The 112849-nt window shown below is 43.5% G+C and overlaps 3 protein-coding genes across 7 annotated transcripts; 2 read left to right on the top strand and 1 right to left on the bottom strand.

The window, feature by feature from the left end:
* The first annotated feature begins 1664 nt into the window (after positions 1–1664).
* On the top strand, positions 1665–11904 carry LOC121552772 (heterogeneous nuclear ribonucleoprotein U). The gene is made up of 14 exons (XM_041865804.2): positions 1665–2319; positions 3288–3402; positions 5214–5293; positions 5597–5736; positions 5967–6066; positions 6350–6462; positions 6844–7107; positions 7348–7467; positions 7689–7817; positions 8096–8264; positions 8712–8990; positions 9286–9566; positions 9886–10071; positions 11233–11904. The coding sequence occupies exons 1-14, from the start codon at positions 1833–1835 to the stop codon at positions 11281–11283; spliced, it is 2514 nt and encodes an 837-aa protein (XP_041721738.2). The 5' UTR covers positions 1665–1832; the 3' UTR covers positions 11284–11904.
* Positions 11905–15126: 3222 nt separating this feature from the next.
* Positions 15127–16844, bottom strand: LOC121552808 (left-right determination factor 2). The gene is made up of 4 exons (XM_041865862.1): positions 16524–16844; positions 16027–16270; positions 15669–15908; positions 15127–15539 (listed from the first exon to the last, which is right to left on the bottom strand). The coding sequence occupies exons 1-4, from the start codon at positions 16789–16791 to the stop codon at positions 15215–15217; spliced, it is 1077 nt and encodes a 358-aa protein (XP_041721796.1). The 5' UTR covers positions 16792–16844; the 3' UTR covers positions 15127–15214.
* Positions 16845–20726: 3882 nt separating this feature from the next.
* LOC121552305 (serine/threonine-protein kinase MRCK alpha) lies at positions 20727–108325 on the top strand. 5 transcript variants are annotated; one of them, XM_041865106.2, is made up of 42 exons: positions 20727–21799; positions 54190–54281; positions 59795–59878; positions 67144–67239; positions 68120–68268; positions 74461–74554; positions 76468–76668; positions 76958–76975; positions 81929–82067; positions 82344–82453; positions 82613–82692; positions 83140–83306; positions 83831–83959; positions 84301–84434; positions 84562–84804; positions 84993–85103; positions 86812–87056; positions 88496–88601; positions 90012–90136; positions 90954–91059; positions 91209–91360; positions 91606–91697; positions 91931–92007; positions 93259–93297; positions 95616–95735; positions 95893–95976; positions 96181–96286; positions 96553–96689; positions 97019–97158; positions 97640–97721; positions 97891–98110; positions 98338–98400; positions 98532–98785; positions 98960–99299; positions 99594–99691; positions 101377–101461; positions 101720–101843; positions 102151–102268; positions 102875–102995; positions 103314–103474; positions 106201–106275; positions 107896–108325. In XM_041865106.2, exons 1-42 carry the CDS (start codon positions 21622–21624, stop codon positions 108028–108030), a joined length of 5430 nt encoding a protein of 1809 aa, XP_041721040.2. In that variant the 5' UTR covers positions 20727–21621; the 3' UTR covers positions 108031–108325. The 5 variants fall into 5 exon arrangements, with proteins under 5 accessions (XP_041721040.2, XP_041721044.2, XP_041721043.2 ...); XM_041865110.2 differs by lacking the exon at positions 106201–106275; XM_041865109.2 differs by lacking the exon at positions 93259–93297.
* The last annotated feature ends 4524 nt before the right edge of the window (positions 108326–112849 follow it).

The raw sequence follows: 112849 nt of genomic DNA on the forward strand, positions 1-112849 counted from the left end.
GAGTAAGGCATTTAACCCTAGTTTGCTCCAGGGGTGCTGTACTACTATGGCTGACCCTGTAAAACAACACAGTTCACTTCACCTGTCTGGTGTATGTGACAATAAAATGTATATGTATTTTATAATAGAGCAGTTGATGGCACTTTAGGAAGGGTGTAAGGTAGGTTTTCTGTGGGTCCCAGCTCATGTTAGGATAGGGGAAATGAGGTAGCAGATAAGGTAGCGAAGGCAGCTCTGAAGAGGGAGTAGGTCGATGTGGTGGTCCTGTTAGGGGGGATGGAATGTAGGAGCATCCCAGCAGAGGGGTTGACCCAGGAGTGGCAGCGTGAATGGGAGAAAGAGGAGCGGGAAGGCAGTATTTCTCTATCCAGAATTCTGTGAGGAAGGTCAGTAGGTGTCTGGGGAGTGAAAAGAGGGATGGGGTTCTGTTGACAAGGCTGAGGTTGGGTCATTGTGGATTGGGAAATGAGTTATTGTTAGTGTGGAAACACCCAGATGGGAAGTGTGAGGAATGTGGGGAGGTAGAGACTGTGAAGCATGTCCTGTTATATTGCAGGTGGTATGCTGAGGATGTAACCACATTTTCGCTTGTAACAATTTTGGGCCCAAATGATAGGCAGAGTGAAATAGCAAGGAAGCTGTTCTCGTTTCTCTATTCCACCGGTTGGCACCTACGGGTGTGAGGCTATTAGATACTTAAATGTGTAATTCGCACTCCGACCTGAGAAAGGCAGCAATACAGCGTCTAGTCTGCCGGAAACGCACAAGAAGAAGAAGAATACGGGCGGGGTAGAAGACTAACAAATGAACTGTCAGTATACTCAGTTAAACTGTTGGCGATAGTAGTTGCCCTCCAGTGGGTGGAGGACGTACAACCTGTTAGAATTATAGTATTCTCAGATTCCCTGTCTGTGTTGAATAGTTTATCATCTGGTAAATCTAATAGGAGTGACCTACTATTGGAGGTATTCATGTTTTTATGGAGAATTACATTTACGTCATTTAGCAGACGCTCTTATCCAGAGCGACTTACAAATTGGGAGAATGGGTGCAGTAGTGAGGTTCTGCTGGGTCCAAGCACATTCTGGTGTGGAAGGGAATGAAATTGTAGACCAGTTAGCCAAAATAACTTTGGAACAAGATATAATTTATATTAATGTTCCACTGGGTAGAGGTGAGGCCAAATGTAAGATCAGAGCCATTTTGATAGATTTTTGATAGAAGAAAGATCAGTGGACCAAGATTCAAAGGTCAGATTAGGAAGAAAGAGGTGGTGTTTGCTCGATTGCGTTTAGGACATTTTACATTGAACTCGTCATCTGGTTGGCAAGCATGTGAATGGTTTGTGTCTGGAGTGTATTGTCGATGAAACGGTGGAGCATGTGTTGTTATATTGTTGTAAGTATGTTGAAGAGAGGGAGAGATTGAAGTGTAGGGTTATTGAGGTTGGGGGGGTTGGAAGGGATTTTGGGGATGGGGGGTCGTTTAGAAATTAGTAGGGCTCTTTTTTAATTTTCTCAGAAGTCCTGCGTTAGGTAGGAGGATTTAGAAATTTTGTAAACCGTGATTGACCACATACTCCAGCACAGTAGGTGGCGGCATGCACCTTTAACGTTGGTTTGCCATTATATCATAGAAGGAGAAATCGGGAGGGGTTTGCTTCCATTGGCGCCCACAAGCCGGTGAAAAGGACTGTAAACGCTACTGCCATTTGGCGCAGTTAAAAATACATGAACTTGCATAGCGTCCTTTACAGAATTTCCCGTCTTTGTTGTAATTTTACTTTATTTTAACATCGTGTTTCGGTTTAGTGTTTTTATACAGATATCAAAATGAGTTCAATCAACGTAAAAAAACTGAAAGTAAACGAGTTGAAGGACGAGCTGAAAAAGCGTCAGCTGTCGGACAAGGGGTTGAAGGCCGAGTTGATGGACCGGCTGCAGGCCGCGCTTGACGAAGAGGCCCTGGCTGGAGATTCTCCCCTTGGGCTGGAGGCCGCGGAGGGAGACAGCCCGGAGGGGGGAGACGACGACGACGCCGCCGCCGCTGATGACCAAGAGGACATGGGGGAAGATGAAGACGAGGGCCCGGTCGAAGAAAGCATGGAAGCCAACGAGGAGGAAGAGAATGGAAACGGAGAGGGAGACGCCGCCGTCGTAGACGAATGCGAGGAGGAAGAGAACGCGGCCCAGGAGGACGAAGAAATGGGTGAGGGAGAAGAGGAAGAAATGGATCCAATGCTGAAGGAAGGTGTGGACGACATGGAGAAAATTACGTTGGATGCAGAGGATGGTGAGCCTGGAGACCATCCAGCAGAGGGTGAGTCGCTGGTTCCGTGATTTTTGAAAATGATTGGGCTGGGTGTCACATGTTATTGCTAACGTCGTTAGCCCATAGTATGTCGCCGGGTGCGTTCGCGAAATTAGTTTCGATGTATATTTGTTAGCTAGTTAACGTTAGTGTAGCTAGAAAATTGGGTAAATATTGTTTAACTAGGTCCTACTACATTAAGTCAGACCACCATTGGGCTCACGCTTGAATTACTTTTTTTTTGCTGTTTGGGTGGTTAGCCTAGCTAGATAGCATAGTTAGCTAGCATTCTTTTGTGTAGTTGCTAACTAGCATAGCTAACTCGCGACGCTAGCAGACGGTGGACAAGATTCGGCAGGTGCTGGTTTTGGTAGGCTAGTGGTTCTAACTACGACTTAGTATTATAAATGTGTCTACAAACGGGTTCTAATAATCTGGTCCTAGTAGAAATGTAGCTAGCTAAAAGCAAACCGTATGAAAACAGTAGCTAGGTAACTGAATGAACAAGGATTAGCTAGCTAGCTGTCAAGCTAACTAGTAAGCTAGCCGCGTATGGCATTGTGGGGGAAGGGGGTCAATGGAGGATAGTCTGCAGTTCAATTTCGGCTTTCTTGGCTGACTTGCCGCAGTAAACCATTGTATTGACCCCAACATCAGGGACAGATTGACAATGGTCTATTTTCCCTACCCATTTTAATAACTCTAACCGTAGCTGGGTTATTGTGCCCATTTTACTATTTTGTCGTGATTGTTTACATCTCTTTACATTTGATGTTCTGTATTGTTGACCAGCTGCAATGTAATCAACCCTACTCCCTGGTCAAAACAGCTGTAGCCTTCTACTGTCTTTCTTCAACTTCAGAAAGCTATGGGGTCCTAATGGACAACAAGTTAGTCGTCTATGTGGGCCCACCACAGCCACAGTGCGACCTATCAATAAAGGAGCACCTCATTATATTCTTCTTTTATTTCCTAAGGGGATGCGGACAGAGACACGAATGCTGATCAGAAGAATAAGAAGGGTGTTAAGAGACGCCGGGAGGAACATGGAAGGGGCTACTTTGAATTTATTGAAGAGAACAAATACAGCTGGTAAGGATGGGAGACAAAATGGCCTTCGGTATGTCTGAAGCGCCATCACAGCTATGTGAACTGTATTGGCTTTAAGCGCCAATGCATTAATTAGCGCCAAAACCCTCACTTAACTAACTTTTGTCAACATTATGTAAATTTCATACATGTTTGAATTGAGGGTCATCCCTGGCTTTTAAATGAACCTTACCATTATTACAAATGCAGTGCCCACATACACCCCTTATGGACTGCATAATGTAGTAAGAGAAATGGACAACAGTTTATGAATTTTCTATTGTTCCACATTCACTCTCTTTGTGCAGGAAGGCTTATTGTGTACACTGACAGGGTGACGCAAAGCTGCAAAAAAAAAAAAACTAATGGAAGAGTAGCAGATGATGGGTTGGGAGAGGTGGGGTGGGGGTCGCGTAAGGGCACACAAGGATGTAGCACTTTTTTCCGGACGCTCGAATTAGAGATTGGTACTCTCCACTGACCGCTCATTGTTCCTGCTCGCACTGTATTGTCTTTTTTGAATGTTTGTTTTTATGTCAAAGTATGTCTCTCTCCACCGTGTCATCATTATATTCAGTGTGGTTGATGATTTTTTTTACAGGAATGCTTTCTCACTCTACAGGTCACTTTAACCTAGCCCAGGACCTAAAATAACTTCAAATGGAGATTCCCCATTGAGTATGCTATTTAGTCCAGGACTAGGCTGACCTGTCTGGGAAACGACCCTCCCCCATGTGTGTATCTGGAACCCTATTTTGTTTTCATTGACCCAGTGAGCGGTTATCTTGTCATCTCAGAATGTCACTCTAGCCTGTGTAAACAAATAAAGGACCTGGTGGCTGATCCTTTGACTGTGCAGCAGAGCCCCTTGTAGCTGTTGGCTAAACAACACACTATACTGGCTTATGCTCCTTGGTCTGACCAATGTTGAGATAGGCCAATGGGTCTGACCCTACAGCACCAGTGGCCATTGTAAGGACTGTGCAAGATGACCAAGTACAGGTTTTGATGCAAAGATCGAAGATCACTGCTGCATTATGGCGTTCCTCCTTTGCCGGAGGCAGGGTTTAGTTCTGCAAATGCTTAAGTCTACATTCTGTGGACACACTCATCCTCATGTTTTGATACTCCTAGTCAATATTTCAAGGCTAGTTTCATAAACACAACTTGGCAACAGCTTGATTCTGGTTCTGAATGCCTTTGTTGGTAAGTCGGTGTGGCACAACATTTCCAAACAAGTTCAGCTTTTTATCACTACAGTCGCTGGGTTATTAGAACCTCTTGCCACACACAGTTGAAGCCCCTCTAGGCTACGTGGAGCTAGCTTGCGAGCCTCTGTCTGTTTCAAGACCACGAGGCAGCAGCTTCATTTGACCTTTAGTGAGAGCAGCTCCACACACAGAGTTAAATATATCCAGCAGCCCTTTATACTGCATGACCTTCCAGCAATCTCCAAAGCCATAAACACAGTTTCTGCCCATAGTGAGGCCTATTGGCTGTTAATGCTTTTTATAATAAGAAATATAGCCCCAAGGACTAGTTTTATTTTCATTTTTGGCCATTGCTTTGAGGCACCAGTGGACCACTGCAGGTAAGTGATGCTGTTTCATCATGATTGTCAAAACCAACAGACTCAGTAGCTTAAATGTTGGAGTTCTATTTGGTTCCATTTCTGCCCATAGTCTGAACTCTTTCCACTGCTAGCCCTCTCGGAGGTCACAACCGGATGGCCGCCCTGCGAGTGCATTCTGGTTCCGTGCGAAAAGTTCTAAATCTCAGACGTTGTGGCTGACTGGCTGTGTGTTCTCTTTCAGGCCTAGTCTCAAGTCTCCACTACCACCCCTGGAGGAGGAAGATGAGGAGTTTGACGATACAACAGTCTGCCTGGACAACTGTGAGTCATGTTTGGTGTATACATGGACAAACGGTGCTGGGTTTATTTAATCCCTCTACAAACACTTTTGCAGAAGTAATGTGCCTACACCCAATCCCAAATCAACCCCTAGGCCCTACTACTGCCCCTATGCACTTGTGAAGATTAGCTTGCCAGATTGCCTACACCTGTTCAATATTCTCAAATCTCCGCTAGTGCATAGCGGATAGGGCCTAGGGGCCGATTTTGGATATGACACTAGAATCTAGACATGTCAGGGGACTGAAAAGAGGGAAGTTACGTGTTTGTTTCTTTGTGTCCCAGATAACTGCGACCTGCACTTCAAGGTGTCCCGGGACCGTTACAGCGCCTCCTCTCTCACCATGGAGAGCTTTGCCTACCTGTGGTCTGGGGGCAGGGCCTCGTACGGGCTGTCCCAGGGCAAGGCCTGCTACGAGATGAAGGTAAGGAGACACGCTCGGCGTCTTTAGCCTAGCCCAGTTTTCATTTCATTAGTAATTGGGAATTCATAACATTCTGACCTCAGAAACCCATTTATCGTTTGTTATATCTCCATTTTATCATTTTAAATGCACCAGTAGATTTTTCATCGCCTGGTTGTGCTATCAAATGCCTAATGTAGGCCATTATACTATTTGCTGCTAACATGACCAATGTAATATTGTGCCTTCAGATAACTGAGAAGATCCCAGTGAAGCACATCTCCAGTAAGAACATGGAGGTCCATGAGGTCCAGGTTGGATGGTCCCTGGCTACTGGCAGTCTGCTCCTCGGTCAGTCTCCAATGGGTTATGGTTTTTTTCCAAAATATAATGGTTCTTATGGGATGTTGGCACCCTCTAGAGGTTGTTAGGGAGCATGACATGGAACTGGAACATAGCCTGTGTGTCAGTTGTATTTTGCAAGGCGACAATGCAGTGTTATGGAATGAGTGCAGAAACACTGAACTCCCAAAATAATTTAAATGACAAAATTCTAGTTCTAATTCTAGAGTTTTAGTTGCATCACCTATTCAGCTGTGTATCATGTCTGATGTGAGTTATATTGCCATTACAGGTGAGGAGGAGCATTCCTATGCCTACTCTGGCAAAGGCAAGAAAACCACCAATTGCGTGACTGAAGATTTCGAGGAGACTTATGACGAGAACGACGTCATCTGCTGCCTCATCGTAAGACCTTTCTTCATTTATCCTTACTAGTTGCAATAATGTAATATTCTTAATGCACAGGCCGATGATTTAAATGAATATTCAGACTTTCACGTGGTGTCAAGAATTCCTCGTCAATGAGGCCTGTCAAAAAAAACAAAGCATTTCGATTACATGATAGTCAATGATGTAAGTTGTCTGCAATATCCTCAGTTTAGGAAGTAATCCTGTATGTCCACATAAACCCATCAAAACCAACCAATAACTTCGTTTTCTATTGGGGGATTATATGTGTGGGATGAGAACTTCCTTGTTGGTACCTAACATTTTGAACTGTCAATGCTATATTGTACATTGAAACTACAAGCTGAAAATCCATATTTAAAAAATAATCTATTGCAGAACTTTGAGGGCGAGGAGGTGGAGATGGCCTTTTCTAAGAACGGTAATGAGCCAGTGGTGGCCTTCCAGGCCAGTAAGGAGTCCCTAGCAGGGAAAGCTCTCTTCCCCCACGTCATCTGCCACAACTGTGCTGTGGAGTTCAACTTTGGCCAGATGGACACGCCCTACTTCCCCCAGCCAGAGGGCTACACCTTCCTGCAGCAGGTAGCCGTGGACGACCGTGTCCGTGGACCCAAGGCACCCGACACCAAGAAGGACTGCGAGGTAACTATGGCAACCCAAAACATCACTGGCAGTGATTTGATTGACACAAAGGCCTCCCTAGCAATGGGATCTATCCTTAAGTTTAACATGTATATTTCAGAATAAACCGCTTGTAAAATTTGTATCAGATAATGATTCACATATTTCTAGGGCCTTTTTCCTCAAACTCTGTTGATTATTGTATGTGCATAACTCCTTCCACCACTGTTACTGATCAGTTGTGTGTGTGTGTTGTGGTAGGTGATTGCCATGGTGGGCCTGCCTGGCTCAGGAAAGAGCACCTGGGTCAACAAGCACATCCAGGAGAACCCTGGGAAATATTACATCCTGGGCAGCGACACCATCGTGGAGAAGATGATGGTCAGTGTTATACTAGGTCATGGTGTTTCTAGCCCTCGGTATTTTAGAACAGGTTCTCTCTGCACCCGTCTTACAATGAGGTCCTAGTAGTTAACTTCCAGTCCTATCCTAATTGTTGTATAAGCAGTCCCTGGTCCTATCTTCACTGTAGGACTATATCCTGTCCTGCATCTATGTTGAATCTTGTAAGTCTCTTACGCCATTCATTTTTATGTATGTAGATTGGCAGCTTGAAGCGTCAGGCGAAGGACACAACAAAGCTCACGGCCATTTCCCAGCGTGCACCTCTATTCCTGGGCAAGTTCATTGAGATCGCTGCTCGCAAGAAGAGGAACTATATCCTGGACCACGTAAGGCTTGATATTCAATCAAATTCCATCATAGCCAATGATTTCTTACAAGTTGAACACTGACCTTTTAGTACTTATTGTGAATAGAAAAGTAGATATTTGAATACACATGGAACATACAGTACATACAGGTAAAAATGTGTACATCATTATATAGTGTAGACAGATCTTCGGCTAGTACTTAGTGCATAAAGTGCCAACAAAGCAGCCCAAATCATCATTATTTATAATCACACAATGAGTCAATATAAGTAATTTCTCCTCCTTCCTCTGCCCAGACCAACCTGTCTGCCCCAGGCCAAAAGAGGAAGATGTGTCTATTTGCTGGGTACCAGCGGAAGGCTGTGGTGGTCTGTCCCTCAGACGACCACTACAAGGAGAGGGCCCAGAAGAAGGCCGAGAGCGATGGCAAAGAAGTGCCCGAGCACGCTCTCCTCAAAATGAAAGGTAACAACGTGAGATGAGCTACTTTACTACTAAAACTGTTAAAAGTAGTCTCCTACTGTGCTAAAAAGCTAGTGACTTTACGTCTTTAGCACTAATCCAAAAGCCTTCAGAAAGTTTGTAGGAATACATAAAGGGTACCCACACACGCACACTGATAGTCTCCCAAAAACGAGTTTTGTTTTCATGTAAGCATGGCTAGCCCCTTTTAAGCTTTGCCCACTTGTGGCTGTCTGTATCACAAGTGGCCATATCAGGGGGGCAGAGTGACCCTCTCTCCTAAACCCTGGGTCAGGGGCTGTACCCCTGCCTCTGGACCTGGCGGGAGGAACACAGCAACTTCCACACCAGCTCTCACCATCACTACAAATCTCGTTTTTGCTATGATGGACATCATAAGATGGTGTTCTTAAGCTGTCCATGAACACCATCTCCTTGGCTCTTCCCTAGGATTCTTCACCCTGCCAGAGGAGGGCGAGAGCTTCGCTGAGGTGAGCTACGCTGAGCTGCAGAAGGAGGATGCCTCCAAGCTGGTGGAGCAGTACAAGGAGGAGAGCAAGGCGGCCCTGCCCGCTGAGAAGAAGCCCAACCAGGGGTCCTTGACCCCCAAGAGAGGAGGTGGTGTCCGGGGGGGAGGCAGAGGCAAGAACCAGTTCAACCGCGGAGGTGGACCCGGCCAGAGAGGAGGTGGACGAGGTGGCTTCCAGCAGAGGGGCAACTTCAGAGGAGGTGGGGGTTATGATTGTTGGCCATATTGGTCAGATGATTAGGGTTTTGGCATGGCAGGTTTTGACCCTGTTTTTAGCCTTGCTAAATTGCTAAAACTTTCCTTGTTTCATCTGCAATGATCTGATAGGACTGGACAGGTGAAGGCAAATCAAACCTCTTGATGGGCCTCTGCCCTTTCACTTAAGTTTTTCCTGTAGTTATTAAATAGTGGAGATGAGCACAAAATTAGGAAGCCATTTTAGATCATTAAGATTCAACCCCAGTCTAACCGATGTCCATGTCTGCCTCCACCCAGCTCCAGGCCCACGTGGTGGGTTCACTCGCCCCCCTCGAGGGTTCATGCCCCCTCCAGCATTCAGAGGTGGATTCGCCAACCGGGGCAACTTCAACAGGGGCGGCGGACTCATGGCCCCCCAGGGAGGGGCCCCAAGAGGGGGACCAATGAGGGGCCACAGGGGTGGAGCCATGAACAGAGGCGGTCCTCCAATGAGCCGAGGAGGCGGAGGTCACATGAGCCGAGGAGGCGGAGGTCACATGAGCCGAGGAGGCGGTGGAAACAGGGGCAACTTCAACCAGGTGGGATTGGTCGCAGCAATGGAGAATTACAAGTTGGCTTTACTTTATTTGGGTAACCCTCTATAGAAGTTGTGTAGATGCTGACCGTGACAACTCGTTGATATTCAGCAATTTGGTAAGATTAGAGTTGGTTAGTTGATACATTACATTTATAAACCATCTTTAGGGAACTATCCAAATAAGGTGTTATCAAAAAGTTATTGCTATAATTGTGTATTTACATTTTTAAATTTTAGTCATTTAGCAGACGCTCTTATCCAGAGCGACTTAGTTAGTTTATTAGCGAGATGTTAATACGTTTTCTTGTCTCTCTCCCCAGGGGTTCCAGCCCAGAGCAGGCAACAGCCGTGGGAATTTTGGCAACAAGAATGGCAGCGGCGGATTTGGGGGCAGCAGGAATGGTGGAGGACGTGGCGGGGGATTTGGGGACAACAGGACCGGTGGAGGACGTGGAGGATTCGGCATGGACAAGGCTCAGGCCTTCAACCAGAGCTGGCAGCAAGGGGTGAGTCTCTGTTTTGAGGTCAAAGGGAAATCCTAGCTTGTTAGCCTTGTACTGCAATTGAATGTGTCCTCCCATGTTTGTAGTTTTTTTTTTTTTCTCTCACACTATGGCTGTGTTTACACAGGCAGACCAATACTGATCTTTATTCACTAATTGGTCTTTTGCTAATAACTGGGCAAAAGATCAGAATTGGACTGCATGTGTAAATGCAGCCAGGGTCTATAGAGCCCCACTGTGGAGGTGTCATAAAACCTAGCGGTCAAACAGGGAAATGGTTCCAATAGTTTTTCCACCATTCATATTTCCCATAGGGGATTTTAGAAACACTTAAAATAAGGGCTGTGTTTTGTGTAGGCTTACCCTGGCGTGATGTTTTGATAACCGTGTAAATCTCTCTAGGACAAGGTGACTTTTATCAATATATTCTGCTCTATTTACGGATTCGAAAATGCTAATTAGCATCTAAGTAGACGACATGCAAAACTACAAATCCCTGCAAGCTCCTGCACGTCATATCTACCTGACACCTTTGCTAACAGGGATTGTCAATTTAAAACCTGCACAAAACAGTTAACAGTATTGTCAATTTAAAGAAATGTTAATCACTTTATTTAGCTAACATTAGATAGTTAATCCAGAGATTCTTACCTTTGCCTTGTTTCGGCAGTCTCTTCCAGATCATGGCATTTGTAGTTCTTTATGATAGCCACATTTGCAGATAATTAGCATTTCATTTTTGGGGGTAAATACATGCAAATATATTGATAAGTCACCTTGTCCTAGAGAGATTTACACGGTTATCAAAACGGCACGCCAGGGTATGCCTACACGAAATAGTCCTTTATTTTAAGTGTTTCTAAAATCCCCTATGGTAAAAATGAATGGTGGAAAAACAATTGGAACCTTATTTCTGGCTATAAGGTGAATGGACCAATTTGTAAGTCATTCTGGATAAGAGCGTCTGCTAAATAATGTAAATGTAATTTCCCTGTTTGACCGCTAGGTTTTATGGGTATTGTGACTATTCATTCTGGATGGTGGTGTATACTTTGAGGCTGAGAACGCAAACTGGGGAAGTTTGCATTGTCAGGCCTAGTGTCACTTTTTAAGAGTTTTTTTTTTTTTTTTTGTCTGCATCTAATTTTCTTTCTGTGTCCCCAGTTTTGGAACCAGAAACCATGGAGCCAGCAGTATCAGCCAGGATACTATTAAAGACTTTCTGATCAAAAGGACTGGTGGCCATTAATGGTAACCCACCACTAGCCACGGACCCCCTGCCCCCCCTTTTTCTAGAACCCCCTTTTTAAATTAAAAACAAAAGACAAGACGATGGAGCAACATTCCACATCTAAGGAGAGGAGTCTCTCTTAAGCTTTATGGGTTTTTCATTTGATTTTGTACATTTTATGATATTTTCCCCACATTTTAAAGAAATCACATGCTTTTAAAAATCCCATGTTTGAGAAACATACATCACGAACCGCAACATTTTTGCTCTGCTTCAGTGACATGTTTGAAATATTTTCAGGGTTGTGCATTTTCTGTGTAATGTGATTTTCTTTTATTTTTACAAAATGTAAATATTGTCTTGCTTAGTTGCATTTGTTTGTATAAGAAGTGGGAACACTTAATAACCGAAAGGAACTATCTTTTGAGGCATGGTAGCTATAGTATTGTTAGTGATTGTATATGTAGTCTGTAAGCAACAAACAGTAATTTTGCTTCAAACAACACTTTGTTTTTGTCTTTTTATTTTATTTTTATTAAAACATCAAGCATGTAATCTAAACTTCGTAGATTTACAATAAACAACCCATTTTGCTTTTTGCAGAAGTCTATGGCTTATGACTTTTACTTGAGTTCAAAGGTTACCTAAAGTATCTTTTGAATGGGCAATGGCCTGGTTTGCTACTTCAAACAACAAGGACATCTGCCCTATCATATCTACACAGTTAGCACCTCACAATGTGCTACTTATTGATGTAATTCATCAATTAATACACAACTCTTTTCTTTTCACCTTTTAATGATAGTTTAATCTCATTGAGACTCTTTTGCAAGAGATACCTGTTCATCTGGATGCATTGTGCTTTGAATAAATATTTGAGCAAAGCCATTTCTGTAGGATATTAGAAGCAATTTTAAATACTGCATTATCCCTTTTGATATTGTCATTCTTTATTTTGTGATTTTGTATATTTCGTTATAATAGCGCACATTACTGATCATGGCTCTGACGAGGCTTGATTCTCAGGTGTAAATTGAAGAGCGGTTCCTTTTAATTTGTCCATGAGAACTTTTTGGTTGATTGGTGTGGCATTTTTAGGTTTAGGTTTTGATTAGTGTGAGTATCTCAATTGTGTTCTTGCCTCAACCGTTGGAGGAGAATGTCAGAGGAGCGGGACATATGGAATTGAGATTCTCCCAGAGTCAATGACCACAATTGAGTTGGCAAGAGCACTAACAAATCTGGGACCAGGCTAATTTGAACTACTATGCTTTAATGGAACGGTCCACATTCTGTGGCTGGTTTAGCACATATGTTCAACACTCAGGTGGAGGCTATATTGAAAATGGGTGGTGATTTAAAAACTATAGCGGTTTGCATTTACACCAGCAAATAAAGGCCTACATTTCAGTGTATACCCACCCATACCCTCACTGCTACTAGAAGTGACCGTGACATTGAAACACACACTACAGCAGACATTGAGTTTTGTATGTGTAATGGAGGTTAGAGACCTGAAGTCTTTACATTTGAGTGTAATTTATCCAGAGTGATTTACAGTAGCAATTAGGGTTATGTGCCTTGCTCAAGGGCACAATGGCAGATGTTTCACCTAGTTGGATCGGGGATTTGAACCAGCGACCTTTCGGTTACTGGCCCGATGCTCTTATCTCTCAATGCTAATGCCCAGGCTAAAGCTCAGTGGGTTAACAGTCTTATGGCACACAGACGATCCAGGTTCAAACCAAGTCAGTCACATGGTTGAGGTGTGTGAACGCTCTGTTCAAATGAATTGGTGGCAGTGTAGCACAACAATGGCATAGCTCAGGCTGAGTAGCCTACCAGCAGTGTTAAAGTGATGTGTGTTCCACTATAACATTGTGTTGCTAGATCATTGAAAACAAGACAAAATTGTATTGTCAGTATATTTAGTAATTGTTTCATTAGCTTATTTAAAATTGTATGACCAGGTGTGCTGTATAGTTGACTTTTTTTTTTTTTTTTTATCATGTCAAATTGCATGGATGTCCATGAACTGATTTTAAGTATTCTGCTCAATAATGCAAGTTAAAAATACCCCAACCAAACATAGATAAAAAAAAATATATTATTACTATTTCAGCAGTGTGTGTATATTACCTCTCAGCGAAATATTTTCAATATACTCATTCATTACGTTGTAAGTAACTTACGGCTTTTCTCTTCCTGCTGAGAGTTCTCTTTTTTTATTGGACAATGTTTTGATATTTGTGTTGATGCTTCAGTTATGTTTTCTAAGTATTTTTGTCATATTATCAATAAAGTGAATGATTATAAAAAAACAAGTGCTTCTTCCTCCAAATCTCCAAGGGAAGGTTTCCTGGACATACAGTGGGGAGAACAAGTATTTGATACACTGCCGATTTTGCAGGTTTTCATACTTACAAAGCATGTAGAGGTCTGTAGTTTTTATCATAGGTACACTTCAACTGTGAGAGACGGAATCTAAAACGAAAATCACATTGTATGATTTTTAAGTAATTAATTAGCATTTTATTGCATGACATAAGTATTTGATCACCTACCAACCAGTAAGAATTCCGGCTCTCACAGACCTGTTAGTTTTTCTTTAAGAAGCCCTCCCGTTCTCCACTCATTACCTGTATTAACTGCACCTGTTTGAACTCGTTACCTGTATAAAAGACACCCTCGGTCTGGGGCTCCATGCAAGTTAAGCACTGTAGTTAAGCCTAGTCCTGGACTTGATCAATGGAGAATCTCCATTAAAAGTAATATTTAGTCCAAGACTAGGCTTAACTGTGTCTGGGAAACCGGCCCTAAAGGTCCACTTTATATCTGAAAATGTGATATAGGAGGAAACCTAGCTGCCTATTGCTATAACATATCAGAAGTCTGTGGCTGACACAAGCTTATTTTCCAAACCAAGAGCACACAACAGGGTGCCCTCAGCTCTAAAGCCTTGAGTACCCCATTAAAATGACAAGACCCCCGCAGTCTGCAATTGAGCCTTGATTGTCTATGGAGTTCTCTCTTCTTGACTATGTCTGGGGCCTATTTATCTGCTAAGCCGGATGTAAACATGGAGATGTAAATATGGCCTCTGGGTTTGTGTGACAGTGTCTGTTCCCTATATGGCCACCGGCTCATCCTAATGGAATCAAACAACCAGCACACTCAGCCAGGAAGCTGATGTAAATTATGCTCAACAAATCTATTTAACCATGACAGTCCCCGCCTAATGCTCTTTCACTGAAACAAGTTATAAGTCATTAGATAAATAATGGTTATTGACTTATCATTACCAACTAAATACAGTGCTAAATAAGGATGACAAGGTTTATGAAGGCTTAGCTGAAGTCAAGTGTATCTGTGGTGGGTGTAAGGATACCTTAATGGCTGTCATAGTGTAATCCCAATCGTGCCTCATGAAAAATAAGAACAAAATCATACTTCTTAATAAAAAAATGGTTATATTTAATCATGAAATTCATAGTATTTACAGCTCAAAAATATAACATCTGAGATCAAATTATTCAGTTTCTTCTGAGTGGTACAGTATACCATTCATACAAAGGCAAAATTATGAATTCATTATTTACAAAATATAATAAAGTGCTTGGATAGAGTTTGTCTCAAGAGATCTGCCATGCTCCCTCTGATTACAGCCTTCAGCTCGCCCTGATCATTCCCATTTTAAATAGAAAAGTACTGGAAGTGCATTTGGAAGGCCCCGTGTAGCTCAGTTGGTAGAGCATGGCGCTTGCAACCCCAGGGTTGTGGGTTCGTTTCCCACGGGGGGCCAGAATGAACAAATGTATGCACTCACTAACTGTAAGTCGCTCTGGATAAGAGCGTCTGGTAAATGACTAAAAATGTAAAAATGGAATTGTCCTGGCCAGTCCCAAACGCTTGACTTCAAACTATGGAGATGTTGTCCATTGTACAGGCACACGACTCCACGATCATGTTGGGGAACTCCGCCACTTCTATCTCGGTGTAGTCGCCCTTCTTGACCAGGTACATCATGGGCAGCGGGGCGCTCTCTGCGATGGTACACTTCCTCTCCCCGTAGCCGTAGTTGCGCTTGGGCTGCTTGCACCCCCCCGCGCATCTAAAGGCCTGGTACCCAGCTGGCTCGATGATCCAGTACTGGGTCCACGTGAGCGCGCGGAAATTGATGAAGTATTTCTCTCTGCAGCACTTGTCCTTATATGGGTTGTTTTCACAGTCGCCTCGAGACCTATGCGGAAACCAAATAGGGAGTCGTTAGTTAACTTGTACTAATTAATGTGTAGCCTAAAGGTATGACAATTGTCACCGAACCGGTGTTACACTATTTATACTTTCTACATATCAAAGCGCGCCTTACCCAAACTCTTCGAGGTTGAGTGTGTAGAGGACCAGCTCAGGTTTTCCCAAGGTATTGTCCGCCTGGTCCTGGGTGGTAAAGTGGACACTCTTGGCAATTTCTGCCGCGTAGCTGCCAGGTCTCTCGCCCTCTATCCACACCTCCAGGTGCATAGGTGTTTTTTGCTGCGTCTTTGACCAATAGTGCAAAGCCTGAGTGACATCAAAGCTTTTCCAGCCGGTCTCATGGATAGGGATCAACCTACAGGAAATGGTTGATTAAAAACCTTGCACATACAGTCTAAATGATAAGAACAAAGAACAACACATAGCCTAACGGAAATGATCTGGACACGACATGGCTTTGCGTAAAATCTTACCGTGAGTCCACCAGAGAGGTTCTGTTAGAGCCGTTCTCCAGCATATCTACCCAGTAGATGGAGACTCTGGCGTTGTTGACCGGCCGGTGGTTCCTTCTCTCGGGCATGGAGCGCTTGTTCGGGGCTTTATTGTACAGTTTCAGTTCTGCCATGGTCACCTCGCTGTTTTGGGGGATGCGGTTATCCATGTCGAAGACCATCCGTTGCCGAGTGGTGTCCGAGTACACAAACTCCCCAGAGATATCTAATAAAACAGAACATAGAAATGCTTAGGTGTTGAATATAAAATCCGAAAAAATATGAGTGGGTTGGAATGGACAATTGCATAAACAGAACTATGAGTGCGCACAAAATGCCAGTGCATAAAAAAGTCATTTGTGCGTCTATGCCAAAAATTGGTCCGCAACATCCAAGTAAATATAATTGCTAATTTATATAGCAAAATATAATTCAGATATAAGCATTTTATTTATGTCTGTACTGAAAAATGATTGTACCTGCATTTCCTCGAATTCCCCTCAGGATCCCCGCCAAGCTTGGCAGAGACCTGCGCCGCCTGTCGTGGTGCAGCTTCAGCATTGACAGATATTTATTCTTAATGTGCGCCGGGATGACAAGATTCTCCAAATCCCTTTTGTGAATTTTCGGAACATCATCCAGCCCAAGTTTTTGAAGCAGGACATCCTTCATGTCGTTGTGCGTAAAAGCCTTGGAGACGGTGACGAAAGCAGCAGCGCACAAAACGCAAGCACGGAGCAAATCCATCGTAAATCTTCCAAGAGGGTGCCGTGTCCAGCAGAGAGAAGAGAAGTAACGTAGCAAAGTAGCTCAGAGAGAGACAGTGGCACTCTGACATCGGGCCGGCCCTTATAAGCCCCTGGCCCTCCCAGTCAGTCGTTCGCACAATGAGGAGGAGAGGGATGGGGGGGGGCTATCTCAACAAAGGTGTGACATTAAAAGCCACCTCCTGGTCAAGACATCAGAAGTGCCATACTTCAAAGGCAACCATCTCCCCAAATTATGTATTGTATCTGTTTCATGTATTGGGTCATTTGAACACCATTCCTCTAGAATCATACAGGGATTTATACAATTTATAGCCTACAATTTGATACAAAGCATTTGTAACATTCAGTCTACTCCATATCAATGGGAAGTCTAGTGATGTTTGTCACAAAAGCATTAGTATGCAGAGACATTTGTGGTAAAAAGACAGTATAGTTATTGGATTGTTGTGGGTTGAAAATATTGAATTGATCCAGAGGCATACATCTATTAGCCTACTTTATTTGTAGTAGTTCTAAGTAATGTTAGTTTGCAGGATGAGATGATTACAAATTGGTTGGAGTAAATGTCTGCATCCTGTTCCTATATTTCAAAATCATCACAAAGGATGGACACTTTTTGATTGATGTAATATTTTGATCAATACTAAAGTACATTCTTTTAAAGAGGCTAAATATGACCATTGCATAACACTTTTTCTTTTATATATAATAATATAATATGCCATTTAGTAGACGCTTTTATCCAAAGCGACTTACAGTCATGTGTGCATACATTTTTACGTATGGGTGGTCCCAGGGATCGAACCCACTACCCTGGCGTTACAAGCACCATGCTCTACCAATTGAGCTACAGAGGACCACATTGAGCTACAGAGGAAAGGCATTATAACAAATGCCTTTCCATTGACTCTTCTCCTTCATGTTGTCTATGTCTGCACATGTGTTCCCAGACAGCCCCTGACCCTGTGAACCTGGGCTGCACCCTCTCAGTATCACCGTTGTCTACACACCCTAATGTGTACATTCCACTGGACAATGTAAAGCAAGCCCAGTCTGGCAACAGTCTGTCAGTGTGCTTATTTCTGTCTGTCTGGCAGCCATTTTAGTTGATCAGGGGTCCAATTTATGGCCCATCACTGGTGTGGGGACTCTGGGGAGGAGGGGGCAAAGGGATACTATGTTTATTCCAAACCAATCACCCTTCTGCCCCTCCGACAGATTAAAATTATTAGCCAAACAGACAGTTAATCCAAGAGCCGGGGTGAGGATGTGGATTGGGAGGCTCTTCACATGTTGGTGATTATCTGATTCCATTGCAGGATTTGCCTTGCCTTTTTTGTCACGCAAACATTAGAAGAGGGGCTGGTGGCCCTAGAATGGGCCCTGTCTGTGTTTGTGTATTGGGGCTTATTTGCTTGGAGATGTCAGACAAACTAAAAGAGGACACAGGAAGGGCAAATGACAGATGACTGTCAGGGGGACCAATGCTAGCCACATCTGAAAACCACACTTTATGCTCTGTAGCGACTATATTCTAGGCTATTTTAATAATTAAAATACCTGAAATGTAGCTAAATTGGTAGAGCATGGCGCTTGTAACGCCAGGGTAGTGGGTTCGATCCCCGGGACCACCCATACGTAAAAATGTATGTGCACATGACTGTAAGTCGCTTTGGATAAAAATGGCATATTATATTATTACATACTTACATCCAGACCTGGGTCATGTCAAATACTTTCAAATAAACTAGTTGGTAGAGCCAGTATGAAAAAAATAAAATAATAATAATAATAATGTATGCACTCACTAACTGTAAGTCGCTCTGGATAAGAGCGTCTGCTAAATGACTAAAATGTAAAATGTAAATGTAAACTAGGTATGATTTAGTTTACCCAGTATGTTGCCCATGGAATAGTGCCAAAAGTGCAAACTCCAAGCTCCAAAGGATTTGACATTTGACCCAAGTCTGCATACATCAATCACAACATCCTTAAATCTACAGACACATGAAACAATCATTTAAGAAATATTAAATCAGCACTACTGATTTACAATGTAGGTTACAATCATATCCACATCAGTGAACATATGATCTTTTCACACAAACAAGTAGTTTGTAATGTAAGGTTGGAATATGCAATAAGATTGTCTGATGATTAGAAACACCACAGTAGACATGTGAATTCTGACCAGATACATTGGGTCAGCCTATACATAGCCTAGGGATCTCAGTGATCTCTTGAAAGCACAAAACTTTCCCTTCCACTTCCACCCCTAATTTAGTAAATTAAGATTCCTCTTGTATGATATTTGGCAGTCTTTCCCCCTTCCCTTCCCAATCAAAGCCAAGACAGGTCCCTGGTTCAAAGCACAGATACATCTGATTCTCCCAACGTGCCATTCCTCTTCAATCAAAGGCCTGCCAGCTCTTACAATCAACAACAATAGTGTTAATTAACATCTTACATCTGCATTAGAAAAGCTGTTCAATTTATCTGTGATCAGGCAGCCCAACTCTGATCTTTTGGCCAATTATTGGTCTTTTGACCAATCAGATCAGATCTTTTGCCAATAATTGGGTAAAAGATCAGAATTGGGCTGCCTGTGTAAACACAGCCAAAATCCCCCTCCATATGCCCATTATCACATGATTGTTAAATCAAACATATTTTCTCCTTTTATGGTTTGAAATATTATAATTATATGGAAAGAGGCTTAAAATTTAATTGACCTACATCTAAAGTACAGGCCTACTGTACATTTGCATGGATGTGACTTCAGCAGAACATCAGAAGACTAGGCCTATTATTTTGAGCATCTCAAATGAGAGAAGGAGGCTGTGTGTAAAGGTCAATATTGAAGTTGTAGCCCTAATTATTTACATGACATTACATTGTTGTCACTAACTTCCTGATTATGCTAGATCCTGCTGTACCCTGCCTTATCTCAACATCAAATATTTGAAGAAATGCAATGCTTTGCACCTGAATTGCTCCACTTGTAACTAACTGCCCAGGATTCAAGTGGGGAATGTAGGCCAATAATCATCGAGCAAGTCTGAGGAGGACGAGACAGGAGTGGCCAGCCGGTTGAAAGCGCTAGACATGTGCAGGGACAGACAACATTCCACTTATGGTTCAGTCGTATAGGCTATTTAATTGACCCGGCTATAGCATAATTGTGTTCATTTAATTTGTATCACAGTTAACATAGTTTCAAAAAGAATAGGCCTATTTGCTTTCATCCTTGTAGTTTATTTCGGTCTGTTCAGAGACTATAGGAGACTGTCAAACTTGAAGAGGAATCTAGGCTACAATATTATGCATCTGACTACTGTAGATGCTCACTGGCAGAGATTCCTTATTTGTCATTGTTAATATGAAATTATTGACAAACTTGATGTAAATAAATTAAAGTAACTTTTTAATCATCACCTTGTGGATGATTGACAAATCTACGGATCGGTATCTGTAGTACCCAGAGAATTTAAAGCTGCAAAGATTCGCCAGGGGGCGCGATTGTTCCAAGTAGGTCATCATATCCAATTTGCCACTTTCTTGACCCAGTGCTAGCATGTGTTACAATAATAATAATATATTTTTTAACTTAATTATTTCACCTGGGCCCTGATACGCTTGTTTAATGGCAAAGAATATAACACAATGATTTTCCTGCCTGGTAACTAAAGAAAAAAGCTAGCCAGGTAAGCTACTATGGGTGTAGCCTATCCAAAAATTATTCGGTGTTAGTTGCTTGCTCAATATAATGTGCATTAAAAAAATTATGTTTAGGCAATTAAAGGGCCAGGTTTTCATTCTTACCGTAAATGTGTCATTCCATTCCACACCGACCGCCACAGTTTCCATTCACAATATTATTGACTATCCTTCCAGTATACCCTCGCGCCCCACAGCCACAGCACAGCAGATGCTGTGACCGTCGCCATGATGAGCTGGGATTTTGCCTGCAGCAGCAGCAAGCTGTAGCGCGAGACGGCAAGCGACCAGGGAGGCAAGGGAGGAAGGCAGTGTCCTGGATTGGTATGAGCAAGAATATAGCTTTTTTCTTGACAGGAAAGCGCTCAACACGTCCGAGAAACCGCATTTTCGACGGATACAGCAATGGACATATACTCGAACCATCGTTTTAAATTGTGAAGAGGGCCAGGCTGATGATTTTAGAAGAATTGGAATTAAAGGAAAAAACTAGCTAGCTAAGCCTTTCGCCCTTCTATTCTCAGACACAACAGAGGAGGGGCATTGGGGCTTTGTAGCATTGCAGATCTAGTGTTGATGCATTTTTGTCGCTGCAGAAAATTGATAACCACAGATATCAACAACTCAGGGGATTGCTATAACTGCATTGTCACGGGTAATATTTTCATTGGGAGGATTTTTGCCAGGAGAAGACTAGAAAAATACGAAAGGAAATAATACCAGTGGCTTTCATTAGGCTAACAATACGTCAAAATCTGCCGGCCAGGGCAGGATCTGGTAATTGTGAGTTCTTTATGTGTCTTGGGGGAACAGGTTAGCTAGCTAAATAAAATGAGGAAAATGTACATGTCTCGCTCACCTCGGAGATACTCTATCGATACTTTTGTGAGAGGTGGATCATGATATATCTATTTTAGCTCGCAAATAACTTGCTTGGATCAAAACTTCAAAGTTTTTTTCATTTTGCTACAAGGTGAGACAAGCTAGGCTAACATCTGTTCGTCCCCGGTAAACCTGAATATAAGGCTGAACTATTTAAGTGAGTTTCTATAATTTCCACTACTACCATCACCTGACTACAGTTCGAATCATGTCGGGAGAGGTCCGTTTGAAGAAACTGGAAAAGCTGATCCTGGACGGCCCAGCTCAGTCAAATGGCCAATGCCTTAGTGTGGAAACGCTATTGGATATCCTTATCTGCCTATATGATGAGTGCAACAACTCACCCCTCAGAAGAGAGAAAAACATATTGGAGTTTCTAGATTGGGGTAAGTTTTTTCCCCTTTCTTTTTATGTAAGATGATAATGTTGGTGCAATGTGGCCCTCCCTTTCACCACACTCCATTTATAGTAGTAGAGACCTCAGCACTAGGCCCATGGAGGATCTGCTATCCTCTTAGCCTAGGCCACCTCCACACTTCAGTTTTTAATTGCAAGCTAGTTGTCGGGCCATTGACCTTTTGTAGTGGAGTATGACTGCTTTGAGGTACTTTCTATCACACTTGATTCGTGACCCATAACAATTTCACTTTATAAACTAACAACACAATAATGGTGACATTGTTGCCATTTGTTGTAGACGTGGTGGTGGTGGAAGTAGGCAGGCAGGGGCCTAGCGCGAGCCCAAAATGTCATGGAACGTTTGCAATTTTGTAACCTCTCCCCACTCTCACAGTCATTGAAAAGCAAAGCAAAGACCACACGCACACACAACTAACTCAATAATTTGTTGAATAAACGAACTGTGTTTGTGGCAACATCGGGGTTATGGTTCGAGCACGTATGTGGAATGCGAACGACTCACCTTTTCCCTGACTGGCCCTGTGGCAGCTCTGTTGCCGGGGCATGCCTTTCCAAGATGACAAAATGCCAAGTGTGATTTCATTTAGACATTTCCCCGTGTTGACACAATGACACAGCCAGAGTCCAGGGGTGATGGCTAACTAGGTGGGAAACACTTAAATAGGTACTGCAATAAGGTCCTTAGAAAGATTGCTTTTATTCAGGACTCACTCATTTCACTGACAGTAGCTGTAAACAATGGAAAATATTTCATATTTACAAACACCATAAAAACTATCAAAACGTACTTGTCTGCTTCATATAGGCTAAGGGGTTGTAGCCTACTGAAATAAAGCAGCTATCCACCTTTTTGTGTCCTTCTTTTGACTTCAAAGCTCCCAACAAGGTTTGATGACATGATATGACAGGTGTTTCGTAACAGAATGGACACCCAGGCCTATTACATGAAACAGCATTCCCCAAAGATGGATGAGACACTTAACTTCAAAAAACACACTTCACTCTATAACTTTAATGTTCACAAAACATGATACTTTAAACATAGGCCTACATCATCAATAACAGATTGCCATTATTAAACATAGTATACTTTTAGGTTATAGGCCTGTAACTACGCTGCCTAGTTATGACTTAGGCCTAATTGTCACCACTGGCATCCCCTTTAATTCTCAGCCCACAACAGTAAAGACAAACATTAGTATAAGGTTTGCTTTTCATCACTTAGTTGTTTGGTGACCCCATTTTGGTTGAAATGGAGACCCTTGTATAAACTGCAGCCGTCAGTGAATGGACCAGGCCTAGTTCACCATATCCTTTTATTATGTCCTCATAACACTCACCACCTGAGATGAGGGCCAACAGCGCAGTAAGCAGAAGATTGGAAAGAGGCTTTACTCTTAAGGCTCAATTATGCAACATGTAGGTCTAACATCATTGTATTAGCTGCTTTTTTTATTTGGTAATGGAAAATTGTTAATTCTAAATACTGATAATGACTGTTACAGCACTATACAATAATAATAATAATAATAATAATAACAATGTTATAGGCCTAATTCTATACTATATGATACTATACTAGTATGTACTTCTTTGTAGCCTGAGAAGTTGTCCAGATATGAGTTGGATCACTCACAGAACAGAAGAAACAACAATCTCTGTTTGAATTAACTTTGGTTATGGTGTGGTGTGGCTCTGTTTACTAGTAGAAGAGCTCCACCTCTGTTTATGCAGTGGTTGTGGTGGTGAGGATATCTTACACACACACACACACTACCCAGGCCAGGTGCAGATGGGCATGGTAGAAGCTAAAAGGGTCCGTGGATGCCGATGATGAGGGTTGATTGTGATGCCAAGGGTCTGGACATCCTTGTCATGACTCTTGTTGTTATACTGTTTCCTGTGTGGAGATTCCACAGCGGCAGTTTACAGGAAACACCGGGACTGGCAGCTGGGCTCTTTGGGCACATGATGTCATACCAGGATGTGGCTCAGCTCTGTATTGTGTTGGTCACTCCTGTACTGCAGTGAGTTCACAATCACAAAAGGGTACTATGGAGTCAGAGAATGGCCCATGTCATGTCTCGCCTCACAGTGGGTGCCTTCCCTGAACCGTCTCTCCATATCAGACAGTTGAAGTGGCCTAAACATAGCAGACCAGCAGTCTGTCACATTTTTACGCCCTCCTCCATACTTCAAATAGCACACATACCCGCTTCTAAGAGGAGGTTCCCAGCTCTAATCTACTAAACAAACTACCTAACCAAAAGAAAGTGAAGTTGAGGATAAATACTATTTTACAGCTGCAGAATGAAGCTAAGCTCCTACATACTGGTTCTGGTTTTTCTCACCTTTCCCTCCCAGAGGGTACAGCTCTGTTTATTAGCAGCCTCTGAGGACCAGGAGGTTGGTAAATGGCTGGCTCTCTGTCTGTCTGCTCTCCCCCGGGGCCCCCCATACTCCCTCTGCCGCTGGGGTGACCCCTCAATCCCTCTCCTCTCCTGACTGTGGAGCCAGCTGGCCAGGCTGTATTTCCACAACATTTTTGTGTGAGTATGAACACACACATACACACACTTACGCAGGCTGCACACATTCACACACACACCTCCTACTACCTGTCCAAATAGAGAAATGGCATATATGATATATGTTAAATAAGAAAACTAATTTCTGCTTTCTGTTTCAAAATATTTTCTCATTGTTGTTCATTTCATACTGAAAATGGCCCTGGAATAAAATGTTTTCTCTGTGGTCTAACTCACAAGTCACAACAATCGTAAAACGTATGATGGTATACACACACACACACACACACACACACACACACACACTCAGGCTGAATAAGGAGCATAACTGTACTTCTAAATTAGTAAAACCCAAAGGAACAATTAGCCACTCTTCCATTTCCTCCCTCCCTCTGCCAGCCTAGTCTAGACCAATGACACAGAGCAACATTGTTTGCCCAAATAATGTATCACTTGAAAGGATGCATTTATGCAAGGCCTGCTAGTTGAGCTGTTCTGGCTGAAATGGATGCAGAGCCAACTGGAAAATATACTTCTGTCTTTCCCCTTCACTTAGGCCTACTGGGCTGGGGTTTCTCTGGTAGCAGGGTGGAGGGAGAGGACCCAGAGGGCTTCCAGTAGTCTGTTAAGCAGGGTTTGGATCAATTTATGTTTCAATTAAGTTTATTCTGGAATTAGATACTGGAACTGATAAAAAAGCGTCACCTACTCAATGTGTCCCAAAACATATTTGTAAACAAAATATTGGCTGTTATCTCGGTCAGGTATCACATATTAGATCCGTGCCCAGATATACTACATTCAACCTCGGGATGAAAACTATTAGCAGCTCTTAAAACCGGTCCAGCATCTTAAAGTAGGAGTGCTGATCTTTTAGATCATGATGAATACGATTACATGACGGGTGGACCTGATCCTAGATCAGCACTCCTTCAGGGCTGAGAAGCTGGGCCAGAGTTAATAAATAACATGCAGAAAAACCAGAATCTCTCTAGGCTTTTAGTTTGGTTCCCCTCTATCACAAGATGTTGCTTCCACATACAGAGGGCTTGGCACAGAACACCAGCTGTAATAGTAGGGTTATGCCAAATAATTCACCTCCGCTTGCTCCCAGCCTGGTTTTCTCTCTATCTCCTTCTCCCTCACTAGCTTGTGCCCTCTGTATGTTTTGTGTGCCTTACTGGGTCTAGTTGGGAAATAGGCCTACAGACAGACGTACTCACACGCACACATGCGTGCACCACAAACACACACACACAAACTCTCACGCACAGATTGATGTGAAGCACACAGACTGTGCATTTCAATCATTCTTCAACTCAAACAGGACCAACAAAATTAACATTGCCACCTGCCAAGTTCCCCAAATTATACTATTAAATAGCAATAAACAATGTATTTTGTGGTGAGGTGTTTAACGTCAAAGGTGTTGTGATGATGGGTTAATTATGGGGCACAGGCAGGCCAGTGAAAGCCTGTGGTAGCTAGCTAATGAATGAGAAAAGAGTGGGTGCTTTATGACCCCCTGTGCGTGCCATAGCCAGAGCATCCCTGCATTTTGTGGAGGCTCAGCTCAGCTGTATGTGAAAGCGCTGACTCAGCCAAGCCCCAGCCCTTTACAGCTCGGCTGTGGAATTTGGATTGGAGGTGCAATGTGAGGAATAAAGCATCTGTTTAGGGGCTAGCTCTTTGTCCCTCTCTCTCTCTCCCATGCTTTCTTTCCTTCTGTCTATCCATCTTGCATCTCTCTCTTTGCAATTTCTCTCCGTCTTTCTTTTTCCATCTCTTTCTTGCACCCTCCCCCGTCACTCCATCTGTGCCTATGTCCCTCTCTTGCCCCCTTCTTTTTCTCTCCATCCATCCTTCCATCCCCACCCCCTTTCTTCCTCTCTACTCCTCCATCCCTCTCCCTCCTTCCCACCCTCTCTCAAGCCCTGTGTTCAGGTATGGTGACCAGTCAGTGTGTGTGTTGGTTATGGCGGCTGAGTCAGTGTGACCGTGACGGTGCAGCAGCCGCCCAGAGCCCAGCGGTGTTCAGTGTTCTCTGACAGCACTGCTGCTGCTGAGTCGCATCTCTGCTGTACAGCACAACACAGAGCTCTGTAGCTATCTGGTTGTACACACTGTGTATGTATACAGTATGTAAGCCTATATCAGGGACTGGGACACACTGTACCAGGATCAGTGGCAATGGACAGGATAGTGCCCATTTTAGAAGTAGAATGGAGGGAATATGTGGTTATGGACAGTTCTAGAATACATACGATTTGCATGAGTCATCAAATAAGGAGGCACAGTAGTCTGTTGTTTTGGAATGATAAGAAATGCATTGCATTCTGAGAGATCATGTGAGAAGTACAGGCTACTAATTAATCAAATGTTCCAAAGGTGGTGCTATGTTCAATATGGCTGCTGACTGGCGGCCATCCACATATTGTGGAGGATTGCTTTGAGTTGCAATGTCCGTTGTTCTTTTTCTGATCCTATATTACCACCTAGCATTTCTCTGGGAGTGGGTAGAGTGTGCCCTTGACTTTTAGTGCGTTGGTGATTTTGAGGGTGACCGTATCTATTTTAAGGTCTACACTGCAATGTGTGCAGCAGTGGATATTAAGGCCTATGTACTGGTCCGGTACTCATTTTTCAAATGATGAAATTGATCTGGTGGTGGTGGCTAACCTACCTCAATGTTGTCGTCAAGCTAGATTTCCCTCATAAAATGAAGCTCCTGTCCTTTGCAGACTAATCACATTACCTGTTTGTCTGCAAGTTGCTTTCTATACTACATGCTGTCACATGGTATGTATGAGGTAGCTGTGACATAGTGAATGTTTCTGGGGGTTCTTCTACTCAGAAGTGTGTGTGTGTGTGTGCACCTCTGTGTATGTGACTCATTTACGTGCCTTTTTGTAGAGCAAAACTTTTTATGGAAGGTACTACGCTGCGTACAGACCCCCCGTGCACTCAACGTCATATAGATACATAGAGTTTCCTAGGCCTATTTGGCAGGGAAACTGTGAAGCGAGCTGTTGCCTGTTTCTGTTTGAGTCTTTTATTAATGTGAAACAATGTTGTTCCTGTTCGCCGCTTTTCATTGAATAATGCGTAGCTGTTCATTATATGGCTTAAAATACATTATTTCATATGGGCAGTATATTATATATAAGCTGTAGCGTATCGAATTTTGATCAGTTCTGAAAATAAAACGATTCATGCAACAACAAAAAAAATTGGGTTAAAGGTCGACATTTGGATGTTTCATAAAAGAATCTGACACAGAAACATGAAAACATTAAATCATTACCTTGATTCTTTCTTACTAGAACTTGCTGTAAATAAAACAGACATTAGCACTTTTTTCACTGTCATTCAGAAATTCTTTACTGGATAAGCTGATGATGGTCAACAATAGGCCTATCACAGTAGTAGGCCTGACTAAAAAGCTAGCCGCCACAAATGCACATCCAACAAGTAGGCTGTTAGCCTATGCATAATTATTGAAGAGTGACGAATCAACTTAATGTGACTGTTTCGGTTACCCTAGGCTATAGAAGCATTCGATTTTGCAACCACATGCATCATTTTGGTAATGCGAACATTGATTGCTGATAAATGTTTCCAGCTGCCTTTTAGAGCTTCATCAGAATATTGTCCCACTGATGGCCAATCAGGTTTCAATGGGCTTCTTATTGTGTTCAGATGATTGATTAGAATTAAGCTTCCAGAACATTCACACCTAGCTAAACTGTTCAGTCAGCACACAGTCTGGAAACTTTCCTACCTGTGCAGGTCAGTCACATTTCCATCTCCAATTTTCATATAGAAAAAATGCATCCAATTGATAGACTTTCCATATTGGTGCCGATCACTAGTAGCCTAATAATACTCCTCCAGTCTATGGAGAGATATTCAATAGGCCTATGTTGCTGACAAACTGCATTGTTGAGGCCTTCGAGGGAATCGGCCTGAGTAAGCCGCTGTGCTGAATATCTAATAAAAAAATGAGTTCTGAAAATGTATGAATCTGCGCAGTGCCTTGCTAGTCAACGTATAGGCAGGCCTATGCGGTTTGAGTCTACTTTTCAGGGAAATAATATTATTGTAGGCCTAGTTTTTTTTATAGACAAAGGAGAGAGATCAACGTGTGAAATAATATTAACATGGCCTACTTAATCTAAAAAAATGTTGCCAGCTGTCTCCATCCAATCGTGCACAAGCGGTCGCGCGCTGACGAAAGAGTCGCCTACAAAGGAGTTCGCTGCATCCTTCTCTGTAAAATATAACGCTAACGGGTTGTGGCGATGTTTCGGTGTGCCTCTTGAGTGTGTGTGTGGATCCTGTTGTTGTGGTGGAGTGTTCCCTGACAGCTTCCTCCTTGCGGGGTCACAGGAAGCTGTGGCTAGAGGAGCAGTCCAGTAACGCTGCCTTCCCTCGCATGACACGACATCATCAGGAAATCCTCCGGTCGCTCTGATTGTCATCTCAATTGCCTGTGGGATAGGACATCTCTGCTGCTGCCGCTAGGCCTGTAAATAGACAGAGAACTCATCTGTCTGTGGCTCTGTCTGTGGCTCTGTCAGGGTCTGTGGCCATGTGTGGCTCTGTCTGTGGATCTGTCAGGGTGGGAAATGTATTTGCATGGAAGAGCCTCAAGACTGTGTGTCCGACAGCTCTGCTCATCTGCAGCTTGGTTGTGTGTTTTCCTCATTATCTTGAGATGACTTGCTGGATGACTTGCTTTAATAACCCCCCCCCCCCCAACACACATACACACACCATTTTTAGCCCCATGGTCCTTCTGGCTACAGATTAGTAAATCACTTCACACTTCAATAATTGTAATGCTGAATTTACGTTGAGGTAGAAAATAATTAGTTTTTTTACAAGCTTTTCCAGCTGTAATTACTTATTTTAATGATAATTACCGGCCATATGCTCAAGATTTTTTAATTTAGACCCTCCAGCTAGATACTTAACCTTAATTGCTTTGGTGAATAATATCTATCTGTAAAAAATAAATAGGCCTACATCAGGGGTTCTTAAACTTTTTCAGCCTTGGACCCAAATGAGAAATTCTGTTTTCCTTATGAAAAACATGTAACTATATCGGTACATTTCATTGCCCTTATGCCTAAAACAAATGCAATATAGACTAAAACAAATAACAATGAAATGAAATACCCATATAACTAGCTAATCATGTTTATTTATCCCCATTAAAAACACTCTTACATATCTATCTAGGTTGGAACTGTTGCTGTTAAAATACTATAAATCATTTTCATTCTGAACTGTAATATACTGATTAATCACATCACACAGATGTAGACCAGAAAACAAACAAACAAACACAAACACAAACACACACACACACACACACACACACACACATACACACACAAACAAACAAACTCCTAATAAGAGGTGTGTGTGGCTGGTTGAATTTTTCAACAAGCAAGCCTATTCTGGGCTCAGTTTTTGACAGTGCAACCCTGAGGTCATGCTCAGCATTGAGTCTGTTTCTGTATTTGTTTTTAAGTACGCCAGAGTTGAGAACCCTGACTCGCATAGGTATGTGGTGCCAAACTGGATCAGAACATCTACTGCTTTCTCAGTCAGGCAGGAGACCGCTTCCTGCTGTAGATGAGCAACCAGAACTGTGCGAGTGGGTTTGCCTGAAAAAGCATATAGTTTCAATCAGTTTATTCCAGTTCAGAATAAAAATGATTACTTGTATTTTAACAGCAACAGTTCCATCCTAGACTTGTTTTCAACAATCATTTCTGCAGTAAGATGTACAGTAGGCCTGATCATTTTTCATCTGTGCTGTTACTTACAGTAGCTAGCTAGCTTGCTTTGGCTAACATTAACGTTAGCAAGTTAGCTATTAGCTGTATACAAGGATTGTTTGAAAGAGAAACTCACATTTACTACTATGAGAGAGAGTACTCCCTTATTTCTGCTTATCATCATCACCTGTTGTAAAATGACAACAATGCCTTGCTAGCTGACTTATTCTTCCACTGTCGAAGCGCTGTTTCCTGAAGCATTCTGCCCTGTTCTAAAATAACTTCCTGGGTTTACTGTCATGCTGTGGATGTTTGGTCAGGACGTGTCGTTTTAATTTGTTCGTTTTGAGAGACTCATTACTAAGTACTTCCCCACACAAAGCACATTGTGGGCGCTCATCGTTTTTTTCAAAGTTTGTATGAAGCCAAGAGAGAGAAACTCATTGCTGTATTTGCGTTTCATGACGATTGAGCTCAGTCAGAACTTGTGGCTAGCTTGAGTCCATTCGATGAAAGGGGTGATTGATGGCGAGTGGGAATTACAAGTCAGTGGCTGACAGTGCATCATCTGCTGCAGCGTGTGGGTCGCGGGGTGATCTTCAAGAAAACTGCCGGAAAAATATCAGGTAAACCACGAAGCACACGCACAGCTCCCTCCCACTCGCACAGCTGCCAAACTGATCAGAGACACCGTTGCTAAGCAGAGAGCGCACTGAACAGAGAGCGGCAGGTCCAGTAATTAATGAAATAATTATACATTTACTCTGACACCTCATGACCCACCATTAACAGGTCTGTGACCCAAAGTGACCTATACTTTAAGGAAAGCTGGCCTACATGGTCCAGGTTTGTGCAAATTGGTCTCCTAAGTGGGCCTCGATAAGCCTGTCTGTTATTGTGAGCCAAGTATAAGGCCTATAACGCTATTCAAAAAGCTGTAAAGTATAGCTGGTCTTTAACTGAAAGTACAAAAAAATGTTGGTGGCACTTTACAGCACAGAATAAAGTGGTAATAACATAGCAACAATCTGGTTATAGTATGGTAGTAAGTTACAGTTACAATGAAAATATTAGAGACCGCACTAGCCTACTCCAATAAGGACCAACTTAGTTTCTTCCTTGTGGTGGCTAGTGTCAGTCACTGTGCTGTGTATACTCAGTAAAGATTAGCCTACTTATGAACTTTATGTCCTCTTGTTAGGAACTCCCTCAACAAAAACATGTCTGTTCTGTCGTCAAGTGGATAGGAATGGGCAGAGCATGATCAGGTGTTGTTGTTGTGAATGGCTCATATGCTGTGGACCTACATCATGGATTGGCTTCTTTGACTTGTTACTCAGTCCTTTGATTATGTTATTATGTCAGAAACAAGAACTGAACAACCCCTGGCCTTCAAAAGTCAACCTGGTTACAACCATCTGACTGCGGTCAAACACTTCTTTGCCTCTGGCACTCATCCAATAGAAGCAATTTTGCAATCTATTCTCTTTGAAATATAATTCATTTTTGAGCAGTTGCATGTGTCTTTTCTCTTCCTCCTGAGCAAGGTGCACGTCGAGACACGTCCGAGCTGTAGCCAGCCAGATTAATCTTTTTGAGGATGCTTGCTTCTAATGGTTGCTTACAAGTCTCAGCATTGACACCTTAGTTTCTTCAGAGAGATATAATTAGTAGTGTTCCCTGCCGTAGGGATTGGTTGTGGCCTAGAAAGCGTCTGCTATGCTGTGAACTGAAGGACTGCAGAGGAGTATATATAGCCTAGGTTTTTGTCCCCCTCATTTATTCTTGTAGGCAGAAAGTGGTAATTTTGTGGGTTTCTTCAGATTTTCAACTCAGCAGCACCCTTTTGTAAACATATTATTGTATCCTTGTTCGGAACCTAAGCCACCTGCAATGGATAACGGAAAACACATAGACTAGCCCTAGATGTAGGCTAAAGAGAAAGGTCTAGCCTACATCATGTCACTGTCCTCAAATAGTGTCTGGCCTAGAACCCTTTCATCATATCAGTCACAGAAGAAATAGCTTGCAGGTCAGTAGTATGTAATACTTCCTTCCATTTTTACCTGGGTTAAGTCATGATGGTGGAAACAGCCCATCCAGTTATTAGCCGGTAGTGTAATACTTGGTGTTCTGTGATGATGCAGTCAGTACAAAGGTTAGCTTAGTATGGGAGATGGTGTTACACTTATCTCCACCACCCCCAAATAGTCTCTGTAGGACTGCTGATCTAGGATCAGTTTGGCCTTTTGGATCATAATGAATAAGATGCTATGTACAGGGGGGACCTGATCCTAGATCAGCACTCAGGGCCCAGGTCCTCTTTCCTATGACAGAGAACCTCCAGCCAGGGTGCACCTCACCTCAGCCACTGTTGGTTTGGTTTCCCACAGAATGAAAGGGTTAGAGTTACCGCTACTGTCCGTGATGCATTCTGCCACGGCGGGAAGGGAAGAGGAAAGTAGGGACAGACATTTTAATGTCATTCAATGAAAACCTGGATAATCTGTAAAGTAAATGGCAGTCTTTTTTTCCACGGTGACAGATCGGTGTAAAATGAAGGGGATATGTCAGGGCTGAAGCTAAGGGTTAAATCGGTGTCATGTCATCTCAGAAAACAGCTGTACAGTATGTGGGCTTAGACTAGTTCTCCCTCCCTCTCCTCCATTTTGAGCCTCTATCTGTTTGCTTTAAGCCGGGGTAGAGAACCTACGGTACACAGCTCGAGGGCTGCAGCAAGCAGGGTGTGCTAGGCTAGCCTTCCATTGTGTTTCGGGTCATTTAGGTAATTAACTGGGGAGAGAAAGTCGTCTCACTTGCTTCTCAAGGTTACAGTTGTTGGTTTCTGGTTGAATTAAGCCTATCCCTTTTTCACATCTTGAAAACTAGGTTAGGTCATCCATATCCTACATAGGGCAGCACAATCAACTGACAATATATTTTGAAACTGAAAATCAGCATTGCACTTAGCTGTTGGCCTTATTCATGTGTTCTATCTAATTCATTCTGTAATGGGGCATGTTGTAAGGGCATTGGGACTGAGAACCCCCTTCATCACCTCCCAGAGCAATCTGATATGTAGGCCCCAGCTCTGGCCTTTGAGGACTTCTAGAGACCCATACATGTATTTGTTCCTTCATTTGAGAAACAAGCACTTGTGTTCTGCTAACAGTAAAACCAGCAGTTTCTCTCACAGCTGCCCATGTCACCCTCTCTCACTCTCCCACCCATTCTCCTGCACTATGGTCCACATGACTCAAGAAGACGTGCTGAAATCTATGACCGGGATGACGCCAGTATCGCAATACACATTAATATTTAATTTTAATTTAATTTAAATAATATGCCATTTAACAGACGCTTTTATCCAAAGCGACTTACAGTCATGTGCGCATACATTTTTACGTATGGGTGGTCCCGGGGATCGAACCCACTACCCTGGCGTTACAAGCGCCATGCTCTACCAATTGAGCTACAGAGGACCACCTTAGTACATTAGTATCGTGGCAAGGAAACAAAACACAAAGCAGATTTAACTTCTTTAGAAAAACAGCCCTAATGTCTGGAAATGAACATAATTATGTTGTCATCCAGAATCCCATTTATTTTCCAAGCAATAGCACACAATATTTTACATACAGCAGGTTTTTAAAGGCCCAAAGAGTCTGATCTGCTTTGTGTTTTCATTTATGCCATGGAAAAAATATTGCGATACTGGTATCGTCCTGGCTCTACTGAAATCCCCCCTAAACTGTAAAGTCCCCTCTAAACTTATCGCTCTGTGTTCGTTGGGGTTTGTAATGACAGACGATCATCTGTGTGGCATGGTAGGTATGATCCCACTTCTGACACCAGTGGAGGCACTTTCCCGACCACATTTGTGCTTACATTATTGCTGAAATGAAGACGTACAGTCAGAATTTCTCTCCCATTGCCCATACAGCCTAGACGTCTCTGATGCTTAAATTCTTTATTTTTTTTACAGAAAAGTGTAATTTGTTTTTGTCCAAAGGTTTTGTGTAGCTTCAAAATTATACAATTGTCTAAATAAACAGTGCATCTATCAATCTAGGCTGAAATCTTCCAGACCGTTCATGTTGAGCTGAAGTCTCATTTTGTTTCACACATTTAGGCTACGCCAAAACAGAAACTCCTGTAAGCCGATGTTCTCATCATATTTGCATTTTTGTTTGATGTGTAGCCTTGCAGTAGTCATGACTCATGACACAACTCTGATCTAATCTATTGTTTGTCTAGTCCCTTTATCCCCAATACTTCTCTGCTGCTTTCTTAATATTTGAAGTACATCATGTTTGTGTGTTTACCGCAGCAACCGTGAGGCACACCCTGTTCTGTTTTAAAAAGGCTCTGACTACAGTGGGGGAAAAAAGTATTTAGTCAGCCACCAATTGTGCAAGTTCTCCCACTTAAAAAGATGAGAGAGGCCTGTAATTTTCATCATAGGTACACGTCAAAATGAGGAAAAAAAATCCAGAAAATCACATTGTAGGATTTTTAATGAATTTATTTGCAAATTATGGTGGAAAATAAGTATTTGGTCAATAACAAAAGTTTCTCAATACTTTGTTATATACCCTTTGTTGGCAATGACACAGGTCAAACGTTTTCTGTAAGTCTTCACAAGGTTTTCACACACTGTTGCTGGTATTTTGGCCCATTCCTCCATGCAGATCTCCTCTAGAGCAGTGATGTTTTGGGGCTGTCGCTGGGCAACACGGACTTTCAACTCCCCTCCAAAGATTTTCTATGGGGTTGAGATCTGGAGACTGGCTAGGCCACTCCAGGACCTTGAAATGCTTCTTACGAAGCCACTCCTTCATTGCCCGGGTGGTGTGTTTGGGATCATTGTCATGCTGAAAGACCCAGCCACGTTTCATCTTCAATGCCCTTGCTGATGGAAGGAGGTTTTCACTCAAAATCTCACGATACATGGCCCCATTCATTCTTTCCTTTACACGGATCAGTCGTCCTGGTCCCTTTGCAGAAAAACAGCCCCAAAGCATGATGTTTCCACCCCCATGCTTCACAGTAGGTATGGTGTTCTTAGGATGCAACTCAGCATTCTTTGTCCTCCAAACACGACGACTTTAGTTTTTACCAAAAAGTTATATTTTGGTTTCATCTGACCATATGACATTCTCCCAATCCTCTTCTGGATCATCCAAATGCACTCTAGCAAACTTCAGACGGGCCTGGACATGTACTGGCTTAAGCAGGGGGACACGTCTGGCACTGCAGGATTTGAGTCCCTGGCGGCGTAGTGTGTTACTGATGGTAGGCTTTGTTACTTTGGTCCCAGCTCTCTGCAGGTCATTCACTAGGTCCCCCCCGTGTGGTTCTGGGATTTTTGCTCACCGTTCTTGTGATCATTTTGACCCCACGGGGTGAGATCTTGCGTGGAGCCCCAGATCGAGGGAGATTATCAGTGGTCTTGTATGTCTTCCATTTCCTAATAATTGCTCCCACAGTTGATTTCTTCAAACCAAAGTGCTTACCTATTGCAGATTCAGTCTTCCCAGCCTGGTGCAGGTCTACAATTTTGTTTCTGGTGTCCTTTGACAGCTCTTTGGTCTTGGCCATAGTGGAGTTTGGAGTGTGACTGTTTGAGGTTGTGGACAGGTGTCTTTTATACTGATAACAAGTTCAAACAGGTGCCATTAATACAGGTAACGAGTGGAGGACAGAGGAGCCTCTTAAAGAAGAAGTTACAGGTCTGTGAGAGCCAGAAATCTTGCTTGTTTGTAGGTGACCAAATACTTATTTTCCACCATAATTTGCAAATAAATTCATTAAAAATCCTACAATGTGATTTTCTGGAAAGAAAATTCTCAATGTGTCTGTCATAGTTGCCGTGTACCTATGATGAAAATTACAGGCCTCTCTCATCTTTTTAAGTGGGAGAACTTGCACAATTGGTGGCTGACTAAATACTTTTTTTCCCCACTGTATATAATTGCGACCCAAATGGCACCCTATTCCCTATATAGTGCACTACTTTTCACCAGGGCCCCCTGGTCAAAAGTAGCGCATTATATAGGGAATAGGGTGCCATTTTTGGAATGCACACCATATAGTGCCCTGGCCTACTATTATTGTGGAGGGCTTGGGGGGACATGAGACGGGGGACGACATCATTGCTCTGGGAACTCTGGTGGCACTAGTGTGCAGTGCCGTATTAAACCCAATTTAATGCTCCGACGCATGTTTACGTGCTATGTAAGTGATTCCCAGGATCCCAGACGCATTTATGTGTTTCGGTACTTATTAATGATTTAAACGTTGCACTCTCCTCTCAATGATGGGCTGACATATCCAGTGTTTCCCCTGCAGTCATTTATATGTGGCGCTGCGACACGGCAAAATCTTTGCCGCCACTTCAAAAAAAGATGGAGCATGAAAACATATTTCTGCTGAGGTGCACTTTGATGTTGCTAGAACATTCCACATGAAATGTTCCTCTGCAAACAAAACGAATAACAAATAGTCAAATCTGACCCCATAGTAGAATACTTGATCTATTTACCTAGTTGGCTTGTTGTTGTGTGTTCTATGCAAGATAAATATTCCTTGAGGCACATAGGGAGGGAAACGTGCATTCTGACAAGCAGTCAATGCACAAACATTAACATGGTCTTTGTTCAAAAGAGGGGGATCCCAGCATTCCATTCCTACTTTATTTATTTCTCAACTTTTAAATATGCAAGAACTGCATCTTTTTAAACCCAGAGTTTTTAGCAGCGCTATGGTTAAGCACATTACTGCTCAGCAAATTGCAGCGAGTTCATAGTGTAGAATGGGGCTATATGTAACACGCTCAATTGTAGGGTATATTGGGGTAACAAATTGTGATGAGACGGATTGCATTTTTACCCCAAATTACCCTAACATTATATTCACTGTGTTTGTGCACGTTTTTTGGGACATAAAATTAATCAAAAGGAGGCTAACCAGTTCAAAGATCACATATGGGATCTAACAAATGATTAGCCCAATAGCAGATGGGCAACACCATGCTTCAGCCCATTTATTTATAGTTTCTATGGTCCATCAGTTGGGCTACAGGTGATAATGCTTATTGCTAATAGCATACCTTGTAATATGGACCACGCATAGGCTACAGTGCCTTCAGAAAGTAGTAACACCCCTTGACCTTTTCCACATTTTGCTATATTACAGCCTGAATTTAAAATGGATTACATTTTTTTTGTCACTGGCCTACACACAATACCGGATAATGTCTTAAGTGGAATTATGTTTTTCGAAAATGTTTACAAATATATTAAAAATGTCTTGAGTCAATAAGTATTCAACCACTTTGTTATGGCAAGCTTAAATAAGTTCAGGAGTAAAAATGTGCTTAACAAGTCACATAATAAGTTGCATGGACTCACTCTGTGTGCAATAACAGTGTTTAACATGATTTTTGAATGACTACCTCATCTCTGTACCCCACACATACAATTGTCTGTATGGTCGAGAAGTGAATTTCAAACACAGATTCAACCACAAAGACCAGGAAGGTTTTCCAAGCCTCGCAAAGAAGGGCACTTATTGCTAGATGGGTAAAAAAATAGGGCTGTCCCCGACTAGAAAACAATCTTAGTCAACGGAGAGTCGTCTGTTCTTAAATTTTCAAAAGTGTATTTTTCCATATATAGACACGTTCTATGCGTTTTAGTCAAATCAATGAAATGCACTGAGCTTGTCTGATGCTTTAAGTGTGCTGTTTGAGGAAATAATTAAGACACACAAATGACTAGAGGGAGTCTGGCCGCAATTGATTTGATTGTGCCGGGCTCAGACCAATTCTTTTTGACAGCGAGTGACTGTGTGACCAGCACCCGTTGTCTCCCTCATCCCTGCTCCACCACAGAACATCAACAGTGTTTATCGCGCTGTCCGTGTTGCTGAAGCTGCAACAAAATTACAGCCATTTCTGACTGAAAAGTTCTGTTACCGAAATCCCTCATTTGTTCAGGTAAAACATTCCCAATAGAGTACCACAGTATGAGTCATAATACAGTATGAGTCATAATACCCATAAAACCTAGCGGTCAAACAGGGAAATTGTTCCAATTGTTTTTCCACTATTCATTTTTCCCATAGGGGATTTTAGAAACACTTAAAATAAGGACTGTGTTTCATGAAGGCTTCCCTAGGCGTGACATTTTGATAACTGTGTAAATCTCTCTAGGACAAGGCGACTTTTATCAATATATTCACCTGTATTTAGCCCCCAAAAATGAAACTCTAATTAGCTGCTAATGTGGCTATCATAAAGAACTACAAATGCCATGATGATCTGGACAAGACTGCCGAAACGAGGCAAAGGTAAGAATCTCTGGATTATTTATCTAATGTTAGCTAAATGTAGTGATGAATAAATTGGCTACATTTCTTTCAATGGACAATTCTGTGAACTGTCTTGTGCAAGTTTTACATTGACACAATACCTGTTAGCAAAGGTGTCAGCTAGCGATGACGTCAAGGAGCTTGCAGGGATTTGTAGTTTTGCATGATGTCTACTTTGACGGCAATTAGCATTTTCGAATCTGAGCGTAAAAAGAGCCGGATATATTGATAAAAGTCACCTTGTCCGAAAGAGATTTACATGATTATCAAATGTCACGCCAGGGTAAGCCTACACAAAACACAGTCCTTATTTTAAGTGTTTCTAAAATCCCCTATGGGAAAAATGAATGGTGGAAAAATGATTGGAACCATTTCCCTGTTTGACCGCTAGGTTTTATGGGTATTATGACACCTCCAGTGTGGGGCTGTATTCCCTCAACCCTTGCTCTATTTACGTGACACATGTATGCATCGCATGCACGTGACCAATAGGGCCTGACCTATAGCATATCATAATCACATCAATACATTCGTTATAACAAACTCTGAACACCGTAACACATGTGACAGCAAAATGGATGCAGATGACGTGACAAATAAACTCTAAACGGGGGAATGTTGTGCTCAGGAGGTAAAGGGGAAGTCAGATGTGTGGAATAAAATGTACTAGTTGTGGAAAATACCGGAGATCAAGAAAAAGAAGGTAAGGAGCAAGCGCTGCATGCATATTATGTGTGCCAAACAGGTGCTGTTAGATTACAATATCATTTTTCGGACCATTTGGAACAGCAAAGACTAAAAACAGTCACATGCATTCGTGAATGCAATTGCCGACATGGAACGGTTTATTTATTGTTTACGCTAATTATTTAAGGGTCGCTTTATTTTAAAACTAAAATGCTTGATTGCATTTCAAATCATGAATGACTCGTAGGCTGTGTGATGACATGAACAAATGAATGATTGATTGATACAGTAGCCTATATAAGTATTGAAATATAGGCCTAAGTAAGTTACGGTATTAAAATGAACAGGATGCGCTCGTAGGCCTACAGCTCGATGGTGTTTATAGAAGGCTGCTATACTAAGCCTACTAATGATAATGACATTACTTATTATAAATATGATTATAATAATAGTAATAGTAACAATAAGAAGGAGATCAAGAAAAAGGAGGGTTATTATTATAAATATAATTTTCCTGACAATTTGGAACAGTGTAAACAACACTAAATAAATTATAATACCAGAGAGGCTGCTCTAACGAAAGAAAAGTGGAACGCTTTTGTTACAGCATAGCAAAGATTAAAAACAGTCGGATTTGTGAAATTGTTTATCCAACATGTTGTGGTTGCGTGAGGCTTGGTGCTCACTGAATCAGTAGGCTATTAAACAAACATTCAAACAGGCAACACAAGCAGGATGGATGATTTATAAAGCCAGGCACATTTAACAGTTAGGCTGTTGATTTATAGACCTAGGTAAGTTGGGGTTTCCTCTCTCCTCACTTTTCTTAGACAATTTAGGCAAGGACTGTTTTCTAGTCTCCTAACTTCACTGCTGCCTCCGCCGCATTGTTCTCAACACCAATATGCTGGGTAACTTTGCTATTATGCACATAGCAACATGGTCTAGGAAAAGGCGCCAATTCAACAGCGGACTGATGTTTCAGAACCGTGAACAGTGACCACTATCCAACACGGGAGAAAGCGCATTTGTTATAAAATAATATCATTTGTATTGGTGTTGCACCATTATTCTTATTTAATATACCCATATACAATTTCAATAGCACGTCTTAGAGTGATGGACTGTGCCATCCCCACGGCCTCCACAATGCATTAGTCTACTCAGAGGGGTACAAATCAGACACCATGCCGGAGAGGAAGGAAACTGCTCAGGGATTTCGCCATGAGGCCAATAGGGACTTTAAAACAGTTAGTGTTTAATGGTTGTGATGGGAGAACTGAGGATGGATCAACAACGTTGTAGTTACTCCACAATACTAACCTAATTGACAGAGTGAAAAGAAGGAAGCCTGTACAGCAGGGTTCCCCAACATATATATATATATATATACATATATATATATATATATATACACAGTGGGGAAAAAAAGTATTTAGTCAGCCACCAATTGTGCAAGTTCTCCCACTTAAAAAGATGAGAGAGGCCTGTAATTTTCATCATAGGTATACGTCAACTATGACAGACAAATTGAGATTTTTTTTTCCAGAAAATCACATTGTAGGATTTTTAATGAATTTATTTGCAAATTATGGTGGAAAATAAGTATTTGGTCACCTACAAACAAGCAAGATTTCTGGCTCTCACAGACCTGTAACTTCTTCTTTAAGAGGCTCCTCTGTCCTCCACTCGTTACCTGTATTAATGGCACCTGTTTGAACTTGTTATCAGTATAAAATACACCTGTCCACAACCTCAAACAGTCACACTCCAAACTCCACTATGGCCAAGACCAAAGAGCTGTCAAAGGACACCAGAAACAAAATTGTAGACCTGCACCAGGCTGGGAAGACTGAATCTGCAATAGGTAAGCAGCTTGGTTTGAAGAAATCAACTGTGGGAGCAATTATTAGGAAATGGAAGACATACAAGACCACTGATAATCTCCCTCGATCTGGGGCTCCACGCAAGATCTCACCCCGTGGGGTCAAAATGATCACAAGAACGGTGAGCAAAAATCCCAGAACCACACGGGGGGACCTAGTGAATGACCTGCAGAGAGCTGGGACCAAAGTAACAAAGCCTACCATCAGTAACACACTACGCCGCCAGGGACTCAAATCCTGCAGTGCAAGACGTGTCCCCCTGCTTAAGCCAGTACATGTCCAGGCCCGTCTGAAGTTTGCTAGAGTGCATTTGGATGATCCAGAAGAGGATTGGGAGAATGTCATATGGTCAGATGAAACCAAAATATAACTTTTTGGTAAAAACTCAACTCGTCGTGTTTGGAGGACAAAGAATGCTGAGTTGCATCCAAAGAACACCATACCTACTGTGAAGCATGGGGGTGGAAACATCATGCTTTGGGGCTGTTTTTCTGCAAAGGGACCAGGACGACTGATCCGTGTAAAGGAAAGAATGAATGGGGCCATGTATCGTGAGATTTTGAGTGAAAACCTCCTTCCATCAGCAAGGGCATTGAAGATGAAACGTGGCTGGGTCTTTCAGCATGACAATGAACCCAAACACACCGCCCGGGCAACGAAGGAGTGGCTTCGTAAGAAGCATTTCAAGGTCCTGGAGTGGCCTAGCCAGTCTCCAGATCTCAACCCCATAGAAAATCTTTGGAGGGAGTTGAAAGTCCGTGTTGCCCAGCAACAGCCCCAAAACATCACTGCTCTAGAGGAGATCTGCATGGAGCAATGGGCCAAAATACCAGCAACAGTGTGTGAAAACCTTGTGAAGACTTACAGAAAGCGTTTGACCTGTGTCATTGCCAACAAAGGGTATATAACAAAGTATTGAGAAACTTTTGTTATTGACCAAATACTTATTTTCCACCATAATTTGCAAATAAATTCATTAAAAATCCTACAATGTGATTTTCTGGATTTTCTTTTCTCATTTTGTCTGTCATAGTTGACGTGGACCTATGATGAAAATTACAGGCCTCTCTCATCTTTTTAAGTGGGAGAACTTGCACAATTGGTGGCTGACTAAATACTTTTTTTCCCCACTGTATATATACACACAGTGGGGAGAACAAGTATTTGATACACTGACGATTTTGCAGGTTTTCCTACTTACAAAGCATGTAGAGGTCTGTAATTTTTATCATAGGTACACTTCAACTGTGAGAGACGGAATCTAAAACAACAATCCAGAAAATCACATTGTATGATTTTAAGTAATTAATTTGCATTTTATTGCATGACATAAGTATTTGATACATCAGAAAAGCAGAACTTAATATTTGGTACAGAAACCTTTGTTTGCAATTACAGAGATCATACGTTTCCTGTAGGTCTTGACCAGGTTTGCACACACTGTAGCATGGATTTTGGCCCACTCCTCCATACAGACCTTCTCCAGATCCTTCAGGTTTCGGGGCTGTCGCTGGGCAATACGGAATTTCAGCTCCCTACAAAGATTTTCTATTGGGTTCAGGTCTGCAGAATGGCTAGGCCACTCCAGGACCTTGAGATGCTTCTTACGGAGCCACTCCTTAGTTGCCCTGGCTGTGTGTTTCAGGTCGTTGTCATGCTGGAAGACCCAGCCACGACCCATCTTCAATGCTCTTACTGAGGGAAGGAGGTTGTTGGCCAAGATCTTGCAATACATGGCCCCATCCATCCTCCCCTCAATACGGTGCAGTCATCCTGTCCCCTTTGCAGAAAAGCATCCCCAAAGAATGATGTTTACACCTCCATGCTTCACGGTTGGGATGGTGTTCTTGGGGTTGTACTCATCCTTCTTCTTCCTCCAAACACGGCGAGTGGAGTTTAGACCAAAAAGCTATATTTTTGTCTCATCAGACCACATGACCTTCTCCCATTCCTCCTCTGGATCATCCAGATGGTCATTGGCAAACTTCAGACGGGCCTGGACATGCGCTGGCTTGAGCAGGGGGACCTTGAGTGCGCTGCAGGATTTTAATCCAAGACGGCGTAGTGTGTTACTAATGGTTTTCTTTGAGACTGTGGTCCCAGCTCTCTTCAGGTCATTGACCAGGTCCTGCCGTGTAGTTCTGGGCTGATCCCTCACCTTCCTCATGATCATTGATGCCCCACGAGGTGAGATCTTGCATGGAGCCCCAGACAGAGTGTGATTGACCGTCATCTTGAACTTCTTCCATTTTCTAATAATTGCGCCAACAGCTGTTGCCTTCTCACCACGCTGCTTGCCTATTGTCCTGTAGCCCATCCCAGCCTTGTGCAGGTCTACAATTTTATCCCTGATGTCCTTACACAGCTCTCTGGTCTTGGCCATTGTGGAGAGGTTGGAGTCTGTTTGATTGAGTGTGTGGACAGGTGTCTTTTATACAGGTAACGAGTTCAAACAGGTGCAGTTAATACAGGTAATTAGTGGAGAACAGGAGGGCTTCTTAAAGAAAAACGAACAGGTCTGTGAGAGCCGGAATTCTTACTGGTTGGTAGGTGATCAAATACTTATGTCATGCAATAAAATGCAAATTAATTACTTAAAAATCATACAATGTGATTTTCTGGATTTTTGTTTTACAGTGGGGAAAAAAAGTATTTAGTCAGCCACCAATTGTGCAAGTTCTCCCACTTAAAAAGATGAGAGAGGCCTGTAATTTTCATCGTAGGTACACGTCAACTATGACAGACAAAATGAGATTTTTTTTCTTCAGAAAATCACATTGTAGGATTTTTTATGCAATCACCCGAACTCAACCCAAGATGAGTTGGACCGCAGAGTGAAGGAAAAGCAGCCAACAAGTGCTCAGCATGTGTGGGAACTCCTTCAAGACTGTTGGAAAAGCATTCCAGTTGAAGCTGGTTGAGAGAATGCCAAGAGTGTGCAAAGCTGTCATCAAGGCAAAGGGTGGCTACTTTGAAGAATCTCAAATATAACATATATTTTGATTTGTTTAACACTTTTTTTGGTTACTACATGATCACATATGTGTTATTTCATAGTTTTGATGTCTTCACAATTCTTTTGATGTCTTTGATGTCTTTCACGCTCAACAGTTTCCCGTGTGTATCAAGAATGGTCCACCACCCAAAGGACATCCAGCCAACTTGACACAACTGTGGGAAGCATTGGAATCAACATGGGCCAGAATCCCTGTGGAACGTTTTCGACACCTTGTAGAGTCCATGCCCTGACGAATTGAGGCAGTTCTGAGGGCAAAAGGGGGTGCAACTCAACATTAGGAAGGTGTTCCTAATGTTTTGTACACTCTGTGTATATCACACATGACTAAATTAATGTTATGGAAGTCCCTTTGGCATAGCCTGGGCGGGCTAACAGACTGCAGATTGTCTGATTCCTGGCCAAGTCTTTTAGTATCGCCACTCCGCCTCTCCTCGCCTCCACATCTGTGTACTTGAGACTGGAGAGCCCCTTGGCCGCGACTTGAAGGGCCTGGTTACATTTTCATCTGTAATTTGGGTAATTTACAGGATGTTTTAAAGCTACTTGCAATTAAATGGCTAAAAGGTACTTTTTTTAAGTTGCCTGGCTGGTTGACGCTTTGGTCACTCTCGTTGAAGCAGCTGGGGTAGCAGCCTACTTAAAAAGTACAGATTTCATTTTTGATAAAGGCACCACTGACTGTGCAGCTGTTTCCCCTGCCAAATTTGTAGCCTAATTCGATTATTTATTTAACCAGGAAGTCCAGTTGAAATAAAGAGTATCTGAATCCTTAGAGAACAAGAAGGCAGCTTTAGTTTAAATGAATTAGAACCAGGGGTTGGAACCAGTTCAGGGAAGAGAAGAGAGAAACGGAAAAGAACAAACATTTTCGAGGAACAGAATCGGGAACGAAAGTGATCTAAACTGTTCCGGAACAGAACCGTATTTTTAAGCATGGGAACTAGGGATGTTAATGGTTAACAGTTAGTCAGTTAGCCAGCCAAAAATAAAATAACAGGAACAGTGTCTTGGTCGACCGGAATTATTATTTTGCCGAAAATATTGTACAATGAGTTTATAGAGTTAGTAAGTAGCTTACTTATGTCAACTAATGGCTGTCTCTAGTCTGAGTGAGCTGTGAGCAAGCCAGAGCGGAGACTTGTTGCTAGGCAACTCACAGACGCAGGCTGCAGGGAGCAGTGGGAGAGAGGGGAGCAGCAAGAAGCAGCTAACAACAACAGCTAAACTAGTAACCATTAAAGTTTCACATCCTTTCTCTCCTGTTCTACTTGTTTTCATATCAGCTTTCTTTCCTTGTCCTGAAGCCAAAGGCACAATCCTAGTCATATTAACAACCATCCTAGTTGTTGCATATTTACTTTTTCCCTCTTTCAACGTTTTTAACGGAGATGTTCATCTCTGTCACATGAAACGGCTTGCATCAGGTGCATCTTTTAGAATAGTGTTTTCCCGCAAATTGCATTTTGGCAAATGTTTGAAAATGATGTATTCCATTCTCTGCTTCATTACAGTAGGTGCAAGTTCAATAATATGAGAGGATTGCTATTGTCGCATGTTTTTTAACCTCTTAATGAAAAATGTCCATTCTTTCCATGCATAGTGTTTTCTGTTGGCACTCATTTGACTGTTTGGAACGAATTTAACCGTTTGTTAACTGGTTAATGGGGGTTGGTTAGTTGGCAACAAAATTGACAGAAATGTGCATCCCTAATGGGAAGCAGGTAATAACTTCCTTTTACGTTCTGAGCATTTTTTTTCTAGTCTCACAAAAAACATAACAAAGCACCCATGCAAAGCCCTCACTGTCACTCAGAAAATCTTTGCCAGTGTGTGTGTGTAGGCTAACTGCCCCTCCCCCTACGAAGTATAGGCTAGAGAGATTTCATATTAGAAAAGAATGGATTAACTTTTTGTCACCTTTCACATTGGATTTATTAAATACAAAAAGGTAAGATGTTTATTTCAAATCTTGTGCCTCTCTGCACACACAAGCTTGTTAGCTAGCTAGCCTACTCTGGTCCAACGTTAAGCCAACTCTGAAGTTCAAAGAAATCCCTTCATGCCCAGGCACTTCAAGCCAAGCCTCCTCCATCACCCTCTCTTGCTCTCTCCCCACCTGCAAATTTCAGTCACATCTCGTGCCCTACACTTGTATGACATCTGTCCAATTCATGTGGAAACAACTATCGCTTGCCCGCTCCATAGCAAGCTGCTCTATCCGCAATGATTGGTGAACTAATTTAATGTTGAGCTAAATTTAAAATAAATATTCGATTTCAGAGGTTTAAAAAGGAACAGAAAGGAACAATATAAACCATTACTTTTTTGGGGTTCTAACCGGTTCAGAACTTAATTTCGCTGGTCGGAACAGTGGAACGGAACGGAAAAAAAAACAGTATGGAACATAATTTTGGTTCCAACTCCTGGTTAGAACTGTTAAAGTATAGTATACTCGATAGTCCCGCGTCCTCTCTTTATTTAAATGTGGTGACGGTTGGAGAAATCATGTGAGCAGTGTTGAGAATTCCAAAAGTATGAAAGCTTAAGATCTTCCAAGGTCGAACTTATTATGAGAAACATCCTTCCAGTAGTGCTGTGAAAAGCCATTCCCAGATCTGGCCCCTCTCACTCCCCCTCTTTCCCTCCCTCCTCTGGAGGTGGCATTTTTGTGTCGTTACCTCACTCTGGCCGTAAATAATCCCTCTTATGGCTTCCAGATGTCCCCTCTCTCTCTCTGTACATCACTGCGCTGCATAGATGTGGGATCTACTGTCCCCCTCTCTCTCTCTCTCTCTGACTGCCTTCCCTCTTTCACTCTCGCCTTTCCTCTCTCTCTCTCTATTTACATTTGACATTTTAGTCATTTAGCAGACGCTCTTATCCAGAGCGACTTACAGTTAGTGAGTGCATACATTTTCCTACTGAGAGACTCTGTCTCTCTCTCTTTCACTCAATTCAATTCAATAGACCAGCGTTTCCCAAACTCAGTCCTCGGGACCCCAAGGGGTGCACGTTTTGGTTATTGCCCTAACACTACACAGCTGATTCAAATTATCAAAGCTTAATGATTATTTGAATCAGCTGTGTAGTGCTAGTGCAAAAACCAAAACGTGCAGCCCTCGGGGTCCCGAGGACCGAGTTTGGGAAATCCTGCAATAGACTATTGACATGGCAAGTTAAATTAAGTACACATATAACACCAATGATGTGGTTAACTGTAATAATAATAATAATAATAAATAAAATAAAACATTATAATAGTAGGCCTTGTACTAATAGTAATGATATTAACATTAACAGCATCTACAGCAACAATGGTAATGATAATAATAAGAAATAAAAGTAATAGCAGTAGACTAGTTTTAACAAGACTGAAAAGCCACATGGCATGAAAGCCCAAACAAAACAAAATGGCAAATACTATTGTTACATTTATGTACTTTTCACTGGCTGTCCCTCAGGTTGCGGCAGGAGGACGCATACTGTATTTGGCTGCCAAAACTGCACATTTTTTTCACCCAATATTTTTATAGCTTCAAATTCTTTGTAGTGAATGATACTTTTGGGAAAGAAAGATTATCTTAGTTCTGAGTACACACTCTCTCCCTCTCTACTGTACTTGTTTCTGTTTCAAGTACAGAGAGGGTAGAGCAAATATACATTGGCACATGTAGGCCAGCGCATATGGAGGGGGACTCGTTCAAATGAACACGCACATACGTGCTTACGCACACAGGCCTAGGCTTACACAAACACACACACACACACACACACACTATTGAAAGTGCAGTGCCCTAGGGTGACGCCTGGTTACCATGACATTTGTGTTTCTTTAGCTGAATGAACACACTTGTCTACACTCTACAGTAGTACAACGTTTTCATTCAGCTGCATCGTAGTGTCTGTGGATAATAAACTCACTTCTTCTAATGGACCTAGATCTGTCTGATAATCTGTCTGAGATAAACCAGTCCGTCTATGGATTAGTTGGGCCTACTCATGTTTTTCCAGTTGCACTGCATACGTAGTCACTCACAGACAGTGCTTCTAACCAACGAAACTGAAAGTCTCATGGCTGTTTTGAGTGTGAGTGCATGACATTATGTACACTCTTTCTGCTAACTGTGAAGTCACTTAGTTTGAAAGCTTTTGCAAAACTGTCGGGGGAAAAAACAGACACCCAGTCAGTCATTTTTTGGTTGGATATTCACGTTTAAAGCGCTACAAACTGGCTTGCGCCACACCTTGTCATAGCAACCGTTGCTATGTTTGGCCGACCTGTATATTTTGATAGTTAGTAAAGATATATAGCCAGAACTGGAAGTCCTTTGTCTGAAGCTCAAAGTAAAAAGGGTGTGATGTCACAATGTACATTACATTACTTCACTGTTAGACAAATCAGCACATGACCCTTGGATACATTTGAGCGAGACTGGTGTTGTTTGTGTGTCTGAGACTGCTTGTGTCTTGTGTTACTGTGTCTTGTAAAATCATGGCAACAAGTAAAGAAGTGGTGGTGGTGGTACTGGGGCGTAATAATGATTGCGAGATGAAGGATTGGAGAAAGGCCCAGTGTGTGCCAAGCTAAGCGTCGGCTCGTTCTACTTCCCACAATGTGGTGTGGACGGACATAAGGAAAACAGACTCTTGTGAAATATTTATTGAAACCCCAGAAATTATTCATGCCATTTTTCCGAGTTCACAGGTACTACCCGTGACTCGCTCCGTTGAGGAATGGTCATCAGAAACAGAGATTATGCTCCAGAGTATGCGCAGAACAGCTGGCAGACATGTTCACGGTCATTTTCAACCTCTCCTTATCCCAGTCTGTAATCCCCACGTCTTAAGCTGACCACTATCATTCCCGTTCCCAAGAACTTTAAGGCTTCATGCCACAATGACTACCGCCCTGTAGCACTCATTACTCACTGTAATCATAAAGTGCTTTGAAAGGCTGGTTATGGCCCACATCAACTTCATCATCCCAGACACCCTAGACCCACTCCAATTTGCGTACCGCCCAACAGATCTATAGACGACACAATCTAAATTGCACTCCACACTGCCCTCACCCACTGTTGGTTAAGGGCTGTAAGTAAGCATTTCACTGTAATGTCTGCACCTGTTGTATTCGGCGCATGTGGCCAATACAATTTGATTTGATTTGATTTAGATAAGAGGAAATCCTATGTGAGAATGCTGTTAATTGATTACATCTCAGCGTTTAACACCATTGTCCCCCCATCCACATCGACGGGGCTGCAGTGGAGCGGGTCAACAGCTTCAAGTTCCTTAAAATGGTGCGCACAGTCGTGAAGAAGGTGCGAAAGCGCCTCTTCCCCCTCAGGAGGTTCTAATCCTCAAAAAGTTATACAGCTGGACCATTGCTAGCATCTTGACTGGCTGCATCACTGGTTGGTATGGCAACAGCACCGCCCTTGATCGCATGGCACTACAGAGGGTGGTGCGGACAGCCCAGTACATCACTCCCTGCCATCCAGGAACTCTATATCAGGCGGTGTAAAAGGAAGGCCTGGATAATCGTTAGACTCCAGCCACCGCCATAGACAGTTCTATCTGCTTCCTGAACAGCTTCTATCCCCAAGCCATAAGACTTCTAAATAGTCCCTGTAGCCATTTTGTTAGCCATCTGAGTTGACCCTTGTATAACATGTTTTTTTATTTTTGCACTGTCTCCATGCACACTCACAGGACTCTACACATTCACACACACTGACACTCCAACACACACGACACACACACACACACACACACACACAAACACACACCCTTTATTTGCTCACACACACACATAACATGCCCACACATTTATACTGACTCTACGCACACGCACTCACATACAATCATCATATACGCTGCTGCTACTCTGTTTATCATATATCCTGATGCCTAGTCACCTTACCCCTATACATAAACTACATGACCAAAAGTATTTGGACACCTGCTCGTCGAACATCTCATTCCAAAATCATGGGAATTAATGGAGTTGGTCCAGGCTTTCCACTAGATGTTGGAACATTGCTGCGGGGACTTGCTTCCATTCAGCAACAAGATCATTAGTGATGTCGGGCACTGATGTTGGGCGATTAGGCCTGGCTCGCAGTAGGCGTTCCAATTCATCCCAAAGGTGTTCGATGGGGTTGAGTTCAGGACTCAGGCCAGTCAAGTTCTTCCACGCCGATCTCGACAAACCATTTCTGTATGGACCTCGCTTTGTGCATGGGGGCATTGTCATGCTGAAACAGGAAAGGGCCTTCCCCAAACTGTTGACACAGATTTGGAATCACAGAATCGTCTAGAATATCATTGTATGCTGTAGCGTTAAGATTTCCCTTCACTGGAACTAAGGGGCCTAGCCCGAACCATGGAAAAACAGCCTCAGACCATTATTCCTCCTGTACCAAACTTTACAGTTGGCGCTATGCATTGGGGCAGGTAGCGTTCTGCTGGCATCCTCCAAACCCAGATCCGTCCGTCGGACTGCCAGATGGTGAAGCGTGATTCATCACTCCAGAGAACGCGTTTCCACTGCTCCAGAGTCCAATGGCGGCGAGCTTTACACCACTGCAGCCGATGCTTGACATTGCGCATGGTAATCTTAGGCTTGTGTGCGCCTACTCAGCCATGGAAACCCATTTCATGAAGCTCCCGACTAACCGTTCTTGTGCTGACGTTGCTTCCAGAGGCAGTTTGGAACTCAGTAGTGAGTGTTGCAACCGAGGACAGATGATTTTGACGCGCTACGCGCTTCAGCACTCGGCGGTTCCGTTCTGTGAGCTTGTGTGGCCTACCACTTCGCGGCTGAGCCGTTGTTGCTCCTAGACATTTCCACTTCACAATAACAGCACTTACAGTTGACCTGGGCAGCTCTAGCAGGGCAGACATTTGACGAACTGACTTGTTGGAAAAATGCCATTCTATGACGGTGCCACGTTGAAAGTCACTGAGCTCTTCAGTAAGTCCATTCTACTGCCAATGTTTGTCTATGGGGATTGCATGGCTGTGTGCTAGATTTTATACACCTGTCAGCAACTGTGTTGCTGTAATAGCCGAATTCACTAATTTGAAGGGCTGTCCACATACACCATAACGAACATACAAACGTATATACCTCTATCACTCCAGGATCCCTGCACATTGTAAATATGGTATTGGAACTGACCCTGTAGCTTACTTAGTTCTCGTGTTTTTGTTCTATCTTGTTATTCTTTGCACTACATTGATATTGATTACTGCATTGTTGGGTTTAGAGCTTGCAAGAAAGGTATATCACTGTACTTGTGCATGTGACTAACTTGATATGCACTCTTACAGTATATATAATCACAGAAGGGACATCGGTATTCATATTCTTCATACCACACTGAGCAACTGAAAGCCCCACCCCGCCTTTCCTTTATCAGTAAAAGTTGTTGTGGGGCAATGGTTTGGTCTGATGTTCTCTCTGGCTGGCTGTGACCCTCGCTGGGATTCTGACATGGGAGCCAAGGGCCTCTCTGGATAAGCCTGGCTCATGATGACCGTGCCAGGGATGGAAGGCTAACCAGTGGATGGATGAATAAATGAAGGAATGAAGGAATGAATGAATGAATGAATGAATGAATGAATGAATGAGTATTTGATGTAACCCTTGTATTCTGCTTGTGCACAATGGTCCACCTAAGCAAAATGCTGCACAGATCATCAGCTCCATCCATCAGTAGTCCTAGGCTATATCCTAACAACTAGGCCTATAGGCATTTAATAGGTCTGTATTATGTTGAAGAGTATCCAATCTGCTGCTCAGTAGTCCGACCCTGCTGAACCAACTAACCAACTGGCAGTCTACCTCAGGTTTAATGGAGGATCCAGTAAAAAAGGAAGTGGATGAATGGCCATCCTCTACAAAGTAGGGAAAATGCTGCTTGTCTGTTGACTCCAGATTACCTTTGTGAGTCACCCAGAACGCTAGGCTAGGTCAAATGTAAGGGTAACAATAGACAGTTTTATCACTGCCCTCTGCACTTCCAGACCACTGTGGTTTACTATAAAGATCTCAGCGGTCATGATCTAGATTGACCCTATATCAACCCCTCAGCATACAGGACTGACAGGCAGAAGGACACTCACCGGAAATCATTACTAGTGGCTAAATCCATTTGAATTCAATCACTATTTGACAACACCCCTTCTGATTTGAACGAAACCTTCCATACAAATTTGCCCATTGTAGAAGTGCTCAGAAAGTGACTTTTTGGACCTGAATGCCAAAACATTCAAGAGATAAAGGTGCTCAAAGTTGACTTATTTTGCATACCCCACCATACCATGAGACATCCATGTTTTCATCACTGGAAAATATAAAGGGTTGAGATCGATATCATTTTAAAGCTTACAGTGAATATTTTTTTTTAAATAGAAATGGTCATTACATTTTTTTTTTATTATCTAAAAATGCATGAACTCTGATATTATTTTCTAATTCGCCAATGTTGCAGCTTAGACCCTATTTTACATCTCAGGTTTTATGTTGTGCCTGCCATCGGTTGAGACACAACATGCTCTTAAATACAGGGTGGGTGTCGTGCTTCGTTTTTTGTCTGATAAATGTAGTAAAATGGGAATCAAATTGAAATGTCAACTTTCAAATGGTACCACAAAGATGGTTGGAGGTCCACACATCAGAGAACGTTGACTTGAATGGGAATATCTCTCGATTTAAATTATACTGCCAGTCCTCCATAGTAAACCTATTGAAATCATAGAAATATAGTTAATATAATAGACATGATGACCATTTTAAGTTGATATTCGACGGTGGGTGGAATGTCAGCCATCTTTGTGGTAGTAATTAGAAGTTAACATTTAACATGTCAACGGTTTACCTGTACCAGCTAAAATGCAGTGGTATGAAGGGATAGGTCCATTCTGTGAATTCTATTTCTATGATTTGAAATGACACCCACCCTTTATTCAAGAGCATGTGTCTCAACCAATGATTTATATATATAGTCTAGATGACCGGTGGCTTCAATGCCTCTCAATGGCCAATACACAGTATCAGCAATCCAGGGTTTATATACATCACTGGTCTCAACCGACAGCGGGCACAACACAAAAACTTCAGATGTAAAGTAGGGTCTGAGCTACAACATATGTGAATATGAAAAAAATGGGAGTAAACACATTTTTTGATAATTAACGTTAAAGGTTAAAATAAAACAATTGGGGCCTCCCGAGTGGCGCAGCGGGTCTAAGGCACTGCATCGCAGTGCTTGAGGCATCACTACAGCCCTGGGTTCGATCCCAGGCTGTGTCACAGCTGGCCGTGACCGGGAGACCCATGAGGCGGCGCACAATTGGCCCAGTGGCGTCCGGGTTAGGGGAGTGTTTGGCCTGCCGGGATTTCCTTGTCCCATCGCGCTCTAGCGACTCCTTGCGGCGGTCCGGGCAGCTGCAAGCTGACTTCGGGGGCCAACTGGACGGTGTTTCCCCCGACACATTGGTACGGCTGGCTTCCGGGTTAGGCGTGCAGTGTGTCAACAAGCAGTGCGGCTTGGCAGGGTCGTGTTTCGGAGGACACATGGCTCTTGACCTTCGCCTCTCCTGAGTCCGTAGGGGAGTTGCAGCGATGGGACAAGACTGTAATTGGATATCACGAAATTGGGGAGAATTATTTTGACATTGTTTGACAACCCTGTTTGTAAGCTTTTAAATGATATCATACTCATCCATTGATGAAGACATGGATGTCTCATTGTATGGTGTGGTAAGCGAAATGGGTCAACTTTGAGCAACTTTATCTTTCTGACCACTTCTTCCATGGGCAAACATGTATGGAAAGTTTTATTTAAATAAAAAAATTATTAAATTCTAATGGATTTACCTGTGTGCCACTTGCTTTGTGTCAGATTGTTTTAATATCCAGCTAAAAATGTATTTTATTGTTTTTATGAATTTAATCATGATGATGCGCAACTATTTTAGTTTGCACATTCTCAGGTCAAGTTCAATGTTTTAAGACCCCAGAATTCTAACCTCTCTCGCTCTCTCTCTCTCTCTCTCTTCCTGCAGCCAAACCCTTCACCTCCAAGGTGAAACAGATGCGCCTGCACAAAGAGGACTTTGAGATCCTCAAGGTGATTGGACGAGGAGCCTTTGGAGAGGTATGTTCTTTTTTTGTTGGTGCCTTTCATTGTACTTTTTTATAACCTTTATTTCACTAGGAAGTTTGAACCTCAATAGAAAGCTCGCAAGACATCAGCAAAGAAAAAGCATTTCAAGTGTAGCCTACATAGAGCCTAGAGACAATTACAACAACAGAACAATGCATGTAAAGACAATATAGTTCCTCAAGAATCTGGGCAATTGGTGATATATAGGCTATTTGATAGTTGGTGCACAGTGTGATCCCAGCAGCAAGACATGGGTCACTAGGCCACATGCTATATGCATGACTCAACATGTAAGAGAATGCTTTAATATTTTCCTCACTGTCGTTGTGAAATGTTTTTTATAAAAAAAGAATAGAAAAGGAAACTAACACTAACCCTTATTTTTCTTCTTCACGGCTCGGGGGCATGAGTTGAAATATAGTTATTATTATGTCTTCTACTGCGTGTGATGTCAAACCTGGGGAATGTTGGAGAGCTAGGCAGGTAGCTAGCAATGGCAGCAGAAACTCAGCCGTGTAAGGTTACATGATGTGTGACACATGGTCTTTGTATATTATAGCTAGCTGCTGTGCTGCTGGGTTCAATACTATTTGAAATAATTTCAAATAGCCTAATTTATCTGTGGTTGATTGAGCTTGCCTTGCTTCATGGACCAATAGAATAGTTCCAAACTGGTAAACCCCACCCATCTGACACTCCAAAAAATCTAAATCAAATTGTATTTGTCACATGCGCCGAAGACAACTGGTGTAGACTTTACCATGAAATGCTTACTTACAGTGCCTTCGGAAAGTATTCAGACCCCTGTACGGGCCCTTCCCAACAATGCAGAGTTTAAAAATAAAATAGTAACACGAGGAATAAATAAAATACACAAGAATGTAACTATATACAGGGAGTACCAGTACCACATCAGTGTGCAGAGGTATGGGGTACTTGAGGAAGATTTGTACATGAAGGCATGGTAAAGTGACTAGGAATCAGGATAGATAATAATAAGAGTCAAATAAAGAACAGAGTAGCAGCATCAAATGATGAGTGTAAAAGTGTATCTGTGTGTGTTTTTTGTCGGTATGTGTGTGTGTCAATTTAGTTTGTGAGTGTGCGTAGGGTCAGTGCAAGATGGGGTCATTTCAGATCGGGTAACCATTAATTGACTATTTAGCAGTCTTATGGCTTGGGGGTAAAAGCTGTCTTGGCGCCTGTTGGTCCAGGCATGTTAGCGAAAACGCTCAAAGTATTTGAAAGATTTTGAATAGTGTTTGAACCCAGGTGTGGTGGATTTGGTTGGTTGGAGCTCTGCCCAGTGCTGCGGCCCATATGGCCTGTTTCAGACCCTTTTTTACTGGGGTTTTATTTCACAGTGAATGAAAGAATAACATGGTTGTGCCCTGGTCCTTAGCCCCGTGTCAGGCTAGCAGTGGTGTCCGCCCGTGCTAGAGTTATATCTGTGGCTCTGACGTTAGCTAAGCTACAGCCTCACGGTTGACTCTCTACTTATTTTATTTATGATATAGCCCCTGTGGTGAACTGTACCTCTTTTAGCACCTTGTGTTGAAGTAGGCCTAAAGGCTTCCTTCCGCATGCTTCGGTTCGGGTTGGCACCTAGTCAAACTCGGCTAGGCAAACCAAACGAGTGTACTCGCATACACCCTTAAAAGACCTCCGCTTGAAAAACGAGAAAAAAGTGGCAATGGTACTGTTTGTCCATCTTGAGACTCCGTAGCCAGTATACACTTCCTCAAAACAGTCAGACTTAATCTAAGATACTGTAACTCAAGAAATCTGTTACAGATTTTTATGTTTTTGCCGAGGAGATCTTAGTCGCACAATTTTACATCAAACTAAGATGTTTGGTGCAGTATTTCTGAAGTGCAAAATGTGCCTGAAAACGAGTGGTCTATCATTGAATGACAACAAACACTTAATTGAAGAATCCCTACTGTTGGCCAATCACAAACGAAGGGGCGTAGACTTCGGCTACTGAACTTCGGTTTGCCTCGAGAAATAATTTTGTGTCCAGGAACTGCCAAATAAACCCTTGCCGAAGGCCAAAATGAACAAAACGGGCACAAAATGTCGTCATAATATATGCACGGACGCCTTTTGTCTCTGTGCCTCCTGTGCTGTGTCAGCGGGCCTGTATATTTCATATAGCCTAGCCTACATGCTAACCAAATCTACTGAGTTAGCTGGAAAAGCAGCAACAAAGTAAGTAGCTGGATTTGTTTAATTAATAAACAAATATTTACAATCACAGGCCTATTCAGTTCACTGTATATTTTCAGGCCTATTCACAACAACAACAGTGTTCAGTGGTTGGCAGGCAAAGACATAGCTTAGGCCTAGATCTATGTAATGATTATGAAGACATCATGATTATAAGGTCTCTGGCCAGAGGTCCCTCTTACAGTGCCTTTGGAAAGTATTCAGACCCCTTGACTTTTTCCACATTTTGTTACGTTACAGCCTTATTCTAAAATGGATTAAATACAACATGTTCCTCATCAATCTACATACAATACCGCATAATGACGAAGTGAAAACAGGTTTTTAGAAACAGAAATACCTTATTTATTTAAGTATTCAGACCCTTTGCTATGAGACTCGAAATTGAGCTCAGGTGCATCCTGTTTCCATTGATCATCCTTGAGATGTTTCTACAACTTGATTGGAGTCCACCTGTGGTAAATTCAATTGATTGGACATGGTTTGGAAAGTCACACACCTGTCTATATAAGGTCCCACAGTTGACATTGCATGTCAGAGCAAAAACCAAGCCATGAGGTCGAAGGAATTGTCCGTAGAGCTCAGAGACAGGATTGTGTCAAGGCACAGATCTGGGGAAGGGTACTAAAACATTTCTGCAGCATTGAAGGTCCCCAAGAACACAGTGGCCTCCATCATTCTTAAATGTAAGAAGTTTAGAACCACAAAGACTCTTCCTAGAGCTGGCCGCCCGGCCAAACTGAGCAATCGGGGGAGAAGGGCCTTGGTCAGGGAGGTGATCAAGAACCTGATGGTCACTTTGACAGAGCTCCAGAGTTCCTCTGTGGAGATGGGAGAACCTTCCAGAAGGACAACAATCTCTGCAGCACTCCACCAATCAGGCCTTCATTGTAGAGTGGCCAGACGGAAGCCACTCCTCAGTAAAAGGCACATGACAGCCCGCTTGGAGTTTGCCAAAAGTCACTTAAAGACTCTCAGACCATGAGAAACAAGATTCTCTGGTCTGATGAAACCAAGATTGAACTCTTTGGCCTGAATGCCAAGTGTCAAGTCTGGAGGAAACCTGGCACCATCCCTACGTTGAAGCAGGGTGGTGGCAGCATCATGCTGTGGGGATGTTTTTCAGCTGCAGGGACTGGGAGACTAGTCAGGATTGAGGCAAAGATGAACGGAGCGAAGTACAGAGGGATCCTTGATGAAAACCTGCTCCAGAGTGCTCAGGACCTCAGACTGGGGCGAAGGTTCACCTTCCAACAAGACAACGACCCTAAGCACACAGCCAAGACAACGCAGGGGTGGCTTCGGGACAAGTCTCTGAATGTCCTTGAGTTGCCCAGCCAGAGTCCGGACTAGAACCCGATCGAACATCTCTGGAGAGACCTGGAAATAGCTGTGCAGCAACGCTCCTTATCCAACCTGACAGAGCTTGAGAGGATCTGCAGAGAAGAATGGGATAAACTCCCCAAATACAGGTGTGCCAAGCTTTTAGCGTCATACCCATGTAGACTTGAGGCTGTAATCACTGCCAAAGGTGCGTTAACAAAGTACTGAGTAAAGGGTCTGAATACTTATGTAAATGTTATAGTTTGTTTTTTTGTTTTTGCTTTGTCATTATGGGGTATTGTGTGTAGATTGAGGGGGAAAAAAACGATTTAATCAATTTTAGAATAAGGCTGTAACTTAACAAAATGTGGAAAAAGTCAAGGGGTCTGACTTACCGAATGCACTGTATGTCATTCCAGTGATAAGCCATCATAGTGTAACAAGTATTTTACCTATATTCATTTAGCAGCGGCACACCGGAAAATATGTTAAGCATTTATTTATTTATTTCTTATTATAATGCCCAAGGAAGACCCTACGGAGGAGTGAGGAGTGGGAAGAGAAAACGGAGGGGGAAAAGAGGACATTATGATCAGGATGTTTTTATTTCATCTCATTGTCAACTGAGAGCGAGATGGTGTCTGTCTGTGCGCTGGGAGAGAGATCTTGGCATCTGTGTGTGATGTTTGGGGTCTCCTGATGAATGTTTTTTATATCACTACAGCATAGAGCAGCCAGTCAGCCACCCTGCATGTCAAGCTCTCACACATATGTTTGAGTGGTGAAAGCTAAGAAAACAGGGAGGGAGGGAGTATACGCTATACACAGGGCCACTGCCAAGAACAGTCCTCTCCTCCTTTCCCCCCATCAGTTCACCAGGGAGAAACACAAACAGCAGAGGAATGTTATCTTTGCATTTAGCGTTCTCCTTCTTTTTCTCCCGCTCATTTAATGGACTACAGGCTCCACTCGAGTGTGTGTGTTGCCTGAGTTTTTGTGTGTGTTGCATGTAATTTTCTGTGTGCGTTTCGTGTATGTGAATTGCGTATGTGTCCGTACATACATGCTTCCTTGTGTTTGTGTGACTGAGTGGATGATTGGTGGTTTAAATTCCTCCTGTGGCGGACGGAGGGAGTTGCGGGGAAGCTGAAGTGAAAAAGGCTTTCTCTTGTGTCTTCTGGCAGGCAGACAAGCAGGAGGGAGGAATCCTGCTAGCTGAAGTCATCTGGCCTTGAGTTGCAACTCAACTCGTTTTAGGAATGCTTTTGTTTACTACACTCAGGACTAACAATGGGGGCTGTCTATGGTTGCGTCAGAGACGTTAGCACGTAGCAGTAGCTTATCTAGATAGGTATCCTATCCTTGCTGGGTTGTTCCATTTGATTTCAATCACTTTTTGACCGCACCCCTTTTGATTTGAACGGAACTTTCCATACATATTTGCCCATGGTAGTAGTGTTTTTTTGCATACCCTACCATGAGTCATCCATGTCTAAATCACCGAAAAAGTTAAGTTTAATATAGTTTAAAAGCTCTGAGTTTTCTTGAAAAAAAGTTTTTATTCTTTAACATCAATTATCTAAACGCGTAAACTCTAATTGTTTTCATTTTCACATATGTTGTAGTTTAGACCCTACTTAACATAATCTCAGTTTTTTGTGTTGTACCCGCCATCAGTTGAAACACAGCATACTTTTGAATACAGGGTGGGTGTCATTTCAATCATAGAAATATAATTAAAAGAATGGACATATCCCTTCAGACCACTGCAATTAGCTGGTACATCATTGACATTTAATTTGAATTGACAAACTGAGATTCTACCTGAACTTCTTCCTATGGTTTGCCCTATTGAACATGACAGGATAGATGTAATGAATATGGTGGATGGACACTTTCTCTCTTCTCCTCTAACTCTCCCTCTTTCTCCCTCTCTCCTCTGTTTCCTGTAGGTTGCTGTGGTCAAAGTGAAGAATGCAGACAAGGTGTTTGCCATGAAGATCCTCAACAAGTGGGAGATGCTGAAGAGAGCTGAGGTGAGCACTGGATACCACCAACAACAGCCATAGCATTACAGCAATAATCAGGGCTACATGCTAACAACAGCCATAACATTACAGCATTACTCAGGGCTAAATGCTGACAACAGCCATAGCTTTACAGCAGGGGTGTCAAACTCATTCCATGGAGGGCCTAGTGTCTGCTGGACACCTAGACAACCAGGTGAGGCGAGTTCCTTATTAATTAGTTACCTTACTTCATCAATCAAGTACAAGTGAGGAGCGAAAATCCGCAGACACTTGGCCCTCCGTGGAATGAGTTTGATAGATGTGCTTTACAGCATTCCTCAGGGCTACATACTAACAGCTATAGCGTTACTCTTATAAAATGGGTTAAAATCATGTATAGTAACTAACCCTAGGTGTAAAATAGTAAATAATGGTTATTTCTCCGAAAGTTTTAAACTGTCAAGAGGAGTAAAACAAGGTTGTCAACTATTGGCATATCTATTTATTATGGCCATCAAAATGTTAGCTATTAAAATCAGATCCAAAAAAAATATCAAGGGATTAGAAATCCAGGGCTTAAAAACAAAGGTGTCATTGTACACTGATGATTCATGTTTTATTTTAAATCCACAAATTGAATCCCTCCACAGCCTCATAGAGGATCTAGATACATTTTCTAACCTCTCTGGATTACAACCAAATTATGATAAATGTACTATATTACGTATTGGATCACTAAAAAATAAAATTTTTACATTACCATGTAGTTGACCAATAAAATGGTCTGATGGTGATGTGGATATACTCGGAATACATATCCCAAATGAAATAAGTGATCTCACTCCAATAAATCTTAATAGAAAGTTAGCAAAAATAGATAAGATCTTGCTTCCATGGAAAGGTAAATACCTGCCTATTTGTGGAAAAATCACCCTGATTAACTCTTTAGTATTATCCCAGTTTACCTATTTGCTTATGGTCTTGCCTACGCCTAGCGAACAGTTTTTTAAATTATATGTGAAAAAAATATTCCATTTTATTTGGAACGGCAAGCCAGACAAAATTAAACGGGCCTATTTATATAATGAATATGAATTCGGAGGACAGAAATGATTAAATATTAAAGCATTAGACCTATCACTAAAAGCTTCAGTCATACAAAAGTTATACTTAAATCCGAACTGGTTCTCTAGCAAATTAGTAAGATTGTCTCACCCCATGTTCAAGAATGGCCTTTTTCCCTTTATTCAGATTACAACCTCTCACTTTCAGTTACCGTATTTGAAAAGGAAATCATCTCCCAAATATCACTATTTCTAAAACAAGCCATAGAAAGTTGGTTGCAATTTCAAGTTAATCCTCCAGAAACGACAGAAAAAATATGCATCTTAAACTTAAATATACTAATTGATTAAAAAAAAAGGTATAATCTTCGTAAATGATATCATAGGTAGGGCTGGTGGAGCTGCACATGCAGCTAACAAAAACATGGAAATGTCTGCTCTACCCAAAATTACAACCAAATAATTGCAGCATTACCGCAAAAATGGAAGAGGAAAGTGGAAGGGGGGAAAAGTAAGGAAGTTGTCTGTCAGCCCTGCATTAAAGAACATAATTGGTTAAAGAAAATTGTGATAAATAAAAAAAGTATACCAGTTTCATTTAAGGACCAAAGGATTGACAGCCGTCCCATATAGATTGCAAAATAGTTGAAGAGATTTTCGACACACTGATTCCATCGCATAGTGTTTATGAACTGATACGCAAAACGACACCGGATTCAAAACTTTTACTTTTTTTATGTAAATTATTATACAAAATTCTTGCTACCAGTAGAATGTTATTTATATGGGGCTACAATCTTCCCAGCTCTGCAGATTTTGCTGCGAAGAGACAGAATCATTAGATCATTTGTTTTGGTACTGTTCATTTGTAGCTTGTTTTTGGTCACAGGTCCAGGAATGGCTGAAGGACTGCAATATTTACTTGGAGCTAACCCTGCAGATAGCATTACTGGGTGATCTGAAAAGTCATAGTCAATCGATCAATAATATAATAATACTTTTAGCAAAAATTTTTTATTTTCAATCTGTAGAAACAATGAGAAAAGAAGGGTTCAGAACTTTTGTGAAACATCACAGTACAGTTGAAAAATATATGGCAAATAGAAATCCAATATGGATGGTGTTAAGAGATAGATGGGTGGTGTTGAATGGAGTTGAAGGATGGGACTAATAACAACTAACAACAACTAATAACAACAAGATAACTAATGTAAAGCATACTGTGTCCATAATATGTATATAGGTTATAGGTTGAGAGCTTTTGTGAAAGAGCACAGTTAGAAAGTTATGGCATATAGAAGCTAACCGGATGGACATCATGAAAATGATCAGAGAGGTTGAGGGTAGAGGAAGTTCAGGAGTAAAAACAAACAAAATAGAATTATTGTAAAATTGACTGTGTCCATAAAATGTATATATTATGTATAAGCTGGAAGTAGAGGCCTAAGCATTGTTGTTCACTAGTTTACTCCAATTAGGGAAGGGGTGGTGGGTTTGGAAAGTAATAAAGGGAAATATATATTTTTACAGGATATGTGTACAGTGGGGAGAACAAGTATTTAATACACTGCCGATTTTGCAGGTTTTCCTACTTACAAAGCATGTAGAGGTCTGTAATTTTTATCATAGGTACACTTCAACTGTGAGAGACGGAATCTAAAACAAAAATACAGAAAATCACATTGTATGATTTTTAAGTAATTAATTTGCATTTTATTGCATGACATAAGTATTTGATCACCTACCAACCAGTAAGAATTCCGGCTCTCACAGACCTGTTCGTTTTTCTTTAAGAAGCCCTCCCGTTCTCCACTCATTACCTGTATTAACTGCACCTGTTTGAACTCGTTACCTGTATAAAAGACACCTGTCCACACACTCAATCAAACAGATTCCAACCTCTCCACAATGGCCAAGACCAGAGAGCTGTGTAAGGACATCAGGGATACAATTGTAGACCTGCACAAGGCTGGGATGGGCTACAGGACAATAGGCAAGCAGCTTGGTGAGAAGGCAACAGCTGTTGGCGCAATTATTAGAAAATGGAAGAAGTTCAAGATGACGGTCAATCACCCTCGGTCTGGGGCTCCATGCAAGATCTCACCTCGTGGGGCATCAATGATAATGAGGAAGGTGAGGGATCAGCCCAGAACTACACGGCAGGACCTGGTCAATGACCTGAAGAGAGCTGGGACCACAGTCTCAAAGAAAACCATTAGTAACACACTACACCGTCATGGATTAAAATCCTGCAGCGCACGCAAGGTCCCCCTGCTCAAGCCAGTGCATGTCCAGGCCCGTCTGACGTTTGCCAATGACCATCTGGATGATCCAGAGGAGGAATGGGAGAAGGTCATGTGGTCTGATGAGACAAAAATATAGCTTTTTGGTCTAAACTCCACTCGCCGTGTTTGGAGGAAGAAGAAGGATGAGTACAACCCCAAGAACACCATCCCAACCGTGAAGCATGGAGGTGGAAACATCATTCTTTGGGGATGCTTTTCTACAAAGGGGACAGGACGACTGCACCGTATTGAGGGGAGGATGGATGGGGCCATGTATCACGAGATCTTGGCCAACAACCTCCTTCCCTCAGTAAGAGCATTGAAGATGGGTCGTGGCTGGGTCTTCCAGCATGACAACGACCCGAAACACACAGCCAGGGCAACTAAGGAGTGGCTCCGTAAGAAGCATCTCAAGGTCCTGGAGTGGCCTAGCCAGTCTCCAGATCTGAACCCAATGGAACATTTTTGGAGGGAGCTGAAAGTCTGTATTGCCCAGCGACAGCTCCGAAACCTGAAGGATCTGGAGAAGGTCTGTATGGAGGAGTGGGCCAAAATCCCTGATGCAGTGTGTGCAAACCTGGTCAAGACCTACAGGAAACGTATGATCTCTGTAATTGCAAACAGGTTTCTGTACCAAATATTAAGTTCTGCTTTTCTGATGTATCAAATACTTATGTCATGCAATAAAATACAAATTAATTACTTAAAAATCATACAATGTGATTTTCTGGATTGTTGTTTTAGATTCCGTCTCTCACAGTTGAAGTGTACCTATGATAAAAATTACAGACCTCTACATGCTTTGTAAGTAGGAAAACCTGCAAAATCGGTATATCGGTGTATGTATATGTATGTTTGTGTATATGAATGTGTATGTATGTATGTGTGTGTGTGTGTATATATATATATATATATATATATATATATATATATATATATATATATATATATATATATATTTATTTGCGAGATAAAAAAACATATGGGGGATTGGAAGTGATGCAGACAATTACATTGATGGAAGTTACAATCTATCTGCAATATTAAAGCTGATCTACCCCCCCCAAAAAAACAACAACAACAACAGCCCTACCATTACAGTAGGGTTACATGCTAGCAACAGCCCTACCATTACAGTAGGGCTACATGCTAACAACAGCCCTACCATTACAGTAGGGCTACATGCTAACAACAGCTCTACATTACAGTAGGGCTACATGCTAACAACAGCTCTACATTACAGTAGGGCTACATGCTAACAACAGCCCTACCATTACAGTAGGGCTACATGCTAACAACAGCTCTACATTACAGTAGGGCTACATGCTAACAACAGCCCTACCATTACAGTAGGGCTACATGCTAACAACAGCCCTACCATTACAGTAGGGCTACATGCTAACAACAGCCATAGCATAGGATTTAAGTTATACTAAACCTAGCAATGAAAACACCATGGTGACCATTTTTAACTATTAAGATAATTGCAACCATTGTTGCATTACTTGAGTCCAACTAGTCAATGTTCTTTTGGGAGACAAAAACACATACTTGGTTTCATATCCTTCAGTCTAAATGCATTCCCAACCATCAGATGTTACTGTATCTTGTTCATAGCATACAGAGAAAAAAAAATCACATACCATAAAGAGATGTGCGTCATGGTCAACTATTAATGTGATGTTGAATGAACTGTCATAAGTATAATATTGCCTGTTTCCCTCAGTCTCACCTGGCCTGAACTTAACTGAGCTAATCAAAAACTAATTGTTTAAGAAAAACAAAACAAAAAAAACTGCCATAGCATTACAACACTACTTAGGACTAAACGCTAACTGGAGATAGCATTATGTAACTCTGTCTTTTGCATAAAACATGCATTACATAAAATATGCGAAGCAAGATTTTCATTATATTTTCAATTATGTGTGCAAGTCTCAAGTTTAGAGTATTAAATGTGAAATTGATTACATCACTTCCTTATTTATTTTTGATTTTTTTACCATGTGAGGTGTGTACAGTATATCTATTACTGCTCTGTGCTTTTCTCATTGGCCTCCCCTGACAGTCATGCAGACATTCACAGTGGTGCCTGTGTGTGTGTGTGCTTGCGCGTGTTTGTGTGTAGAAGTTCCCAGAACTACCCACTGTGTGTCTGGCTTTCTCTGGACATGGGAAACTGTCTGCAATAACAAACCTTCAGAGTCAAACCCATGTACTACTACTACTACTACTACTACTACTACTACTACTACTAATGCAGACCTTTACATACACTACAGGACCAAATGTGGACAGCAGGTGTATGTGGACACCTGCTCATCGAACATCTCATTCCAAAATCATCTGCATTAATATGGAGTTGGTCTCCCCTTTGCTGCTATAGCAGCCTCCACTCTTCTGGGAAGGCTTTCCACTAGATGTTGGAACATTGCTGCAGTGACTTGCTTCCATTCAGCCTCGAGCATTAGTGAGGTCAGGCGATTAGGCCTGGCTCGCAGTCGGCGTTCCAATTCATCCCAAAGTTGTTCAATGGGGTTGAGGTCAGGACTCTGCGGAGGCCAGTCAAGTTCTTCCACACCTATCTCAACAAACCATGTCTCTATGGACCTTGCTTTGTGCATGGGGGCATTGTCATGCTGAAACAGGAAAGGGCCTTCCCCAAACTGTTGCCACAAAGTTGGAAGCACAGAATCGTCTAGAATGTAATTGTATGCTGTAGCGTTAAGATTTCCCTTCGCTGGAACTAAGGGGCCTAGCTCGAACCATGAAAAACAGCCCCAGACCATTATTCCTCTTCCACCAAACGTTACAGTTAGCACTATGCATTGGGGCAGGTAGTGTTCTCCTGGCATCCGCCAAACCCAGATTCGTCCGTCGGACTGCCAGATGGTGAAGCGTGATTTATCACTCCAGAGAACGCGTTTCCGCTGCTCTAGAGTCCAATGGCGGCGAGCGTTACACCACTCCAGCTGATTCTTGGCATTCCGCATGGTTATCTTAGGCTTGTGTGCCCATTTCATGAAGCTCCCGACGAACAGTTCTTGTGCTGACGTTGCTTCCAGAGGCAGTTTGGAACTCTGTAGTGAGTGTTGCAACCGAGGACAGACCATTTTTACGCGCTATGCGCTTCAGCACTCGGCTGTCCCGTTCTGTGAGCTTGTGTGGCCTACCACTTCGCAGCTGAGCCGTTGTTGCACCTAGACGTATCCACTTCACAATAACAGCACTTACAGTTGACCTGGGCAGCTCTAGCAGGGCAGCAATTTGACAAACTGACTTGTTGGAAAGGTGGCATCCTATGACGGTGCTACGTTGAAAGTCACTGAGCTCTTCAGTAAGGCCGTTCTACTACCAATGTAGAGATTGCATGGCTCTGTGCTCGATTTTATATACCTGTCAGCAACGGGTGTGGCTGAAATAGCCGAATCCACTAATTTGAAGAGGTGTCCACATACTTTTGTATATATAGTGTAGTCTAGCTACAGGCAGAGCACAGAGGCTGGCTTGCTCATAGAGTTAGAATGAGCTTTCCCTTTGTCCACAAGTTTGTTAGAAAGTATAATTGAATTTATATACTTAATTGACCCCCAAACGTTCTGAAAGGGGGTTTCCCACGTAGAGAGAGACTCAAAAGATTATATTTCTATGGTTTCCCACCACTAGCAGACACAGGAATTCAGTACACACACAAGTTTGAACAGTGCTTGACTTCGATTGAAATCGGTTGAACTCTGCAATACTTTTTAGCTGATATTCTATAAGGTGCAGGAAGTCAATCAGAATAAAATTTGAGGTGCCGGTCCTCAGTTCTGGTGAGCTCCTGCCCAAAAGAAGCACTGGGTTGGACCAAAGAGTGATGGCGCATAGTGTGTGCCAATGAGAGTAGCTACATTCTATTCATTCTGTTTGTATGACGGTTGCCCTTTGACCTCTCCCTCAGACGGCGTGTTTCCGGGAGGAGCGGGACGTGCTGGTAAACGGGGACAGCCAGTGGATCACCACCCTGCACTACGCCTTCCAGGACGACAACAACCTAGTAAGATCTCCACTAACTTCAAACGTTTCATAGGCTTTCAATATACTGTATGTCAATGAGTTTCATATGGTGACCACTTGAGCATGAGGAGGGTAAAGAATAGTGATGGGTCAGCTGATTGACTAAGCAGCATTCTAATGGACTCTCAATTGCTCCAACTGTTTCTCCGACTGCCCTTCCCCCTTTCACATTTCAAGGCTTGCGACCCAAATGGCACCCTGTTCCATATTTATTTAGTGGGCCTGGTCCAAAGTAGTGCACTCAATAGGGAATATGGTGCCATTTGGGACGTAAGCCAAATGGCAGGGGTGCTGGGCACTCCCATAACGATTGTTAACCTGGACATGCCCCTCAGTGTTGCAAATGTGACATTTGGTCCAGCATGTTATCTTTATGTCAATCCCAAGAGTCAATGTGTAATTGAAACCATGCATGGATCCATGTTGGAACGCTACCCCTCCATCCATTTCCCCATTTTCATGTTTTCAGTATGTTTTAAGGGGTTGTGGCGGTTTGCTTCCCAAATGGCGCCCTATTCCCTTTATAGTGCACTACTTTTGACCGGGGCAAAAGGCTCTGGGCAAAAGTAGTGCGGTATATAGTAGAATATGGTGCTGTTTGGGATGTACACAAGCTGTAAAAAGGCCGGGAGGAAGTAAGTAATAGGATGACAGTTGAGGGTAAAGGAGTGATAGATTAGGTTGAGAGAATGGCAGGAGGAGGAAGAAGAGTAAGGAGAACGGGGTAGGGCCTAAAGAAAGTAAAGATGGAGGGAGGAAGTTGAGGAATACAGAGAATGTTACTTGTACACTATCATACAGTCAAATTATTATCACTACATTGTCAGTGATAATAATATGATACTTTCCCCTCTCTACAGTATCTGGTGATGGATTACTATGTGGGTGGGGACCTGCTCACCCTGCTTAGTAAGTTTGAAGACCGGCTGCCAGAGGACATGGCTAGATTCTACCTAGCTGAGATGGTGCTGGCTATTGACTCAGTGCACCAACTGCACTACGTCCACAGGTGAGTCACTCTCACACACACACACGTGAGCGTTTGTTAACGTGTGTTGTATTAATGACTCATGAAGATTCATTTGTCCAAGCCACCTGTATGATCACTGAAATATTTGGCTCCTTTGTGGCTCTAAAGCTAGGTATTGTATCTCCCGAGTGGCGCAGTGGTCTAAGGCACTGCATCGCAGTGCTAGCTGTGCCACTAGAGATCCTGGTTCAAATCCAGGCTCTGTCGTAGCCGGCCGCGACCGGGAGACCCATGGGGCGGCGCACAATTGGCCCAGCGTCGTCCAGGGTAGGGGAAGGAATGGCCGGCAGGGATGTAGCTCAGTTGGTAGAGCATGGTGTTTGCAACGCCAGGGTTGTGGGTTCGATTCCCACGGGGGGCCAGTATGAAAAATAAAAATGTATGCACTCATTAACTGTAAGTCGCTCTGGATAAGAGCGTCTGCTAAATGACTAAAATGTAATGTAAATGTATTCAAAATATGACCTTCCTTAGAAAAGAGAAAGTGTGATCACATATGTCAAGTCACATTAACATAATAATAATATATACCATTTAGCAGATGCTTTTATCCAAAGCGAATTAGTCATGTTTGCACACATTTTTTAACGTTTAACGTACTGGTGGTCCCGGGAATCAAACCCACTATCCTGCCGTTGCAAGCGCCATGCTCTACCAACTGAGCAAAACTCTCAAAATCTAAATAGATGTGTTGTGGTGGTCCCCTGACTAACGCCCTGGCTGTGAGGGAGTATTGTGATAAGGGATGTGACAGCCAATAGGAAAAGCCCTCAGCCTCAAAGGCTCATGGGATATCTGGTGCCCGTGTGGTGGAAATCACTCTCCCTCTCACACACAGGAAGTGGTCACCAGACTTCATCTGCATAATTACTCTCTTGACTCTGAAGAGGCCTCGGACCAACGATTTGTTTGTGTCCCCAAAAGCGAGGGAGAGGGAGGGAGGGCTGTAAATAGAGGACAGAGGAGAGAGAGAGGGGAAGAGACTGATAGGGAGAGGGAGGGGGGAGAGAGGACAAAGAGAGATAGAGGAGAGGACGGATAGAGGGAGGAACAGAAGAGAGGGGAGGGAAAGAGGCACACAGGAGTTAGGGTGTGCCTGGCTGGCCTGTAGTAGCATTGATCTCCCATATCAGAGCAGTAGTATAGACTCAGTGTAGCATTGGGGACCCACTAATTGTATGGTGTTTTAGGGGGAGGCAGTGGGGGGAGGGGTGGTGGTGGTGGTGGTTGACTTGTCATTCCCCTTTGAGGCCCTCTGAGATGTTTTGGGACGGTAATGACATGGTGCACGGGGGTGTGGTGTGTGTGTGTGTGGGGGGTGGTGGGGGTGTGGTGGGCCCTCTCATGAGAGATTGGCACGCTTGGTATGTGGAGGGTGGATACAGCAAGGGAAGGTCCCCTGTTCTCTCTCTCTGTCTGTGTGTGTGTGTGTGTGTGTGTGTGTGTGTGTGTGTGTGTGTGTGTGTGTGTGTGTGTGTGTGTGTGTGTGTGTGTGTATGTTTTGCTGTGGGTGTGACTTACTGAAAGGACATTGCATTAGGCTAATCCTGTAATTTATCTAATATAATGCCCATTAGAATAGCTTGAATCAGTGCATATAGGCCACATTTCTGAAATAAGGATGGCCTAGTTATAGAAATGGTCTATGTAAGTCAAATAGTTCAGTCCTGTCTATGTTAAGTACCGCTGTAAGCATAATGCCTTGTCAGTGCCACTGAAACATAACACACTGTTATAGCTCACTGTTATAACCTAATGGTTAAATGAAATGTTTCTTTTAGTTTTTTTTACAGAGTGTAGTGGCTATCCCCCTCCTCATTAGTCAGTCTCTAGTGTGTGTGTGTGTGTGTGTGTGTGTGTGTGTGTGTGAGGGCTGTGTGTGAGGCTGATCAGTGGTCAGTGATCTGCATGACCTCCCACAGGGACTAGCAAACACTTCAATGGACCAACTCAGCATGACCTAGCTCACTGTTAGCAGGGCCAGCATCTGGTGTGTGTGTGTGTGTGTGTGTGTGTGTGTGTGTGTGTGTGTGTCAGTGTTGTTTGTGTCAGTCATTGTGTGTGTGCACGTGTGTCATGTGTGCTATGCACATGCCTGTGTGTGTGTGTGTGTGTGTGTGTGTGTGTGTTTCTCTCTATTGATCAGGGCCATATGTGTGTTATATTATTGATCAGGACCATGTGTGCTCTACAGCCCTGTTTCCTCCCAATGATCTAAGGGACCAACCTCTTTCATCAGACGGACCACTGCACTGACCACTGGCCACAGACATCTCATTACCTGTTAATATCATAAAGCCACCATGGTAACAGTGGCAGGAACAATGCCCTGTTTGATGTTGTAGAAATGTTCATAAAAGGTACCTAAATCAGCAACGGCCAATGGTGTGTATGTATGTAAGGTATGTATGTACGGTATGTATGCGCGTGCGTCCAAACAGTGGTGATGAGGTCCCATAGAACCCTGTGTGTGTGTTTGTCTGTGTCCCTTTCCCTATCTCTGTCCCTATCTCCGTAAGGAGACGTGGTGTGTGTGTGTGTGTGTCTGCTTGTTTGTGTGCTGGGGTGGATTGGCCATCTGGCAATTCTAGCAATTGCCAGATGGGCTGGACAATTTTTTTGTTGGGTGGGCTGGTCGAAATTGACCCCACCCCCCCAAATGAAACAATGAAAAAGGTGACATGGCTGGCGGCTCATGGGCCTGCTAAAATCTATAATGAGCCACTTGGCCCTACCAAGATGGGCCAGCCCGGTTTTCTGATAAACTGAGCTGAGGTCACTTAAACTCTCATTCAAAGTCAAACGCGGCACCAGTGACACCAGGAGAAAATGTTAGTCTGGAGCCCTGTAATAGTAATGAACACTTAGGATAGGTGTAGATTCATGGGAACACATAAGAGATGCACTAATTTGCAATATAGCCATTAGCTTGGCTTTTATAACGTCTAAGGTAGGCTTGGGCAGTATCCATATTGTCATACCTAACATCCCAGGATATTCTGTAATACCAGCACTGAACCGGCACTGAACGCCACTGTGCCCCTGAGATCCGTAGGTTAGCAATGCTAACAAGTACATGTAAAAGGTTGAGGGAGAGTGCAATTTGCATGCTGACAACAGGAATGTCCATTAGAGCTGTTGCCAGAGAATTGAATGTTCATTTATCTACCATAAGCCGCCTCCAACGTTGTTTTAGAGAATTTGGCAGTATGTCCAACCAGCCTCACAACCACAGACCACGTGTAACCACACCAGCCCGGGACCTCCACATCCGGCTTCTTCACATGCGGGATCGTCTGAGACCAGCCACCCTGACAGCTGAAGAGTATTTCTGTCTGTAATAAAGCCCTTTTGTGGGAGAAAAACTCATTCTGATTGGCTGGGCCTGGCTCCCCAGTGGGTGGGCCTATGCCCTCCCAGGCTCACCCATGGCTGCGCCCCTGCCCAGTCATGTGAAATCCATATATTAGGGCCTAATTAATTTATTTCAATTGACTGAACAGTAACTCAGTAAAATTGTTGAAATTGTTCCATGTTGCGTTTATATTTCTGTTTAGTATATTTGCAGGACAGTCATCCCTGTTTAGGTTATACAAGTAACTCAAAAATGCTAGCCAGTTTGCTGCACGCACAAAATAAATATTGGACAGTCAGGCTGTATCCAGGAGGAGATACTCTGATGTTACCAAGTGAAGCATGATTTTGCAAGATGCCTTGCACTTAGCAAGATAGCTAACTAGCTACTAAATTAGCAAACCAAATGCAGAACTGCAGAGCATTTAGCAAATTTTTGACAGTTAACTTAATAGTTATAAGATATCTAGCTGGCAAACATTTAGTTGTGAATTCCATACTGTAACTAGATCACCTGGCGTGTGCTGCACAACAGTGAGTGACTCAAGGCTCCGGTCTCTTCATTGTGCGCTTGTAAACAAACACCATGTGACTGGGGACTACCGGTAAGATTCATAATGAAAAGTTATGTGACGGGTGAAATGAAGAACGCAATATTCTTTATCTCCAAACGTATTGCACAAGTTGACTGCAGGTATTTACCTAAAAAGTAGCTACAAATATTCCAATGTATAAAAAAATAGTTTCAACGGTATTGAAAAAGCATCCCATAGCTATTTCCAAATACCCCGGTGTACGGTATACTGCCCAAGCCTAGTATAAGGCTTAAGCAGACAGGTAAACAGACAGACAGAGAACAAGAAGAAGCACAGAGTGACAGCAGAGAAGATGCTGAGACAGCACAACAGGGAGGCAAACCGAGTTGGCGACGCACGCAGTGATGTGGGCTTGTGTGGATAAAATGCCAGGGCCGAATTCTTGTCCGAGTCCGCCCCTGTGTGTGTGTGTGTGTGTGGTGCCAGATGGCCCTCACAGATGGATGCTGTTGAGGTCTTAAAGGAGATTACCTCCCTCTATTCTCAGCCCCACTGCTCCTTCCTTAAGACCGCAGGAGCCCTGACCTGCCTGAGACAGAGCAGCCTAATTAGCAACGCGCTACGCTAACTAGCTTAGCATTAGCATCCCCTGTGTTTTTTCTAGGGGCGCAACTGCTAATGTTGTTAGCCATGTTAGCCAGGCTAGTCTGCCCTGGAGTCATTAACCTGCCCACACCGCCCACTGTCAAGTCACCGCGGTCCGACAGGGAGGGACGGAGGGAGGAATGAGAGTTTGGATGGGAGAAAAGGAGAGGAGGAAGAGAGAGAGGGAATGTCAGAGAGCGACAGAGAGGGGGGTGGATAAAGACAGAGGGAGGTAGAGATGAGGCAAGCGAAAGAGACAGGGAGGGATAGAGATGGAGGGAAAGATGGGTGGTAGCCATGTTCTGTTTGTTTGATCTCTGCTTGTTAGTGGCTCAGGGTTTCACTGGGTACTAATTGGTTTATTTTTAGGAACACACACACAGAGAGAGCGAGAGAGGCAGGCAGGCTAGGGCCAGGTTTGAGCCTATAAGGAAAGTGAGAGGTTGGAGACACCCACAGAGGTGTTAAGTAGAGGAGCAGAGGTGTGGAGAGAGGTGCACACTGGGAAACAGAGTTTGTACTGAAGAGAAGGCATGTCAGTGATCAGTCAAAGACACAGTTAAAGACATGGTTGGGCAGAATGACAACACATAAATTACTTAATTGTATCATTATAGCTAAACTTGAGCCGAATGTAAGTAGGTCTACTTTGTAGGAGGGTGTTGTGTTGCTGTACCTTTTAGCCCATTGACTTGATTCAACATGAAAAGAAAGGCTCCTTCTCTCTGTGTCTTTCGTCTGAATCCCAAATGGCATCAAGAGCTATTCCCTATTAAGTGCATTACTTTTGACCAGGGCCACTAGGGCTCTGGTCAACTTGTCAAAAGATAGTGCACTTTGTAGGGAATATGGTGCAATTTTGACCGCAGCCTCAGTATCCTGCTGTCCAGTGAGAAGCCTTTGTTATTTTGGTTCAGGGCGAACCGTATGGGGGACCCCCCTCCAAACCCTCTCAGCAAGCCAGGGCTTCTGTTTACCTCTCTATGCACATGCTTATGAGTAGGGGGTAACCCCCTTACACTCCTCCCTCCGCAGAGAAGGGTGTACTGTACCCCCATACTGCCACCTACACCCCTCCCTCCAACCAGAACCCTCCCAACTTGTGTTGTGCGGGTGCGTCACTGGGATTTGCTTCAGCTACACTGGTATGTTTTGTGCATTAATAGTGTATTGATAAGGGGACCAGTGGAGACACGGGCTTGACATTGTCTGCATTAAGTGGGATGTAAAGCCTTCTCGGAATTGTGTTCAGGACAGGGTCTCCTGGTCAGGGAGCGTGTGTGTAACCCTGTGAGGGGCCTGCCCTATTGGGAATAGAGGCAGCAAGGGCGGGGCACGGACCAAATAAACACAAGACTTCATGAGGGGAGATGTGAAGGCATCCAGGAGAAAACACACTCTCTCTACAGAACCAAAATCTCTCTCTCTCTCCTTCACACACAGTCTCTTTCTCTCACACCAAACAATCACTAGTGTTGCGTTAAAGTTGTTTTCGCTCTCTTTCATTCTCATTCCCAGTCTCCCCTTCTGGGATATAAGTGTATTTCATTTTATTCCACTCCTGCTTCCTCCATCCATCCTTCTTCCTCTGAGGTATCAGTATATTTAGTTTGGTGTCTCTGTCTGTCTCTCTCAGGGACATCAAGCCAGACAACATCCTGATGGATATGAACGGCCACATCCGCTTGGCTGACTTTGGCTCCTGCCTTAAACTCATGGAGGACGGCACGGTGAGCACACACACACGTACACACACCGCTATGTTCCAAACCAAACACCTCCAAACCACCAACCAATCAACCCCCGACCCCCTCTAGGCCTCCCCTCTGGCGGATTTCATGGCTCTGCCTGTGGTTAAGACACTTCCTCTAGTTGAGCTGCTCCAAAGGGGTTGGCTACTTGGCTTTGATGAATGAGTTGAGACCTTAGAGGACCTGTCTCTCTAAAGCTGCTGTGACTGATGCTCCTTTGGCCCAGTCTCAATTAAGTATTATTTATGTAGTATGAACTCTATGGCATGGCCTTGTTCAGGTTTGGTGGACGTATTTGACTCCAAACTCACTGTAGACATGCAATTAACATCTCCTGATTACAAATTAATGCTCCAGATGATACACTGCCTTCAGAAAGTATTCATGCCCCTTATTATTCCAAATTATGTTGTGTTAAAGACTGAATTCAACATTGATTAACTGTTTCTCACATCTACCCAGAATACCCCAATAATGACAAGGTGAAAACATGTTTTTAGACATTTTAGCACATTTATTCAAAATGAAATACAGAAATATCTAATTTACATAAGTATTCACACCCCTGAGTCAATACGATTACAGCTTTGAGTCGTCTTGGGTATGTCTGTATCAGCTTTGCACATCTGGATTTGAGGATTTTCTCCTATTCTTCCTTGCAGATTTTCTCAAGCTATGTTAAAATAGATGGGGAGTGGCGGTGAACAGTAATCTTCAAGTCTTTCCACAGATTTTCAATGGGATTCAAGTCTGGGCTTTGGCTGAGCCACTCAAGGACTTTCACATTCTTGTTTTGAAGCCATTCCACCGTTGCTTTGGCTGTATGCTTGGAGTCATTGTCCTTTTTGGAACTTAAATCTTTGCCCCCAGTCTAAGGTCGTTTGCACTCTGCAGCAGGTTCTCATCAAGGATTTGCCTGTATTTGGCTCCATTCATTGTTCCCTCTATCCTTACCAGTCTCCCAGTCCCTGCCACTGAAACGCATCCCCATAGCATGATGCTACCACCACCATGCTTCACATAGCGCTTTGCATTCAGGCCATAAAGTTACAATATTGTCTCATCAGACCACAGAATATTTTGCCTTATGCTCTCTTTCATGTGCCTTTTTGCAAACTCCAGACGTGCTGTCATCTGCTTTTTTCTCAGGAGTAGCTTCCATCTGGCCACTCTCCCATAAAGCCCAGATTGGTGAATTGCTGTAGAAACTGTTGTTATTCTGTCAGGTTCTCCCATCTAAGCCAAGGAACTCTATTTCTGTCAGAGTGGTCATTGGGTTCTTGGTCAAGGTCCTTCTTGCCCGGTTGCTCAGTTTGATCGAACGGCCAGCTCTAGGCAGAGTCTGGGTAGTTCCATATTTTTACAATTTCTCAAATATGGAGACCACTGTGCTCTTGGAAAATGTCAAGACTCTAGAAATTGTTTTATACCCTTCCCCAGATATACTGTATGCCTTATCACAATTCTATCTCGAAGATCTACGGACAGTTTCTTGGACTTTATGGTTTAGTTTCTGCTCTGACATGCACTGTCAACAATGAGACCTGACAGTATATAGACAGGTGTGTTTCTTTCTAAGTCATGTCCAAACAATTGAATGAGCCACAGGTGGACTCCAATCAAGTTGTAGTGACATCTCAAGGATGATCAAAGGAAATTGGATGCACCTGAGCTCAATTTGGAGTGTCATAGCAAAGGGGTATTAATATTTGTGCATCCATGTTTCTAAAAACATGTTTTCACTTTGTCATTATGTGGAATAAATCAAGGGGTATGAATACTTTCTCAAGGCACTGTAAATAAAGTATTATATTATTTATATGGTTGATCCCTCATGTCATCCATCCATCCACTCACTAATCGATTAATCTCCTGTGCCTGGTCTCCCTCAGGTCCAGTCGTCGGTTGCCGTGGGGACCCCGGACTACATCTCTCCGGAGATCCTGCAGGCGATGGAGGATGGGAAGGGGAAGTATGGTCCTGAATGTGACTGGTGGTCCCTGGGAGTGTGCATGTACGAGATGCTCTATGGGGAGACCCCCTTCTATGCAGAGTCACTGGTGGAGACCTACGGCAAGATCATGAACCACAAGGTGAGGAGGGCTGGTTAGTGGCTGATAGTGACTTGTAATGACATTGTACTTATTGTACCAAAACCCATCTTGAATAAGACATTTTTTTTTTATTCAAACCTTTGTTCAAGACAAGTGTGATTGTTTAGGTGTTGTTGGAGTCTTTGGTGTTAGGCTGAAGTTTGAATTTGTATGTTCTAGGTACTTTCTGTTTCATAGAGTTAGTTTTATTCTTTCTGACAACAAAGCGTTCAACTCTTCCTTCTTCTCTACCCCTTGCTTCTCCTTTCTCCTTTCCATCGTCCGACAGGAGGAGTTAGGTGCTGCTGTGAGTGTTTATTTTTGGGGGTCTGATTGCCCAGTCCCAAATGGACCCCTATTCCCTACCCCCTATGCACTTCTAGATTCCTCTCAGATCTCCACAAGCGCATAGGGGGTAGGTCGCTTGGGGTCAATTTGGGACTGGGTCTGAGTGTTTGTCGTTAAAGTTTGAGTATGTTCTGTTCAGGGGATGGATGTATCAAGCGATTTAGAATAGGAATGCTGGTCTAAGATCAGTTTAGCCTTTTAGATCATAATGAATGAGATTATATGGACAGATGGGACCTGATCCTAGATTAGCACTACTCTGAGACGATTGATACATACGACCCCAGGTCTGTTCATAGTTAGTTTCAGCCTATCCTGACTCCAAACCACTCCGCTCTACCTTCCTAACTCTGCCCCCTCTCCCTTTCCATCACCTTTCAACTATACCTTCACCCGGCAGCCATATTGGCTGAAAGAATGCCTTAAGTGTGTGCATCAAACCATCTTGCATAGAACTATACTGCTTTCTACTGCAATAGGAGAAACATGCATGGGCTATATGAAACAAAAATATATATATATACACTACCGGTCAAAAGTTTTAGAACACCTACTCATTCAAGGGTTTTTCTTTATTTTTACTATTTTCTACATTGTAGAATAATAGTGAAGACATCAAAACTATGAAATAACACATATGGAATCATGTAGTAACCGAAAAAGTGTTAAACAAATCAAAATATATTTCATATTTGAGATTCTTTAAATAGCCACCCTTTGCACGCTCTTGGCATTCTCTCAACCAGCTTCACCTGGAATGCTTTTCCAATAGTTTTGAAGGATGCTTTTCCTTCACTCTGCGTTCCGACTCATCCCAAACCATCTCAATTTTTATTTTTTTTATTTTTTATTTCACCTTTATTTAACCAGGTAAGCCAGTTGAGAACAGGTTCTCATTTACAACTGCGACCTGGCCAAGATAAAGCAAAGCAGTGCAATAAAAACAACACAGAGTTACATATGGGGTAAAAAACATAAAGTCAAAAATACAACAGAAAATATATATACAGTGTGTGCAAATGTAGCAAGTTATGGAGGTAAGGCAATAAATAGGCTATAGTGAAAAATAATTACAATAGTATTAACACTGGAATGCTAGATGTGCAAGAGATTATGTGCAAATAGAGATACTGGGGTGCAAAAGAGCAAAATAAATAACAATATAGGGATGAGGTAGTTGGGTGGGCTAATTTCAGATGGGCTGTGTACAGGTGCAGTGATCGGTAAGGTGCTCTGACAACTGATGCTTAAAGTTATTGAGGGAGATAAGAGTCTCCAGCTTCAGAGATTTTTGCAATTCGTTCCAGTCATTGGCAGCAGAGAACTGGAAGGAATGGCGGCCAAAGGAGGTGTTGGCTTTGGGAATGACCAGTGAGATATACCTGCTGGAGCGCAGACTACGGGTGGGTGCTGCTATGGTGACCAATGAGCTAAGATAAGGCGGGGATTTGCCTAGCAGTGATTTATAGATGGCCTGGAGCCAGTGGGTTTGACGATGAACATGTAGTGAGGACCAGCCAACAAGAGCGTACAGGTCACAGTGGTGGGTAGTGTATGGGGCTTTGGAGACAAAACGGATGGCACTGTGATAGACTACATCCAATTTGCTGAGTAGAGTGTTGAGGCTATTTTGTAAATGACATCGCCGAAGTCAAGGATCGGTAGGGATAGTCAGTTTTACGAGGGCATGTTTGGCAGCATGAGTGAAGGAGGCTTTGTTGCGAAATAGGAAGCCGATTCTAGATTTAACTTTGGATTGGAGATTCTTTATGTGAGTCTGGAAGTTGAGTTTACAGTCTAACCAGACACCTAGGTATTTGTAGTTGTCCACATACTCTAGGTCAGACCCGTCGAGAGTGGTGATTCTCAAATTTGGTTGAGGTCTGGGGATTGTGGAGGCCAGGTCATAATAATAATAATAAGGTCATCTGATGCAGCACTCCATCACTCTCCTTCTTGGTAAAATAGCCCTTACACAGCCTGGAGGTGTGTTGGGTCATTGTCCTGTTGAAAAACAAATGATAGTCCCACTAAGCCCAAACCAGATGGGATGGCGTATCGCTGCAGAATGCTGTGGTAGCCATGCTGGTTAAGTGTGCCTTGAGTTCTAAATAAATCACAGACAGTGTCACCAGCACCCTTTACGGTGGGAAATACACATTCGGAGATCATCCGTTCACCCACACCGCGTCTCACAAAGACACAGCGGTTGGAACCAAAAATCTCAAATTTGAACTCCAGACCAAAGGACACATTTCCACCGGTCTAATGTCCATTGCTTGTGTTTCTTGGCCCAAGCAAGTCTCTTCTTCTTATTGGTGTCCTTTAGTAGTAGTTTCTTTGCAGCAATTCGACCATGAAGGCCTGATTCACACAGTCTCCTCTGAACAGTGGATGTTGAGATGTGTCTGTTACTTGAACTCTGTGAAGCATTTATTTGGGCAGCAATTTATGAGGCTGGTAACTCTAATGAACATCATAGCGCTTGATGGGTTTTGCGACTGCACTTGAAGAAGCTTTCAAAGTTCTTGAAATGTTCCGTATTGACTGACCTTCATGTCTTAAAGTAATGATGGACTGTCATTTCTCTTTGGTTATTTGAGCTGTCCTTGCCATAATATGGACTTGGTCTTTTACCAAATAGGGCTATCTTCTGTATACCCCCCCTACCTTGTCACAACATAACTGATTGGCTCAAACGCATTAAAAAGGAAAGAAATTCCACGAATTAACTTTTAAGAAGGCACACCTGTTAATTGAAATGCATTGAAGTTTGTTGTGAGTATGCCAAGAGTGTGCAAAACTGTCATCAAGGCAAAGGATTGCCATTTGAAGAATCTCAAATATAAAATATATTTTGATTTGTTTAACACTTTTGGTTAATACATGATTCCATATGTGTTATTTCATGGTTTTGATGTCTTCACTATTATTCTACAATGTAGAAAATAGTAAAAATAAAGAAAAACCCTTGAATGAGTAGGTGTTCTAAAACCTTTGACCGGTAGTGTGTGTGTATATATACACTGCTCAAAAAAATAAAGGGAACACTTAAACAACACAATGTAACTCCAAGTCAATCACACTTCTGCGAAATTAAAACTGTCCACTTAGGAAGCAACACTGATTGACAATAATCTGTGCAATGGAAAACAGGAGGAAATTATAGGCAATTAGCAAGACACCCCCAATAAAGAAGTGGTTCCACAGGTGGTGACCACAGACCACTTCTCAGTTCCTATGCTTCCTGGCTGATGTTTTGGTCACTTTTGAATGCTGGCGGTGCTTTCACTCTAGTGGTAGCATGAGACTGAGTCTACAACCCACACAAGTGGCTCAGGTAGTGCAGCTCATCCAGGATGGCACATCAATGCGAGCTGTGGCAAGAAGGTTTGCTGTGTCTGTCAGCGTAGTGTCCAGAGCATGGAGGCGCTACCAGGAGACAGGCCAGTACATCAGGAGACGTGGAGGAGGCCGTAGGAGGGCAACAACCCAGCAGCAGGACCACTACCTCCGCCTTTGTGCAAGGAGGAGCAGGAGGAGCACTGCCAGAGCCCTGCAAAATGACCTCCAGCAGGCCACAAATGTGCATGTGTCTGCTCAAACGGTCAGAAACAGACTCCATGAGGGTGGTATGATGGCCCGACGTCCACAGGTGGGGGTTGTGCTTACAGCCCAACACCGTGCAGGACGTTTGGCATTTGCCAGAGAACACCAAGATTGGCAAATTCGCCACTGGCGCCCTGTGCTCTTCACAGATGAAAGCAGGTTCACACTGAGCACATGTGACAGACGTGACAGAGTCTGGAGACGCTGTGGAGAACGTTCTGCTGCCTGCAACATCCTCCAGCATGACCGGTTTGGCGGTGGGTCAGTCATGGTGTGGGGTGGCATTTCTTTGGGGGGCCGCACAGCCCTCCATGTGCTCGCCAGAGGTAGCCTGACTGCCATTAGGTACCGAGATGAGATCCTCAGACCCCTTGTGAGACCATATGCTGGTGCGGTTGGCCCTGGGTTCCTCCTAATGCAAGACTATGCTAGACCTCATGTGGCTGGAGTGTGTCAGCAGTTCTTGCAAGAGGAAGGCATTGATGCTATGGACTGGCCCGCCTGTTCCCCAGACCTGAATCCAATTGAGCACATCTGGGACATCATGTCTCGCTCCATCCACCACCGCCACGTTGCACCACAGACTGTCCAGGAGTTGGCGGATGCTTTAGTCCAGGTCTGGGAGGAGATCCCTCAGGAGACCATCCGCCACCTCATCAGGAGCATGCCCAGGCGTTGTATGGAGGTCATACAGGCACGTGGAGGCCACACACACTACTGAGCCTCATTTTGACTTGTTTTAAGGACATTACATCAAAGTTGGATCAGCCTGTAGTGTGGTTTTCCACTTTAATTTTGAGGGTGACTCCAAATCCAGACCTCCATGGGTTGATAAATTTGATTTCCATTGATAATTTTTGTGCGATTTTGTTGTCAGCACATTCAACTATGTAAAGAAAAAAGTATTTAAAAATATGATTTCATTCATTCAGATCTAGGATGTGTTGTTTAAGTGTTCCATTTATTTTTTGGAGCAGTGTATATATGTACTATGCTTCTTTGTCAAGGGCCATGTACACAAATAAATTAATGAAACGGGAAAATAATTATGTAAATGTTATTATGCAAACAGTATAGAACTATACTGCTGTCTACTGCAATAGCGGAACATGCATGATCAGTAAAAATAAACTAGAAATAGAAAGATTTGACAACTTTACGCAAACAATATATTTAGGATGCATCCCAAATGGTACCCTATTCCCTGGTCAAAAGTACTGCACTAAATAGGGAATAAGGTACCATTAGGGACATATCCTCATTATTCTGACTCCTTTCCCTCCTCCCTCAACCGGGTCCCCAGGAGCGTTTCCAGTTCCCCCTGCAGATGACGGACGTGTCCGAAGACGCCAAGGACCTAATCCGACGCCTCATCTGCAGCCGGGAGCACCGCCTGGGCCAGAACGGCATCGAGGACTTCAAATCTCACCCCTTCTTCTCTGGTAGGGCTTGAAACCGTTTGAGGGAGCTCTGTCTGTATCGCATTAACTGTCTATATCGCGTTAACTCTTGTCTGTATAACTTTGTCTATTATCGCGATAACTCTGTCTAACTCCAATCATCAAGATGAAATTACGATGGCTGCTTTCATCGTGATGATTGCCGTTGAAGTGAGACTAGACGGTAGTGATACGATTTTAAACGACAATAAGAAACGGTATATTATGATAAATATAACAGTACGAAACTGTAATGCCAATTTGTGTCATTCCTGTCAGGCATTGACTGGGACAACATCCGTACGTGCGAGGCCCCCTACATACCAGAAGTCAGCAGCCCCACAGACACATCCAACTTTGACGTGGACGACGACTGTCTCAAGAACTCGGTAAGTCTCTCTTTATGGGACTACATCAAGACTTAAAGAGTCTTTCTTATTCTCAGCTTTCCGTCTCTGTTTCCATCTTTTATTGCTCCTTCATCTCTCTCATCGGTCTGCAATGTTGTTGAGGTGTGTTTTAATCAAATGTGTTTTGTGTTGTGTCAGGAGACGATGCCCCCTCCCTCTCACACGGCCTTCTCTGGACACCACCTGCCCTTCGTAGGCTTCACCTACACAAGTAAATGGTGAGTGGCCGCTAAACAGCAATTTGTCTTCAGTTACAACGTTTACTTCCACAGCTTTGTTAATAGATACAGCATACATAAAAATACATCCTCACTGCTAGCCTGGTCCCAGATCTGTTTGTGCTGTCTTGCCAACCCCTATGGTTGTTCTGAGCATGGACTATACAGCACAATCAGATCTGGGACCAGGCTACTTCACTCCTACTTTTCTATCATCTGATCTAACCTCATTCCACACTTAAACTAGCACTCAATTTCCCACCAGTGAGAAACTATTGAATCATCTGATTGTCATCTTATCCTAGCCTGAAGGCTAATGGTTTGTTAATAGTGGTTTTTCTCTCTCCCCCCTTGCTCTCTCTCTCTCTCTCTCACTCCCTCTCTCTCTCCTTTCTTTCCCCTCACTTTCTCTCCCCCTCTCTCTCTCCTCTTTCTCCCCCCCTTCAGTACCCTGTCTGACCGGGGCTGTCTGAGGGAGTCAGGCGGTTCGGGTCCGGCCCAGATGGATGTGTGTGTCCAGCGCAGTCTGGAGGAGAGTCTGGCCACCGAGGCCTATGAGAGGAGGATACGACGTCTGGAGCAGGAGAAGACCGAGCTCAGCCGCAAGCTGCTAGGTACACACATTGACGCACATATACACTGAGTGTACAAAACATTACGAATATTGAGTTGGAGACTCCCCCCTTTTCCTCTTAGAACAGCCTCAATTCGTCTGGGGCATGGACTCTACAAGGTGTCGAAAGCGTTCCACAGGGTGCTGGCCCATGTTGACTCCAATGTTTCCCACAGTTGTATCAAGCTGACTGGATATATTTTGGGTGGTGGACTATTCTTCATACACACGGGAAACTGTGAAAAACCCAGAAGCGTTGCAGTTCTTGACACAAACCGGTGCGCCTGGCACCTACTACCACACCCCGTTCAAAGGAACTTAAATATTTTGTCTTGCTCATTCACCCTCTGAATTGCACACATACACAATCCATGTCTCAATTGTCTCAAGGCTAAAAAATCATTCTTTAACCTGTCTCCTCCTCATCCAGGCCACTCTCCAGATGTTTAATTTACACACCGTCTCTCTAGTACTTTCACACTCTCCTTTCCTCCTCTCCTTACCCTCTCCTCGTTCCTCTTCCAGAGTCGACCCAGACAGTCCAGGCCCTGCAGCACGCGTCAGGAGAAGGACCAGCACCCGTCCCCTCTAGCAAGGAGGTGGAGATCAGGAGTCTGAAGACTGAGATTGACATCCTCAAGAAACAGATCGCAGGTAAACATTCAACTGTAAAGATTTGACTGTGTAGTAGAACACAAACAAATTCCAGCCAGGTCAGTCGGACTGGAAATACATTATACATAATGGGCAAGTGCATACATAATGGAAAGATAGACAGTAATGACTAGGAAGACATAATAACTGGCAATCCATAATGCATACAGTAAACAGCCAGGTTCATTATGGCAATTGCATAGTCAATGACCTGTACAATGAAATATATAATGACCAAAAACATACATCATATGTAATGCATATTGGATAAAGTTGTGTATAACAACATTGACCCTCTGTAATGTGGGTAATGTGTGTGTGTGTGTGTGTGTGTGTGTTAGACTCAGGTCAACTGGAGCAGAAGTTGGAGGAAGCTACGTCAGCCCGTCGAGAAATGGAGGACTCATCCAAACACATCAGGAGCCTGGAGAAACAGATGAAGAGCCTCAACCTGGAGAGGGACGACCTGCACAAGGTGGGTCTGGGTGTTGGTGTGTCGGTGTGTGGCTTCCCTAGGTCTCGATACAACATATAGCACCCACCTGGGTGTTACTCCCAGTCACTCAGTATCAGCCACTAACCCTAACCCTCATTCCCTATAGGACTTAATGGAGGCCAGTGAGAAGATGAAGAGTCAGTCTAAGGAGTTGAAAGAAGCCCACAGCCAGAGGAAGCTGGCCATGCAGGAGTTCTCCGAGCTCAACGAGCGTCTGACTGACCTCAGATCAACCAAGCAGCGCCTGGGCCGCCAGCTCCGGGACAAGGAGGAGGAGATGGAGGGTTTGTCCCAGAAGGTGGAGGCTCTACGGCTGGAGGTGCGCAAGGCCGAGAGGGCCAAGAAGGAGGTAGAGTAGTCGCGTGATTCCTGTGGTTCTTCGAGGTATTGGTGTGTCTGTCTGTTGGATGTTTTTTACCTGTTAAGTTTATGGTAGTTAGTGTGTGCATGTCTACGTGAAGGAAGATCTGTGTGTTGGCTTCTACTGTGTGTGTGTGTGTGTGTGCGTGCATTAACCCCTTGCTGGATGTGTCTCAGATGGAGGCCCAGTCCGAGGCGCAGACCGCAGACTCTCAGAAGGAGAGGAAGCTGAGAGAACGATCAGAGCAGTACTGCAGACAGCTAGAGGAGGAGCTGGACGGACTCAAGGTAGCACACACTGGAGGCCTTCACAGGTCCAAAACGTTGGACCCGTTCCGAAATGGACCTGGGGCTTTCCCATCCGGACCTGATATGCATAAATTAATTTGTAAAATATAGAGACCCGTTCCAAATGGACCCGCGGACAACTAGACCCGTTCCGTATAGACCTGATCAGATCCAGTCCCAGTCCGATCCGGTGGGGAGAAGAAATGATTTTAGGCTGATAAAGGAGGGAGGAATGCGGGGAGGAATGAGGGAGAGACGGCAACCAACCAAGCCAACTTGCTCTATAGTAGATTAATAGCTGCCATAGCTAGGTTATTTATCATGCAATATGATTACGTAGTACCTTTCTTGACTGCATCAAACAGGGAGAAGCTAGTTAAGCTATCTAGCTAGCAGCTAGCTAGGCTAATTGAGTCTGCATGCGCTTTCTCGTCCTACACAGTTACAAACAACAACTCCATTCAGAATATAAAGTAGCAGCCTGCCTGTTGGCTCTTGGTCGTTGTAGCCTATCCTTCACCTTTAACTTTTAAATTCCGTATCGGGTCTCGGGTATTCGGGTACAGGTGGATCCGTGAAGACCTCTTAACACACACACACACACACTAACACACACACACTAACACACACACAGATACCCTTTCTAGAAGACGTAACTCATAATTCTCTTACCCATTCTAGAAGACGTAACTCATCATTCTCTTACCCTTTCTAGAAGACGTAACTCATCATTCTCTTACCCTTTCTAGAAGACGTAACTCATCATTCTCTTACCCTTTCTAGAAGACGTAACTCATCATTCTCTTACCCTTTCTAGAAGACGTAACTCATCATTCTCTTACCCTTTCTAGAAGACGTAACTCATCATTCTCTTACCCTTTCTAGAAGATGTAACTCATCATTCTCTTATTATTTTTTTATTTATTTCTCTCACTCTCTGTTGCTCATGTTCAGATCTTCACAGATGTAATCACATTTTAGCCGTTTAGCAGACGCTCTTATCATTTTACATTTACATTTTAGTCATTTAGCAGACGCTCTTATCCAGAGCGACTTACAGTTAGTGAATACATTTTTTTTTTTATACTGGCCCCCCGTGGGAATCGAACCCACAACCCTGGCGTTGCAAACGCCATGCTCTATCAACTGAGCTACATCCCTGCCGGCCATTCCCTCCCCTACCCTGGACGACGCTGGGCCAATTGTGCGCCGCCCATGAGTCTCCCGGTCGCGGCCGGCTGCGACAGAGCCTGGATTCGAACCAGGATCTCTAGTGGCACAGTTAGCACTGCGATGCAGTGCCTTAGACCACTGCGCCACTCAGGAGTAGCGAGAGCGACTTGTAGTCAGAGACGCACATGTAGGCAATGTGAAATGGCTAGCTAGTTAGCGTAGCGTTCAATCGACGGCGTCACTCACTCTGAGACCTAGAAGTCGTTGTTTTGTGGCGCGACTGAAAGCGCTACTTCATGGATGACACTTCTCGATGTGTTCAGAGGGTCCCTGGTTTGAGCCCAATCCGGAACAGGAACAGGGACAGGGACGGAAGCAATACTGTTACACACAAAACACACACACATTGGGTGTATTCACTAGGAACCAAAGGGAAGCAAACTTTTCCATTGCAAAACGTTTCGCTCCGGCGTGCACTAATGAACACACCCCTTGTTGTGTGTATGTGGCTAACTCCTCTCTTCCCCTGAACTAGAAGCAGGTGGGGCCATCAGCTTCGGTGGTGGGCTCGGACCAGAGCCAGGAGGTGGGGAAGCTGCGTGCCGACCTGGAGAAGAAGACCGTGTTCTACGAGGAGGAGCTGAGCAGGAGGGAGGCGCAGCACGCCAACGAGCTCAAGGGCCTCCGCAAGGAGCTCCGCGACGCAGAGGGACAGCAGCTCACCCTGCAGAAGGAGATCCTGGTCCTCAAGGACAAACTGGATAAGACGCGCAGGGAGAGGTGCGTGTGTTTGTCTTGTCTGTCTACATATGTATTTCTTTGTGTGTGTCATGGGTTATGTGCGTTACCGCCTTACTAAATTTGGATATCCACAACACTCATAGACTTATAAAATTGACATATAGGACAGTCAATTTACAGACCTAGACAAAGCATTCATGGTTCTGGTCAAAACTCTTTGTAGTAAATGGAGACATACTATACATGCCCGACTGTTTTCTTCCCCTTCTTTCTAGCGAGGGTTATACGAGGTAAACTTGGTCAAAGTTACTTCACCCTGGACTCTACTGTGCTCACAGTGTAGTTAGATCTTAGATACCTCCTATTAGGACTGTCACCATAGCAGTGTCATGGTATAAACATTTTCCATGGCAAAAAACCACCAAGCAGACTAAACTCTTTGCTCCTTTAAAAACCTGCTTTATGTCAAATATTGTGTGCTAAAGCTTGGGAAATAAACATGTGACAACAAAAGGCAGTTAAGAACGGTTTTCCTTAAGATATTAAGTCCCCTTCAATTCTTCATGTTCCTTGCTAAGATCCATCTGAGTATCACGATACTGGTATCATGACAACCCTACCTCCTATTGTGACCTTGCTCCTGAGAAGACTCTTGTACATGTCTTAGAGTTCCTTAGATCTAACTGCCGTTGTTTGTCTATCTACTTGAACATTTCCATTGAAAGTACTTTTTAGTCCAGTAATAGGTTTATTAATCTGGGACTGGGAAACGGGCCTATAGAGTTGACATATTCAGTAGGACAGTTACTGTCTCTCTGTAGTAGTACTTACCTGACAGTGTACTCGTCATCTTCTTTCCAGCGAGGTTTATACGAGGTAAACATGGTTAAAGTTACTTCACCCTGGCCTCTACTGTGCTGTACTCACAGTGTAGTTTAACATTAGTTACCTTCTCTCTTCTGACTTAGCTCCTGAGAAGGCCCTTGTTCATGTCTTAGAGGCCCTTAGATCTAGCTGGTGTTATCCCCCTCTGCCTCTGTCCAAGAAGCAACATTTCTCTAAGCTAACGACACCTAATACAGACTGACACTGGAGAAATATAAAGCTATAAGATGTTGTTTTTCTACCCTCCAGCTTAGCATCCCTGGCTTGCCTAGTTCAAACTGGGGAGCGTCCCAAATGGCACCCTCTTCCCTATTTAGTGCACTACTTTTGACCATGGCCCATAGGGAATGGGATGCCATTTGGGATGCAGATCTGGCCCCTGGAAAGTCTCTTTAACAGTATTAATGTGGTTGAGATTAATAGGGCATATCTGACTGGTCTTTGTCTCAAAACACCTTATCTGGCCTATGAGTGTAATCTTCGGACCTTGCTCTGAATAGCAGGCATAGTGTGTGATTGATGTGTGTGTGTGTAAGTGATGATGGATCATCTGAATGTGTGTGTCGGTCTCTTGTGTGTGTGTGTGTGTGCAGCCAAAGCGAACGTGAAGAGTTTGAGACGGAGTACAAGCAGAAGTACGAGAGGGAGAGGGTCATTTTGACAGAGGAGAACAAGAAGCTCTCCAGTGAACTGGACAAGGTGAGATGTTATACACACACACACACACACACACACACACACTGCCCTGACCTGAGGTAACCCTTTCACACACACATCCCAATTCTCGCATCATATGACTCCCCCCACCTCCACCCTTCTCTCTTGGCAAAGCCAATATAATCACTGTTCATCTATATCCACTTTCAAACCACGGTCTCCTACACACGCAAATGGAACGGCCCGTTGGATCCCAAACTATTGACTTTGGAAGTGGGAAAAATGGGAATGAGAAATGGAAGTTCCCAAACAAAATACTTTTGTAGGAGTTCTGACGTATCATATTAAAAGTAATGTTTGTATATGTGGTATTGCATATTAAGTATAAAGCAATGCCTTGAAGTTGATAGCACCCAGGGTGCATGTGGAAAATAGGGAACATTCCCCAACACTTCCTGAACACATGCACAACCTGGAGGAATAGGGAGAAGCACATATCATTGGCCGCGTCCCAAATTACACCCTATTCCATTGGTAGTGCATCACTTCTGACCAGGGCGCATAGGGGACTGGTCAAAAGTAGTGCACTATTCTGTTTCACATGCTTTCAGCATGAAAGCCAGAACACAGGGATCAGATTATAACGTATTTTTTTTTCTGTGAATGATGAGATGTTTATTTTTTATTTATTTTTTTGTCTAAAGCTAGCTGTTTTCGTTCTGAAATAAATGCAGAAATGTCAACAAATTATGTTTAGCCTGTTTAAATTATCCTTCAAACTGTGTATTATAACTCTGGGTCCATGTTAGCTTGCACTTACCATTGTTTTGCTGGTCCTATATCAACCAACAACCTACTTGCCACTTTTTTGCAATATGCCCAGTAATAATTTCCTACTGTCAAACCATTACGCTAAAACACACTCCCTCTGCAACTGTCAAGTAGGTTATAATTACCAAGCTAGCTACATGTATTTATAAATGGCCAGTTGTTGCAACGAGGGCTAGGATCAGCACTTATGACATCATCGATCATAATGTATTATATAGATGACTAGTGAGCCCCTCTTTCCACCTCCCTGCCCTCCTCCCCCTCTCTCTCTTCTCTCTACCCACCCTACCCTTTGTTGGGATCCCCCCTGGCCTGCCCTTCTCTCCCCTCTTCTTTTACCCTTCCCCTGTACCCTGTCCCCTCTTTTTATGCCCCCTCTCCCTTCCCTAACTTTCTTACCTCCTACCCTAACCTTTTCTCCCCTCTCTCTGTCCCTCTTTCCCCTTCTCCAACCCTGCCCTGCCTTTCCCCACCCTGTCATACCCTTGAAACTCTGGCGCAACATGTCTCAAATTAAAGTTAAATCGCAATATCTGCTGAGGTTGCCAAACTCTGTATAATATCTATGGCTCTGATTGACTTTGTGTTGCCCTCTCTCCTCTCCTCTCCTCTCTCCTCTAGCTGACCTCCATGTTTGAGAAGCTGAGCAGCAGCAACAGACAGCTGGAGGAGGAGATGAGGGAGCTGGCTGACAAGAAGGAGAGCGTTGCTCACTGGGAGGCCCAGATCACTGAGATCATACAGTGGTGAGGGGTGGAGAGACATACAGGACATACATGCACGTGCGCACACACACATGCTTACACACACACACACACACACACACTGCAACACTGAACTGATACAATGGTGAGTGGTGCCCCCTGCCTGCCACTCCAGGACACTGCAGTAGGAGAAACCTGGTTTCCACTAGATAGCACATATTGGCAATATTGTAAAAAATCATAAAAACCAAAATATGCTTTTTGGTTTTAATGTAAGGTTAGGGTTAGGCATAAGGTTAGCACTGTGGTTGAGGTTAGGGTTAAGACTGTGGTAACTAGTGACGACCAGAGCTCCTGTATGGACCATAGAGACCCCTAGTGGGGGAAATGTGTATGTACTGGCAAGGAAGGTTCAGAACCCTCTATGTCCACAGTATGTACACAGAACTCTGGCTCTGGGCCTATGTAGGCTGAGTCCCAACTGGCATCCTATTCCTTTATAGTGCACTATTTTGGGAAACGCAGTGCACTATATCGGGAATAGGGTGCCATTTGGCATACATTCTTAGTCTAATACTCAATACAGTGTAATGGCAAGTTATCGTAACCGTATTGTAATCTTGTAGTCCAGTTAAAGTGACAGTTTGGATATGATGATAACGTATGTAACAGATACTGTGGTTTGTGAGTTAATTGTGAGGGCTGCTCATATACCTGTATTTATTGACTGTGTTACACGGCCAACGAGTTTGTGTACTACCTACAGGGTGGGGCTTCCTACAGGGTGTGTGTGTGTGTGTTTGTATAATGATGTCAGTGAATGTGTTCTCTGTTTGTGTGTAATGTGTGTGTGTTCCAGGGTGAGCGATGAGAAGGATGCACGAGGCTACCTCCAGGCTCTGGCCACTAAGATGACGGAGGAGCTGGAGGGACTGAGAAACACCAGCCTGGGTGCCAGGGCCACGGTGAGACACACACACACACACACACACACACACACACACACGCACACGCAAGCACATCTGTACCTCTCTCCTCACATCTGCATTGAACTTACCCTTCGTCATTTATGTTCCTTTCACTCTCCTCTCTCTCCCTCCTTTCCCCACTACAGCAGGACATGCCGTGGAAGGTGCGGAGGTTTGCTAAGCTGGACATGTCGGCCCGTCTGGAGCTGCAGTCTGCACTGGACGCTGAGATCAGAGCCAAACAGACCATCCAGGACGAACTGAACAAAGTCAAGGCCTCCAACATCTCCACTGAGTGGTACGACCACTGCTGCTCTTACTTACTTCCTTCTACCTTTAAGTTCTTACTTAGTCTAAGAACTACACTGAGACTTAGAAAATCGTTATTGTTCAAAAAGGGAACATGGGATATCGGGCACATTCTAGTGCAGTACATTGCAATCAGTCGAGAGCGTGCACCTAAACCATTGCTCTGTTACGCTTGTGTGATTTGATTTGGCATTGTTGACATTCTCTGGCTCATCCATCCTCCTCTCTCCTCAGTAAGCTGCAGGAGTCGGACACTAAGAACCAGGACCTGCTAGCTGAGATAGAGAGGCTGAAGAAGGAGACGGAGGAGCTCCGCCTGCGCAGGGGTGAGACTGGAACCATCACCTCTGACCTATGTTTCTCCTCTCCACACTATCAATTATTTTTGAGTGCCGACCTTTTAGTTTTTCTATGTATGGAATAACTGGTCTTAAGCACCAACTAAGAAACTTTCAATGTATGAAACTGGGAGAGCGCAATGGTTTTCTACTTTCTCTGTGCTGCATTTAGGACAGCATGGTGATGTGATTCTGGTCTCTGGTATGGTTGTTTTGTGTAGGTGTGAAGCACCAGGACTCCCAGAACTCTTTTCTGGCCTTCCTCAACGCCCCCACCTCAGCCTTGGACCAGTTCGATGTAAGTAGCCATCCCTCGCACTTTACAGACAGGAAGGCTTTTAATAATCTGTTCTAAATTCCACGGTCTCTGACTTGTTTAAAGATTAGAGGAAATGTTTAAAGACCTCTCTTCTGTTGTTGAGTGACAGTGTCTTCCTTCACTTTTTTTTTTAAACATTGATTTTGTTCAGAACATTCATTTTATTTTATTAATTGTATTTCTTTCATTTGTGTAAATATTTCACATCTTGTTTTTATTTGGTTCTACTTGCTTTCATGTTCTGCTCCGTCAGGACTCTTTATCCTCATCCTCATCCTCTTTAATTGAGTTTTGGGAAGACGTAAGTTTCTGTTGGGCCGACGGGTGTGGAGCTCTAGACTGTAGATAGACTATAAGCTAGTGGCCTCAGAAAGAGTGTGGTGATGTGATTTGATCCAGTGTTTGTGTGAGTGAGTGAACCATACCTCTCTGTGTTCGCCTGTGTGTGTATCTGTGAGCATCATAGCTAGTCCTGTGTGAGTAGATAAGCCTACTAGCCAATGAGTCTTCTGTGAATGTAGTTTTGGATCAGTGGCATACCCAGTCTTTGGCTACATCCCAATTTTCCACCCTTCTTCCAAATTGTGCACTTGCACACTCCGCGTCATCCATTTAAAAGCATAGGGTTGATATAAGAATTGGCTAGAGGGAGTTTCCACCATTGTTAAATCCATGTGAGAAAATGCTCACTTCAGGAAAAGGGGGAGAAACGGAAAATAGCCATTGCGTGAGTGGGGTTTGCAGCAGCAGAGTTTGGGCTCCTTGGCTTTTAGTCAAGACTTGAAAGAATGTTTGTATAATGAGCCGATTCCTCCCACTTAGTATACAGACATTGTTTGATGTCATCCATGGCTACTTGGCTTTGAGTCCAGACACTACAGAACATACTGTTTAATACTCTGTAGTGAGCTTCCCTTCCACACTGGTAGTACCATCATGAGTTCCCCTATTAGTCCTAGAGACTCTGTCCCATATCGCACCCTATTCACTACTTTTGATCAGGGGCTGTAGTCAAAGTAGTGCACTATGTAGGGAATAGAGTGCTATTTGGGACGTAGACAGATATTACCCAATCCAGGCAGTGTCCTTCAGTGCAATGTGGAAAGGACATCCTCAGCAAATAGATAGGCTACCATTCCTTTTTATGTGACCTATTTAAGAGCCACTTCAGACTTCTCAATGTTGACATCTTTCCATTTTTCTATCCCTCTCTCCCTCCCCCCACTGAAGCGCTCTCCATCCGTTGGGCCAACTAGCAAAGGCAGACGTGTAAGCTAAGCAGCAGTTCTGTGCTTGTTATTTTGTCTGTGCCCAATCACCCTCTGAATCTTAACTGTGTCTGTTGCATGAATGGGAATGTATTGTGTGTGTGTGTGTGTGTTGTGTCGGTTCTTATGCATGGGGCTTTGTGGAAAAAGCACCATTTGGACTTTCAAAAAAGTTAAATCAGATGCATCCTTCCAAGGAGTCTTTTATTGTATTTGTCTTTGCTTTTAAGGCATGGTGTATGTATGGGTGTATGGCCTGCACTGTAGTCCTCCAGTAAACTACAGTAGTGTATATGTGTGCATTTACTGCAGTTGTTGTTATCCTCCAAGTGGCTTTGTGGATTTCCCCAAACCAAATGTATGGTGTATGGCTGTGCTCGTGTACCTCGTGGCTACAGTCAGCATGGTCAATGGGTTACAGTGCATTCGGAAATTATTCAGACCCCTTGACTTTTCCACATTTTGTTATGTTACAGACTTATTGTACAATTGCTTTAAAAAAAAAAAATCAGTCTACACACAATACTCCATAATGTCAAAGCAAAAACAGGTTTTTAGAAATGTTTTCTAATTTATAAAAAAAAAAAAATTGAAATATGACATTTGCATAAATATTCAGACCCTTTACTCAGTACTTTGTTGAAGCACCTTTGGCAGCGATTACAGCCTCGAGTCTTCTTGGGTATGATGCTACAAGCTTGGCACACCTGTATTTGGGGAGTTTCTCCCATTCTTCTCTGCAGATCCCCTCAAGATCTGTCAGGTTGGATGGGGAGCACAGCTATTTTCAGGTCTCTCCAGAGATGTTCGATCGGGTTCAAGTCTGGGCTCTGGCTGGGCCACTCAAGGACATTCAGATACTTGTCCCGAAGCCACTCCTGCATTGTCTTGGCTGTGTGCTTAGGGTCATTGTCCTGTTGGAAGGTGAACCCCAGTCTGAGTTCCTGAGCGCTCTGGAGCAGGTTTTTATCAAGGATCTGCTGTACTTTGCTCCGTTCATCTTTCCCTCGATCCTGACTGGTCTCCCAGTCCTTGCCACTGAAAAACATCCCCACAGTATGACGCTGCCACCACCATGCTTCACCGTAGGGATGGTGCCAGGTATCCTCCAGACGTGACGCTTGGCATTCAGGCCAAAGAGTTCAATTTTGGTTTCATCAGACCAGAGAATCTTGTTTCTCATGATCTGAGAGTCCTTTAGGTGCCTTTTGGCAAACTCCAAGTGGGCTGTCATGTACCTTTTACTGAGGAGTGGCTTCTGTCTGTCCACTCTACCATAAAGGCCTGATTGGTGGAGTGCTGCAGAGATGGTTGTCCTTCTGAAAGGTTCTCCCATCTCCACAGAGGAACTCTGGAGCTCTGTCAGAGTGTGACCATTGGGTTCTTGGTCACCTCCCTGACCAAGGCTCTTCTCCCCCGATTGCTCAGTTTGGCCGGGCGGCCAGCTCTAGGAAGAGTGTTGGTGGTTCCAAACTTCTTCCATTTAAGAATGATGGAGGCCGCTGTGTTCTTAGGGACCTCCAATGCTGCAGACATGTTTTGGTAACTTTCCCAGATCTATGCCTCGACATAATCCTGTCTCGGAGCTCTACGGACAATTCCTTCGACCTCATGGCTTGGTTTTTGCTCTGACATGCACTGTCAACTGTGGGACTTTATATAGACAGGTGTGTGCCTTTCCAAATCATGTCCAATCAATTTCATTTACCAAAGGTGGACTCCAATCAAGTTGTAGAAACATCTCAAGGATGATCAATGGAAACAGTATGCACCTGAGCTCAATTTCGAGTCTCATAGTGAAGGGTCTGAATACTTATGTAAATAAGGTATTTCTGTTTTTTATTTTTAATACATTTGCAAAAATGTCTAAAAACCTGTTTTCGCTTTGTCATTATGGGGTATTGTGTGTAGATTGATGAGGATTTATTTTTATTGAATCCATTTTAGAATAAGGCTGTAACGTAACAAAATGTGGAAAAGGTCAAGGGGTCTGAATACTTTCCGAATGCACTGTATGTGTAGCGCTCGTGTCATGTGCATGGTTCATGGGTTTGTGGTCCAACCTGTAGGCTTCCTAATGACCGTTTACCAATGGATTGGTCAGTCCTAGCTCTACTACGACTATAATCTCCATTTACCTCTATAATACTTTACATCTACCTGGTTGAATCGATTTCTTGCTTTTTACTCTAAGCATGGATGGTGCTTTCTGGTCCCTCTTGGCTTCCTTACTTTCTACCAACTCCCTCACAACCTGTTTCTATGTCCTGGAACCCACCTTTCTTTATTTGTCTCTCTCTCTCTCATCCCTTTCTCCAGTTGGACTCGGTGGATAACTTCACTCCCTCCAACACTCCATCCAGAGGCGAGGACTCCAAGTCCCAGCTCAAGTCTCGCTCACGGTCGCCCTCCATGGCCAGCGACGTGGAGCCTATAGAGGTGAACTCTAACTTCTGAACTTTGACCCTCAACTTATATTATGCCTCATCTTAGACTGTTCTTAATCGCTAAGGGATGGTTTTCCGGAAATAAAATAAATACGAGGTATATATTGTGCTGTACTCAAATCTTTCTCTGTCTTCTCCCCACCCTCCAGTTGATAGACCACCCCCCACGACCAGTCCAGACCCCCACCATGCGATCAGGAGGGTATGGTAGTATCGGCCGCTCATCACCCAAGGTAAGACCTGACATCCTTTTTGGCTTCCCAAATACTGTTCTGCTGTTTAAATCTCGGTCAATGCTTAATGTCAATCCCATGGACCCGACGAAGACCAGTTGCTGTATTTAAATAAACAAACTGTTGCTGTATTTCAATAAAACGTCCGTATTAGTCCTATGTGTTTTGACCGGCCCTCTGTTCTCCTTTGTTTGTCCCCTGCAGCCCAAAGCCCACCAGTTTGTGGTGAAGTCCTTCAGTGCTCCAACCAAGTGTAACCAGTGCACCTCTCTCATGGTGGGACTCATCCGCCAGGGCTGCACCTGCGAAGGTACAATGAGAGGAGAGAGAGCGATAGAAAGGGAGGAGGAGAGCGGGAGGAAGACAAAGATGGGAGAATGAGGAGAGAGGGATAAAGGAAGGAAGACTGGGATTTGCGGAAAGGGAGGGAGGGAAACTGAGATGGAAGGCAGGAGACTAGAATGAGAGCAGGAGGAGTGGGGTAGGACTAGACTTGAGGTGGGAGTACACTGTCTCTTTTGGTGCTAGATATAAAATGGATATAAACTCCTTATTCTCTCCTGTCTGGTCCTTTAGTGTGTAACTTCTCATGCCACGTGACGTGTGCTGACAAGGCTCCAGCAGTGTGCCCCGTGCCACATGACCAGACCAAGGGGCCGCTGGGCATTGACCCTCAGAGGGGCATCGGCACAGCCTATGAGGGACACGTCAGAGTACGTATGACACAGAAGATTGTGTTTGTTTATGCACTCTTTTAACAACATTTGGTTGACATTTCCTGGTAGAATAAGTGAATTAAAGTGCACATTTAAAATGAAATCTTACCTTGTACGTTTGACGTCTATATCATAAGAGTCTGACCTGTGTGTGTTTGTGAGGTTTGCCTGTTAATGGTGTGTGTATAATAAAATATGTAGTGCTGGGCTGGAACAAAAGCCTGCACAACCAGTAGCTTCCAAATACAGTGGTTGTTTACCACTGTCAATACTAGGTTGGGTCTATCGTGAGACTAAAGTGTGTGTGTCTCTGTGTGTGTTCCCAGGTGCCCAAGCCAACAGGGGTGAAGAAGGGTTGGCAGCGGGCAGTGGCCGTAGTGTGTGACTTCAAGCTCTTCCTGTACGAGTTGGGAGAGGGCAAGACCACAACGCCCAGTGTGGTGGTCAGTCAGGTCATAGACATGAGGTAAGGACTACAACCTGAGCTCTGTCTGAACTACCACTCCCATAGCTGGGCAAGGGCAGGGCCACAAAGCCCAGTGTGGTGGTCAGTCAGGTCATATGCCGCGTTCAAAACAACTGGGAACTCTGAAAAATACGAGGTCATCAGTATATGACATCAGTGATCTTCAGGTCGGAAAGTCGGAGCTCTAGAAAGAGGCCAGAGTTCCCGAGTTGGATGACCGTTCAAATCGATTTTTCCCAGTCGGAGCTAGTTTTTTTTCAGTTCCCAGTTGTTTTGAACGTGGCAATAGACATGAGGTGAGACTGACAAGGACTACGACCTGAGCTCTGTCTGAACTACAACTCCCTTAGTCTCAGAGAGAAATGGCTACTTATTAGAATTACTTCTGGGTTTAGTCCTTTATTTGATTGAGTCAATCACTCCCCTATCTCTTTGCCTCTCCCCTCTCTCTCTCACACTTTCTCCCTCCTTTGTTTTCCAGGGATGAGGAGTTTTCAGTCAGCTCTGTTATGGCATCTGATGTCATTCACGCCAGCCGCAAGGACATCCCATGTATATTCAGGGTTAGCCTTTCATGATTTTTGAATACATGCATTTATGCATTCATACATTTACTCCCCAGCCTATTCCAGTCTTCAGATTTCTCAGGGTTTAACAATGCTTCAAAATTGTTGTGGGAGGCCATTCCGAAAGCCCTCACCTCGCACTACCCCTAACCTCTGACCCCTCCAGGTGACTGCTTCCCAGCTGTCCGCCTCCTCCAGTCACAAGCCGTCCATCCTGATCCTGGCGGACACCGACCACGAGAGGAACAAGTGGGTGGGGCTTCTCAGTGAGCTGCACCGCATCCTCAAGAAGAACAAGCTGAAGGAGCGCTTTGTCTATGTGCCCAAAGAGGCTTACGACAGCACGCTACCGCTCATCAAGACCACACAGTCCGCTGCTATTATAGGTAGGTGAAGGGGAGACTCACACACAGGCTGCCTCTTTATTTTGGCCATGTAGTAATCAAGTAATTGTAGGAAAAAACTCCTTTCTGTATCCGTCTCATTAAGAGTTTGTAGTATACAGCCATTGCATGTTCTACTGCAGAACAGATCAGGACATACTTTATGCACCTTGTTACCTAACTCTGCAGTATACTCTGAATCAAACGTCCTCTTGATGTTATCTCTTCAGATCACGAGCGTGTTGCCCTGGGCAACGAGGAAGGCCTTTATGTTATCCATGTCACCAAAGATGGTAAGACTTTTGCACCCACCCGCCTGATGCACTTCACCCATTTTGCAGTAGAATGCTCACCACATATTGGCTATCACAGTGGAAAGGTATTTTTGACAACTCGCTCTCTCTCCCCCCTCCTGACCTAACAGAGATCACCCGTGTGGGAGACAATAAGAAGGTCTACCACATCGACCTGGTCCCCCAGGAGCAGCTCCTAGCGGTCATCTCCGGTCGTAACCGCCACGTCCGCCTCTTCCCCATGGCTGCGCTGGACGGACGGGAGATGGACTCCTACAAGCTGGCCGAGACCAAGGGCTGCACAGCGCTGGTGTCCGGCCCTGTCCGAAACAACTCCCTCATCTGTCTGTGTGTGGCCATGAAGAGACAGGTCATTTGTTACGAGGTGGGTGGCGGGGACAGAAGGGATGGGGTTGATGGGACTTGTCGTGTTTTACAAATTATGTAGTATAACTTTGATATAGAAAATACAGCAACTATATAGGCTATTTTTATGGGATTATGAAATAGAAAGGAATTTACTCACTAAATGACAACATTATGGTTCTATATCTCCCAGGTGAACAAGAGCAAGGTGCGCCACCGCCGGCTGCAGGAGCTCCAAACCCCAGGTCCTGTCCAGTGGATGGGTCTCCTGAGCGAGCGGCTGTGTGTGGGCTACCAGGCTGGCTTCACGCGCTACAGCGTCCACGGGGACTGTGCCCCGGTCAGCCTGCTGCACCCCGAGGACCACACCCTGGCCTTCATCTCCCAGCAGGCCCTGGACGCGTTGTGTGCCGTGGAGATCTCCTCCAAGGAGCTGCTGCTATGCTTCTCAGCCATAGGGGTCTATGTGGACTCGCAGGGCCGCCGCTCGCGCCAGCAGGAGCTGATGTGGCCGGCCGTACCTAACTCCGCCTGTGAGTTCTGAACCAGCACAACTGTCTTAAAATTATCATAAACCAAAAAATCTGATTTTATTTCTCAACTGTTTACAAACTATAAGAAAATTAAAAAGTATATAGCTTCCGAATAGGTTTAAAACTGTCATGTGGAAACAGTCCTTGCTTCTAGAGCGGCTGTCTACAAATTTGTGAGGGGTTACATTTCCCCTGCCCCATCCCAAAGCTGTTTACCAAAACAAGTGGCAGGGCTGTCGTTTCGAATGTAGCTTTAAGCCTGAAGCTGATGTTTTCCTCCTTCCTTCCCTCCAGGTTATAACGCCCCCTACCTGTCAGTGTACAGTGAGAACGCTGTGGATGTGTTTGATGTCAACACAATGGAGTGGATTCAGACAATCCCACTAAAGAAGGTGAGAGTATAGGACTGCACATGTAGCAGAGGGCCGGTAGTCGGATTGGTGTGTGTGCATGGTACAGTGGCTTGCAAAAGTATTCACCCCCCTTGGCATTTTTCCTATTTTGTTGCCTTCCAACCTGGAATTAAAATGGATTTTTTTGGGGGGGTTGTATCATTTGATTTTCACAACATGCCTACCACTTTGAAGATGCAAAATATTTTTTATTGTGAAACAAACAAGAAATAAGACCAAAAAAACAGAACTTGAGCATGCATAACTATTCACCCCCCAAAAAAGTCAATACTTTTGCAGCAATTACAGCTGCAAGTCTCTTGGGGTATGTCTCTATAAGCATGGCACATCTAGCCATTGGGATTTTTGCCCATTCTTCAAGGAAAGACTGCTCCAGCTCCTTCAAGTTGGATGGGTTCCGCTGGTGTACAGCAATCTTTAAGTCATACCACAGATTCTCAATTGGATTGAGGTCTGGGCTTTGACTAGGCCATTCCAAGACATTTAAATGTTTCCCCTTAAACCACTCGAGTGTTGCTTTAGCAGTATGCTTAGGGTCATTGTCCTGCTGGAAGGTGAACCTCTGTCCCTGTCTCAAATCTATGGAAGACTGAAACAGGTTTCCCTCAAGAATTTCCCTGTATTTAGCGCCATCCATCATTCCTTCAATTCTGACTAGTTTCCCAGTCCCTGCCGATTAAAAACATCCCCGCAGCATAATGCGGCCACCACCATGCTTCACTGTGGGGATGGTGTTCACGGGGTGATGAGAGGTGTTGGGTTTGCACCAGACATGGTGTTTTCCTTGATGGCAAAAAGCTCAATTTTAGTCTCATCTGACCAGAGTACCTTCTTCCAAATGTTTGGGGAGTCTCCCCAAACATTATTGCTTATATCTTGCTTATTTTTTTCTTTAAGCAATGGCTTTTTACTGGCCACTCTTCCGTAAAGCACAGCTCTGTGGAGTGTACGGCTTAAAGTGGTCCTATGGACAGATATTCCAATCTCTGCTGTGGAGCTTTGCAGCTCCTTCAGGGTTATCTTTGGTCTCTTTGTTGCCTCTCTGATTAATTCCCTCCATGCCTGGTCTGTGAGTTTTGGTGGGCGGCCCTCTCTTGGCAGGTTTGTTGTGGTGCCATATTCTTTCCATTTTTTTTTATAATGGATTTAATGGGATGTTCAAAATTTCTGATATTTTTTTATAACCCAACCCTGATCTGTGCTTCTCCACAACTTTGACCCTGACCTGTTTGGAGAGCTCCTTGGTCTTCATGGTGCCGCTTGCTTGGTGGTGTTGCAGACTCTGGGGCCTTTCAGAACAGGTGTATATATACTGAGATCATGTGACAGATCATGTGACACTTAGATTGCACACAGGTGGACTTCTGAAGGTAATTGGTTTCACCAGATCTTATTTAGGGGCTTCATAGCATAGGGAGTGAATACATATGCACGCACCACTTTTCCGTTATTTATTTTTTAGAATTTTTTGAAACAAGTTATTTTTTAAATTTCACTTCACCAATTTGGACTATTTTGTGTATGTCCATTACATGAAATCCAAATAAAAATCAATTTAAATTACAGGTTGTAATGCAACAAAATAGGAAAAACGCCAAGGGGGATAAATACTTTTGCAAGGCACTGTAGGTGTAACCTTTGACCCCTTTGTATCTCCCCTGAAGGTGCGACCTCTGAACCCTGACGGATCCCTGAACCTCCTGGGTCTGGAGACAGTGAGGCTCATCTACTTCCGAAACAAGACGGCAGGTCAGTTACACACAGGATAGGCCTCTGGACTGCTAGATGCATAGGAGAGATCCATATCTCAATAATATGATTATTACCGCTGACTGAGTGTAATACTCATTCTAATGGTCATATTCCACAGTAGTATTATCGTGTCGTTCTTTAAGAGATTTTTGCAATAAAAAAAAAACAGGATTAGAAATATTTATGATGATGATGGTCATGTTACTGATGTTGTTATTGTTGTTGACGACGGCGGCCATGTTGTTAATATTCCAGAGGGTGATGAGCTGGTGGTCCCCGAGACGTCTGACAACAGCAGGAAGCAGATGGTTCGCAGCTTGAACAACAAGAGACGCTTCTCCTTCAGAGTCCCTGAAGAGGAGCGGCTACAGCAGAGGAGGTAAACTAAACGCTACGTAGTGCACACTACACAATACACTACACACTATGTAGTGCACACTACACTACACACTACGTAGTGCACACTACACAATAAACTACACCAAGCTACTTCACAGAGGAAGTATACAGCTAATGGTACATTACACACTACAGATTTAGTACAGACTCCATACCATTCATCCATATACGTCCCCTCCATAGGCATAAAGCTCATCCTGTTCACGCAATATCACTCTCCAATGGTGCATTCACCGTGTTCTGGACACAGTGACCTCATTCGTGTCTTTGGTGTGTGTCCTATACAGAGAGATGCTGAGAGACCCAGAGATGAGGAACAAGCTGATTTCCAACCCCACCAACTTCAACCACGTGGCCCACATGGGACCTGGGGACGGTATCCAGATCCTCAAAGACCTGCCCATGGTAAGACAGGGCACTAAGGAGAGTGTCCATGGATGTTCTGCTCAGTTGTAACAAGCTCAGTAGTTGTACCTCCTTCTCTTGTCCAGCTGAGCATCATGTGTTTGTACATGTGAATGTCTGTGCGTTGGTGTTCTCGTTTGTGTGATTTAATGTCTGTGTTTACGTATGTGCATATGTGTGGTCATCATGGCCATATTACATGTTGTATGTGTGCATATTACATTTACATTTTGAGTCATTTAGCAGACGCTCTTATCCAGAGCGACTTACAGTTAGTGAGTGCATACATTATTTATATTTTTTTCATACTGGCCCCCCATGGGAATCGAACCCACAACCCTGGCATTGCAAACGCCATCCCTGCCGGCCATTCCCTCCCCTACCCTGGACGACGCTGGGCCAATTGTGCGCCGCCCCATGGGTCTCCGAGATGTGTTCATATCCATATTTGTGTCATTCTGTGAATGTATATTCACAAATGTTTGTGTGTGTCTGTATATCTATGCGTTCTTATACCATCTCCGTAATCCACATATCTGTGCCTCTCTGTCCTCATCCGCCCCGGTCTATTCTGTCCTCCCCTGTCCACTGACCTTTCTAACGCAGAACGTGCGTGTTCAGGAGAGTCGTGCTGCAGGCTTCAGTGGCTCCGTGTCCATCCCCTCCATCACCAAGAACAGAGCCGAGCCGGGACGGTCCATGAGCGCCAGCAGTGGACTGGGCATCCGTAAGTACCACACTACCAATCACACTAGGCTAGTAGGCTTAATAGTAAATAAATATTGTATAAAAGAATGTATCAATAAAATGGGGATTAAAGAAGCATCATAAAATAAAGGCCTGGGTAGAGAAAATGGAGGCGCTTGTTACTAGTGAACAATGGAAAGTATATTCTTGTAGATTTAAATGCATTGCCTGACACTCATCTGTCTAGCTTTCTCTGTTCCCTTCCTAACTCCCCCTCCCCTTCTCTGTCCCACTCTCTCCCCGTTCCTCTCTATCTTCCCCTATCCCTCTATTTTTGGCTCTCAACCTCTTTTTCCAGGTTCGTCATCTCAGAACGGCAGTGCGTTGAGGAGAGAGCTGTCCGGGGGTAGCTACAGCTCTAAGCGCCAGACCATGACCTCTCCCTCCGAGAGCTCCTTGTCCTCCGGAGGGGGTATGGACGGCTGCAGCGACGCACCCCTCTCCCAGTTCGACAGAGAGGTACGTGACCAGCCTAGCTTGCTTCCTCCCTAGGGCGCCTGGGTAAAGTGCACTTGATTAAGGCTACTAAAACTCAACTACTAACAATTGGGTAGAATTGTGCTGAATCGGTGTCTCAGCTTAGATGATATACCATAAATTGTTCTGATAAGTCGCATCTCTGATACTAATGTTCAGATAGTTGTATCTTGGTTGTATTTTGGTTGTGAGAGTCAAGTGGATGGATCTGAAACCACGTTTCACTAATCGTTTGAGCACAATTGCTCTAAATATGACTAGGTTCACCATAACACTACACAGAAACTGAAAATACTCTGGCTGGTGACGAATGACGTGGAAGACATATCAAACATCTACAGTGAGGGGAAAAAAGTATTTGATCCCCTGCTGATTTTGTACGTTTGCCCACTGACAAAGAAATGATCAGTCTATAATTTTAATGGTAGGTTTATTTGAACAGTGAGAGAAAGAATAACAACAACAAAATCCAGGAAAACGCATGTCAAAAATGTTATAAATTGATTTGCATTTTAATGAGGGAAATTAGTATTTGACCCCCTGTCAATCAGAAATGATTTCTGGCTCCAAGGTGTCTTTTATACAGGTAACAAGCTGAGATTAGGAGCACACTCTTAAAGTCCACAGAAGCAATCAATCAATCAATCAGATTCCAAACTCTACACCATGACCAAGACCAAAGAGCTCTCCAAGAATGTCAGGGAGAAGATTGTAGACCTACACAAGGCTGGAATGGGCTACAAGACCATCGCCAAGCAGCTTGGTGAGAAGGTGACAACAGTGTGATTATTCGCAAATGGAAGAAACACGAAAGAACTGTCAATCTCCCTCGGCCTGGGGCTCCATGCAAGTTCTCACCTTGTGGAGTTGCAATGATCATGAGAACGGTGAGGAATCAGCCCAGAACTACACGGGAGGATCTTGTCAATGATCTCAAGGCAGCTGGGACCATAGTCACCAATAAAACAATTGGTAACACACTACGCCGTGAAGGACTGAAATCCTGCAGCGCCCACAAGGCCCCCTGCTCAAGAAAGCACATATACAGGGCCGTCTGAAGTTTGCCAATGAACATCTGAATGATTCAGAGGAGAACTGGGTGAAAGTGTTGTGGTCAGATGAGACCAAAATCGAGCTCTTTGGCATCAACTCAACTCGCCGTGTTTCAAATCAAATCAAATCAAATTGTATTGGTCACATGCGCCGAATAGAACAGGTGCAGACATTACAGTGAAATGCTTACTTACAGCCCTTAACCAACAGTGCATTTATTTTAAACAAAAAAAGTAAGAATAAAACAACAACAAAAAAAGTGTTGAGAAAAAAAAGAGCAGAAGTAAAATAAAGTGACAGTAGGGAGGCTATATATACAGGGGGGTACCGTTGCAGAGTCAATGTGCGGGGGCACCGGCTAGTTGAGGTAGGTGTTTGGAGGAGGAGGAATGCTGCCTATGACCCCAAGAACACCATCCCCACCGTCAAACATGGAGGTGGAAACATTATGCTTTGGGGGTGTTTTTCTGCCAAGGGGACAGGACAACTTCACCGCATCAAAGGGACGATGGACGGGGCCATGTACCGTCAAATTAGGGGTGAGAACCTCCTTCCCTCAGCCAGGGCATTGAAAATGGGTTGTGGATGGGTATTCCAGCATGACAGTGACCCAAAACAAAGGAGTGGCTCAAGAAGAAGCACATTGCCTAGCCAGTCTCCTCAAAACCTTAATGACTTGGAGAAGATCTGCAAAGAGGAGTGGAACAAAATCCCTCCTGAGATGTGTGCAAACCTGGTGGCCAACTACAAGAAACGTCTGACCTCTGTGATTGCCAACAAGGGTCTTTTTGCAGAGGGGTCAAATACTTATTTCCCTCATTAAAATGCAAATCAATTTATAACATTTTTGACGTGTTTTTCAGGATTTTTTTGTTGTTATTCTGTCTCTCACTGTTCAAATAAACCTACCATTAAAATTATAGACTGATCATTTCTTTGTCAGTGGGCAAACGTACAAAATCAGCAGGGGATCAAATACTTTTTTCCCTCTCTGTATGTAACTAGACATATGAAAGTGTGCCCCATAACTGTGCCCCCCCCCTTCACCCACAACATCCACCACCCAGCCTCCGTCTTCTCGTGCCCTCCCATATCGCCCTTCGCCTCATCCTATCCCTCGGTCCGATTGGTTCCTAGACCCACCACAGCCCCTCATAGGGAAATCAATCGGGCCCCCCTCCTACGCAACCCTGACCCAAACCTCAGTCCCAGCCATTCCCCTCTCTGGTTCTCTGCATCTGGCCTCTTCTCTCCAACCCTCAGCCTCAACCACCCAGCCAGGAGTAGATAGCTACAAGTCACCCCTAACCACTGATTCAGGGTCGGATAGTTTTTTTAATCCACCTAATGTTTAAGGTTAGATTTGGGGGTCTAATAATCTGATCCTAGATCTGTGGTTAAGAGCAACTTTTACCTCAAGCATCCAGCCATCCTCAAAGCAGGGATTCTTGCTCTAGCTATCCATCCTGCCTTTGGCTCCCTCTTCTGGCCTGGCTGACTGTCTACCACCCCACCGTCCCTCATACCTGGCTAGCTCCATCGTGATTCGTGCCTGCCCCATCTCGCCCCCTCCACCCGCTTCGGTCCCCCCCAGCCCCAGCATGTTGTACTCTGGGCCGGGCGGGGTCGCTGAGTCTGTAACTGTTCCTCTCCAGTGGCAGGCGGTCTCGCCATCGGAGAAGACCCCTGATCTGAAAAGGGCTTTAAGGACCCTGCTTAGTAAAATGAAGGTAATGTCAGCACACACAAACACTCAACCAACCCGACACTGTACCCAACCCCCTCAACCACACACACACACCAACACACACGTGTGCGCGTGCACACAGTCGTGAAGCTTTGCCCCAAAGCCTCTGTCACTCCCCCCTCCTGCCCACCACTGCACCATTTCAGCCCCAGCAGCACCAGCATCTGATCGCCCCCTCTGCCTCTGGCTATGGCTAGAGGGTGGTTACTCATTCCCCACTCCCCTGACCTGCCCTGGTGTTTCTACTTCATTTCCTGGTTTGGTTTTTGGAATGGTGTGTCACCAACATCCTCTACCCCGCATGCGTCTGTCTGCTTCCATACTGTCCCCCTGTGGCCAGCCCAACTCATGTTTCTAATAATGACCATGACAGTATCTGATCTGATTTGATTGATACATCATCAGGAAGATACTATGGATAATGTGGCGCTCCTCTCCTATAGGCCATTATATACCTGTACCTTTGTGCCAGCTACTGTAGTGCTGTGGTGGAAAGTTGTAGCTCCCACAGCCGTAGCCTAATGTATAAATAGCCATAGAAATGAAAAATGACTCTGTTTTGTCTGTGAGAAACATGCGCGCAAAGGACAAATTCACCCTCACCACCTCCCATCTAGAGTTGCAAAATTCTGATAACTTTCCTAAAATTCCCAGGTTTTCAGGAGGGAATAATCAGGACATTTCTGGAAAACCTGGGAATTGTGGGATAATTACCTGAATTTTGCAACCCTACTACCTCCCTTCAGTGAAGGAGGGAGATGCTGTCAAACCTGCTTTTCTTAACTAGTAACTCTCAATGCTGTCCTCAGGGATATCTTGAACACAATGGTATACTATAGCAGGGGTGGCATTTCATAGTTTTGGAGGACCAGCAGTGTATGCAGGCTTTTGTTCCAACACAGCACTAACACACACACACTCTGACACCCCTGATTTAACAAAGTGCGTTTTGAACTAGGCTGGAACAAAAGTTGGTCAACCTCCACTGACTGCTAAGTACTGTAGTAGTAGACAGTAGACGGGGCCTTGTGTGTTTTGTGTATGTGTTTTGCTGTAACCAATCATTTCCGGTCAATCGAGTTGCTCATTGTCTGATGATGTGGAATGTTCCGGGGCATTAACTCCTTGTTACCTAGCGCTCTGTGTAGTGATGTGAAGTGATATCACCATGTCCACATCGGCAGTCAAACAGCAGATCAGCTTTGATGATGACGACAGTGGTTGTTTGAAAGGACAAACACACGGTGACACACACAAACACACACACAAACAGAGGTCCCTGAGGACTAGTGTTGACCAGGCCTGATCTACTGGAGCCCATTGGAGAGATGGGTTGTGTTCAGTAGGCACAAATAGGAGAAAGTGTTTTTTTCTAAGACAAGTTAAGGTAGTATCGCCTCCTGTGTTTCAGTGTTTTCTTGCGTTGCATGCCTACTGAGCCCGTGACCCTTGCCTGTTCTGTGTTTAGCTGTGAGAAAAGTATGACATTTAAGTGCCTCTCTTTCTCTCTCTCTTTCTCTCTCTCTTTCTCCCTGTTACTCCCCTTTCATTCTCCCCCTCTCTCCCTCTCTCTCTCTCTTTCTCCCCCCTTCTCTCTCTCCAGGACTCTGACTCGCCCCGTCACTCGACGGCGTCAAACAGTTCTACGTTCAGCAGTCCCCCCAGCCCGGCCTCACCCCACAAGACCAAGTCCCTCTCACTGGAGAGCACAGACCGCATGACTGGCTGGGACACATGAGTGACAGACAGCACACCGCTCCAATCCCTGACCCTCACCAAGCCCCCGGGCCCACACCCCTTCCCAGGCTCAGCCTATCCCCTGCCCATGGAACTGCACCCGCTGCCACAGGCCCCTCCCACTTACTTACTTCACCTTTGACCTCCCACAAAGTTCCCAAGATGGAGCTGAAATCTACAAACAAACACAGGGAAAGGAAGTGTTTGACCAAGAAGGAAATACTAGGAGTGTGTGTGTGTGTGTGTGTGTGTGTGTGTGTGTGTGTGTGTGTGTGTGTGTGTGTGTGTGTGTGTGTGTGTGTGTATGTGTGTGTGTGTATGTGTGTATGTGTGTGTGTGTGTGTGTGTGTGTGTGTGTGTGTGTGTGCGTGCGCGTGAATGTTTGTGTGTGTGTTTTTGAGGGAGGGCATACAATATAGGATTAAAATGTATAACCCCTTTGTAGCTGATTAACCAGAATAAGCGAAGCGCTGAGTTTTATTGAGAGTACTTTTGATTGCAGCACTACTAGCCCCATGTAGATTATTATGTAATTGGCAACTCCTGTAAAGAGAGGATCAATATGAAACAACAACAGATCATTTGATACGTGTACATAGCACCCTTTGGGCTTGGGGGACCACCTTTTATTTATTAATCTATCTATCTATCTAAGACATGGAGAGCAGGGTGATTCGCAGCTAGAGGAGAAAGAGAGGATATTTTCTCTCTCTCCCTCTTTTTCCTTCTGTTGCTTTCTTCCGAAACGGTAGTTGGCAGCAGAAGAAGAGGGGGAATCCATTTACAATACAAGGCTCACAAAATAACATTAAAAAAAAGAAAACGAAGAAAAAAAGAAAGCAGTGATGTATTTTTTTTTTTTATTGCTCATGAAGTGAAATATGTGCAGTGACTTAATTTCTTCGTACCATCAGCGAAAAGCTACAGTAAAGCAGTACAAAAATACAAGTATGGTTAGGGGTATTTTAACTCTAGGTGACACCTCGCTGGCTTCATATTTTAGAATTCTTAGGGACAGCAGTGTTTAGAAGCAGACTGAACATTCTATGATGACATCACGGCTCCTTATGCGACTTCCTCATGACATGGGCCAGTGACCTCATCCACTGATCTGGGAACATTGGAGCATTCTCAATGTAGTGTAGACCTACTACCGTAAGTACAGTAATAGACCAACCAATGATCAATTACAAAAAGCCGATTCCTATCACAACAATGTACATAGGTTAAAAGTAGAGAATAATATATGATAAGGAAAATACTATAGAGAAATAGATGATGGGAGAAGATCCTCGATTCCTTTTTATTTTTTGAGTATGATTTGGGGTTATATTCACTTGAAAGCCATTTTAAACCACTTCAAGTTCTTCTAATGATTGCTTTTAGATTTGGTTTAGTTTTTGTTCTATTTCATGTATGAGACACAAACTGTCGAGTGTCAATTTGATTTGCGTTTGAGGAAACTAATATTATGGGTCACATGAACTCGTGCTGTTAAGTGAATATGTGCATTTATTTGAAGCGATAGTCCTATCACAGATGCATGCATTCATACTTATGTGCACACACTCACACACAGGCGTTTCCCCCTCCACTCTTTCCTCTATGGTCCACAGTTAGATTAGTTGAGGTGGGATTGCGTCTTTCCTAAATGACAGTGATTCTGAAACACAAAGTGTGTATTTCCATACTATTCTCTGTGGTACCAACATGTGAACCTCAAATATATCCTTCCTTTGACTTCTGAGAGAGATTTTGGAAAGCTTGTTATAACCAAAAAAGAATGACTTGGAATCTTGAGTCTTCATAATTTTTCAGACAGCCTTGCTTATTTTGAAGAATGTTTTGAATGGTTAGGGGGAAAAAGATAAACTACAATTGTAAAGAGACGTTGGTTTGACTACACAGACGGCACTAGGCTGAAATGGAGGTTAAAAAAAATAGTGAAATAATGTAAAAGAAATGCTAGGATGACAAGGTCAATGTTTAATTTCTGTTACAAACCTCCCTGCTGTCATTATGTTCTTACTATTAACTGGTAAGCTGTGTATTACTGTCTGTTAATGCAATAACCTTGATACAAACCTAGATTGGGATCCATTCCATTTTTAATTGGTCAATTCAGGGAGTAAACTGAAGTTGCATTCCAATTTTCCTCAATGCTTCTTTGAGACAAATTTGGAATTAGAATTTCTGTTTACTTTCTGAATTGCCTCAATTGAAATCGACCCCAACCCTAATGCAAACCACAGCATGGTGTTGTTGATGTGTATTTATGTGTGGAAAGGAAACAAGTTACTTGATATTGTTTCTGAGCTTTGGGTCGAGTGCCTAGATCAGCTGACTCTTCTCTCTCAAGCGGAGGAAAGGGTACTCTTATTCTGGAAAGAAATGTTTTCATTTCTAATGAGGAATTATTTTTTATGTTACAGACCATTTAATGAATGACCATTGTTACTTACTGCTCAAAGGGACCTTCTGTCTTAAGGTTTAGGAGTGTTTGGGTGGGTTGAAGTGTACCAAGTAGTCAACATGGCAGTTTATCTATCCTAATCAGAAGTGTATAAAAAATTTATTATACAAAAACCGAACAGATTTCTGCTTTCATTCCTGCCATTTGGGGCCTAAACCTTAACCCTAAACCACAATTCTGTTATATTCCCTTGTAAAATACAGTACTCTATCTCTAGCCTACTCATTCCACATGTTTTTAGAATTCCATTTTATATTGAGCTTGCAAAATAAGAATTTCTCTGGAGAAGTCAGTCTTGCTAAGCTGGTTTTACTCAACCGTCTCAACTTAACCACCTCTAAAGATTTCCTTTTAAGCTACCAAGAGTCCCTATTCATATCTGCTGGGCCTTATCTGTAGAATGTATTAGCTGAGAACGAAGAGGAAATATCTTAGTCTAAGAGTATGATAGACCAGGCTTTATACTGTAAAGTTAAAGCCCTGAAATCCCACTTTTAAAAAAAACTCAGGAATGTCAGAACCAATGATTATTTTCATCCTAACAATGGAAGTGAGTGTGACAGAACAGACTACACTTGGGAAAGAAGAGCTAACCATAGTGTAGCTAGCTGTGACTAGGCGTAAGGGTCGAAAGAGTCAAGTGGAAGAAAAGACAAGAACAGATAAAAGGAGGAAGAAATCCGACAAGTGTTTTGAATTAAGGATGAAAAGGGGTGAGGGGTGAAAGAGCGGATGGAGGGTAGTAGATTGAGGCTGAGGTGCCACCATGATAACCATAAAAATAAAAAAAACGCCTTTGCATTTCAGTGAGGTCTTATCTTCAGTTCCTTCTATATTATTTTGCTCTTTCATATCATATACACTTTGTTTTTCTAGGATTCTTTGTAATAATTTGTACAGTTTTGCATGTTATAGATGTAATCATTTTTTTGTTTGTTTTTAATTTTGACTTGCTCATTTTATTTGAACGGTTTGGGAGTTTTACTGAGGATAACCCACTACAGGTGATGTAGATTCTTTTTGCACAGAAATATTTAAGGTGTAAGGTCAAACAAATAATGTATGGAAACTGACCACCACACAGAACTCATTATATTAACCTGACTCCAATGTATTTCAATAAAGCGGAGGGCTGTTACAAATACGGCTTCACTGAGTCTCGTGTCCTGAATATAATTTATTTCCTTGGTAGCACACAAAATAGCCTGGATCCACACTGAATCGCTCAGATTCACTATTGTTTCACTTGTAAAATGGAGCAATTCAGTTTGTTTTCCAGGCTAGGGCACAGATCCACTTACACATTTCCCAGACGTATTTTCAGAAGATTTATTACAAATTTCACGAAAGACCCAGTCACCCCCCACCCCACCCCAGAAAAATCTATTTACATCTATGCACATGCCACTACTAGAAGAAGTTATGGCTAACAATTATCTATACAAGTAAGAATACACGTCGTAATAATACTACTGATTCTAAATCTAGCTGGAGGGAAAAAGAACACTCATATTCTACCTATAAGGCTGGAGTTTGGAATTCCGCTTTTATCCTGTAATACAATACAGCCCTTCACTTCACAATGGCTGATTCATCAATACAATTGATTCATTGTCAATTGTTTTCAATTGATTGACAACAGGACAGGACACTGTCCCTATCACCTTCACATTATCACTAGGACCCAGAGTTTTCCCTGGACAGGTCACAGTCAGGAAAAACTTCTGGCCCTACTCATCATCACATACAGTACCTTCAACTGCCTCCATCAGAAGTGCAATGAAAACAATTGACGTATAAAAGTACCTCAATGTATAGTAGTGTAGTACAACAGGGGTTTTGGAGACACGTCTACAGTACTCACTTCTCATACAGGTAAACGTGGTCAGCAGAAATAAAGTCTTGGCTTTTGTGGACGAGTGCTTGGCAGCATGTGCTTGTGTAACCCATAATGGAAGGATTTAGATTGTAGAATCCTTTAGATTGAACCCTTTTCACCCCCCTGAGTAGTGGAATGTGCCGATTGATAAGAAGCTCTGTAATGTCAGTATTATGTCCTTCACATGAAACTGATCCCAGAGCTGTCCTATACTTAAAGCGTATGAGTGTCCTTCACTTAGAGCTGACTCCAGAACAGTGAACAAAAAGCCTTGGTGATCAGCAGTCTGTGCCCAATGTCAGTCTTATTGGTTCAGCTCTCACTCCTGCAAGTCCAAGTTACACTGTCCTCTGAATCCAAGTCATCTGCTATCTTCATTTATCAGTGCTGTTTAATGAGACTGAGTGAGGAGACATGTTGAGGCACATTGTCAAACAGTCCTGTATGTCCAGTTTCCTCACAATCTCC

This window comes from Coregonus clupeaformis, chromosome 36, assembly GCF_020615455.1.
Source record: "Coregonus clupeaformis isolate EN_2021a chromosome 36, ASM2061545v1, whole genome shotgun sequence".
Classification (NCBI taxonomy): Eukaryota; Metazoa; Chordata; class Actinopteri; order Salmoniformes; family Salmonidae; genus Coregonus; species Coregonus clupeaformis.

Coding starts and splice junctions, on each gene's coding strand:
- LOC121552305 (XM_041865106.2), top strand. CDS start 21,622: ATGTCGGGAGAGGTCCGTTTGAAGAAACTGGAAAAGCTGATCCTGGAC. Junction 67,240..68,119: donor TCCAGGACGACAACAACCTA/GTAAGATCTCCA, acceptor CCCTCTCTACAG/TATCTGGTGATGGATTACTA. Junction 87,057..88,495: donor GATAAGACGCGCAGGGAGAG/GTGCGTGTGTTT, acceptor GTGTGTGTGCAG/CCAAAGCGAACGTGAAGAGT.
- LOC121552772 (XM_041865804.2), top strand. CDS start 1,833: ATGAGTTCAATCAACGTAAAAAAACTGAAAGTAAACGAGTTGAAGGAC. Junction 8,265..8,711: donor CGCTCTCCTCAAAATGAAAG/GTAACAACGTGA, acceptor GCTCTTCCCTAG/GATTCTTCACCCTGCCAGAG. Junction 8,991..9,285: donor GAGGGGCAACTTCAGAGGAG/GTGGGGGTTATG, acceptor GCCTCCACCCAG/CTCCAGGCCCACGTGGTGGG.
- LOC121552808 (XM_041865862.1), bottom strand. CDS start 16,791: ATGGATTTGCTCCGTGCTTGCGTTTTGTGCGCTGCTGCTTTCGTCACC. Junction 16,271..16,523: donor GGGAATTCGAGGAAATGCAG/GTACAATCATTT, acceptor CTGTTTTATTAG/ATATCTCTGGGGAGTTTGTG. Junction 15,540..15,668: donor CTCAACCTCGAAGAGTTTGG/GTAAGGCGCGCT, acceptor GTTTCCGCATAG/GTCTCGAGGCGACTGTGAAA.